A 127,412-nucleotide genomic window follows, 5' to 3' on the forward strand; every position below is an offset into this window, starting at 1 on the left:
GAATTCAGATATTATGCAAGGAATGCACTCTCTGCTAAGTAAATCTCTGCAACATGCAAGCAAATATTAATTTTCAACTTTCAACTTTAATTCTTTAGCCAGTAATGTAGATTCAGTTTTTCTAGCCAAATCCAGTAGAGGGCAGGATACTCCCATCAACGCCAACTGGCTGCAGCCTCCTACCAAAGCAATGAGACTTCAACTCCCAGAGAGTTTTCTGCCATTACAGCAATCATTATTTACTCACCTGGATCTGAAAAAGGGTGAAGTTTAAACTAAAAATAGGAGTTACAGGACATGGCCTTGGAAATGTCAGAGAAAGTTTTGTTTCCCAGGCTGCCCACTTTTTCTTTGGGAATTGGTCTTTAAGGAACCTGGAAACTAGCCATTTCCTATTATCTTTGGTGGAATATCTTGTAGAAGAGACTGCATAGATAACTAATTTAACATAAACCATAATGATTTCTGTTTGTGGCATTAGATGGCATAACTCTCAAGGAGGCCACTTCTTTCACACATCCTGCACCTCCCCCTGAGCTGACCGTCCCTCCCTGTCCTTGGAAACTCTTAAGAGCTGCCCATTATGTGGTCTCTGTTGTAATTACTTCCCAGCACCCACTGATAGGGGATCATGATCTCCTTTCCACTAACTTAAATTCTTTCTCTCTCCCTGAGCTTGACTCAGGGGCAACTCCATTGGGAAGTTTCTGGAAGTCTTGGTGTCAATAGTCATTATCTACAAAATGTTTGCAAAGTGAACTACAAGATGGGAGTTTTATATCAAGCCTTGTGTCTAAAAAGATATTTCCCATTCTTTCTAGTCCAGGTAGCAGTATAATAAGTGCAGAACGGAAAAAGACAAGGACAAATGCCACATTTCATAGGACAGATTAATGCTGAAGAAAAACTGCAGCCATCATCTATGCTAGAGTGTCAAATGACTAGCTAGAAGCTTGTCATCAGTACCTGAAAGTCTTCCCAGGTGGGGTGATGGCTGAAGGAGGCTGGTTGCTTGGGCAGGCTTTGTGTCACTCTCCAACCCCCACCCCACTTCCTTACTACCTCCCAGCCCAGTGAGACAAAATCAGTTTTACCTGTTTTGTTAGTGTACACCTGTGGGTACTAAAACCTCCTTTAAAGAAAGGGTAACTGCAATAATAAGCAAATAGTCAATCCATTGATAATCAAAACAATAGGGCTGAGGGTGAGCTCAGTGGTAGAGTGATTGCCTAGCATGTGTGAGTCCCTGGTTTTGATTCCCTACACCATAAAAACAAACAAGCAAACAAACAAATGTAATCAGAGCAACAACAAAAGAATTTTTAAAACACAGGTTGAAATAATTGCTCTAGAATGTAAAGGTTTGACTTTACTACTGAGGAAACCAAACCCAGAAAGGAGGAAAGATCAGTTCAGGGTGAAGGATGGCACGTAGGGAAACTGGACTTGAAATCCTGTCTAGCCTTTAAAATTCAAGGCTTTCGAGCCTTGCACTCAAAGACTGACTTACATTGAGCCTGAAAGAGACTGAAGCATTAAATAAAGGGACGGAGCTCTCAGTCACCTGTGGATGGCTGTCAACCAGCAAAGGGTAGGTGCAAAGTTGCTTAAGCTTCACCAGCAAAAGATTAAGGCCATATTTCTCAACCACATCTACAAAATGCTACCCTGTGTAAGGCAATGTGTAGGACACTTGGACAGAGTGGTAAATGACATAGACATGGCACTGATCTTCCAGACAGAGAACCAGACATTATAACTTGATGAATGCTACACCAGGTAAGTACAGAGTACTAGAAGAGATTTATTAAACTCTGTGGACTTCAGGACCTCCTAGATTATTCACTTGTCAATGTCTGATTGCTAACTCAAATAATCAGTTCTTCCAACAGCAGGTTCTCTTCACTCGAGGTCCAGCCAGGTTCTCTTCACTCGAGGTGCAGGATCTAATCCAGGACTTGGCATTGCATTCAGTGAGCATGACTTCTCACTCTCTTGCCATCTGGGAGAGCAAAATAAATAATGATAATATTAGATTATCATCTATAGATTATAATTGATATGACTAGCAATTTTGAACAGTACAGTCAGTTGTTTTGTAGAGTATTCAGTTTGGGTTTGTCATGATTAGAGGAAAGCTATGGGCTTGGGCAAGAATTCTACAGAAATGATGCCAGACCCTTCTCAGTGCATCATTATCAGGAAGCACAAGGTGTCAATGCGTCACATATTTGATGGTATTACCTTTGATCACTTGGTTAAATGTGTGTTTGTCAAGTTTCTCCACAATTGATACTACTTTATCTATTGGAATTAGTGAGATAAGATAATTTGAAAAATATGCAAATATCTTATTTCTAGTTACATTTTTGCTCGCTAGTTTTTCCATACATTGAGTCATCCCTAAAGCAATTATCACTGTGGTGTTCCCCGAATGGTGACCTTGACTTTCTATTTCTGCCATTCCTTCTCCAATTATTCTTTGGAATTCTACTGTAAGGATAACCTGTCCTTTCTCCTTCATTTACCTATTCAATTATCTGCTTTTGTCAATATGAACTCATGCATATTTAGTTTATTCTGTGGATCATAATCCAATATTATCAGTATTTATTTTGTTGCCAGTAAGCTCTAGCCACCAGGGGCTACTTCAGGTTGGTTTCCACTCCTTATATTATGTGACCATTTTTTGCTAAAAAACAAAAAATGTATTTAGAAACCATGCTTTGGGCATGCTCATTGTTGCTGGACATCATTCTAGGTAAAGAGAGCTAGGAAATATATGCATACACACACACAAGTGCACATCTATCTGAATCTATTTCTCTCTCTCTCTCTCTCTCTCTCTCTCTCTCTCTCTCTCTCTCTCTCTCTCACACACACACACACACACACACACACACACTCACACTCACACACATATACCCAGAACCAGTAGTTCACACTGATACTTCGCATTCTAATTCATGGGGTTCCTTCCAGTCTTCCACCTCTCCTCCTTAGTAACTCCTTTCTCTGACAGTGAGAAACTGGTTCTCATTATCCACAATTTATTTACTCATTTGCTCAACTTAGAATACATATAAATTATCTTCACATTCACTAACATAGCCCTATAAAAAACAAATTTACAAAAGACATTATAATATGTGTGTGCTGTGCAATTCTTTATTCTTTGGTTGTGTAAAATACACTAAAAATACTATTCTTCACTATTATTTATGTTTATTTTTTTCTTTTTTATTCCAGTTGTTATAGTTGTAATATTCATTTACTGTTTACTTAGATTTCTTGGTTACAGTTCACATGTCATTTGAGTTCTCCACAAATCACAATTATATTAATTTTTGTGATATTGGAGATTAAATCCAAAGTCACTCTAACACTGAGCTACATCCCCAACTATTTTTTGAGATAATTTTTATTTTATTTTTTATTTTTGTTTTTGGTCTCTAACTTACAATCCTTCTGTTTCTGTTTCTCTAGTTGCTGGGATTATAGCATCGCTATGCCTGGCTTTATTATTAATTTTTTTTAAATATGTGAGACATTACTTGATTCTAGAAGTCAGAAATATACACAAAAGTATTCTTAGAGAAAAATCCCCATTTATCCCTTCTACGTATTCTCTACTCTTTGCATTCATTGCCACTCATCCCTGTAAATAACCAATCATATTTGTTGTTTATCCTTCTTATATTTCTTTTTTGCACAAATGAGCAAACATATGTATATTTTTTATATCCTTCTTTCTAAGCCAAGGATATCATGCTATAGATGTATTGCACACTTTGCTTTTTTGACTTAAAGTATATCCCACATATCTCTATATCAGCCCAGAGTGGTATTTCTCATTCTTTCTATAGTAGCATAATGCCATCAGTTGTAGAGATGCTTTACCACTTATTCAACCATTCTTTCATGTATGACCATTTAGGTGGTTTCTCATATTTTATATTTACAAACAATGTTCCAATCAATCACATCATGCCCATATGTTCGCTTTCAGAATAACTTCCTAGAAATAGGATTATTTTGAAAGATGTGCTGGTTATTCTTTTTATCAACTTGACTGGACTGAGAAACACTAGAAAATTGGTAAAGCACACTTCTGGGTGTGTCTCTAAGACTATTGTATGTGGGTAAGGAAACTGAGTGGGGAAATCTCATACCAAATATGGGTGGCACAGTCCCATACACTGGGAACGCAGATGGAACAAAAAAATACAAAGGGGACTCTTACATGTGCTTGCAGCTGGACTTCTTAAGCAGATGGAGAGTTTTTGCTGCTGCCCTTAACCATGAACATCAGAGTCCAAATTTCTCTAAGGGCAGACCTGCACCAACAACTCTCCAGCAGTTTCCAGGCCTTCAGCTTTGGACTGGAGCTCCATCATTAGTCACTCTTATCCTGAAACTTCCTGTTTCTTGAACTGAGCAGTTACTTATTTCCCTTGAGCTCCAGCCTGCAGATAGCTCATTGTGGGACCATTTAACCTCTTATCATTTAAGCTAACCTAATAGATACTCTCATAACTAGGTAGGTAGGTATGTAGGTAGATTATTTTATATATATAATCAATTATATATATGTATATACATATATATATATATATATATATATATATATATATATATATATATAATCAATTGATTCAGTACCTCTGAAAGATCCTAATGCAAAAGGTAAATGCACACGTACCATTTTTAAATATTGCTAAATTTTCCTGGGAAGACTGTAATACCTATCAACATTCAAATCCCGCTCCCAGAGGTTTTAATGTAATTGGCCAAGGGTGGGGATCAAGCACTCCTATCATTTAAAAATTTTGACTTCTTTACTGATATTTAATTTAGATACTATAAATTCATGTACCCTAAGTGTACAACAATAATTTTAATGTAAATGTATACACATGACAATATAATTTACTATAACATAATTATAAAAGCATAAAATATAATTTGTTTTAATTATAATTATTGTTATCTTAAAAATTCCCTAAATGATTTTAATAACAAAAGTTTAAGATCACTAAACTGGTACATAACTTTCAGTGGTTTTTACTACTACATGGTGTCACTATTAAAGACCCATTTAGATACTTGGACTTTTCTTACACTGTAGTATCTTTGTTGGTTTAAGTCCAATGGAACCGGTTGTACATTAAACAAAAGCCTGCAGCTCAATCAGTTCTCATTCTTCAAAGTCACATCATAATCCATGGGCTATAGATGCTACATCTAAGGAGTTTCCAGCACAAGTTTTACACTTGTCCAACCTAGCTGTCTTACACCAGAGCCTTGGACTGGAATCATGTCTTTAAACCAGGTTTTGTTTGTGACTTAAGGAGATTCTTTTATTCATGCCCGTTGGTTCTTTCAGTCCCAGTGATCAGTTGAACATAACTCTAGAAGTCAACACAAATTTTAAATATACCCCACGTGAGATAGTCCTTTGAATGACTCTTCGAAGAAGCACTCCATGTATACAAAGTCTGCCTAGACTGGGAAGTATTAGGTCAGTGATATTTGAAATGAACTTTAACTGAAGACTGTAAATTAACCTGGAGAAGCACAGGGACATAAATGGGAGCACAATTCCAAGCAAAGCAAGCTGCACAGGCAAAGACCCTGAAGGAGAAGGCTGGTGTGCCCGAGGCAGAGACATGAGAGTGAAAAATGCCACTAGAAAAGATGTGAAAGGTAGATCTGAGACCCGATATCACTCTGGCCCTCTTAAGCTTTAAGAATTTGGGTTCTTATCTTAAAAGCAGTGAAAACAAACAATATTTTCAAAAGCTAGATTAAAGGATGGTTAGTGGGCTTGTAAAGTATGATCAGATTTATTGAGAAAAGTTTGGTGACTGTAGCAAGGAAAATAGGCTTGCCAGGGTGGCTACTGGGAGACCCATTAGAAAGATAATGCGCTGAAACAGGAAGAAATGATATTTTAAAATTGAAGTGGTGCTATTATGAGGAAAAGCAGTATATCGACAGGACCCAATAATTGGTTGACTCTAGAGGTTGAAAGAGATAAAGATAATCAAGAATGACTCAAGTTAAAGGACCACCCACTTCTCTTTACAGAGTCCTCTCCTCTAGTCCTCCTTATTCTTTGGGAGATTTTAGCATCTAACCCTCTCATTCTCTGTATTCTGCCTTAATTCTTGATGGTTTCAGTATATTTGCAGACAGTCATTCCATTACCATTGTTGTTCAGTTCCTTGATTTCCTCTCCTTTAATCATTTTGAATTCGATATTACCTTAGCTACTGATTCCCATGGACACAACTTTTCTATCACTTCCCAAAGTATTCTCATTCTCCTTTCTGTTTAATATATTCTTTACCAAGGCAAGTACTATTCTGATTCTATTATCATGAATTATTTTTTACCCGTTTTATATGCCTGTAAATTAAATCACATAGTTTTTATTCTTTTATGTCTTACTTTTGCTTTCAACATCATGTCTGTGAGATTCATAATACAGGATATAGTTCTATTCACAGTATGTCTTTTTTCATTATAATATCCAATTATATAGTGTAGCATTATTTATTCTCATGACCATAGGTATTGGATGGTTTCTAGTTATCACTTATAAACATAAAGATGTTCTGAGTAATCTTGTAAAACCTTTCTAAGGGAGTATATTTTCATTTTTCTTGGATAATTAAAGGTGAGTGGAATTGATGGCCCATAGGGGGAAATACACACAGAGTATTGTAAGAAACTGGTAAATAATTTTCAAAATGAACGATTTCATATTCCACAAACAATGCATGATAGAACCAGTTTTTCAACATTTTTTGCCAACATGTGGGGTTCTTATATTGGCTTTGCAATTTATTATCCTACTGAATGTGTAGTAGTATCTCATTATGGTTTTAACTTGCATTTCCATTGAATACCTTTTCAGATACTTATCAACAAATTGTCAGTCTTTCTTGAGGTGTCACAGTCTTTGGCCCCATTGATAGGAGACACTTATCTATGTATAATTGAATTATAAGAGTTATTTTATGTTCTTAATGCAAGGCCTTCACATATGTATATTTGACTAGCATTTTCTCCCATTTGATGTCTTGCCTTTCTATATTCTGTAGACTAGATGATAATATGATATCAATGTTAATTACCTGTTTGATGTGTAGTTTCCTATTTGTACTGTATTATCTAAGAGAATTAGGAGATACATATGGAAGTAGGTAGAAGTAAAGAAAAATTAAGGAAGAAATGGAGACAAAGAGAGTGCAGGCGTAGTAAAATGTTAACACATGAGAAATCTGAGTAAAAGGTAATCAGAAATTATACTAACAACTTTTTTGTAAGTCTGAAATTATTTCAACATATTTTTAAAAGAATATATGATATCAGATAAATCACAGTAAGAAAGCATTTTATTCTGAAAAAAAAAGGTGTTATGGACTGAATGTTTTCCCCCAAAATTCATAGGTTGAAGCCCCAGCCCCCAACATAACATTGGGAAATGGGGTTTCTGGAAGGTGACTAAGTTCAGATGAAATCATGAGGATGAAGCCCCCATGATAGGTTTTGTCCCTTCACAAAAAGAAGAGGAGTAACCAGAACTTCCTCTCTGTAATGTGAAGACATAGCAAGAAGGAAGTTGTCTATAACTCAGGAACAGGATCCTCACCAAATACTGAATATTCCGGTATCTTAATCTTGGCTTCCAAGGCTCCAGAACTGTGAAAAATAAATGTTTGTTGTTTAAGTCACTCAATCTATGATATTTTGTTATGGCAACCAGAGCTGACTAAGACAGAAGGGTTTATCAGATGTTATGTATTGGAATGAAGTTAAATCAAATAAGAACTAAAATATGTTGAAAAACTGTGTAGCAGCTAAATTGTAGAATTTTAGACTCTAGACTAAAGATAATTGATTGTATTCCTGAGGGCAGTGGAGATACATTAACAGCTACTGAACACTGGAAAAAAATGTATGACATACTATTTCAGAAAAATTAATCTGGAAAAGGCATGTTGGGAAGATGAGACTGGTTGGATGTAACAATTAATATATAAGTGTAACAATTCAGCAAATAAAATTTTAGACTTGGGCAGGAGTGATAAGGATGGAAAGGAAGTGACAGACAGGAGAAACATTATGGTGCCGTAGCTATGTATGGGCCTTAGAAATTTGTTATTTTAAAAGCCCCCCAGTACATATTCCAATACATACCCAAATATGGGAACACTGAGATTACAGAAGTACTGATACCATACAGTGACATTAATAAGGATGTGACCCCTGGACAGAGATTATCAGTCAAATGAAACCAGATTGAACCTAAAGATAGTGGGCGGTTACTATGATAAAATTGTGAGTTTGTTATAAGACAGGGAATTTGAACAAAGCAAAAATTCCAATGTAATAAGTCCAAAAGAAAGCTAATGAAATGGAGAAGTGTATATTGACAAAAAATGGAGCCAGAGATTTGGGTAGAGGCCGTTCAATAATAAGTAGTACAAATATGTTTAGAATTTTATTAAATTACAATATATTTCAAAATTTGTTCTGTGCATTTTGGGGACAGTATCAACACAAACTGTTTCTACTATGGTACCCTCTAGTCATCACCCTTAATATTCTGAGCTGTAAAAATTTCCCATGCATGTTTCTTAAAGAGTGAATCAAATGCTATTTCAAAGATCTTCCAGTTATGTACTTTATGCAGAGTCCTTCACAGAACAGCCTAAATGCTTTCTGCGTTGGTTTCAAACAAACTGAAATTATTGGAGGTAGTCAAAAGAACAACCCAATTATCCTCCCCCCCCCCCACACACACACATATCAGATATAGGCCAAATAATCATTTACTTGCAAATATCATTTTAAAAGATACATTGATTCATGCAGAAGATAACTACATAGTCAGATGATAGGATAAAATGAGAGTTACATCAAGTCAAGGTGGTTGATAAATAGTAGATCCTCCCCACAACACCACCCACTATTTGAGAAGAAGGAAAGGTACGAAAGAAAGTGCCACAATTTTTTAAAAAAAGTAAATTTGTCATTTGCTGTCAACCTCAGTTCTCTCCACAGGTAACAAATTCATTTCTGTTGGTTTCTACTGGGGTAGAGAGTACTTTGCAAAAGGGGTACAGAGAGGTTACAAAGTAACTTTCTGAAATATTTTTTGCTTATTGTGGGAGGTGAGAGAGTGGGCAAAGTACAAAATTATCTCTCCCACTAATACTACCAATTAGATATTCAAAGCAGTTAATGAGCCGTTCTTTTAAAGTGCAAAGGTCTCATAGGGTTGCACCTCATTTGCACCCGAATGTCATTAAACAAATAATTAGATTGAGTTAAATTTCTTTTTTTCATTTGTATTTTTTTTATTGGTTGTTCACAACATTACAAAGCTCTTGACATATCATATTTCATACATTAGATTGAAGTGGGTTATGAACCCCTAATTTTACCCCAAATGCAGATTGCAGAATCACGTCGGTTACACATCCACAATTTTACATAATGCCCTATTAGTAATTGTTGTATTTTGCTACCTTTCCTATCCCCTACTATCCCCCCTCCCCACCCCTCCCATCTTCTCTCTCTACCCCATCTACTGTAATTCATTTCTCTCCTTGTTTATTTTCCCATTCCCCTCACAACCTCTTATATGTAATTTTGTATAGCAATGAGGGTCTCCCTTCATTTCCATGCAATTTCCCTTTTCTCTCCCTTTCCCTCCCATCTCACATCTCTGTTTAATGTTAATCTTTTCTTCCTACTCTTCCTGCTCTGTTCATAGTTGCTCTCATTATATCAAAGAAGACATTTGGTATTTGTTTTTTAGGGATTGGCTAGCTTCACTAAGCATAATCTGCTCTAGTGCCATCCATTCCCCTGCAAATTCTATGATTTTGTCATTTTTTATTGCTGCATAGTACTCCATTGTGTATAGATGCCACATTTTTTTTTATCCATTCATCTATTGAAGGGCATCTGGGTTGGTTCCACAGTCTAGCTATTGTGAATTGTGCTGCTATGAACATCGATGTGGCAGTGTCCCTGTAGCATGCTCTTTTAAGATCTTCAGGGAATAGTCCGAGAAGGGCAATAGCAGGGTCAAATGGTGGTTCCATTCCCAGCTTTCCCAGGAATCTCCAAACTGCTTTCCAAATTGGCCGCACCAATTTGCAGTCCCACCAGCAATGTACAAGTGTACCCTTTTCTCCACATCCTCGCCAGCACTTGTTGTTGTTTGACTTCATAGTGGCTGCCAATCTTACTGGAGTGAGATGGTATCTTAGGGTGGTTTTGATTTGCATTTCTCTGACTGCTAGAGATGGTGAGCATTTTTTCATGTACTTGTTGATTGATTGTATATCCTCCTCTGAGAAGTGTCTGTTCAGGTCCTTGGCCCATTTGTTGATTGGGTTATTTGTTATCTTATTGTCTAATTTTTTGAGTTCTTTGTATACTCTGGATATTAGGGCTCTATCTGAAGTGTGAGGAGTAAAAATTTGTTCCCAGGATGTAGGCTCCCTATTTACCTCTCTTATTGTTTCTCTTGCTGAGAAAAAAACTTTTTAGTTTAAGTAAGTCAAAAAAAATAGAATACTTGGGAATCAACCTAACAAAAGAGGTGAAAGATTTATACAATGAAAACTACAGAATCCTAAAGAGAGAAGTAGAAGAAGATCTTAGAAGATGGAAAAAGATACCCTGTTCATGGATAGGCAGAACTAACATTATCAAAATGGCAATATTACCAAAAGTTCTCTATAGGTTTAATGCAATGCCAATCAAAATCCCAACGGCATTTCTTGTAGAAATAGAGAAAGCAATCATGGAATTCATATGGAAAAATAAAAGACCCAGAATAGCAAAAGCAATTCTAAGCAGGAAGCGTGAATCAGGCGGTATAGCGATACCAGATTTCAAACTATATTACAGAGCAATAGTGACAAAAACAGCATGGTACTGGTACCAAAACAGGCGGGTGGACCAATGGTATAGAATAGAGGACACAGAGACTAATCCACAAAGTTACAACTATCTTATATTTGATAAAGGGGCTAAAAGCATTCAATGGAGGAAGGATAGCATCTTCAACAAATGGTGTTGGGAAAACTGGAAATCCATATGCAACAAAATGAAACTGAATCCCTTTCTCTCGCCATGCACAAAATTTAACTCAAAATGGATCAAGGAGCTTGATATCAAATCAGAGACTCTGCGTCTGATAGAAGAAAAAGTTGGCTCCGATCTACATATTGTGGGGTCGGGCTCCAAATTCCTTAATAGGACACCCATAGCACAAGAGTTAATAACTAGATTGAGTTAAATTTCAAGACAGAAACTTTGTGGCAGGGAAAGGAGTTGTGAGAGTTGAAAGGAGTAGTGAGAGTGGCAGACAATTCCTGAGTCCCTGAAGACACAGAATTTGGGAAGGTCAGCAGGAAAAGCCAGCAGCAACAGGATTTCAAAAGAGAAACTGGGGATAGCCAAGTGTAGAGTTGCTATTTTGTTCAGGGACCATAGATCAATGGGTATAAATCATTCATCTTCCAGAATAACTTTCAGATGACTACATTAAGATGTTCAGATACTCATTATTAATTAATACTAATTTCCTTTATTTCCATACAAAAATTGTAATCCTTATAACAATATTGCAAGAGACTTAAGTCCTTATCTCCCAAATGAGGAAACTTGCACACAGAGAATTTTGCATGGCTTGCTTGAGGACTTAAGAGAACTCATAAATACTAGGAAAGAATTTGAATATATATCTATATAATATCTATGTATATTATATATAGATATTATATATCTATATATTAACCACAAAGATGTCTTTTTTTTTTCAAGGCAGGCCTCTACATTTGGCAAGCTACAAATCTCATCTTTGTTCTACTGGGCTTCATCTTCTCAGGCTACAGCTTGATGGACTTTCTAGCTCAACTTAATGTCTTGCTGGTCAACCTATGCCTTCTTAAAGGTGTGGCCCAAAAAATGGAAGAAACTCAAACTTTGGATTTAGACATATTGGAGTTCACAACTCAACTCTGCCATATACATGTTATGTGACCATCAGCACATTTCTTCATTAGTAAAATAGATGATCATATTCTCTTATAGTTGATCATATTCTTGCTGGGCTATATGTTGCTGCATAAAAAATCAACTCATAATTTAGTAGCTTAAAAGTAATAATTACAATGTTCATATCTATAATCACATACCTGTTCAGGATAGTTTGTCTCTGGTCCACTCAGTGTCCGGGGCAGCTTAAAGCCTGAGTCACCTGAAGGCTCCATTACTTACAAGTCAGGCAATTGATTCTGGCTCTTGTATGAGACGTTACCTGGTGTCATCAGCCAAAATATCTACACCTGGCCTCTCTCTATAGCTTGATTTTCCTAACAATATGGTACCTGGATTACAAATGCAAGCATTCCAAGAGAAAGAGCAGTTAGGGGGCTCTTCAGTGTAAGCTCTGTTTCTTTCTGTGATCTAGACTCAGAAGTCACAGAGCATCACTTTAGCAAGATTTTACTCTTTGAGGTAGACTCCAAGTCCAAGATTTAGGGGATGGGATATATAGTTCATGAATGGGAGAATTGCAAGTTTCTAGAAAATCATTTGTCACCAAAAGTATGATGCAGGTCATTATTGGAAACTAAAATCTGCTACAACACACTTTTAGGCGAAAAAACTCCATATCTCTGCCACATGCCAAATACACTCATCCCTTGGCCCTGGGGTGACTCTCCCAAGCTTATCAAGCTAAGGCTTGCGGAACAAGTTCTTGTCATCCTAATCAAATAAAGTTCATTGACTGTGGTTCCTTGGGTTTACCATATTGCGTATCAATCCTTTTGCGTTATCCTTGGATACAAGGAAAACAATGAGACAATATGTCCCTGAAGTGCCTCTCTCTCTCTTTCCAGAAACCTAGCCAAGTTAAGGGAACAAAAAGAGCAAGTCTGGGTCAGAATATCCAGACAAATGTTATCTTCAAAGACACTGGCTCTCTCGCGTATGCTGGGAATTAGGGCAAGTTGCTGTTATCTGTAGAAAGTTGCTTTCTTGAATGCATGCCAACTTCCTTGGCATGGCGGTCATACAATGGGACAAAGCAAATTAAGTCAGTGACATCACTGCTTCTGTAGCCCAGCTTATAAAACCATTCTCCCGGTGGTAACTGGTGTGAATCAGAGCACTGTGGAGAGGGAATTGCTCATCCAGCCAGCCACCACTGGATAACTGCTGTGGGAAATGGAGATATTCTTTTCCTGAGTATCACCAGAGGCACTGTGTGAAACAAAGGTGCACCTGTCCAGTCCATCACCATTGAACTTTCTGATGAAGAACCTACATAGCTCATTGCCACTGGATCTTCCCTGTAAGCATTTCTGGATAAACTTTATATCTTATATCCCGTCTCCAAGTGTCTTCTTGGTATCTCAACAGCCTATCTCACTGGCCTACCACAATTGGCCCATGGATGGTATTTCTCCAGATTTTAAGACCTGTGAACTAAATAGATGATTTCTGTATTGCATACACATCTGACACACAAAGATGGGATAGATAAAGAAAAAGCGTTAAATATACTCACATTCAAAAAGGATAAATCAGTGCAGTCACTTGGCCTTAAATTGTAAAATAGAGTCAGACACGTGTTACCTGTACTTTCATTAGGGTTCATACCTATTACCAGTATGAGCCCAGAATTCTCCAGGGTTCTTACCTCTACATTGGGGAGCTATCAACACACAATCTATCTTTCCTATTCCATAAAATGTAGGTCATTTTTTTTTTTGGTTGAGTCATTTTCTTGTTCTGCTTCCTTCTCAAAGATATATCATGATTGAGAGTCTTCTTTTAATTATATAGTCTCTATCATTTTCAATTACAAGGTTATAAAATTCCTTTAAACACTTTGTGGGTTTCTTATGAATCAATTCATAATCCACTCCATTAGACAAAAGCCACATGCTCAAATCTCACTGAAATCTTTTCTTTTAAACTTGGATTCTGTTAAGGAGTACCACTGTTAAGATTCTCAGAAATTATATTGTTTTATGGAAAGAATCTTAAAGGCACACAATAAGATCCTTATATGGCCTTTTGTCTGCTCAAAATGGTCTATAAGGCACTATCTCAAAACTTTATGAGGCATTAACAAAAGGTTTTTATCTTTAGATCATGTTTTCCTGACAGCACCCTGGATTTGATCTCTGCTCAGAAGCCATATCTTAATTTAGCATCATTTGCCATCTGGAGAGGCTGGGAATGAGAAACAGTTTTCTTTTCCAACCCAGCAAGTCCTGGAGACTTATATATAACAGTTCTTTCTTTAGCTCATCTCTCTTCCTTGCATTTTACTACAGGCAGCTAGAAACAGAAGGCAAAGCACTTTCAACCCTCTTTCTGCAAAACTCCTTAACTAGAATATAGGTATATTTCCTATTTTTCACCTCACTGCAGGAGACATTGTTGCTAAACTTTCTACCAGTACATAACAAGAGTTCCCTTTCCTCCAGCTTGCAATAATATTTTCCTCTTTTTCCTTTAATTCCTCACCAGCAGTCTTTTTAAGATCCCTTATGTTTCCTCTAACCAATTCCTTGAACTCCTTTAAACTTTCACTAACACTGTTTCACTTCCCATCCCCACTTGCCCCTGATCCTTTTTCTCTTTTTCCTTCTGTCTTTCCTTTCCTTGTTTTTCTTTTTTATTTTCTTTTTCTTTCTTTCTTTCTTTCTTTCTTTTTTTGTACTAGAGATTAAACTCAGAGGCAATTTGCCACTAAGCTAGATCCCCAGTACTTTTTATTTTGAAATAAGGTCTTGCTAAGTTGCCTTGCACTTACAATCCTCCTGACTCAGACTCCCAACATGCTAGAATTACAGGGGAGCACCACCACGCCCAGCTTTGCCCCTTATCCCGAACCTACTGTCTCATGTATTTGGTTGGATTTTGGCTGTAATCCAAAATATGTGTTCTAGTCATCTACTACTGCCAGTAAATCCACCTGAAACTTAATGATCTGAAAAAAAACGACATTTATTTTGCTTAAAAATGTACAACTTAAGGAAGATGCTGTGGAGATTGCTCATCTCTGCTCAACTCAGCTTTAGTAGGGAAAACTCAAAAGCTGAGGACTGAATTCACACTTTGTCTCTGCTCCAGGGTGCTTGAGTCCTCAACTGGTAAACTTAAGCCTATATAAAACTTGTTGGCAAGGACCCGGAATCATCTGAAGTCTTATTCAGGTTCATGTCCGATAATGATACTGGATGTTGGATGATACCTTTACTGAGGATGTTGGCTAGAACATCCACAAGTAATAGTTTCCTGTATCCTGGGCCTCCTAACAACATGGTGGCTGAGTTCCAAGAGGGAGCATTTGAGGGAAATAATGAGCCAGGAAGATGTACTGCCTTTTATGCCTTATTCTCAGTAATCATGTTTGTCATTTTGCTGCTTTTCATCTAGACAGTCACACAGGCACAATAAACTCAAGTAGAGGGTAAGTGGATGTTACAGATGGGGGAATGGCAAGGTTTTGGAAGAACATGCGAGACCCAAACTATGAATGTCACCATTTTTGGAAATACTCCACTACCATCAACAGGGTCACATGAAATAATTTACATTTAAAAATAGATGTTGAACACATATCTATTCCCTTCCTCAAGCAAAATATGCAGTTATTTTCCACATTTTTCCAAATATTACTTTTACATGGAATGTATGGATGGTCTTTAAAACCCCTTGGGTTGAACGTAAACAGCCATGGGTATATACATGTGTATATAATTTCAAAAAATATTGAAAACACAGGGAGGTCCAAAAGAAAAAGACATGAAAACAGCTCTTTTAAATATGTTCAAGTACTAAAATAAATATACAAATGATGGGGAAACAAGTGGAAAGTATGAAAAATACAAATGAAACTTTCAGAACTCATCAATTCTTAAAGTATCAATGATCAGGGTAAATAATAGATATTGTTATAGTCTCCACTATTGCAAATAATATTTTAAAAATATATTTTTGGAAAATGGAACTAATTTCTATAATGCTAAATGTCAAACTTACAGCTACTTCCTTCAGAAAAATAAAACAGGAGGAAAAGGGGATTAATATTCACAAGTTAAATTTAAATCATCTTTAACATTCTAGAAGATAACCACAGCATATATGCAAGCAAGCACACGTTGTCTCTGTGCTCAATCCTGCCCTTAAGTAATATCTCAATTGAAACCGAAATCAACTTGTGGTAATTCAAAGCTACCATTAGAGAGAGCACTAAAAAGGTACACTATGATAAAAGCCACTGGAGACTGTGTCAACCTGCCCTTAGAGTTGTTCTTTCTCAAATTTTATTAAACAAGGTCTGGTTTCATGAAGCCAGACTCAAAATAGTTTCTGTTAGATTTTATATGGATCATGATTCAGAAGTGGCCAGCCCATGTGAAGGGGTAAGCAACACAGCAAAGCTTTTTCCCCTTCTAGAACAGGCATAGCAACTAAAATCCTTCTTCCATTATAATACTTTTTGAGTAGCAAGAACTGGGGAAATGAAAGAACACACAAAATCAGGAAGAAAAACAGAAAAAGTGGGAGTAAGAAAGGGGAGTGAAAGTATCACATTAAGGGGCATGTCAGGCACCTGCCACTCCAACCCCCAACCTTCCAGAGGAGGAAATATTGTAACTGTCAGAAATAAGATAGACGTGTGAAAAGTATATGCAATTATCTACATTCATTTAGAATAATAATCAATGCTTTTGTTCTAGAATTCCATAAAAATGGCAAAATTTATAGAGAACTAATGCTAAGATTCAATAGTAGAGGCACAATACAAAATATTATGTTCCATTTATGCCTACAGTAAGACTTAACAATGTAGGAATAATTTTGAAACTGTTTGCACTGCTCATAAGTAGATAATCCCTTAATGTGATGATCATCATTATCCAAAGTACATGTATGAAGACATGAATTGGTGTGAATATACTTTGTATACAACCAGAGGGCGGGGGGAAGATTTCAAATGTACTCACTAATATATTTTAATACATAGGATCCAATCTACTCAGATTATTGGATAAATAAATAATACTTTGAAAGCAAAAAAATTATCATTCTTCACTTTCCAATATCTATTCCCACTCATCAATATAAACAGATGATTATGAAGCTTTTGTGATCTTTTTCTAATTTTCATCCCCCATCTCTCAGTATTATAAACATATTTTAATCAGTTGGACATGTTCAAAAAAATTTTAGGTACTTGTCATTCTGTTGCACTTGACTTGATTCAGTCTCAAAAGATGTAATTCAGAGAATAAATAGGCAAGCATTCAAATAAATAATTTGAGAAACAAATATAGCATGATAAGAACTTTAAAAATAAAAACGGATTTCTATTCCCACTAGTAGCAGACTATTTGGCACTATAATTGCCCTCCTGCTATAAACAGCCAAATATATATATTTAATATGAATTAAACACATATGCAATACGTATGTAAAAAATACAAGTAAATACACACACATATATATATATATCCACATATATATTGTATATATATTTACAATATCAAACTACTTCAGGCATTCAACAACAGGTGGAAGAACAGGATTATAATTCCTAAAATAAGGAAAACACAAGAAACAAGCCATATCATTACTCAGGATCCTTCTTTTCCTAGAGTATTTTTTTAGAGAATTGTGAGAAAAAAGGCAGAATCAAACTGCCCATAGCATCTGGCTGATTTGAGGAGACAGATGCTGCAAGGGTGAAGATAACTAGTACTTCAAGACCATGAGAGTGCTTCACAGAGAAACAGTTTCAAAGAGCTTTGAAAGTCTGCATTATGGCACCCGGAGTCTTTTTTGAAATGCTTCATGGTACATGTTTAGTTAATCTTCAAGAAACAAAGCAAAGAAAAATTACTGAGGTGATATAAACAAAACAATTCTTAGAGTTCACACTAGCTGGATTGTGTATGTGTACTGACCAGGCAGAATATAGAGAGCTTGGGGCATTCAGTTGAAACCCTGGAGGATCACAGGATTAAGCTAACCCTGGAGTTAAGGTTACTCGAAACCTTAAATAACAAAACTTAAATATAAAATGCAAAAAAAAAAAAATGAACTAGTCTTCAATCCCCTTAAATGTCTTCAAAGTCAAAATTTGACTCTTCAGAAAAAAAATGACAATAAAATCTATACACTCAATAGCATAACCTTTGCAATGTCCAGCATCTAGTAAGAAATTATTAGACATGCAAAAAGGAAGAAAATGCTGATCCATAAACAAAAGAAAAAGTGGTTAAAACAGACTCAGAGAAAGATAAAGACATTTAAAACAGCTATTATAACTATGTTCGATCACTAAAATAAATATACAAATAATGGGAAAACAAGTGAAAAGTATAAAAAATACAAAGGAAACTTTCAGAGCTGAGAAGTACAATGTTAAAAAGAAAATCTCACTGGAAACTTATTTCAGGAAATCAGAGACTGCAAATAAAAGAAAGAATGAACTTAGACGAAATAAGTGGTAGAATTGAGTCATGTGTAAGTACATAGAAAAGAAGCTATAGAAAAATAAATAGAATCTCAGTTACCTAAGGAACAATATCAAGTTGTCAAATATGCATATATTTGAAGCACTTTTCTCTGAAAGAGAAAAGATTAGTATGGGACGGGGCGGCGGGATGGAGGCCTGAAAACACTGTGAGGTCCAAACATTTTTCAGAATTGGATGAAAATTGTAACCACACAGTCCAGGAAGTTCAATGAACCAAAGTTGAATAAAAAAAAAAAAAGCAATCTAAAACCATCACAATCTCATTGCTGAAAACTCATGGAGAAAAATTTTAAGATGAAAAGAAAGGGTCACAATAGAGGAAAACATAATTACCACTGACCTTGTCAGAAACAGTGAGACTTAGGAGGCAATGAAACAATACAATGTCTTTAAATGCTGACAGATAAACAAAACTGCTAACTTAGAATTCAATGTCCATCGAAAATATCCTTCAAAAAATGAAGATATTTTCAGGTTAAGGAAGCTGAGAATTCAATGCTCCATAAAGAATGTTAAAAAAAAAAATCTTCAGATTGAAGATCAAAACTCAGATCTAAAGAAAGAAATGACAAGCATCAGGGAGAAACAGTCCTTATTTTTAAAACTTCCAAATTTAATTATTTAAACTATAACCATGTAAAACAAAAATTATATCAATATATTATGAAATGCATAATATGTATAGAAGTAAAAGTTATGACAATAATCATAAAAAGGATAAGAGTGAAAAATAAAATATATTTTATAAGGTTCTTACTTTTATGTAAACTGCTTTAGCAGTGTTTCAAGATAGATTCTCATAAGTTAAAGATACTTGTGAATCCTAGAATAACATCTAAAATTTTAAATAGATATTACTTATAAGTTATAGATAAAATAAACTGGAAAACTAAAAATATTGAACTAATTCAAAATATGAAGGAAGAAAGTAAAAATAAAGTAGATTAGAAATAACAAAGTAATAAAGTTAAAATCAATCATATTGAAAATTATGTTAAATATAAGTGGTCTACACATTTCAATTTTAAAAGTGAGAGGTTGTCAGACTAAATAAAAATGTAAGATCTAAATATATATACTGTCTCCAAGTTTGATATATAAAGACCTAGATATATAAAGAAAAAGTTGGAAAAATATGGGCCATTCAAATACTCATTATAAAAAAGTTTTAGTGGCTATATTAATAGCAGACAAAGTAGATTCAGATCAAGGAATATAATCAGACATAAAAAGGGATGTCTCATGATAAAAGGATTTATTCAAGAAGACACAATAATCTAAATGTATAATAACTAAAAATAGAGCTTTAAAATACCAGAAACAAAAACTGACAAAATGCAAGGAGAAATCAACAACTCCACTATTACAGTTGGAAATTTCAACAACTGTCTTTTAGTACATAGTGGAATAAGTAGAAGGGAATCAGGTTAAAAGATTGAACACAATCAGCTAAACATTATATTTATAGAACATTATCCACAAAACTATAGAATACATATATATATGTTTTTAAGGACACACAGAACACACACCATATTCTTGGCCATAAAAAAATCTCAGTAACCTGGAGAGGATAGAAACCATTCAGAGTATGGAGGACTCAAGATAAAACTGTCAGTAAGCAGAAGAACGGGATTTGGCTCAGAAAACTGGTTTCAGTAGCCAGGCCTACTACAACATGCTACTGGCCAAGGAAAATACTGCCAACTTCTGAAAAGATGTCCTTTTTTTCTGGTGAATTATTGGTCAAAGTATATATAAAACAGAATCTAGACATTCAAAAATAGTCCTTTTTAGGAGTTTTTCACATTTTGTTTATCCATCCCTGCATTACTCATCTTTTTTTTTTTTTTTTTCCTAAGTAGAAAGGAGGAGAATGAGCTTTTACTAACATCCACGCTCGCATCCTATTTTTGTCCACCAAAGTTTTCCAGGTAGAATAGTGTGTCCAGTTTTAAATTTCATCCCTGTATTATTTAGCAATCGAGAGCAAACATCTTATTTTTTAAATTCAAAACATAACATGTCACTTTTCTCCATACTAGTCAGGATTTGTGCTCACAGCTACCAAGATTACCAAGATTGCTAGTTATTTAATGTCTAGGCACCAATTCTCTCAGCCTGTAAATGAAAAGCTTTTGTTAATTTCACTGTTCTATCACTTATCCATAAAGTGCCCTCAAGATTTTTAAAGCTTATAAGCAATATATGGCATCCCTATTATAATTTTTGAGGGACTAAGACTTTCAATTATTTGCTGATTAAATTTAGATTCTGATGTAAAAATGAGCAATTGTATTTGCAGATATTAACACAGTAGAAAAACTAAGAAATGGAAGATTTTCCAATATCATCAACTTTTCCAATACCATCCTAAAAGCATGTAAATCTTTGGGATAAATTAGACAAAATAAGTGCAATAGAAGTAGAAAAAAAAATCCTCAAAATGTTGCTGAAATAAATTAAAGAAAACATAAACAAATGAAGAAATATATTCCTGAATTGAAGGCCTGATATTTTTCAAGGAAGACATTTTCTCCAAACTGATCTATGACATCAATGCAAACTCAATCAAAATTGAGGATTTTTTGGTAGAAAATTAAAACCTGGTTCTAAAATGTGCCTAAAAATTAGACAGAATAGCATACAACAACCTCAAAACAGAACAATAAAGTTAGAAGACTTACACAGTTTCATTTAAAGATTTACTATAAAGTGTGAATAATCCAGATAATATGCTATTGATCTACGTATGGGCATACTGATGAAAGAAACAGAACCACGAATACATGACAAATCAAACTTTTCCAGAGGTTATAATATATTTAAATGTTAAAATAATATCCTTCAAAACAAATATAGAACAATCAGAAATCCTTACAGCTGTGACCCTTACCTTACACAATACACAAAAATTAACTCAAAATGGACTAGAGATTAAAAACTTAAAGCTAAACCTATAAAACCTCTAGAAAAAACACATAAGATAGGATTCTTCATTTTCTTGGAGTAGACAAAGATTTTTAGATAGAAGCCAAAAGCAAATCACACATTTTTTAAAACATCAGTAAATTGATCATCATCAATTACATTGATTTTAAAACTTCTGCTCTTTTGGGGGGATTAGCTAATTTAGCATTATCTTTTATAACTCCATCCATTTACCTGCAAATGCCATGATTTTAATCTCTTTTTTTTTCTGAGTAAAATTCCATTGTGTATATATGCCACATTTTTTTTATCCATTCATTCACTGAAGGGCATCTAGGTTTGTTCCACAGTTTAGCTATTATAAATTGTGCTGCTATAAACATTGATATGGCTGTGTCCCTATAATATGCTTTTCTCTGATATAAGGAGGCTGACTCATAGTGGGGTAGGGAGGGGAAGCATGGGAGGAATAGATGAATTCTAGATAGGGCAGAGGGGTGGGGGGGGAAGAAGGGGGCAGGGAATTAGCAAGGATGGTGGAATGTGATAGACATCATTATCCAAAGTACATGTATGAAGACACGAATTGGTGTCAACATACTTTATATACAAGCAGAGATATGAAAAATTGTGCTGTATGCATGTAATAAGAATTGTAATGCATCCCACTGTCGTTTATTTCTTTCTTTATTTATTTAAAGAGAGAGAGAGAAAGAGAGAGAATTTTTTAATATTTATTTTTTAGTTTTCGGCGGACACAACATCTTTGTTTGTATGTGGTGCATCGAGGATCGAACCCGGTCCGCACACATGCCAGGCGAATGCACTACCACTTGAGCCACATCCCCAGCCCCTGTGTCATTTATTTTTTTAAAAAATCAATTTTAAAAAAATCTTCTGCTCTTTGAGAAATACTATTAACTTAAGAACATATCACCAACTGGAAGAAAACATTTGCAATGCAGACACTTGACAAAAAGAGTACATCCTGAGTAATTATACTCATATTAAATTGATTTTTGCCCATTAATCTTCAGGTAGCATTTTAATAGATTTGTTAGGATTTTTGTATGTACACAATAATTTCAAATGATAATTTATTTCTTCCTTTCTAATCTGCATTTATTTTGTTTCCTTCTCTTACCTTATTTTATGAATTAGCTTGCCAATACAGTGTTGAAGAGAACTTTCAAGAATGAACATTGTTAACATATCCCGGTCTTACAGGAAAATCATTCAGTCCTTAACAATGAAGTATCATAGTAGAAGGCTTTTCATAGAATTGCTGTGATTTATAGAACACAATGTGAGGATTCAAACACACATGCATATCTATTTATTTTTTCTATTCACTCTCATTTATACTTAAAAGAGATAGCCACACTGTGTGTCCTCATTTTGACAGCACAAGCTTTGCATCTCCCAAATAAGCACCCTTCCTCTGGCTCTTTTATAAGATTAGGATGGGTACCTAGCTTAAGAATGTGTACGGGGAGAAATATCCAGAAGCATATGATACTTCAACTAAATCTGACCAGAAAAATAGAAGTCAATCATGTGAGTTAGATAGAAATAGGAAGTTCCAGAAAGACAGAAAAATAATCACATGAAATTTCAGAATCCTAGATAAACATGCAATATTTATATCACTCTCAGTAGTTGTGGTTGATAGACCAATTGAAGAAATAAATAAGACATGAGCCTATAGAAGACAAAAGAAGGGAATTGAGTTATATGAAATTCTAATTTCATCCTAAAGTAAACAGAAAGCTTGTAAATAAGATTTCTTAAAATAACAGTATGTGAGGATACTTATAATTTAGATCATCCTGCTCACTATTTAGTATACTCGCTAATTATAGGAGCAGAAATGGAGAAACTATATAAGAAAAACCCATGGCATATGCCAAAGAAATGACTGGAAGGTCATAAACTAAAACAATAGTAGTAGCCTACAGAGTAGTGACATAAAGACGGAGAGGAGTGACAGAGTTTGGAAAGAGGGAAAATAACATGGTTGTTAGGTGGAAGAACAGGGGCCGTCACAGACAGTTTTCTCATGAAAGAAAATGAGTTCATTTTTGACAAAATATTCTAATGTACTTCACAATATATAATGTCAATATTTGCAGGATTTATATAAGAATAGAAATAGAGTTAATACAATTTGAAATAACAATGAGTCATAAAAGTACAATTTGTACTAACAATGAGATACCACTACATTATCACTGGAAAGGTTAAAATGAAAAGATCTGGAGCAACTATTACTCTCACAAGCTGGTAGAAAAAGACTCTGTAAAATGGTATAGAAACCTTGGCCATAGTTTCTATTTACACCAGTAGGGATTTACCCAATTACATTCCTAGATATTTATCCAAGGGAAATGAAAATTTACATTCTTTAAAATCTTATACATGAATGTTCATAACAGATTTATTCATAATAACTCCAAACTGGGAGCAATCCAGTCATTCAACAAGTGAATGAATAAACAAAGTGTGGTGTGTTCGTGGAATAGAATTGTACCCAGCAATATAAAAGAACAAGCTGCTGACATATCTAACAACATGGTTGAATCTCAAAAACAGCATGCTAAGCCAAAGAAGTCTGGCACAAAGAAGCACACTTTGACATTTGTGTCTCAAGTGACAGTGTCATATCTGAGTGGATGCATCAGGAAGCAGCTGGACCTTAGGGCCTGGATCTTGGAAGAGAAGTCTAGAACAAACATGTAGGCTTGGAAGTCACCAAGATTGTCAAAGACAAGAATAGATGAGATCTCCAGAAAGGAGTGTTTAGGATGAAAGGATGAACAGCAACAAAGTCGGAATCCTAGATAAATGTTAGCATTTTAGGGACACAGAAAAAGGAAAATATATGAACACACCAAAAAAATAAAAATAAAAGGAAAGGCAGAAAGAAGAATCATAAGAATTAAATGAAGAAAGAAATAACTCTAGGAGATGACATTTTGTAATAAAGGAGAGACCAGGAAGAAAAGGATGAGTTTTCTTTGCCCTGGGCTTCTGTATCAGTGAGCATAGAGAAGACAGATTTAGAGGATGAGTGAGCATAGAAGTTCTAGTACTGCAGTGGGTAGAGAAATGAATGGGCAGAGATGGTGGGGACAGAGAATGCACCCAGCTCCCACAACAGCTTGCTTCAGAAAGGAAAGAACACAGGGGATGCATTTCTGAATGTCATCTTCCCACCTGATTATAATTTTTACTATTTAATAAATGCCTCATGCTGACGGATTCTCAGTTGGATGTTTATGATATCACCCATGTATTTCTGGTAAAGGAAAGCAGACATAGAGAAAAGTACATTTTATGAACTAGTTCACGTATTTTATAAAAGCAAAGATCCAGATTGTGGTACAGAATTAAAAATGTGTTTTGCAAATCTTTGCTTTTACTCTATGCAGAAACCTCAGCTATATTCCCCCCTGTTCCAGTTCACTTATATCTTATATGATTGTGTCACCTTGTGTTTCTCCATTTAAAAATAAAAGGCAAACTCAGCAATTCTTTTTTCTTAAACTGCTTCAGTAACCAGCAGTTGCCACATTAAAAGCTTTAGCTGAAAGACTATAAAAATAGTCTAATGCCCCTTAGCAGGTAACTACTTTTGAGCCAATTCTTTCAGGGATGTAGCAAGGTCAAATCAAATGACCAGGGAAGGACAGGATATAAGAGGGGCGGGGTGGGAGGGGGGGAGGCAGTTGACTTTCGAAGGGCGAAAGTACATTGTGCTTAGAATGTTTTGTGTAAATGTTAAACAGCACCCACATTTAACCACCTGCTTCTTGTTTAGAAGGGTTCGAATGAACAATTTCAAGCACAATTGAGTAACACTCAAAAGAAAATCAAGTGTAATTTCCTAAGTTGCTGAAGCAAGTGTTCTTCTATGAAATCGCCATTAGTATTCCTAAACCTGATTTGATTATATTTGAAATTTAATGCACACAGTTCAGTGGCACCTGGAAATTTCTTCATGCAGAGATGGAATTATGAGGTAGACCTTTTTCAATGATTGTTTTTCTGTATGTATGAGTGTTTGAAGCTTTTAAAAAATGCCATGGGTCATATTTGTAGTAACACTAAATTATTAAAGATGAAATCTTCATTTCTTTTTTCTCTTTCTTATTATAATATTTTTCTTTGCTTTGACAACACATTAAATTAATTCAGGGGGAAAAATCATATAAATCACATCATATCATTGTAGAGCTCATCTTGGAGTTCTTCACTTATGTAGTGTCTCTAAACACTTACTAGTTAAGGGAGAAAAGTATTGTGGAATCTGAAGGTTAGCTTGATAAATCTCTTAAGAAGGTAATTCTTTTACTGCCTTTATTAAATACCAATTTCACATAATTATTGCTACTTAAAAGTTTCAGCATGTTCCTCAATGACCAGATGAATTTTAAATGCTGTGATCTAATCCTTTCCCAAACCCTTCATTCCAATTCTGCAGGTTCCTCATTGCCTTGAACACTCCTGCCTTTGTTTTGGATATTTTTCCTACTGAGGAACTCTCACTTGTTTTGCACTTAGACAAATCTTCCCCATCCTTATAAGCTTCACCTTGTCAATTTTCTTGACTCTTTCAACTGAATTGATACTTGATTTCCATGTTTTTATGAACCTTTCCAATTAAAAAAAATTGTAGTTGTAGATGGACAGAATAACTTTATTTGTTTATTTTTATGTGGTGCTGAGGATCAAACCCAGTGCCTTATGCATGCTAGACAAGTGCTCTGCTCCTAAGCTACAGCCCCAGCCCAAACCTTTCCTATTTTTACCCACATGAGACCTTAATAATTTTCTACCTATGACAGCTCTTGTGTTACTACCTTCCAAGGTTAGATAGCTGTTCATGTACATGCCTTGTCTTCCTAAATAGATTGTTATTCTCAAATGCAGAAGCTTACTAGTTTTTTTTCACATCTCTTGCAATGACTATCATGTTACTATGTACTAACCAGCAATGTTTGATTAAAAAAAATTGTTGACTAATATTTGAAGGGAAAAGAATATGATTCTATTTTTATTATAGAAGTGATTATAATTAAAATTTGGTTAGGTATAGAATTTTAAAAAATCTCTGAAAGGGGAAATGTTTCTAAAATCGATTTTAAAGAAACTACTGAAGTCAAAGTTTTTAATAACTCTCCTGAACCACAACATATGTTTATTTCATATAAGAGTCCTGGATCATTTCTTGAAAATCTCACTTCCAGAATGTCCCACAATAAGCTTACATTTAGTGACTCTCCCAAGTCTTCAATAATTTATTCTAAATGAAAAAAATAACTATCCAATTTTAAGTTCACACTTTAAGTAAACTATTTCATCAGTGTGAGGACTCCCCAAATTTTGTACACATTAATGTTTAAAAATCAAAGATGCTGAAATTTCAAATGACAAATGAAGAAAGTAAAGCTAGTGGTAGTACTGCTGAAACTAATGTATTTGTTTTATTGCATGCTTGTTTCACACTTGATACTGATATAAAATGAATAATATGCCTTTCTCTACAACCCTAAGAAGCAGCTGATTAACAAAGCCAGCTGAGACAACACAGTGTTTGCCTCTCTTATAGTAAGTCCCAGAAAACATGAATTTTGTAGGGCTAGAGATGTAAGCCAAATACCTCTTGTTCTTATAATGTCATTTTGGAACACCTACCATGAATTAGTCTAACAGATTACTGACTGGGTTTTTATAGACATCTTAAGGTTTATTACAGACATTTCAGAACAATAACTTCCATAAAAGTATGTCTCATTTTGCAAAATAGTATATTACTCAATGTTTTAAAACTATTTTCAAATGAAATGACCTCTAATTCCAATGCTGAAATCATAAAGGAAAATTTAGCCATTATGATACTATATGCTCTCAGATCTAGAATATAAAATGAAGTCAATTAATATTAAGTGCAATGAAGAAAACTAGAACAGACAGTATATTAAATGAATAAAGGTGCCTCCTTAGAAAGGGTGGTATTCTGCCAGAATATTTTACAGTGTACACTGTAAAAATATCTGGAGGAATAACATTCCAGGCAGAGAAAATGGTCAAGACAAAGTCCCTGGGACAGGCAAGTGCTCAGCCAAGTTCAAGAAACAGAAAGAAACTAGAGTCTGGAGAAGAGCTGGGGATAAAGGTGGTAGATACCAGAAGTGAAAGCTGAGAAGTAGTTGGGTATCTTGAAAAGACCTGTGAAATGGGTGAGTCTGTGTAATTTTAAGTGTGATGGAAGTTATTTTCAGCTTAGGAGTGAGTCAATCCACTAATCTTTCAATATATGTTGAAAAAGTGCAAAAATGCCAAGAAAAAAATGTTAAGCCTATTGTCTTAAGTGTCATGTAGAGAAATGGCTGTTAAATTTAAGTGTCTTTTCCAGCTCTGAAATTCTAGAATTCTATAACTCCCTAGGTAGGAAGGAAGGAAACCAAATTCCAGTACTGCTGGAGCCAGCATTTAAGTTTCCAACAATCTCTCCATACTCTGCACAAAAAGTATAAAATGAAATTTTAAAATAATAGAACCATAAGGAAACCAAAATATGACACATTTTCTTTTATTTAAAATAGAGCTCTATGTGCTTCACAGAAACAAGTGCAAGGAGTGCTTAATTTATTATTTTTGCCACTTTACAAAACAATACATTTTCAGAAATGCATACATAAAAATATAACATTTAGGCAGATAAGTATTTACATCAAGAGGCAGCTGAAAGTTATGCAATAATATTAAAAAGCTTTAAAATAAATACTTTTATGACTTGCTGTTGGTTAAACATTTTGGTATGAAGCCTATCACTGAGTTCTTACTAAATTCTAAAATACTATGATTTCTAAACAAAATAAGTAATATTACTGTAAAACTGCATATTTCACAGACTAGAAATTAATTAAACATGTGAATCCCATTAATTTCTCTTTGAAATTTGGACTTCTCTTTACCTTCAATAATTTAATTGCAACTATGTACTAAAATCCCCATCTGTACATTTTTTGATACAATTTGTAGTACAGTTCTTATTTTGAAACCCAATTTATTTTTCATACTCCTTATATACATCCATTTGGGCCTCTTTTTCAAAAGGCAGTATCTGTTTTACATACTTAAGAATATCAGCTAGCTTACAAAAACTCTTTACAACAGTGATTCTTTTCACAGTAGTTCAAGAGTTCAAGGCATGTTTTGCAATGTCAAAATGCAATGGTTTGACATTTGTAATATGTTCTTAGGTATAAGAAGAGTCACGCTACCAAAAGAAAAGTATAATTAGTATTAGTACTTTGAAAGTCAATCCAAAATTCCCTTTTTGAGATCTGAATCTCATTTTCTGTTTTTAGGGCATTTTAAAACGTGAAATACAGACCAATTTGGAATTATCCTATCCAGTCTAGGATCACAAGAGTACATGAGTTTGACACCAGTCATTGTGGAAATGAACTAAAATATAATATTTTAGCTCAGAGATCCTTATTTTATATAAAGAATGGTGCTGGATCTTTAAAATTGCTTAGATACATTACTTATACTATGGAAAATGGAAATATTGGTTAATGTTATTTTATGCTTGATTTTTTTAGTCAGAACTTAGACACACAATTCTGTCTTTATAGGCAAATTCATTGAATAGGTTCATGTATGAAAGGAAAACTCAATAGAGATATCAAAACAGGATCTATGCACTTGGCTATAGAAAATTAAATAAACAGGAAAAACATACAACGAAGAGCCAATGAATTAACCTTGTAAGTTCTCTGTTCAGTTTACAGATGTCAAGAAACATTTTGAATGTTTAAGTCCTCATGTCTAAAAATGTATAAGCAGGTCCATTTTCTGAAGATATGTTAGTACATTAAGATGCTTTTCTGAAAATCATTACATTTTCTGTGGGTTGAAAAGTCTAATTTTAGTTCCCACTTGCCTCTCAGCTGGAAGTATTTGTGTGGATCCCAACATGCACAATGGGATGTGGAGACAGAGGGCAGAGGCTAACTTCATCCTGCACTCAGATTCTTTGTGGCCTAATTATTAACAATCAAATGCATATAGCCCAGGGAAAAACTCTCGCCGTTAAAACTTTCAGATCTGTGGAGTAACCTTGTAGTCTGATATGGACAAATGATGAGAAAATATGGTCATATCTGACAATATTAAATTAGGAAGAGATAGAAATCACATTCTCTCAAATGTTGTATTTGCCTACAACTGAAATAGATGTTCTGGCAGTTCTTAGTAGGTGCATTTTTAAAAGGGTACCAATATCTATTTTAAATATAATATTATCTTCTAAACTATACAGCATAATGGCTTAGTTTTAAAAGATGGCAAAAGCAAAACAAAGCAATGCTATTAAACACAACAGAAATAAATTCAGCGATCACATTATGGGACATATATTTCATGTTCTCTTTTCAAGTCACTGCCTCCACTGGAATTTAGCATTAAAGCAAATATAGGGGTCCTTTGTATGTTAGCTTAAAGGCTGGACTATAACTAGGCAATCTTTTTTAAAATGTAAAGGAAAGTCATCTCTGTCATTAACAAAATCCTCTTTATAGTGCCAAGAGAATAATAACTGGTAAAGTTATGAGGTGAAACCTCTCATACACAGGTGGGAAAATTAAAATCTTGTTAAGTTCAGCAGGTAACTGTGGACGGGGCTAGAACACAACTAAAAAAGGACTGGAATTATGAAGTGATTTAGGGTAGATGAAATCCAGCAGATTTTTTTAATGCACTGTGTCCATTTTTTATTTTTATTTTTATTTTTTAAATTTTGTATTTATTTTTTTTAAAAAAACTGTGTCCTTTTTTTAAAGGACAAATATGAAACTAATAAAAAACCAGGAAGAAAAAAGAGAAGTCAGATAATTTGCCAACACACATAGACGCAAATCATTTGATCTGTCAAATCATCTTTCACCTCATTGCAATGCATAAAGAAAGAAATCCTGACATAAAGTGAGGCAGGGGATAGGACACCTCTCTGATCACCACTTGCACTAGAACATCTATATTGTTGCCATTCTTAAATTGTGTTCATTAATTTTATCAGTCCAGTAATTGCCTACCTGGCCTGGCAACAATTTTATAGCTCTTACTTTGCCTATTTTGGTTTTTGTCACTAATCTCACCCTGAGCAAATTATTTTAATAGAAATACAAAGGGAAATGGAATTTTTAAGAATCCTCATTAAATGGCACATTATGATAGTGCACATTCAAGGTAGGTTTAGATATATGTTAATTCATTTTTTAATTAGTAGAAGTTGGGTAGGGCACAGTGTCACCACTGGAGTTCTGCAATAACTAGTAGTCATTTAATCTCTGATCCTTAGTCCCCTCAACTATAAAATATTGGGATCAAATTATGAAATCTCTTAGATTCTTTTTCAATTCCAAATTCACTTTTGGCTGTAACATATCTGAAACAATTTAGACCACTAAGGGATTCCTTTTTGTGAAAAGGCTAAAATTCAAGAATGATTGTTAAATAGTAGTTATGCTTTAAATATAGGAACTATTGATAATTTTGGAATACAGTGAGGGAATATTTAAAATGAAGTGAGGAAAAACATTTTAAAAGCTAGTTGGAAAAAAGAAAATCAAATATTTGCATTAAATTGTTTTGAAAAATTGCCCATTATAGACATTCTGCTTATTATTAAAATTTTGACTAAAGTTTTCATTCTAGCTGGATTATTTTTTTCCTGTTCAGAAGAGGCCCTCAAGAAGAAAAAAATGAAGCTCTCAATCAAAGGGATTGCTGTGTTCACTGAAATAGTGAATAAAATCCAAGAAGGTATTAACATATGGAGCCAGAACAAAGTATTGTCAAACGTGCAAGTATCCTGTTTCACAAAAGATTCTTAGAACATCTCCAAAACACACAATGACACCATTTTAAGATACTAAGATGAAACATTCCTAAGTAGCTTATGAGGTTCTTTTGTGAGTTTATTTAAAGGAAAAAATTATTGAAGACACCAATGGTCAAATTTTATTTGTTTGCTACCATTATTTAATTTCTTGACGGGAAATAAAATGCCTGCATTTTAAACACATTGAATAATTAAATCTATTTTCACATTTGCTTTAGATAATCAATCAAAAAGCTATTCTCTGACAAACAACTAAGTTGTTCACTTGAACTTTGTGTGATGGTGAACATCAGCTCCCTGCTTTCCATTGCCTGGCTCTTAAGTTCCCTGGTATTTTTGCATCAACTCCAAGATAGCCCTGAGCTTGTTCTGTCCCAGTAAGTCACATGACAGCAAAATGCCAGGAGAGTAGAAGCAGCTTTGTTTTCTTTGTCTAATAATTCTACAATAGTAGAAGTATTACAAATAATAAATTGTTGTGGAACTTCTAGTGAATCTGTTGTAGATTTTCATTTTAAAATAAAAGCTGATTTTGAATTCTTCAGACACTGCAACCAGGTTACTATTTTCATACAATCATGGAAATTTAAAATGCAAAGTTAATTGAAAGTATAAAGATGAAAAGCAAGTGCTATGCCTAAAATAGTGCACGACAGTCATGTTTCACTTAACTCTCAAATCAGAACATAAATTAAGAATTCTAGATATGACATGCCAAATATTTTAGACACAGAAGAATGCATACAACAGAATCTGCACCAATTACAAACTTAAACGCATAACTTACAAGGCAGCAAGTCCATGCTTAAATATTGACAACAAATAATGTTTCTCTTATTTTCAGGAAGTGATGCTGCATAGAAGTCACATCACCTCTTTGTACAGTACTGAAAATTCATAATAGCATTTCCCTAAGGTTTGTATTATATCCCAAAGTCAAAATATCTGAAAGGAGCAAAAGAACAATGATACTCTGAGCCTAACATAAGAAGAATATTTTTTTTGCTCAGAATAAAATTTAAAAGAAACAAATATTACACAGTGAGACTCCATTAAAAACATCTATACAAAATTTAACAGCATTAAATATATACAGTAAATCTGCCTTCTGCTCTAAATTTTACCCTATTTTTCATAAGTGAGCATTTTCTACATAAAATCATGTTGAAAATGAAGGAAAATTTTACAACTTTTAATGTTTTTTATCATTTTATTGCTTGGCCTCTTTCTTTTAAAAAAATGCATTTTGTAATTGAACTATGATTCTGTTAGGAGTTATAGCTGACCAATACAAGAACAAACAAAATATGTCAAAATGTGCCAACATACAGATTAATCCAGAGTGAAAGATGAATCAATAAAATATGGGATTATATTTAGATACCCTCAAATAAATATTAAAACATAATGACAAAGAAAATACAGATGTTAAGATATCCTCTCTTGAAAAATTCAGTAAGTATGTTTACCCAACACATGTGACTAAAATAGGAAACATTATCCTTGTTTATTTGAGACTAGAGTACAATCATAGTAAATAATTTCAGTCTCCTATATACCAAAACATTCTATGAGAAATAAGGTAACAAGCACAAGCAAGATTACCCCTTCACATAAGCTCTTTTTAAAATCCCTTCACATAGGCACTTTTAAAAACTGATGATATATTTAGACTGTAATATCCAAATAAAGATACTTTCTAAATGTGTAACAAATTGAAAGCGATTTTCAGACCTATTCTAGAAACCCACTGTCATACAGAACTCAAGACATCCCCCTTTATATTTTATCTGTCAATTTACTTTCTTCCCCCACACACTCACATCCCTTTTCCCATTCCCAAATTAGACTATAAAATCCCTGAGGGCAGGACCTATCTATCTTTTTATTCCCTCTTGCACCCAATATTGTGGCAAGCAAGATATGGGGTGCTCCATGATTATTTAATAAATGGATGAATGCATGAATGAGAATGAAAATATATCAAACCCCATAGCTGTCAGTTTTTTGTCTTTCTTATCTCAACTGAGTCAAATGAAGATGGATTTAGGAACATATTTCCATAGTGAACTAAATTGTGTTCTATGGGAACTAAATTGTGTTCTATGGGAAAATATAGCTGTATGTCCTTCAGAACACTGTTACCCAAGTTGTGCTCTGTACAACATCTACGAAATAGTAAAAGGTTTCCCCTGCTCTTAATAAAATGGTTCCATTGTGGTCAAATAAAATGACAAATCCAGTTTCTAAGAAAAATTCAGGGAACATGTCTTTACTGATAGACTCTTCAAAGTACATGATATGCTAATGTTCAGTATCACTCTCTTAAGAAGCTATCAAAGAACACTTTTGTTCTTGGATCATCTTAGCAGAAGAATGTTCTAAGAAACAGAGCTTAGGAAGCAATGTTTTGGAACAAAAAATATACCACATTACATCTCCTTTACCAAAGCAGATGTATGGATTTGAAGGAACTATGTAGCATCCTATTAAATACTTATTATTCTGTCTCCACAGAAAGAAAAACGAAGGCAACACTCTGATGAGCATTCTTCTGCACCCACCTGTCCATTTTGACAAGGTAGGTAAATATACATTGACTTCTGCTAATACTTTCTATAGGGTTTAATTGTTATACTTTTTGAAAATTTTTGCTAAATTTCTTTCAATATGTTTCCTTATTTACTCTTCTTTTTCTGTCCTTTTCTTCCTAAATAAGTATGTATAAAAATAATAAGAACCATTGAATTGTATCTTAACTCATCTTTAGACAATGGATACTTGTTTAGTTATCTTTGAAGTGTCTGGAAAATACTAATAATCATTAACAAGCAGGGTAACTATAATTTTTCTGAGGAAAATGTTAATAAACATGGGTCTGAGATTACCTGCAGGTCCATTGTAATTCTGAAAAATAATACACTTTCTCTATGACTAAACTCAAATATCACAATGAATAATGTTTTTACATAGGGAGAAAAGCACTACAGAAATTCAAGGAAATGTAGGATGCACCCTACCTTTCCTGTGTTAACTGTCACAAGATTTGGACCTATTGCCTCAGTGTCTGGCTTTGGAACATTTCTCAGTGTTTCAATATGTCAACCTATTTGCCTAGGGGCTGCTGTAGTAGTGAATTATGAAGAGTAGGAAGGAGGGAAATAAGGAGGAGAGACTATGTGAATGGGACTCTGACCTCACTTACATATTCCACCAGAAGATCTGTATTTGCAAGTTTTATATATTAAAAATAAGAGCATTATTTATTTTTAGAAAGCCTTCTAATAATTTAAAAAGGGAAAACTATAGATTGCATGATCTAAAGTTCTGTTTCACTATAACATGCTCAAGTTCAGATTTTTAATAAGTTTTCATTGCAGAAAAAAATGTGACTTTACATTTTTTCTAGTCATTCACATGCTCTTGATTCAAGTAAAACAAAATCTTAATGATATTTATTACTGTTATATAGCTTATTTTACACTTTTATAATATCTTTCTCATTAAATAAAAGATAAGTAGATGTGTTGCTTTTCAAAATAAAATTAAAGACAACATGGAGAGTGGATAAAGTCAACTCTTGCTCATGCTTAACTTTAGAGTTATCCTTTCCTGCTGCCATTGGGCATTTAAATACTGTACTGCATCATCTTTGAGGTAGAACCAAAAATGAAAAAAAAAATCACATACAAAGGAAAACTGGGAAAGAAAGAAAGCTACTAGAGATTTCCTTTTGACACAATTATCATCTTTAGGCTTTGCAGTCTTCTTTGACACAAAGTTGAGAAATAGTCTTCTTAATTCGAAGGGCAGTTAGGCGGGCTGCCCCATTGGCATACCAACACTCCCGCATTATTCTTCCCATGACTCGGAGTGCCTGCAAGAGATTAAAAAAAAAAATGTCAAAGACTTCAGCTACTTACCAAAACAGTGCAAAAGAAGCAAAATCACAAACCCAGGAATTAATGCTAAGCTTACAACAATACAAGAAGGAGATCAGAGCCAAACTTCTTCAAAATATTATCAAAACACAAATATTAACCTGGTAGAAATTAACTTAATTTGAACTTTCAATTGAAATTAACTTAATTGATTTATGGGAATGTGGCAGAATCTTCTAAGAGGAACCTAAAAGACTGCAAGGGACATGAAAAGGGTTGGAATTTCCTTTTCTTTCTTTCTTTTATTTTAAATATTGGACACAATATCTTTATTTTATTTACATATTTTTTTAATGTGGTGCCGAGAATCAAATCCAGTGTCTCACACATGCTAGGTGAGCACTCCACTACTAAGCCACAACCCCAGCCCTGGAAATTCCTTTTCTTGATCCAAGTGTTAAGTATGTATGAAAAATTTCATCAGGCTGTATGCTAAAATTTGTGCTTTTTACCATATGTAAAATATACCATATTAAAAATAATAATTCAAACACAAATTTAAAAATATTTGAAAATCAGTATAAATCCACTGTCAAAGAAAGAAGACAAGCACTCAGAGGGTAAAACAATGAGAAGGCTTGAAACCAGAGCAAGAGGGATCACTGACATAGGTGGCTGCTTTGGTGGCATCGGCCCATCTCAGGCTGTACTTTATGTGAAAGACAAGAAACCCAGCCTGAAGCATGCAGAAAGTGTCAAAATGCTTACAAACCCTAAATGTAATGATGCATTTGTCCCAGAAAGGAATCTTATAAATGAAATTGCTTACGTCTTGGCTTTGATGAAGAAAAAAAAAATCAAGCCCATACTTCTAAACATTGTAGTAAACCTGAGCTCATAACGAAAATCCACAAAAATAGGAGAAAACAAGGTACCATAAATAAGAGTGAATTGGAGCAATACCAGCAACATTGGATCCGTAAAAATATCAGATGTTAGAATTAAATGATATCAAGTATACAAAATATGCTTTGAAAAGCAAGAAAATTCAAAACATGAGTAAAATGAACATTTTTCAAGTACCAAAAAAAGTCTCAATCTGAAAAATATAACAATCAAAATAAAGAACTCAATGAATGAATTAGATGGCAGAATAGAAGAACTTCAGAATTCTGAAGACAGAATTAATGAGCTGGAAGACAGTTCTGAGAGATACAGCATAAAAATACATATATAAAAAAATAAGAGAACATTTTTAAAAAGTTTAATATGCTTTCAATTATTTTTTTTCAAAAAAATGAGTAATAGAGACAATGAGAAAAGAATAAAAACTATTTGAAGAGATAATACCTTAAAATGATCTATTAAATTCTTCCAGACTGAGGAATGCTACAAATCTTTCAAATTAGAAAGGACAGAAATTCCAAGCAAGATTAACCAAGCTACATCATAAAGAATTTAAAGAACACTGAAGAGGCAGTGAAGTTCTTTAAAAAATTATCAGAAAAAAAAAATTAAGTCAAATGACACATGATTTTGGTATTTGCTGACCTCTCAACAACAATAATGGAAGCCAAATGACAGTGGAACAATAACTTGAAGGTGCTTAGAGAAAATTAGTATCAATCTCAATTTGTATGACTAGATAAATTATTTCAAGACTGAGGACAAAATATACATTTTGGTCAACCCAAAATAAATATTCTTAAAACAAGTAGGCTTACAATGAACAAACAAACAAACAAACTTTTAAAGGATGCATATCAGGAAATAAGAAAATTACTTTAGAAGGAAGTTCTGAGAGGCTAGAAGAAAAAAAATAGTAATAAATAAACCATGGTTAAAAAAAATCAATATTTGAGACACAGGATTAACATAAAATTTGTATGTAGAACTGATATTCAAATTTGATCACATATAAAATAACTATGTTGAATCCATTTCAATAATACATGATTGGCACTTGCCCAACATGCACAAGACCCCGAGTTCAATCCTTAGTACTACAGCAAAGCAATACAAAACAAACAAAAACCATGGCATCAACAACAAAAAACACCATTACAAAAGACTAAAGCAGAAGTGCCATATCATTATCTCACAGACAGGGAACAAACAATGAAACCAATGTCAGCTTTTATTAAACCTTATTTTTAACAAAAACAATATCATAGATATCATAGTCAAGGGTGAAAAACAAAAAGTTTTAAGAAGCAAACAAGAATACCCACTGTCTTCACTTTCAAGTGATGGTATACTAGAGATCCCAAAAATTGCAAAAAAAAAAAAAAAAAAAAAAAGAAAAAACAGAAAAACTGGTCTTAGAATTCCCATTATTTGGAGGTTTGACAGTCTATATGGACACCTCAAAAGAACAACTAGTTTTATACTCCTGCGAAAACTTTTCCTCACTATGCAGCATCATTTGTTAAAAACTAAATATAAATTACATGTGCAATAATTAATAGTAAATGAATAAAAAAATTCTGTTCATTTCATAGAATGGAATGTTACACAGCAATGAAAATGATCAGATTATATATATATATATATATATATATATATATATATATATATATATATATATTTATGTAATTAAATACTATATGTCATACATAAAGTACTATGCAATAATTATATTGCTTTTTTATTTCCATAAAATGTCATTATACAATTCAAAAATAATACATTATTTATCCTAATCATGGATGTATACACACACACACACACACACAATACTGAAATTTTTGAAAAGAATACTTACTGTAAGTTTTAATCATGTTTTATCAATATATAAAACAAATAACATGACTTTTAGAATGTATGTGTATACATAAATATATATGTGACAAATTGTAAAGAAAAGAAAACCAATGACAAAGAAATAATTACAACAGCAATGCCTCAGCAGGGCAAAAACATCTTCAAAATATTGGAAATGTTTGAGTCTTCAAACTTAGTATTCACTAGTTTTGATTTTTTTTATTGATTATTTAAAGCATTACATAGCTCATGATATATCATCTTTCATACATTTGACTCAAATTGTGTTTTGAACTCCCATTTCACCCCAAATACAGATTGCAGAATCACATCTGTTACATATTCACATTTTTACATAATGCCATATTAGTGACTGTTGTATTCTGCTACCTTTCCTATCCCCTACTATCCCCCCTCCCCTCCCCTCCCCTCCCATCTTCCCTCTCTACCTCCCCTGCTGTTGTTCAATTCTCTCCCTTTTTTTCCCTCCCCCTTGCCCCTCATAACCTCTTATAATTTTATGTATCATTGAAGGTCTCCTACTATTTCCATGTGCTTTCCCTTCTCTCCATTTCTCTCCCCCCATTCGTCTTTGTTTACTGTAGTCTTTTCCTCATGCTCTTCCTTCCTGTTCTGTTCTTAGTTGTTCTCTTTATATCAAAGCAGACATTTGGCATTTGTTTTTTAGGGCTTGGCTAGCTTCGCTTAGCATAATCTGCTCTAATGCCATCCATTTCCCTGCAAATTCTATGATTTTGTCATTTCTTAGTGCTGCATAATACTCCATTGTGTATATATGCCACATTTTTTTATCCATTCATCTATTGAGGGGCATCTAGATTGGTTCCACAGTCTAGCTATTGTGAATTGTGCCGCTATAATCATTGATGCAGCCGTATCCCTATAGAGCGTTTTTTTAAGGTCCTCAGGGAATAGTCCGAGAAGTGCCATAGCTGGGTCAAATGGTGGATCCATTCCCAGCTTTCCCAGGAATCTCCATACTGCTTTCCAAATTGGCCTCACCATTTTGCAGCCCCACCAGCAGTGTACGAGTGTACCCTTTTCCCCACATCCCCGCCAACACTTATTGTTGTTTGACTTCATAATGGCTGCCAATCTTACTGGAGTGAGATGGTATCTTAGGGTGGTTTTGATTTGCATTTCTCTGATTGCTAGAGATGGTGAGCATTTTTTCATGTACTTGTTCATTGATTGTATGTCCTCCTCTGAGAAGTGTCTGTTGAGGTCCTTGGCCCATTTGTTAATTGGGTTATTTGTTATCTTGTTGTTTAATTTTTTGAGTTCTTTGTACATTCTGGATATTAGGGCTCTATCGGAGGTGTGGGGGGTAAAAATTTGTTCCCAGGATGTAGGCTCTCTATTTACCTCTTTTATTGTTTCTCTTGCTGAGAAAAAACTTTTTAGTTTAAGTAAGTCCCATTTGTTTATTCTTGTTGTTAACTCTTGGGCTATGGGTGTCCTATTAAGGAATTTGGAGCCAGACCCCACAATATGTAGATCGTAGCCAACTTTTTCTTCTATCAGACGCAGTGTCTCTGATTTGATATCTAGCTCCCTGATCCATTTTGAGTTAATTTTTGTGGATGGCGAGAGAAAGGGATTCAATTTCATTTTGTTGCATATGGATTTCCAGTTTTCCCAACACCATTTGTTGAAGATGCTATCCTTCCTCCATTGCATGCTTTTAGCCCCTTTATCAAATATAAGATAGTTGTAACTTTGTGGATTAGTCTCTGTCTTCTATTCTGTACCATTGGTCCACCTGCCTGTTTTGGTACCAGTACCATGCTGTTTTTGTTACTATTGCTTTGTAGTACAGTTTGACCTCTGGCATCGCTATACCTCCAGATTCACACTTCCTGCTTAGAATTGCTTTTGCTATTCTGGGTCTTTTATTTTTCCATATGAATTTCATGATTGCTTTGTCTATTTCTACAAGAAATGCTGTTGGGATTTTGATTGGCATTGCATTAAACCTATAGAGAACTTTGGGTAATATCGCCATTTTGATGATGTTAGCTCTGCCTATCCATGAACAGGGTACATTTTTCCATCTTCTGAGATCTTCTTCTATCTCTCTCTTTAGGGTTCTGTAGTTTTCATTGTATAAATCTTTCACCTCTTTTGTTAGGTTGATTCCCAAGTATCTTATTTTCTTTGAGTATATTGTGAATGGAGTGGTTTTCCTTATTTCCATTTCAGAGGTTTGTTGCTGATATACAGGAATGCCTTTGATTTATGCGTGTTGATTTTATAACCTGCCACTTTGCTGAATTCATTTATTAACTCTAGCAGCTTCTTTGTAGACTCTTTTGGGTCTGTTAAGTATATTATCATGTCATCCGCAAATAGCGATAGTTTAATTTCTTCTTTTCATATTTTTATGCCTTTAATTTCTTTTGTCTGTCTAATTGCTCTGGCTAGTACTTCGAGAACTAAATTGAATAGAAGTGGTGATAGAGGGCATCCCTGTCTTGTTCCAGATTTTAGAGGAAATGCCTTCAGTTTTTCTCCGTTTAGGATGATGCTAGCCTGAGGTTTAGCATATATAGCTTTTACAATGTTGAGGTAAGTTCCTGTTATCCCTAGTTTTTCTAGTGTTTTGAACATAAAGGGATGCTGTACTTTGTCAAATGCTTTTTCTGCATCCATCGAGATGATCATGTGGTTCTTGTCTTTAAGTCTATTGATGTGGTGAATAGCATTTATTGATTTCCGTATATTGAACCATCCTTGCATCCCAGGAATGAATCCTACTTGATCATGGTGCACAAGTTTTCTGATATGTTTTTGTATTCAATTCGCCAGAATTTTATTGAGAATTTTTGCATCCAAGTTCATTAGAGATATTGGTCTGTAGTTTTCTTTCTTTGAAGTATCTTTGTCTGGTTTTGGGATCAAAGTGATGTTGGCCTCATAGAATGAATTTGGAAGAGCTCCTTCTTTTTCTATTTCTTGGAATAGCTTGAAAAGTATTGGTATTAATTCTTCTTTGAAGGTTTTGTAGAACTCCGCTGTATACCCATCCGGTCCAGGCTTTTCTTGGTTGGTAGTCTTTTGATAGCTTCTTCTATTTCTTCTTTTGTTATTGGTCTGTTTAAATTGTGTGTGTCTTCCTGTCTCAATGTGGGCAAATCATATGCCTTAAGAAATTTATCGATATCTTCATTATCTTCTATTTTATTGGAATATAGGGTTTCAAAATACTTTCTAATTATCTTCTGTATTTCTGTAGTGTCTGTTGTGATATTGCCTTTTTCATCCCGTATGTTAGTAATTTGAGTTCTCTCTCTTCTTCTTTTCGTTAGCATGGCTAAGGGCTTGTCTATCTTATTTATTTTTTCAAAGAACCAACTTTTAGTTTTATCAATTTTTTCAATGGTTTCTTTTGTTTCAATTTCGTTGATTTCTGCTCTAATTTTAATTATTTCTTGTCTTCTACTACATTTGCTGTTGTTTTGCTCTTCCTTTTCTAGGTTTTTGAGGTGTTGCGTGAGTTCATTTATTTGTTGGTTTTTTCTTTTTTTGAGGTAAGAACTCCAAGAAATGAATTTCCCTCTTAAAACTGCTTTCATTGTGTCCCATAGATTCCGGTATGTTGTGTCTGTGTTATCATTTGATTCTAAGAATTTTTTCATCTCCTCCTTTATGTCTTCTATAACCCATTGATCATTCAATAACATATTGTTCATTTTCCATGTGATGTAGGATTTTTCCTTCCTTCCTTTATCATTGATTTCCAATTTCATTCCATTATGATCAGATATGGTGCATGGTATTATCTCTACGCCTTTATATTTACTAAGAGTTGCCTTATGGCATAATATATGGTTGACCTTTGAGTAGGATCCATGTGCTGCTGAGAATGTGTATCCACTTGATGATGGTTGATATATTCTATATATGTCGGTTAAGTCTAGGTTGTTGATTGTGCTGTTGAGTTCTATAGTTTCTTTATTCAGCTTTTGTCTAGAGGATCTGTCTAATGGCGAGAGCGGTGTGTTGAAGTCACCCATAATTATCGTGTTGTGGTCTATTTGACTCTTGAACTTGAGGGGAGTTTGTTTTATGAACGTTGCAGCTCCATTGTTTGGTGCATACAAGTTGATGATTGTTATGTCTTGTTGGTGGATGGTTCCTTTTAACAGTATATAGTGACCTTCTTTATCCTTCTTGATTAACTTAGGTTTGAAGTTGATTTTATTCGATATGAGTATGGCCACTCCTGCTTGCTTCCGAGGGCCATGTGAGTGGTATGATTTTTCCCAAACTTTTACCTTCAGCCTGTGTATGTCTTTTCCTATCATATGAGTCTCCTGAAGGCAGCATATTGTTGGATTTGTTTTTTTGATCCAGGTTACTAGCCTATGTCTCTTGATTGGTGAGTTTAGGCTATTAACATTTAAGGTTACAATTGAGATATGATTTGTACTTCCAGTCATGCTTCTTTATTTATTTATTTTAGTTTGGCTAGTTTTGCTTTTTGGTTATTTTCCTCCCCCTTTACTGAGATACCTCCTGCTGTTATTTTGGGCACTATTTTTCAATTCCTCTTCTTGTAGTGTTTTGTTCAAAATGCTTTGCAGAGCTGGTTTTCTTGCTGCAAATTCTTTTAGCTTTTGTTTATCGTGAAAGATTTTAATTTCATTGTCAAATTTGAAGCTCAATTTTGCTGGATATAGTATTCTTGGTTGGAATCCATTATTTTTCAGCGTTTGAAATACATTATTCCAGGATCTTCTCGCTTTCAAAGTTTGTGATAAGAAATCGGTCGTTAACCTAATTGGTTTACCCCTGAATGTAATCTGCCTCTTTTCTCTCGTAGCTTTTAATATTCTCTCCTTGTTCTGTACGTTGGCTATCTTCGTAATTATATGTCTTGGAGTTGGTCTATTATGGTTTTGAATGTTTGGTGTCCTGTAGGCTTCCAGGATTTGGCAATCCATTCCATCTTTCATCTCTGGGAAGTTTTCTAGAATTATTTCATTTAATATGCTGTCCATTCCTTTGGTTTGAATCTCTGTGCCTTCTTCTATCCCTATGACTCTCAGATTTGGTTTTTTTATGACATCCCATATCTCTTGAATAGATTGCTCGTGGGATTTATGCATCTTTTCTGTGTTGACTATATTCTTTTCAAGTTGATAAACCTTGTCTTCATTATCTGATGTTCTGAGTTCTACTTGATCAAGTCTATTTGTAATATTCTCGTTTGAGTTTTTCATTTGGTTTATAGTTTCCTGCAATTCTAGGATTATTGTTTGATTTTTTTTTTAAGGTCTCTATCTCCTGGTAGAGCTCATTCTTTGCCTTTTGAATTTGTTTGTTTAATTCATTTTCAAAATATACTTTTATTTCTTGGACTTGCTGTCTCATGTCTTCTCTAATATTCCTTTCCATTCGAGTTAGGTATGCCTTGAGTTCTTTCCCTATCCCTGTTTCTGATGTTTCTATGTCCTCCTGTAGAATTGAGTTGTCTTGCATTGTTTGTAATCCTTTTTTCCCTTGTTTTCTCATGTTGTCCACATTACTTTCCAGCTCTTTTTGATTGTCGTATTTCTGCTCTCTTCTATAGATTTGTTTTGTTTCTTTATTACTCTGATGTCTCTCCTTTGTGTTGTTAAACTATGCCTGCTAACGTGGATTCCGCTGGGAAGGAATTCCGACGTCCGAGCTCCAGTGACGACACTACTCTGCTATGACGGGCCCCAGTCTCCTTGCCGGGGTGCCCTAATGGGGGGGGTGTGACTGGACTGTCTCTGTTTGGTTTCAGCTCCCGGTCGCGTCAGGCGGGCAGTCTCCAGCCACCCAGTATCACAGGCCGCGGGCAGGTGATCAGTCACCAGCAGGTGGGCGTTCTCCTACCGCCCAGTTACGCAGGCAGTGGGTGAACTGTCGCCGGCGGGCCTACAGTTTACAGCTGCCCAGTCGCGAGGGCCTTGCCTCTAGTCTCCTGGTTTCTCCTGCTAGTCTTGGTTTCTCCTGTTTTGTTGTTGCAATCTGTCGAAGAGTGGCGGTGGATACTTCAGCTCTCCAAGATGGTGGCCGCTGGTTGCCTTAGTGGAGTGTCCCTTGTGGGGGATGGGACTGTACCGCTTCCTTCCCCGTCTGCAATCCCAAACTCAGCCCGGGGGTCAGTTTGGGCTTGGCTGGTGGGATACCACCGTGTTGCAGCCCCTTATCTCCCTGCTTACCAGTTAATCGCTTCTCTGCGGCACCACGCCTTCTGTAGCCGCGGGGCAGGCCGTGCGAATCAGACAGCCTGGATCTCCGGGGTCACACCATTGGCTTTTGGGATCCCTGGCACTCTATGGTTTTGATTTTTTCTGCTTGCCCCTCCCCCAGCACTGGCTAGACAGGTTTTGTTTTGGCTGCTGATGGGAGGGGGGGGGTTGAAGGTCAGGTGCCTCTAGTTCTCCTTTAGTCTTTATGCAGGCTTACTGTGATACTCCCTCCCCCTGAAAGTCTAGGAGAGATTTTATGCGAAATCCCCCTATGTATGGGGACTGAACTGAGCGACACACACCTGTTTTGTTGTTGCAATCTGTCGGAGAGTGGTGGTGGATACTTCGGCTCTCCAAGATGGTGGCCGCTGGTTGCCTTAGTGGAGTGTCCCTTGTGGGGGATGGGGCTGTACCGCTTCCTTCCCTGTCTGCAATCCCGAACTCAGCCCGGGGGTCAGTTTGGGCTTGGCTGGTGGGATACCACTCTGTTGCAGCCACTTATCTCCCTGCTTCCCATTTGTAGCTTTGATGTATTTTTTTTAAAAAAATCAGACTCAACAGGGGATGGAACATAACATGTCACTCCCTTTTTCGGGGAGGGTGGGCAGAAGGGATACAGAATTACAGTGGCTGTAAGAACCTTGGGTTCCCCATGAACCCTCGGGGCGCTGCTCTCTGCAGGTGGAAACCTGTGCAGAATTAAGCAACCTCCGAAGAGGCGCGGAGGAGCGACTCTAGCTGGTGTGGATTCTCCAAGTTGACCTTCAGGCCAGGTGACCCAGAGGGGTGAGCTTACCTGCAGGGCTGCGTCGAGGAGCCAGTGGCCGCCACCACACGCCCAGGCCGCCTGGGAGGTGGGGAGACTAGTTTTGATTTAATCATGAAATTTCCAACAATATAGATTTGTAGTCTTTAATATGTAAGAAATTATTAACATTAGACAATTGTTTATTTAATTTCAATTATATTACAAAGAACTCAAAAAATGTTTATCAAATAAGTAAGTAGGGGATCTGGGGTTGTGGCTCAGTGGTAGAGTGCTTGCCTAGCACATGTAAGGCACTGGGTTCAATCCTCAGTTAATCTCACACAAGAAAAACAATATGGTCTCTAAAAATTCTCTAATACTTACTGGAAAAGAAAAATACTAGAAAGATGATTCTTGAGAACATAGCTGGGATTTGATATCCAGCACTACAACACACACACACACACACACACACAATAAATAAATAAATAAATAACAACAGCAATAATAGCCTTACTTCACAGCTTTGCCACTGGTTTGGGATACTTGGCCGGAACTTCTGGTCACAAACAACCTTCCTCATTTCCTCTATCGAGGGATCTGAAGGCACCATGTCATAATAAGGCAACTGATACTCCTCAACAATTCCTACAAGAAATTTGTATAATAAATTTCCCTTATAAATAATCAATAAAAGTATTTATTTAACATTAATATCATTTAGGTCGTATAGGCATAAGTGACACCCTCGGAAGCTGGAAAGTCTGGTTTATTAAAATAATGTAGAATAATGTAGCATGATTAAACCAAGGATTAAGTTTAAAGCATTCAGTTGAATAGCTTTGTGAAGTTATAGCATTTTATATTATGAAAACATAAAAATTTATGTAATTAAATGCTATATGTCATACATAAGATATTATGTAATAATTATATTGTTTTTTTATTTCCATAAAATTTCATTATGCAATTCAAAAATAACACATTATTTATCCTAATCATGAAATTTTATAACACGTCTTATTGCTCTGTGAATAAAGTATATTTTTCTATCAAATAATTTTTTTTTCAAAGAAAGTTTTCTTTCTTTAAACATTTTTAGACAATCTGTTAAAGGTGAGCCCCTCACATTTATATTTTAAACTACTATACCTAAGAATGTTCTGGAGAAGCAACCAGAAGAAGTTGAATATGGATATGTCCACATGAAGGATGATGTTTACAAGTCTCAAATCCAAAGACAAAGGTGACCTTAATTATCAGAATATTACTCTCATAAAGTCTTAAATTAACTATAGCTCTATTATTTAAAATATTTAAATGACAAAACCATAAAATCAAATCTCAAAAATATGAAAATTTTATAAAAATAATGAATATCCAAGATATCTTGATATGTACCAAGCACTGTCTTAACCACTTTATATATTTTAATGTATCCCTCAAAACTACTAACTAAAAAGCATACTGTATCACTGCTAGTCTACAGAAGAAGAAACTGTGTCAAGGTATTATGGGTTTGTTCAAGAACACACACGGATAGCAAGCAGCAGATGTGGAATTTTTTAATTCAAATTTGGTTTTTATGTTCTGCACCACTGTAATTCTACTCTTTCTATAAATAGTTTCATACTCCTGAATATTTTACTATCTCATCTATGAATAAAAAAGTGTGTTTTCTCATTTAAATATAATTTTAACCTTAGAAGATTTTCATAAATCTCATTTTAAAAATGAGATTGATATAATACAAAATGACATCAATACAACATGCAAAAAATGAATGTAGTTTAATAATTACAGTTTTTATTGAAGTTTTACTATAACTAGGTTACATACAAGAAGCATGCACATGAATCAGTTCATTAAGTCCTCAAAGCCCAAGGGTCACTTTCATTCTTCTCATTTTATAGATGAGGAAAGTGAGACTAACAAACTTGCTAGTCTGACATTCAGGGAGTTGCTAAACCAAGGCTTCATGCTATATCTATCTCACATGAAAGTGAAAACTCTAAACCATTGCTATAAGCATTTAATTTTTCTCCACTGATAAAATAATTCCATCAGACTGCACTTGTAGGGCTTCATACACACAATTTCTTTCTCTCATTATTAATTTCTAAACTCTTGGGAACAATAGAGGCAGGAAGTTTGTTTTTCTCTACCTCCCACCTTTATCTTCACCTTGCTACATTCTTTGTATCAGAGGAAACAGAGAACAAGAAAAGTCTAATGTCAAGTCATTTAACTTCCTTGAGACATAAAGATAGTAACTCACTACACACAAAACTATATAACTTTCAACTGTCTTGCAGAGCATCATTACAGAAATCATTATAAGAGTTATCAGAACTGTTTACATCGTAAGAAGTACTTACAATGTAAAGTATTATATTCAATGTGCTTCATTTTTCTTACTGGAAAGGAATCACCAGATGTTATTCTCTTAATTATTTAGAAATGACTCAATATAGTGCTTAGGAAGTCACACCTTAATTTCAGAGTACTGAGTATTGGCAAACATAAAGAATATTATCAATATCTTACCTCCAACTGAACACCTTCGGGCTATTTCCCAGTAAACTAGACCAACCGAGTAGATGTCAGCTCTTTTGAAGGACTCGAAAATACTCACATTCATTGTGTCATCAAGCATTTCTGGAGCCATATACCTTAAAAAAATACACATTTCAAATTTTGTCTATGACTTTGTAGCAGTCCAATAAAGCACAGTTTTAATAAACCCTGATACAAAATATAAATTAAGATAGCTTACATCAATGTTAAAGGTAGATCTGAGGCACTATATAGGATAAATGTAAATAATACAGTTATTAGCTTAGCCAACAATTAAAAAACACTTTGAATAGAACTGGAGGTCATTTAATTTGGTCTTATTGCAACTGTGCCAGGTATCTAGTACCTGGAAAATACAAGTTTCAGGGAAATACTGTGAGCAAGAGAGATAGGGCTCAGTCTCCACCAATGGCTTGCTGCCTCGGGCAGCTCTTAGAGGGCAGAGAGTGTTTTACCATCACTCTGAGCCCAAGCCTTCCATTCAGAGCCAAGCAGCATGCCACAGACACCTCTCTGAATGAACATTTTCACTATATTGTGCCCAGAAAACTGTAGCCTTCTATAAACAGGACTGAATGGAAGCAATCACTAGTCTATGGGACCTAAGTCTGGTTGTCTTAGGGACATTTTGGAGATTTCCCAGAACATTGAAGTCAGGATACAACACCTCCTAGCTCTTTTAAAAGTGCAGTGAAGTTTGTTAACATTCTCTAGACTTGCATTAAGAAGAAGAAGGAGAAGGAGAAGAAGAAGGATAAGGAGAAGAAGAAGAAGTAATAGTAGTAGAGGAGGAGGAGAAAAGAAAAGAAAGAAATTCCCACAAATAAGCCAAATTGCAAAGGAAATTAAAAAAAAAAAAAAAAGTTAGATTCCCCTGAAGGAATCCACCATCCAAGCTTCCCCTTAGGTCCCTATTGTGAGGGCAGTCTAATGAGAAAGTTAAGGCTTTCTTTTTATGGGGAAAAGAAAAGAGGTCCTTTAGGGCTGCTCTGAATAAAGTGCACTGAAGTGTTCCTGCAACCTTATTAAAGCATCCCAGGAAACCAAGGGAAGGACTCACAGGTGCCACCCTGAAATCTCAAATATGGCTAAGAGGCCAGTTATACCAGTTTAGGAATTCTCAACTCTGAAGGGCCTTGAACAACTCCAGGAAGATATCTTGATTGTTGCTGTTTTCAAGTTCAAGAACCCTGAAATTATGTCAAAGTAGCATAAGGCCTGAAACTCATAAAGGAAATGGAAGTAGTCTGGCCACATAGCCACCTGCTGGCCTTAGCAAGAAAACCACCGGAAATCCCATTACTCTTGAGCCTGTCCTAATCCATAGGAGGTATTTCACAGATTTACAAAATGTTTGTTCTTAATTTCAGGGACTCTGTCCTTAAAAGTGGGAAATTTTTCCAAGCTTATTATCTTAACACACATCACTTTGGGAGAATTAAGGGTAAGTACCCTATAGGCAATACATAAATTGTTACATGGTATCTTTAAATATTAAGGGAATAAAATAGCACATAAAATTATGCACTATATAGAGTTCCTATCTATGTTTCAATATATTGATTTTCTATCTGCTTTTTAGAACCTGAACAGGTAGAACTAGCCTTGAATTTTGGTTTATTTATGAAGGATAAAGCTTTGGAGGGACCATGCACGTTGTTAAGGGGCACTGTTTTCTTACATCCTTGGAAGGTGAAACATGAAAAATAATATATCTGTATGTCTTTCACCATTTCTCTTCACTGGCTGACTGCACCCAAATGGCTATTGTCGATATAGGCAAAAAAGCCAAATTGTGTTTTCTCTGACTTCTCAATGACTCAGCTTACTTTCTTGGGCCTAATGTTTCCCCAGCAGTCTTTGTGCCTTCTATACATGTATTTTAAGCTTTCAGGTTTTTTGTAGGCTTTCAGGTTTGGTTTTTTTGTTTGTTTGCTTGTTTGTTTTGTTTGTTTTTTTGATCAATCATAAGTCTTAGTATGCTTTGGAAATCATCTTACCTCTTGGTTCCCACTTTTGGATTCTGGGGTATGTCTAAAGTGTTCAGTATTGAATCATGCTTCACAGCCAACCCTAAGTCTGCTATGGCACAAGTCTCACTTTTTTTCACTAAGATATTCTTTGATTTTATATCTCGATGCGCAATAGCAGGTTTACCTAGGAAGCATAAGAAAAGCATATTCATTTTTTTTCTTTACTGAAAACTGAGTCCCTCCAAGAAGGATTATTTTGAAGACTTAACTCAAATATTGCCTCCTCAGATAGGTCTTCCTTGACCACCCATTCTGCACTCCAAGTTCTTCTTCATCAGAGCAGCCCATTTTGCTTTCTTCCTAGATCTTAGTACCTGAATTATCCTGTCTGTTGATGTGTATGCTTAGCGTCTGTCTCTCTCAGACAGTTCTCACCTGAACTATGACCTGAATGAGGGCAGTGGCTTTGTCCTGTTCATCACCAGGCTTCATTACTTAGAACACTAAGTGACATTGTAGACGCTAATATTTTTTTGAAAAAATTGGGAAAGAATTACTATTACTGTGTGAACATAAGAACATGGAAAATATTTTCTTAAAAAACAAATTTAAGTTTTATTCTATACCAACTGTTCCCAAATGTAACCCAAAGATCCCTGGAGGTACTTGAGACTCTTTTCTAACTACATAACTTGTGTGATGCTACCTTCTCTTTACTCTGACAAAATAACACACAAGGACAGACTTTAACAAAGAACAGCTATAAAAATCTAGACATTGAGGAGATTTGCAAATATGTAAAACCATTATTTTCACTAGTTTTTTGCATTAGAAAAAATGATGTAACATTTAAAACTGTTATTTATGTCAACATTTAATTGATTAATAACTGCTACTTTGAGCAAATAAATGTTTAAATTTCTCATTTTTAATTTTTATTATGATAATATTAATACATATAACTTAAAATCAAAAAAATCGGGGGTTTTCAATAATTTTAAGAGCATGAAGAGATCATGAGTCCAAATTTGAGAACATTGCCTGTTTAGATGAATGACTTTCTAAACTAAATACTAAAATACAACATACAACTTAGCTATCTATCCTCATATTCAAGGAGAAAAAAAAAATTGAAAGGAAATACATACCTTGTGTACCAAAAATCTCCATATGAAGGTGGGCCAGACCACTAGCTATTGAAAGGGCCAGCTTGATCATTCCAGCCACTGTTACTATGTTTCTATTCAAATAGTCATATAAGGAGCCCTGTTCATGATACTCAGATACAAGCCAAAGTTGAGTCCACGTTCCATTATCTAACAAGAAGACATAATTTGTTGCTGTAAATATATATGAAGAAAGAAGACAAAAGCCTCTACCAAATGTCAGTATTTAAAATTGTTAACAAAGCAAAGCTAATTCCTTTCAGTAGGGCTGCTCGTAGTCCAAGTTACTAAAGTTTCTCAATAAACTACTGAAGATGCTGATATCAGACCCACCATAGAAACAGGAAGTTGTGACACAGTGAATCTAACAAATGAACAACTCCTTTCTTATTCCCTCTGATCAAAACCTGCAGGCAACAATAACCACATCACTGCAGAGACCATTGAGAGGAACATTTAGGCTCTGTGTTGTGTTTATAAATTACTCAAAGCTTTTAAGAAATATTGTAGCAATAAAGATCAGAATTATAACAAATTTACACAAAGTATTACTGCTATCATAAAAGCTCTAACATTTTAAGACTGTCCATGTTATTTACCTTTCAAAATATGAAGTTGATGGCTTTCCCCAAAAGCCTATGTAAATGCAATTTCAAGGCATTTTAAAATAATTGACTTCATTTAAGCAAAAGCTTGTACTGGTTATTTTAAAAAGACTTATAGCATATGAGAAACTAACCTAACGTTTCCTTAAGTATTAGAGTTCCTTGAATTAGCTTTACTTTTTAAATAGTATCTGTAATAACCTAGGCAATCCTGACCAGTTCTGACACTCAGGAATCTATAATGAACACTTGCTAAGAACCTCTCTTACTTGGTGCTTTACATACAGAAGCTGCTTTTTCCCCCAAAAATATTTCATTTTCAAGCCCAAATAGTAATAAATTTCCTAAGAACACAAAAATTCAATGTTACATGATAAAGCTCACTAATGAACTGGCCACATACAAAATCACCCTTACTCACACTCTCCTTCTTACCTCAATGACTTTGTCAGACACTTGACTAAAAAGTGAATGAAACTGTAAAATGTAGCAAAGCTAAAGGAATGTATAAAGATTAAAGTGATATTAGAGACCATCTGTTATTGGGTACAAAGTGATTAACAAGAAAGGTATGACAGACCAGATAAACGAGAAAATAAGGATGATCTCTCTTGTGCATATTGTTTCATATTCCAGTAAACATCATGATTAAAATTCAAAATGAACCATATAACTACAGTCACTACTGAACGGATATCACTCTAATTCATCTAACCAACAGTTCAACTCAAGTGAGGGAAAAGTGTTCTTAATAGATGAACAAGAAATGTTTCATTTTCAAAAACCTGGATATAATTTCAAAGTATATGTAGTTAAGAACTTGAAAAGAACTTTTTTTAATCTCATCTTGGCTTTTCTGTCTCTCCCTAGCAAATCAGAAATGACAAATCATCTGCAAACGAATTTTAGCCAAAATACACAATAAATGCTAAGCCTCTCTTTTGATATGTAATTAAAAGAATACTTTCATGATCAGGTTTATATTAGGTCAAAATAATCATAGGTTTTCAATGTTCACAGGCAATGGTGGATGCCTGACATCCAGAGATAATTTGTTTTAACCCCTTTGTTATGTGATTATAACTGTGTGTCAAAATCCTTCATGAGTACTACTCATTAGAGTTATAACTTAAACATGAACTGAATCAAGTTTTGCTCAGTTTTGTTTCCCATTTTCCCTTGTTGAATAGTTAAATGAGTCAGAGCTTTGCAGAAAGAAGAAAGACAGACTAGGTAATCCATAAACTTTATACCCTGCCACCGATTAATCACACATATATGCAATATTTTAAAGTACTGTTTTTAAATATTAGAAAACTGATGCTATATTTTGTTCGGGTGAATTAAAAAAATAAAAACTGTCATTTGTAAATGTTAAACTTCAAGATATAAATCATGGCAGCAGAATGAAATAGACATTATTATTGCTGTATGTATATAGGTTACTGCATGACCAATGTGATTCTGCAACCTGTACAATCAGAAAAATGAGAAATTATATCCCATTTGATTCAAATGTATGAATTTTCAAGATCATTGTACTGTCATGAATAACTAATAAAAAATACAAAAAAAGATATAAATCATGTTCAATATAATACTACCAGATTTCACTAAACTTGTCTTGCTTGCCACCATTCTAACACAAACCTACAGGTACTGTTCACTGAAAACTTGAGTCCTGAAGACAAAGTCTGTTATACAGAAGAATACAGTCCTAGAAAAGGTAAATATTCAGCTAGCATTCATTGGTATGTCTAGACCTGTTATTGAATTATTTCCATCCTGGTTGGTAAATAACTGTTATTCATAACTCCCAAAGATATTCCTTTGCTCTATATGCCTAAATGCTCCCACCTTCTGAGATGCCTCCATAAGGTAGCAAACACAAAAGAAATGAAACTTAGCAAGGCAGGGATCCCCAGGACTGGGCAGTGGAGGTTTCTGCTTTGGATGGTTAGTTCCTCCCCAACACCAGACATCAAATATTTGCAACATTGACCTGGCTATTGCAGCATCATGATTGCATATCACTTCCTTGTCCTACAATATTGTGTTGTTATATACATTTATTTATAAAAACAAGAAGAAAGATTTATTTTCCTCAATAAATAAACCAGACTTTCACTTATATTTCATTTAAACAGAAAGATTATTTATTCCCACCTGATAATAGATTGAAAATTTTTACTTGCTAAACCCAATTAGATTGAAAATACCTTTGTTGTCCGCAGCAATAAAACCAAGGATGTTTTCGTGCCGTAGCATAACTGTCTGATAAATTTCCGCCTCACGAAACCAAGATCTTTCATCTCTGGAGGAGAATATTTTCACAGCCACATCTTCCCCACACCATCGTCCATGCCACACCTCTCCAAATCTTCCTTTTCCTACTATTTCCTGAAGTACAATGGTCCTTGCAATTGTTCTTTGAACCAAGAGAGGCAAACCTAACCAAAAAAAAAAAAAAAAAAAAAAAAAAAAAAAAAAAAAACGTGGAATCCATCATTAAAAACAAATATCAGAAAAGAACTGCCTGGTGACCACCATTTTCACACAAAAAGCAAATATTTCAGCACTTTAATAAGTTTACAAATTTTGAAGAAATAAGCACCATTATATCAAACTTGTCAAAGCAAGCTCAAAAAAGTACTCTAAATTATACATATGAATCTCTCTTCCATTTACAAATATAGTTTTGAACATAGCTTGATGCTGCAAATAATATGGTTTCCAAGAATTGCTACAAATCTCTCTGAATTGTCCATCAAAGCCAGTCAGGTTACTTATTACCCAAAGGAAAAAATATTTTGTTATATCTAAAATAAAATACATGGTTCCTAGCACAACTGGGCAAACAAAATAATTCTTTATGAATTTTTTCAAACCAAACTAAAATTAGTAAATAAATTGAGATAGTCAAGTGAGATAATGATGTTACACTAAAAAATGTATTTTCTATGGAATAAAAAATTTTCAAGAAAATATATTCTGACTGTGTACCATAGTTATATTCTTTGAACTAATAACTCCACCTCTACAATTTTATCCTACAGTTTAATTCAATGTGCATTAAAATGTATGTAAAAATGTTGAATACATCATTATTATTTCTAGGAAACAATAAGGAAAAGTATCAGGTAATAGAAAAAAATTGTGAAATATAATGCAGGGAGTATAAGCTCAGATCAGAAAGACCTGGATTCAAACTTTAACTGCAATACCTGGCTACCATGGGCTGGGCAAGTTATTGAGCCTCTGTGAACTTCAGCTTCTTTCTCTAAAAAATGGCACATAACAATATTATCTATTTGATGGGGCTAATATAAGAATTTTTAAGAATGTTAAGCACCTAGAACAGTATTTGGCATATTACATGCTCAATAATGGTTAGCCATTATTATATTCATCTCAGCATGGATTTCTTAGAACCCATAATACTGATGCTGCTTATTAAGAGGTATTCCTAATGATATGGGAAGCTACTTTTGCTATACTGTTAAATGAAAATAACATATTAAATTGTATCCATATAAATGCATGTATCTAGCTTTTAAAAAATATGCACGGAAGGGAGACTGAAAAGGAAATATGCTAGATGTTAAGATTGTTGTTTATATTTGGTGGAATCAGATTGAATTGTGATATTCTTCTTTCTTATTTTTTACATTTTAATGATTTCTACAATGGATGTTTATTACTTTTATGATCATGGGGGAAATAGTTTAAAAGGCTAGAAGATGAATGCAGTCTGGAGAGTGAGTTTAGTCATTATCACTTTCCTTGGATCTCTGGGGTGCAACAACCCTGCAACTCCTGGGGGATTCAGCCCCTGCTCCAAAAATTAACCTCTCTGTATTCAGATGGTCTCATCTTCATGAGTACCACCCACTGTGGATAATTAGGCACAAACAAGAAATTCACTGTCATGAGTCTCAACAATTAGTCACAAAGCCCCAAAGTCAGAAAGTTGTTTCGAAATTATCTGGTTCAAACTTATTATTTGGAGATGAGAAAACAAGGGCCCAACCGTAATCACACTGCTGCCCAGGACTCAGCTGCTGAGGGGGCAGACCTGGAACTAAACACTGGTCTCCGCCCATGCTGCTGTCTTGTCATCCAGTGGACATGGCTGGCTGCAGTCCTTCCCCTTGGAAAGACATCTAGCAGCAAATGCTAAGGGCTGGTTTTGTAGGTTGCAGTCAATTTTACTATTTGAACACCCACTGAAAGTGAAAGTAACAATTATGAGAGGAATCCCAACCTCAATATCTGCTTCCCCTCACTGTCACACACAGAATCACCACTAACACCACAATAACAAATGGATGAGGAATTTGATAAGCCAGTGCTTTCATATTGTGATTGATAAAACACATGATCCGTGGTGCAGACCAGAGACAAAGACAACATCATATAAGGTGTTCAGCATGGCAATGAGTTTGAGATAGTAAAACTAAAGTTGACTCCCTATCTTTCAAAGCAGCTACTAAAATGTATCTGAGCGGTTCTCGTATTACGCACCTAGAAATATCCCTTGAAGAACCTAGGCTCTCACTGTAAATTCATTTTAATCTTCTTAGAGAGACTATAGAAGCTGATGCCTTCCTATGTCACCATCCTTCAGAACTGTTACACCAAAAGAGAAGAAGCAACCTACCTAGTTTCTTAGAATCCACCTGAGACACAATCTACTCTCAAAGATGATTCAATAAAACATCATTACATTTTTCTGTCTTGCAGATATTATATACCTCTTCAAAATTTGTCTATCAGGTCAGAGACAAGCTGCACAATTTTTGTTTCTTAACAGCTGACAAAGCTGCCTCGCATTTAAAATCACTGATCAATTAAGAAAAGCAGAGATGAAGCAGAACTGCCGAATCTCCCTATGAAGCAGGGGTCTCTAATGGCAGAAGTTTTGCAGTGGGTAGACCCAGTCTCTGATTATCAAAGGCAGAGACACTATCAGCTACTTTTAGCCAGTGGTCACTGCCAAACATATGCAACTGGCTTTGGTTAAAAATTAAAACAAAAATGCCTAAAACTTCTTCAATTGGCTTTTAAAGAAATCATTTGTGCTTGGGTATATTCACTTCCTTTATTTGCACAAGATATCTTACAAGAATCTAAAAGGAGAAAGTCCGGAAGTCAATAAATAGAGATCTAGATTTAAAGACACCACAAAAAAAAAAAAAAAAAGAATTTTTTTTAATTTTATGCCCTGGCTCATGACTACTTTCTTAAACTAGATATCCAATCTCCAGTTTTTAATTATATTATTTTTATTTGAAAGAAAATACTTCAGTCATGGTTAAACAGTAGCTCCAAAACAAAATTTCTACCCAACATCTTCAGATAAACTGAAATGTTTGAGTGGAGATTAAATAGATGATTATCTAATCATTTGTATTTTGCTAAGAAATTGCTAAAGTTTTGAGACATTGGGCACAAATCAGACTGCTCTGCTTAAAACATTGCCAGTTTCATAAAACTGAACATAGTGGGCCTCAAAATAAATGTAATATTGACAGAAGGAAAGAATATAGAATCCTAACGAGTGTTCCTTTTAAAGAAAGAATGTCAGCCTTTCTATCCAATAATTTCATTTGGATTCCAGCTTAATAAACTTTCCATTTTCAAGATTTTCTTTCAAAATTTCCTCCCTTGAAAACATGCTACTTAATTTGTACAGTGATAATGTAAACATTTAGACCTTGGTCAGGTGTGGGCAGGTAATCTTATTCCCAGAATCAGTAAAAATATCCTTGCTCTCTGGATGCCATAATCATGCTTTTCTTTTCCAATAAATCCAAGGCACCTCTGTGCTAAATATGGATGCTCACATGGATGTTGTCACCTGCTTCCATTAATTATACCTGCCTAGATGCTCCAAAAGGCCATTGGCAGTGAGTTCCTCAAAATCTGCTGGGGTAGTAATCTTAATGATCCTCCCAAAGTTAGAAGGGATGTAGAGACTTCTGGTCATCTGGCTCTTCTGGATTCACCCTTGCTCATATTTCTGTAAGATGAATACTGGCAGGATTTCTTAAATTAAATGTGAAAGGAGGAAAAGCCCTATGATTTTAGGGAGTTTGTTACTATGGGGAAAATCTGCTACATCACCCTCAAATGCTTTGTGCAATGAGAAAGACTCATTTAGACCATAAGACCAACTAGCACTTTAAATTGTTTCACCAGGGGTTCTGGAGTCCATTTAAGAGGAAAAAAGTTGTCATATAACCTGAAGCATCAGGTTATCCTATGCCGCTCAGGAATCCTATGCCGCTCCCTTTAATCTCCCATTACTATGCTTTCAGAACATACTGCTGATTTAACTCCAGGTGAGCTCCCTATTAACTTCACACACACGTTCTAGGGGGTGCCTACAGATTCTGAAGACCTTCATATCCATAAGCAGAAGTCTCAAAGAACACTACTGTGCATAACTAACTTCTTTTTCCCAGGACTCCTTTGCCTTAAATATGATAACCGTAACTCTACTGTGTCCATAAGACAGTACCAGGAATGAAATAGTGATTATTATTCACCATATGGGAAGAGGGTAGGAAAGAGAGAAGAGAAATTGATTTCTTGCTTTAGAAATGAATTCTGAAAGAACATGAAAATGAGAATCTGAACACATAAAGCACAAAAGACAATTGGGAAAGCTTTGGGGCTAGGACAGAGTTTTTCTTCATTTAATGCCAAAAGCTCCTTTATACCAGAGCTCATCATCAAGCATTTTAGATGATGGAATTCATATTTGGGAATTTTTTTGTTTAAAAATCTTTTATTTCTAAATAAGAGTTTTCTTATAAAATATGGACAATGGACACATACCAGAGCCAGATCCAGAAGCAGTCACATCATAAATCAGATCTTTAAGGGTTTTTCCAGCATTTACCAGATTGCACTCAGAGAGTGGCTCCTCCACATTCTGTCTCTTTGTCTTTCTGTACGTGCACTGTCGGCCTTGGCATGCCCATACTGTCAGCATGGCAGCTATGGACAGGAGGCAAATGGGTATAGTAATAACAATGGTCAGCTCCATGGGTCCAAGTCTTGGGGCATTTGGTGATGCTGCAGTTAAAATAATAATAATAATAATAAAGAGAGAGAGAATACAACAATAAGGCAACCCATTTTAAATATTTTAGAAACTGGAAAGGCAAACACCAAAATTCCATACATAGGCTATGCAGCTACACAGTATGCACTTATGTTTGTTATCAAAGATTTTATTTTTTGATACAAGCAAAGACCTGGAAAGGGAGTTAAGATTAGACTGCTGCAGAGAATAGTTGTCAGTAATGATGGGAGGCAGAATTGGGACCAGGGAAAACCATTAGCATTTAAGTTTAAAACTTCAAAGCATTTGACACCTTTATGTTTATCATTCCCTCCCTATTATTCAGCAGCCCATTCTTAGAGCACATTCATTTATTCACGCATGCCACAAATAATAAGCCAGCACTTGCAAATGTGTTGCCACTATTCCAGGTGCTGCAGATACAATGGTGAGTAAAGAGCCAAATCTCTGCTCTCCTGTGCATATGTTCTCCTCACACACACAACTAAGCACAGAGAGATGTAACACAAAGGTAAGAAGGGATAAGTGCAATGAAGATGAATAAAAAGGGAAGAGACAGAGATGTCAAGATGCCATTTTAGACTGAGTAGTCATAGAAGCCTTCTCTGGGGAGGTGAATGAAACAATGTAGCAGCAACCAAAGGGGTTGCAGAGACCCAGAAGCTAGAGTAATGGGCCTGAGATGGAGAGCCTTTGTGCTGTGTTCAGGAATAATATGTGCCTAGAGTACAGTAAATGAGAGAAAGAAAGAAAGGGATCAGGGAGGTAAGACAGGGAAACTTCATGTGGGGCCTTATATGCTAAAAGAAGGGCTGTGAATTCGATTTTAAGCAGAAGCTATTGCAGGGTTTTGAGCAATAATAGATATGATCCAACTTTCATCCTGAGTAGTTACTATTTGAATGAACAACAGAAAACCAGTAAGGTAGGCACTGGTGTCTTGGGTGAGAATCCTTCCTGAAATAGCATCTTCTTCCTATTCCTCCACTCACTCTCTAGAACTACTTTACTTTGTGGCTCAGGCCACCACCTGGCGTGCTGCATATTTGTTTATTTATTATCTGATTTTCATTAAACAATATAAGCTTTGTGAAAGGAAGAAGTTTGCCTGCATTTTTCCACCACATGCCCAATGTTTACAACAGGACTTGACACATAGTAGATGATCAGGAAATATTTCTTAAAGGACAGAATGGTTCCTTATAAGGAAGGGATGAAACTTTGTTTTAGAAAAATGAATGTGAGGGCTAGGGTTGTAGCTCAGTGGTAGAACACTTGCTTAGCATGTGTAAAGTACCCAGTTTGATCCTCAGAACCACATAAAAATGAATACATAAAGTTATTATCCATCTACAACTAAAAATATTTTTGAAAAATGAATGTGATCATTGAAACCAAATAACATAAGGATATACTTAAATTTACAACGCTAATTTTAAAACACATATAGCCAATTTTCTACTTAAACTTCATCTCGTACTGAAATCTTTTTTCAATTTAGAAAAAGATCCATGAAAAAAATCTATGATGTCAGATATTTCCAGTGTTTTTCAAAAGTTATTTTGACACTTGAAACTGGCTCACTTTCATTTCCTTTATATTCACTAAAGACAGACTCAGCATTAGTTTTTCTAACCCCACATACTATCATGAGAGGTATTGGTTTTTGTTTTTAATGAGCCATGAGATGTATTCAATAGAACATGGGATCAAATTGAGGGTATTTAAGTTCTCAAACATCAGGAGGAGAATTCAGTCTCTGGGAGAGAAAAGCATGTCTAGATTGTAGGCTGCCTCTTTCTCCCTCCGAACTGCTCCCTACCCTCAGTTGACTCTCTACAGGCCAGAGAGGGTCAATCTCATGACCATATCTGGAAAGTAGCAGCATAACCCCTGTACCTTAGAATCTAAACAAATTACTGTGGTCATGGGCCTTGAGGATTACACAGTTTCTCAGACTTCCTTTTTTTTTCATTGACAAGGCTATACAGCTTACTACATTAAGTACTTGGAGTTTACTTACAATGTGTCCAAAAAATACATAAATACGGCCAGGCACAGTGGCATATGCTTGTAGTCCCAGGGGCTTGGGAGGCTCAGGCAGGAGGATCATGAGTTCAAAGCCAGCCTCAGCAACCTCGAGAAACTAAGTAACTCAGTGAGGCCCTATCTCTAAATAAAATTTAAAATAGGGCTGGGGATGTGAATCGGTAGCCAAGTGCCCCTGAGTTCAATCCCCAGCACTCACCCCCCCAAAAAAAAACCCATAAATATGAAAATATATAATTCTAGGGGGAAAAGTTTTAAATTCCTCAAAAACATGTTCATAGACTTTTCATCATGATGCTAAAAATTGTTAGTGTATATATTATCAGTAAGTCAAAGACTTAAAACTGTGAGGTGAACTTTAGAAACATAATCCAGGTTCCTCTATTCAGTGAACTTGATTGCCACCTCTCCTCCTGAGGTTTCAGTGTTCCTCTGGAAGCATTAGAAGTTGAACAGATGCATGGGAGGAGAGTTGGCCTTGAGAGTTCTTTGGTAGGTGCTGAAAGTGTTCTCTCACGGCTTTGCCTTGGAAATCATTAACCATGGTTCTTGCAACTTCTAAAGTTTGCTATTTATTTTTATGTGGTGCTAAGGATTGAACCCAGTGCCTCAAAATGCTAGGCAAGTTCTCTGCCACTGAGCTACAACCCCAGCCTTTAGCTTTATTTTAAAAACACCTATTGGGACATGTTTTTAAAAATGGAAATTCACTATTGTACACATTTATATAGGTCAATTTAATTTTGATATGTGTAATTAGAAAATACCAATATAAACATTAGCCTGGAAAAGCTTATCGATTGTCTTCAATTTAGTAAAGTGCTATTAAGCAGAGCTAAGATCATCACTATAGCAACTAATAAAGAGGTAGAAGATCAGCAACCCTCAGAATAGAATTATCTTCATGAAGGTTCACTGCTTTGGTGATGCCCACTGCTCTCAGGGATGTTTATTACAGATGGGCATTGTTTCTACTTTTGTGAACAAATTTACTGATCAGTTAGTCAGGGAGAAAAATGAAGATTAATCTGCTATAAAAAAGTCTAGTAACACTATCCAGAAAGAACCCCTCAAACACCTGGCAGTTTTAAAAGCAAACATTATAAAATTATGCTTTAAACCAAATGTTGATTGTAATCTTCACAGAAGAGAAATGAAGAGAAAGTAGAGTCCACACCCAATTAATTATGGCAGAAGAGGACAATCATGCAGCAAGAAATACTTTTAATAATAGTTACCTTTCATGGATATATTAATTTTTCTAGCAGTTTCTACAATTTTGATCATGGAACTCTTTCTATTATATCAGTTCTAATTTGGGAGATTTCCTGTGCCCACTGAGATGCCTTTTCCATGGAATAAGAGCTCCATGAGAGAGTTTGTTGAATTCTTGAAGCGAGGTATGGAGAGTGCTGCATTGCTAATTCAAGTTACGTCCCTCCATAGCAAATGGGGAAATGAGGGAAAAAGCATCAGCTTAGATATGTGAGAAATTATCTCTCAAATATCTCCCCCAGAATATGTTGAACCAAGAAATCACAAGTAAAGGAAATATAGTCATCCCTTGGTATCTGCAGGGGGTTCAAAATCCAAGGATGCTTAAGTCCTTTATATACTATAGGTAGTATTTGCATAAAAATAGTATTTGCATAAAACCTATGCACAACCTCCCATACACTTTCTAGATTACTTATAGTACCTAATACAATGCAAACGCTCTGTAATAGTTGTGCTGCTTAGAGAATAGCAATAAGAAAGAATCTGGGCATGTACAGTAAGGATGCAATTTTTTTCCCTGAATATCTTCAATCTGTGGTTGATTAAATCTGTGTGTGTGGAACTCATGGACACAGAGGGCTGACAATTAGCAAAGTGGAAAACAGGAAGAAAGAAACAAGGAAGGAAGGAGGGAGGGAGGGAAAGCAAGAAGGGGGTAGGAAGGAAAAAAATAAATTGATTGTTGTGGATTTTGCAACTTTCCCTAGAGCGGTGGGTGGAGGTGGTGGTGGGGAAAGCCCCTGGTGGTGGCTGCTGCCCACATGAAGTTCAGAATTAGTTCAGTGCATGGGCTGCTCCCAGGAGCTCATTCTCATTCCTCCTTGCCACTTCTTATTTCATGCTCCAGGGAGGCAAACTCATCCAGATGAAAGGAGAAAGATGAGATGATGTTGGCAGGATTCTCATACTTCCTCCCTGCTGACCTCTTATCCTTTTTTATCAAAAATATGAAAAAGTACTGATGCCTAAGAGACTTAAATGGCATTCAGCTTAATAAATTTACATTTCCTTAGCATATGTTATTATGAGGAGAAGGCTTAGAATTGAGTGGAAGTATGTGCTTAATTAATTGCTTCAAATAATTAATACACTGGATTCTCACTGGCTTGAAAATCTCTTAGTACAATATTCAATTTACAGACATGTTCCCCTATCATATTTTAATGACTTTCAACTGAGTAAAAACTGAGGCATCACAATAGAACACTGTGTTGAAATCCCTCCTGAAAGTTTCTGTAGCAAGTAGTTACAGAAACTCACAGGGGCCCAAAACACTCCTAAAACCCACTATACACTAATTGAGCTCTAAAACCACTCCTTCTCCTCCTTTTATTAAAGGTTTTTCCTAAGTGAAAATATTGATTTTGCTAGTTTCAGTTCATGAATGTGTAAATATCACATCTTCAACTATGAACATTCACAGCTTCAGCTAGTTGCCTTCTCACCCAATTCTACAGCTACAAATGGAACATTTATTTTTTTTCCAGTTCATAGCTTTGGAGTATTCTCAGGTAATACATCAACCAAAAGACAATATTGCTAGAGATGCTTTCTGAAGGTTCTGTTCCTGTCCTGTCACCTGGAAAACACCACCATGATCAATTGAATGACATGATAATGTCTGTCCATCCACTTTCCTTATAAACCTTCTGTGATACAGGCCTGTGACATAGGAGCATTGTTTACTTCTCTGGCTTCTGGGGTTAAATAGTAAAAATAATATGTGCAACTGCAACTGAAGAATCTATTACCCCTAAGATAGTAAAAGGTGCCTCATTAACTCAAAAGGAATACTTTGTTTTGTCAAAAACAGAGTGACATGCTAAGCAATGAGAAATAATTAACATGTTACATGTTCGTAAAGAAGTTAGAAATTGTTCACAGAATAATTTAGATGTGAGGGGAGGGAGGTTATACTAGCATAGACTTTTTGGACTTCTCCCCTGTTATCAATATTTTAAGAACTTCACTGAACAAGGCTGGAGCTAAGTCACAAATGCTGGTTTTACCTGTCACCTTCCCGTGCAATTTTGTGCTCACAGATTACAGGCAGATACCCCACCTACACTGGCCTGCCTCCCACTTGTCTAGCCTACTTTTTTACAGTGACCATTGTAAGATTCCTCAGGTATAATCCAGTTATAAGTTGATTTAGTTAGATCCCTTCAAGATTCTCCACTGTGGGTAACAGCAAAAGGTCTTCATTCTACACAAATCGAGAATAATCAGGTCAAAAGTTCTGTGATCAACACTGACCCCATGTACTAAATAAGAGAAGATTTTCTAACCTAGAGATAAAAGTAAACCATGACAGGAACAGAAATAAAATGACAATTATTTTGACATGTTAAATGAATCTGATGAACTATTAATGGGTCATTCCATTGTTCAGTGCTCAGTCTGTGAGTGGTTATTTGCACACCGTCTTCATCTGGCCAGATTTACTAATGTTATAGCACACAGGGGACATGGCATGTAAAAATATTTCCAGGACAGTTTTTACCCTGTGGTATGTTTTCAGGGAGTATGTGAAGAACATCTAAAGGCTGCAAATCTTTTACCCATCAGCATCTGAACTTAAGAATAATGCTTTTTAAAAATATTTTAAGAAAATAAGAATATTGGATTGAAGAATATAATCATTGACTTAAAAGTATGAAGAACTTTCACTCAGAGCTGGGTACAGTGGCGCACGCCTGTAATCCCAACAACTTGGGAGGTTGACAAAGGAGGAGTACAAAGGAGGAGTTCAAAGCCAGCCTCAGCAAAAATCAAGGCACTAAGCAACTCAGCCAGACTCTGTCTCTAAATAAATAACAAAATATGGCTGGGCATGTGGCTCAGTGGCCAAGGACTCATGAGTTCAGTCCCCCAGTACCAAAAAAATACTTTTACTCAGGAGAAATTAGATTAATAAAATGTAGGAAGGAAAATTTAAATAGGTTCCACTATTAGTTTTCCTTACTTGCAAGGCAGTTAAATTGATCATCTTTTCATCTCTGCCATCGAAACACATATTCTCAAATGATACATGTTTGTAAAGAAATCAGAAGGTAATTATTCAAGGGATATTTTAAGTTCTTTCCTTAAATCAATGCTTTATATGGGAAAAATGAAAGTTCCTTGGAAGCCACACTCATATCTCACACCTTTCTCTTCCCAGTTCACGGCAGAGGGCCTTGTTCAGTGAAGGTACTTAAAATATTGATGACAAAGGAAAAGTCACACTTCCCTGTCCTAAAGTCTATACTAGTATAACAGCTAATATATTCACACAAAGCAGCTTGTTCGCTTGGAAAAGATTGATGTGGGATAATCACATTTTGACCTAGCTCAATGTCCTGCATATAATAATCATCCAAAACATATTTGAGTTAAAATATAATGGCACTTACATGACTGAGAGAGTACAGCCTTACATAATGCATAATCCTCAATTTAAATTTTGTTATAAATTTCACTTTCAATTTCCAATTACATCGTTATGAACAAAATCTCCTAACCTAAATCAGTGTACTTGTTTCTGAAGACAAGAAATGCTTCCTGTATTAAACTTTTAAAGCACAAGTTCGACTTCTTTGTTTGCTTATACTTCAGAGAATTTTCCAAAATATAAAATCATAGCACCTTTCACTTTATAGGCAAAGAAAAGCCTGTCTGGCACACCTGTCAGGTGTGCACTGAATCCTCAGAGAGTGAGCTATAAATGGATTTGTTCATGTGATGGCAGAACAATTCCACAAGGGGTCCCATGAGCATTTCTCAGCGTGCACATGTCACCTTATCCTGACTACAGCAAAGAATTTGTGTCTCAAATAGAAGCCATAAGAATGTTAAAAACAACAATTGACATTTTTTAAAGGAATAGAGATAACAGGACTTAAACTCCCAAAAGAATAACACTCAATTCCTGAGTCTGCATTTTTTTTAATTACTAATTTTTGATAAATTTGATTTTGTTTTGGCTGTTTGTCTTCTTCAGAAGCAAAACTGTGGTTTGGTTGAAACTGAAGGCTAATTTAGAAATACACCTAATCAATATACACTATCCACTAACATAAAATAATAAATAATTAATCTTCCTTTCGCTTTTTACACAATGAAAGACAGAACAGGAAGGTGAGAATTATACTGAAATTAACAAAGCACCCACATTTAAACATTGTTCTTATATCCTTTTTATTGAAACTAATTATTTAAATTAGTAATAATATAATACTATTATTTTTTTATTTTTTTATTTTTTATTATTTATTTATTTATTTATTTTTGGTACTGGGGATTGAACCCAAGGGAGCTTTTTGACTGAGTTACATTGCCAGTCCCTTTTTATTTTTTATTTTGAGACAAGGTCTTGCTAAGTTCCTGAGGCTGGCCTTGATATTATAATCCTCCTGCTTCCGCCTCCCAAGTCATTAGGATTATAGGCATGAATCATCACCTGGCAATAGTATTATTAAAATAATTGAAATCTAAAGGAAAAAATCAGAAATTATCACTACACTTACGCTATCAAGTACTGAATTTTTAGGAGAAAAAATGGGAACAAAGATGCCTGGAACTTGAAGGTTTTTTTTGAAAAGTCTAATTCCCTATGAAGGATTGCAATTAGTGTAAGCATGAACTAACCAGCAATTCCTATCAAAATTAACCCTATAAATAACCAGCTTCTCTGCCAAAGCTTCCTAACCTTGTGCTGTAAAATTTCCATGAACAATTATAGAGTGTTCTTGATGCAATTTGACATCAGCTATTTCTATTTCTCACGATCCTCCTGCCTCAGTCTCCTGAGCTGTTGGGATTACAGGTGTACACCTCTGCACCAAGCTTATAATCATATCTTTGATGTCACCTAGAATCACAAGAAATCCTTCATTATAAACTGAAGTATAACTCAGCCATGAAAGAATAAGCTACAAAATGTTTCCTTCACTAGAAAAAAAATTGTTTTTAATGTTAAGGAGAAAAAAGGTATGGTATAAAATTATATCAAACAGAAAAACACAACAATATTAAAATAGAGAATAAACTAAACTCTTGATAGCGGGAAGTCTACAATAGTGAACATAAACTCCATACACACTAAGTGAACACAAAGAATAGGAAACTCTTGTGCCCAATAAGGAAAAATCAATTACTATTCCTTTTTGGGCAACTGATACTACAAGGGACACTTCAGGGATGCCAAATATTTTGATTTTTCAAGGCGAGTTAAGAATCAGGGTTAGGATTTATTTTTTAAAAAATTATATTGTTTATAATTATATAATTATAAAATTTATATTGTTTATTTAAAAAAAATAAACAATATAAATTTGTTTCTCACACTTGTGAAAGCTAAGAAGTTCAAGGACAAGGCACAAATAAACTCCATGTTTGATGAGCTTCCACTTTCCAGGACATAGGTGGGACCTTCTTGCTGTGACCTGGTAGAAGGAGCTCCCTTAGGCCTCTTTTATAAAGACACTAATCCCATTCATGTAAACTCCACCCTCATGACTAATCTCTTCTCCAAAGGCTCCAAATCCTAATACCATTACCTTAGGGATTAGGATTCCAATACCTGAATGAAGGAAAGGCACAACTATTCAACTATAGCAGCCTCTAAATGTTTTTAACATTATAAACACATTCATTTTTCTTTTCCAGAAACTGCATAGATCAAATAAAACTTGTCTTCATGCCACACACATCCCCCAGGCAGGTAGAACTCTGGTTGAGTTGTTTTGCCATTTGTATGTTAATTAGAATTGGATTTAACTGCTAGTAGCAGAAAAAGACAGGTAGGAATTTTCTATTTTCTCCCATTGAAAAGGAATCGGAAGACGGTTGTTCTGTTAGCCAGGTGTCTCCATGAAGTTGTCAGTCAGACTACTCTCAGCTGTCCTGTTGTCATCTCTATAGTGCAGCATCACCCTTGTGGTCCAAGTCAGAAGTCCAACCATTACATCCAGGCAACATGGAGGTGGATGGCACATCAACATGCCAGTTCTGTTTTAATGGACTTTCTCAGAAGTTCTCCAAAACACTACCACTCACCTTGTCACCCAGAATTCAAGTCTCCTGCTCTTGCATACTTAGTTGCAAGAGCAGCTGAAATATTTCTGTTAAGTGGACAGTTGTCAGACCAGTTAAAAATCTAGGTTCTACTAAATAGTTGCTGAAGGCTACTAGATGTCTTTTAAACAATTACTCATAGTCATTTTTAACCTTAACTTAATTTGGATTTCATTAGGGAAAAAAATAATAATTCAAACAGCATTGGAATTTGCAAGGAAAGAGTTAAATAATGTCCTCTTCCAATTCTTTCCCATCCCAACTCCAAAGGTTAATAGAATATATAAATATAACTTTGAAATTTGATGTTTTATTCATTTGTTGTGAAATATAGTGAGTATACAGAAAAATGCATATAACATCTAGGTAAAATAAAACAAGTAATTATAAACTGCAATTCATAACCTACTCATTCCCCACTCCTCTCTAAAATACCTCCATATGATCACAACCTTGTCCCTTCCCCAAGGCAGCCATTATCCTGATTTGAGGAATAATTATTTCCTTGTCTTTAAACAACAGTTTTATTATTATACTTGATCATCTTCTTATTAACTTTGGTTAATTTCAACTATGGTTCCTATAATCCCTATAGGATCTCAGCATCCTATATGGTTCCTATTCAAATTTAGATACCTGCATATATGTTCATGAGTGAGCAGGACATAATTTTCCTTTTTTTCTACTTCCTTTGTTGGGCTTTGATATCAAGATTATGCATAAATGAATTATGGAATATTTTATACTTACACATGCTTTGGAAGAGTTTATGTAAAAATTATCTGTTCCTGGAAGTTTAGCATAATTTTCTAGTAGATCCTCTTGGGCTTTGAAATTTTCTTTAAGGGAATATGTTTTTCCTGCCTGCTTTAAGATCACTGATTTAAGTTCTTTAATGTCCTAAGATTTTGGGGGGTCTGGGAATCATTTTCTAGGAAAATATCTATCAATTACCAGGTCAGTGCTACTTTTAAATCTCCCTCTGAGATTATGGACTTCTATTTCTCCTTATTGTTTCATAACATTTTATTTATTTTTTAGGCTGTGTTCTTACATGCATATAAAATGAACTTTTTTGGTGCTGGGAAATGAACACAGGGCCTCATGCACACTAAAAACACACTCCACCACTGAGCCACACAACCCCAGATCTGATCATTTTCAGCTCCAGTAATTTTTTTGCATTAAAGTTTATTTTGTCTGCTGTTAATAGGAGTCACCCAACACTTTTTGTTTGTTTGTTTGTTTGTTTTGAAGTATAAGGCATATCTTCTCTATCATAATAATTTAAATATTTCTGTAAAATTTCATCTTATATACATACTTTTAAACAACAGGTAGTTGAATTAGTTCTTTTCCAATTTGATAATCTTTGCATAGTATATTTACATTAATGTATTTACACTTAATTATTAATGATATATGTTGGTTGCTTTTTTTTGTCATATCTGGTATATGCTTCCTCTTCTCTTTCTCTCTTTTTTGACTTCTGTTGGATTGTTTCCATCATTCCATTCTTTTTCTGTTGCAGATTACAGAGAACATTCTCACTTCCTATTATTTTATAGGTGTGGAGAAATGATCACAGGCCATTTCAAAGCACATTTGAAATAATGCTTAATGATATCTTTACTTTCCTCCTAAAGTAGGCCCTATGAACATTTTAACTCCATTTGCCTCTCCTGACATATATAATGTGTTATTTTTATATTCAATGGTCACTTAGTATAATTTTTTAAAGAGACACAGACTTTATTATTGTGGAGATTCTTTAGAATCAGCCACACGGTTTTCATTTTCTTTACTCTTCACTCCTCCTTAATGTCTCCTTAATTTTTTATACCTGAAGGGCATCCTTTGGAATTTCCTCTACTCTTGGATAACTATACTCCTTTATTTTCTGCATAATGTAATCCTATATTAATTAAAAATGTCTTTGCCTTACATATATGCTTTAAAGATAATTTGGCTGTATACAGAATTTTGTTATTTGCTTTTCAAACACGGAAGATACAATTCCACTGTTTCTCCTTTTATTTTTTGCTATTAAGAAGATGTCAGCCTACTGTAGCTCTTTTGAATTTGATTTACCTTTGTTCTCTGTAACTTTTAGAATCTTTCTTTGCTTTGGTGTTCTGTAGCTTTACAATGATGTGGCAAGTTTTGGATTTCTTTGTATTTGTCCTCTTGATTTTTGTTAAATTTCTGAGATTTCTGGACTGGCATACTTGATCAGTTCTGGGAAATTCTGAATTGTTATCTCTGCGCATAAACATTTTTGCCCAATTTTTGTCTCCTCTCTTTCTGACTTCATAAGAGCAGATGATACAGCTCCTTACATTTTCCTGTTTGTTATCTTCTTCATGTTTCCCATCATGTCTTCTCCACATACTGCACATAAAATAATTTCATCTGACTTGTATTTCAGATCCCTGATTCTCTCTTCAATTGTTATTATACACAGTTGTTGTCAAATCAATTCCTTTGTTGTTGTTGTTTTTTAATTTGAAGGAGTTTTTTTTTTTTCTGCTACTGTTCACATCTGCTATCTCACTTTTTCATGGTTTCCTATTCTCCAAAAACTATTTTCAAGTTTGCCTTTTATTCCTTTAATCTTAAAAACATACGTAGTCTGTGAATTTTGTCTGTTAACCATCAGATATGAAACCATTTCTTCTGGTGTGTGGTCTTCTCTGCTGGCTCTGGCTCCGCTGCCTGGCTGAGTGCGTGGTGAGTCTGCTCCACAGATCATGTCCTTCAAAGTATGGTTGCTGTGTCTCTTGGAGGCCCAATCTTAAAGTGTCTTCCACCAGAGAGAGTTTGTGCTTTTTCTGACAGGCAGTTATGGTCCCTTTAGTGACTCTAACTAAATTAAAGGAAGTATTTGTCTGGAAAGTCCTGTACCACCCAAGCAGCAGAAAAAAATAAATAAATAAAAACCCTAAAGTATACATGATAGGTTCATTCACAGGTTCTCAGGAACAAATTATTCTATTTACTTATTTATTTGTAATAAGCCCAAAGCCCATATTTGTGGTAGAAGGAGAAGAGTTTATTTGTGGTCTAAATTTGCAATAAGAAACAAGACCTTTGGCATCTCAACTAAATAGAGTTTCTAGTACACTACCTAATTTGGGCAAATCAAATTGAGCTTGCCTTGAAACTTGAGCCCCAAAGAAAAAAAACCCAAACCTACATCAATAATAAAAACAGATTAACATGAGGAAAAAAGAATCAGAGGAAAACTATCAGAGGAATCAGAGAAAAACTATCATGCTGTAAACAATGAGGTATCCACAACTGGCAAAAAGAAACCTGGAAGTAGGATGGTGACACTGAGATTGCTTCCAGATTTCTCACCATGTGATTCAGTGAATTGTTTTATTATTGAAGATGATACTATCTAACTTTCTGATGCTTTTAGTTGAAAACACCCTAACATGTCACTCTTTTTAACCTTTGCCAATCTAATAGTATGTCATCATTTTAATTTCTATCTTCCCAGCTATTCCTGAGGTTGCACATCATTTCAAAACTTGACCACCTCGGATTTTCTTTTCTACAAAACTTGTGTCCTTTGCTCATTTTTTCACTTAACACCCACCCATTCCCTCCTCTCCTCTGATCCTTCTCTCGTCAGTCTCTATCTTTTAAAATAGTTACCTTTCCCCAGTTATATATGCTATAAATATTTCTATCCAATATTTAATTTATCTCTTGGTTTTATTTATGTTCTCTTTTATCATCCATTATTATTTTCGTTTTCATGTAGTCAATTTTATCTCTTTTCCCTTTATAGCAGTGAGTTTCCTGTCTTATTTAAGAACAGCTTCCATACTATAAAGTCATAAAAATCTTTTTTTCTAAATTTTCCTCTGACATTTAAATTGTTTTATATGTCACAATTAGATATTTAATCAAGCTGCAATTTATTTTTGTATATGGTATGACACTGTGGTACAACCCTGTGTTCTTCCAGATGGATAGATAATTATGCCAGTATCATTTCAAAAATAAACCATCCTAGAATTTACACTTTTGCCAAGTTACACTTTAGATGTCCATAGAAATCCTTTTGGTACACATGAAAATGCTAAATAAAATACAAATGGAAAAAAAATGTTTTTCTATTTTATGATTAAGCGGGTGGAAAAAATAAATGAATTGCTCAGCAGCCACAACCACAGTGCCAATGCAAAGAGGTGCATGAGCATGGATGCCATTTGCCCTGGAGGTATGTGCCAGATCCTGGGGCCAAATGCATGGTTGACAAAGTCAGGAGATAAAGGATGGTTCCTGAAACAGTGAAGGTCAGGACAGAGATTCTTATCAATTCAGGCAAATATAAATGGTGACTCCTTGAAAACAAGACAAATCAAAAGGTGTTCCACAAAGAGACAAGGTGTACCCTCCTATGTCTCAACCTTGACTTTGGGTAGAGCAGAAAAACATTTGTCTTCTAGAGTTCTTTACCACAGTTATGTACCATACTGGCAAGCTTAGAGCCAGGATTCATTCTACATGTTGGCCCCAAAGACCAAATTCTAGAATTGAATGGATTGGAGTTGGTAGCACCCTCAGACACATTTGGCAAAAACTAACAAATATCTTCTCTGAAGGAGCTAATTAAATACAGGCTCCAAAAGTTCCTTCAGATAAGGTTCTCAATAATACAAGCTCACAATGTAAAAAATAAAAAATAAATAAAATAATTTTTAGAAAATCCAAGGAAAGAAACTAGCAAGAATACGAGTCAGCAGAATCTAAAAGAGCAGAATTAAAGTCTCAGAAACTGTAGATATTGAAATTATCAGAGATTCAAAGATTTAAAAATATGAATAAAAGAGTCTGAAAGAAATAGAGGATAGAGACAGAAAGCCAAATTAATTCCAAATATGTAAAAGCAGTGAGAAAAATCGGGGGGGGGGGCAGATTACGGGGCTCACAGACAGAACCCATGCAGGGACTAACACTGCAAACATCATCCACTGAGTGTCAGACTCTTTCACCTGTTATTATTTGTTGACCCAACCTGATTTTTCCCATAGCACATACTAATTTATGCAAATATCTCTTTTCTTTTTGAAAGGAAAATATTCTTGAATAGTTAAGGGATGTATCAATTATTTCTGAAGATGATTTTTTTCCCCACCATAATCGCTTCTCTCCTTATTTGAGAGGAAGCTGAGGGAGTACAATCCTGCCTGAGTTGGAACCAGGCAGGAAACAAAGCCTGGGAGTGCTACATCAGAGGGACTAGAGTCACAGTGAAGCATCCTGAGAGGGAATAAGCATGGATGCCATTTTCCCTGGAGGTATCTGCCAGATCCTGGAGCCAAGTGCATGGTTGACAAAGTCAGGAGATAAGGATGGTTAAATAAAAGCATTTTTATTTAATGAAATAGCACTGATAGAATTGAAGAAAGCTCTTATCTGTCTTAAAATAAAAATGGAGAGGAAATTATGGTAAGCTCCAGGAAACATAGAAGTTTCTCTTGTTTAACTGATTTGCATAGTCTATATTTAATTTTAAAATATTCAGTACCATATTCGTTTTATGGAAATAATAGTATATTTGTTGTTTGTAGACATAAACTTTAATTACCAGTCAAATAAAGGACTGTTTTAACGTAAAAAGAAACTCTATTGGTGATAAGCAGTTGAACTTAGAAGATCATTTCTTTATTGACATCAAAAGTTCAGGGAAGAGGCAAGTTTTCTAATAGTATATTTCTGCCAAAACATAAAATTACTTCTATTGAATAAAATGATTAACTCCTAAAAAATTAAACCCATGTGTAGTATCAAACAAGAAGATATTTTTTTAAGGGCAAATGAATGAATTCATTGTGATCTAAATTAAATATTACTCATAATAATCTGAATTAATTTGACTTAAATTTAATCCATTTTTATATTTAAAATGAATAGTAAGAAGTTTTTTAAAGGTCATTTAAAAAGAAAACGTGTGAAATTAAAATCATAACAAAATTTCAAATAGTTTTTTTTAATACTAGTGAATTAAAGTAATAAATGTACTTACTCCAATTAAAACTACTACATTTTAAATATCAATTAAAGTACTGTTTCTTGAACTGTGAACAAACCTATTAGTGGGATCTGACTAGCATTTTTATTTAATGAAATAGCAGGAATCAAAGCACCTCACACATTTTAAAGGTGAGTATGCATTGTGAAAATCTTGTTTCATTGTACGTGTCAGGTGGGGGAAAATTAAGTAGAATGCATTTCTTTCTATGCGTCATAATCAAAACCTGTATGAAAGCCACTAAGGTTTATGAATTAGCATCAAACACTCAAGAGGATTTTCAAGAGGGCAAGGGCAAGTGCCAGCAGTTCCTCAATTGCTGAGTTACTACCGTACAAGCAGCAAGGGTTTGGGGTGGGAGAGACATGAGCTGTATTTAAGGTAGAAATTTTGTCACAAAGAAACAAGGCAAGGATCATTGCAAAAAGCATCTAAGGACAGAAGAGCTGAAACATGCCAAGCTGAGAGACTGCATTTATATCAAATTGGTTATTCAGAAATGACCCCGTGGTCTGGGGAGATGGATGAAAGAGCCAGGGGGGCAAGGACCCACTTGGCTTTCAGCTGGAGCCACAAAGGGATGCCCCAGATTTTGCTCAACTTCTTCTGATCACCACCCGACTTTTTTCTTTTACTGATTTGCCCATGAACATGATGCTGACTCTCAAGTACTGCAGAAATATCACACAATTTGTTTTTCAGAGTTCTCTTCCATATTTCACATATAGGTGATCACATCTGAAATTGACAGATCCCTACTAGGCAGAGCAGGGTAGATATCAATTGCTCTCTCTGATGACGTGGAAACTGTGGAGCTGTTGGCACTGATTGTGTGGGTGCTCAGCCTGGAGGTTCCCAACTCTTCTTCAAACAGCTGCTATTCCTAATACAGCTAATAACCATCCAGCTCTGCCTCAAAGAGAGAACAGTCCCACAGGGGATGACTGCATTGAGCACATGCTCTCCTTGTAGTTTAATGTCAGTTTACCAAAAAATGTCATTAAACATACAGATTCTTACTTTAAGTCAAAACACTTGAGTTCAATGAAATATCATGTAGCATTTTCTTGTAGACATTAATTAGTGGCTGGACAATATCATCCTTATTGTAAAAAATGTTTCCTACTCAATTAATGTAATCCATAACATCAACATACTGAAGAAACAACAAGGTAAACCTCAATAAATTTGTAAAAAATGCTTGAAAAAAATTTAATCTCCATTCAAGATTTAAGAAAAACTTCACCAACTTAGAAATAACATCAAATTCCCTCAATTGATAATAGGCATCAACACCCTATAGAAGAGACTGATGCATTCTTCATAGGACCAGAAAAAGATAAGAACCTTAACTCTCATCACCCCTATTGATCATTATATTGGAGGTCTCAGGCAATGCAAAAAAGGCAAGAAAGATGAGCAAAATGAATACAGACCAGAATGGAGATCAAAGACAACCTGTGTTCCCAGATAAGATGATTGCATATTTAGAAAATATCAAAGAATCTTTAAAACAAAATCTATTAGAATTAATTTATTTTCTCAATCTTGCAGGATATACGGTCAATATACAAAATTAATTATTTAGTATAGCAGCAATTAACATTTTGAAATTAAGATATTAAAAATACCATTCACAATAGCATCCCAAAGCGTGGAAAATTCAATGAAAAAAATAAAATGGCAATTCACAGAGTGGGAGAAAATATTAACAATAAATGTATATGATGATAACTTGTATGAGAATATTTATCAAGTTCATATGATTCAACCATAGGAAGATAAATAACCCAATTTCAATAGGCACTTGAATAGATACTTCATAAAGGAAGATACAGAAATGACTTATATGCCCATAAAAATAATTTAACATCATTATTCATCAGAAAAACATGAATGAAAACCAAAATAAAATATGACTAGACAACCACATGAATGGCTAATATCAAAAGAACAGATTATACCAAGTGTTAGCAAGAGTATGGACCTAACTGAAGCTATCGTACATTTCTATTGGGGATATACAAGCAATTTGAAAATTATTTATGAGGTTATATTTATGAAGTTAAACATACACTTTCCATATGATGCCACAATTCTACTCAGGTTATTTTCCAAGAGAAATGAAAACATTCTCCAAAGCCTTGTAAATGAATGTTCATAACAGCTTTGTTAATAACAGTTTTCAAGTGGAAACAACCTGAATACTCACCAACACATGAATGGACTTTAAAAAATTATTCTGTACATATAATTGGTAATTACTGAGAATTTAAAAAATAAAAAAGCTACTAATACAACCAACATGGATTAATTTTGAAAACACTATGTAGAGTAAAGGAAGTCAAACCCCCTAAATGTGTTCCATAATGACTCCTTTCATGTGGAACTCTAAAAGAAAAAAGATTTAATCTACAATGATAGAAAATATATCAGTGATCAATAGATTTACTTAAATCACCATATTTATAAACCACTATAGAATTTTCATAAACTAATTCTTAACTGAAAACATTCATTTTATACAGAAACCTAGTATCATTACCACAAATTTAAAAGTTTGCTTGCCATGAATAGAAGATAACTACGTAAACCATCAATGTTACTGCATTCTAGTTAGATATTTTGTGTTTTCTCTCTGTTTAAAAGAGAAAAGAATGAAGTATTAAAGACACACTATCTGGAAATGAGAAATCTTGATACAAAAGTCAGGAAAACTAAGAAAATTAGAGAAGATATCATCATGTAATTAATATTATTTAGTGTTTTTTCCAAAAATTTCTAAAAATTTTTAATTAGCAAATATTAATTGTATGTATTAATGGGGTTCAGTGTGGTATTTTAATACACATTTCAGTGTGCACATATAAAATTCAATATCACATGTGTTTGCCATGCCTATTCAGCTTGAAAATTCTTCAAATCTTTTCATATACCACAAGTGGTACTTGTCTCACTCTTAGGAAATACTGTTCTAATACATTATCTTATATATACAACCTCAAAAGTTATGCTTGGCCCCTTTCATTCCTTAAATCTACGTGCAATCTTGGTTTTTAGATTGCCCTATTCTCTCTGCCTCACATTCCATATATTTCTTTATTTGGTGGTTCTCTGAGATCTATCAGGAACATTTTTCTTTGTTTATGGTTTTTTCCCCAGTTTCTCCTTGGGCCAGAGATTCATTGTTTAGATTGAGCTGAATATATAGATTAATTTGGAGAGGATACTCATATTAACAATATTGAATTTTTTAATCCATGAATGTGGAATGGGTTTTTTTTCTATTTTTTTTTTTTTTAGTTCTACTGTGCTGATCTTATCCATAACTAAGTACAAAAGATAAGGAAATATGGAGGGAAGTCCTTTCATCAGCTGTGTCAAGAGTCTCTTTAATGTGTCATCTCAATAACAAATTATCCACAAGACCATGTGCTGCCAGTCAGTATGGGTACAAGACAGTACTTTGTAACAAACGAACAAAATACTACCTATGTGACTGTGAAAATTAAAGGTACTTAGAGCATCTAAAATGCAAGTCCTTCCCAGTCTAACTATGAACTCTGATTAAGTATTTACAATGAATTCTATCTGAGTCCATGTTCTACCCTTAAATTTAGTCAAAAATCAGTCTTTCTTCTTTGAAAATCCACTCAATTGAGGCATAATCTCCATATAATAAAGTGCATACATATTATATTTTTCAATTTGGTGAGTTTTTACACATACATATGACCATATAACCACCACTGCATCTCGACTATCCCAAAATGTTCTCTGTCCATCCTCACTTCCACTAGGGCGAAAATAGTTATCTATTTTCTGTCAGAGATTAGATTTGTGCTCATTGTTTCTTTCCTTTGTCTTTCTTTATTTGTATACATATCAATGTTCCTCAATTCTTTTCCTTTAGAAAAATTCATAAAAACTTATATTTCATTTTAGGTCCATTACTCACTTCAAAAAAGACAATTTATGTGAACAAATCTTTTCAAAATGGTTATGCCAGTGTCAATGTTTTGACAGTGATGTGCAATATTTTTTAAAAAAATCAATGTCAACTGGACTCTAGAGAATTTTATGAGTCAAGAACAAAAAGAGAATAGTGAAGCATATTTTCTTATTTAAAAAAAATAAGACTGTTTGATTTCCACTATTTATAATTTCCCAAGATTAAAAGGAAATTTGAAATGAATTTTAAAAATAAGACCTCTTACCTGTTGGAAGGTGTAGTGTTATATTGTTGCAAAAATCTGTGAAGCAACATTCAGTTTTGGTAACATTGTTGGAACTATGGCAGAAGACTTGAGCATTTAACTCTGGGAGGGAGACACAGGATTTGATCACCTGTTCTTTTCCATTGGTTAGCATGACTGAGGCCCAACATGCTCCTTCTGTTTGGCAGGTAAAGTTTGAAGAGTCACACAAAAGACATACACACTTCAATCCTGCAAAGAGTAAGGAAAATAGCTTTAAAATGCAAAAGAGATTATGCAAGTTCTTTAGTTTTACTTGAGAATAGAAACTCAACCTTTATAAAAATTAAAGAAGGGTTTAAATAAGCAGAATACAACAGTCATTAATATGGTATTATGTAAAAATGAGGATGTGTAACCCATGTGATTCTGCAACTTGTATTTGGGGTAAAAAAGGGGAGTTCATAACCCACTTGAATCAAATGTATGGAAGATGATATGTCATGAGCTTTGTAATGTTTTGAACAACCAATAAAAAAAAGATTTAAAATATCAAGATTTAAAAAATAAATAAATAAATAAGCAATACTTGATAAATACATGCTCTACGTTTACAGTCTCTCAATATTGTATTTTGTTAAGTAGGCAACCCAATTATCATTTACTATTGCTAGTGTTTGTGAATTTATTCAGCTGCTACTATATTTTCATTATCTGTGCTCTGAATCTTTCTGAAGCTCCATCAGTTTGTTCCTAAATCAATAGCTCCTATGAAATGCTAGGAAACAGTATCACAGCAACAGGGGAGCTGTCCAGCATCACTCACAGAACATCAAAGTATGGTTGTGGCAGCTGTGTAGCCAAACAAACCAATGTTCTGTTCACTTACCTTTCCCCCTTTAACCATTTAAGTGCATTTGCTACACACTGAACTAACAATAGAAATTTATATCTCAAAAAATTGGTTGTGATTCTCTGTATTCTATGACATTTTAACCTTATTGATGTTGTCAAAGTAGCTTTAAGGCATTGATAAGCCATTATACTTCTCCCTCTTCACTAAGAAATATATACATCTTAGAATGTGAGTCATTTGAACATAGACCATGACCTTCAGGCAATTCTTTCTAAGGCAAACCTCTCCTCCATAAAGAAAAAAACATCAACAGTAGAATTTAATATATCTGTAACAATAAAACTTTCAAAAATTAGATTTTTAAAAAAATTAATCTGTTCATGTCCACATATACCTCAATATTCCCTTTACACCTCTCTCTCTCTCTCTCTCTCTCTCTCTCTCTCTCTCTCTCTCTCTCTCTCATCAAGTGGTACACCATTTCTTTGTTTAGGTGTAAAATATTTGCCAATATGAAGTGTCTAGTGATTGTGGGGAATTTAGTCTAATTTTATCTAAGTAGATTATTCCTAAATACTGCAACACTAAATAAGCTTTCTGTATTACTTTGATGAACTTTTTGGTAAATCCTAACTGCCTCTTTACAATTATCTGAATGTCCAAAATTTTACCATGTAACCACTGTTAATGAAATTAAAGACTTTAAACTGATAATCAATCAACTTAGGGATGATTGCATATTCACAAAATATTTGGTATATAAATGATGACTTTCACTCAACTTCAAATATCAGTATGGGAGCAAAATGAGTAATATTCCCATATAACTGGGATGTAAGGTAAAACAATTTATAGATTAATCAGCTAAAAATTATTATTTTTCTTTTTTGGTAATTTTTCTTGACTTATAAAATACCATTTAGATCATATTTTAGCAAATATTTCTTAAGGGAAATATTATAAATATGTATATTTATTATATATATTTCCTAAGGGAAATGCAAATCCCCAAATAAAATATTTTGTTACCAACATTGGATCTAGCACAACAAGCTCACTACCTTATTAATTGCAGTATTGACCAATGTAAATAAACATGCTCTTTCTTCAATAGTTATATGCTACAGTAGAACTATATATTATATATTGATCTGGATCCCACAGAGCTAGATGTACAAAAGCTTGTGATTTAGAAAATGTGTTAAGGTAGTTTTTTTGCATAAATGAGAGTTCATATAGAGAGCATTCATTAACCCACTGTCTTTTGACAGTGGAATCTCTCCAGCATTTTCCAACTCCAACCTGAAAAAGGCCTTCAAATCCTGCTTATACTAGCTTTGTAATCATAGGCATTACTTGGTCCCTCTGTGCCTCCATTTCATTTTATGAAAGGTAATAATAAAAAGAAATATGCATCCTTATAGTGCTGCTATAAAGAATAAATCAGTTAATATATGTAATACTCTTAGCCCAATTTCTGGCCTACAGGAAAAACTATAGTGACCATCTCTCCTATGCCTGGAGAGGATAAAGCCAGTTGTCTTACACAAACAATCAAAACATATGTTTAGTCCATAAGGGAATGGCTGAATGATTTAGGATGTAGAGATTATTTTAAAAAGCATGATAAAGAAATGCATTTCTCTGCTCTGCTAAGTGTTAGTTGAGTGTTCTCATTCTGTTGATGATCCAGACTAGATTCTAGATGGCCACAGAGCAAGTGATGGTTGATCATAGTCCAGAGAAAAAATTCAGAGAAAGAGAAAGGTTCTAGCCCTTACCTTGTCACTCACTTGCTGATTGACTCTGGAGAAACTATTTGACTATACAGAGCCTTCGTGCCTTTCATTGGAAATGGGAAATAAACCAGAGTAGGGACAGTGCATCCAGAAATCTTAAAATCTCATATATTACCAATATTTTCTAACTCTATAATTTACATTTATGGAAATATAGAAAACATTCAACAATTAAGATACTTCCCCTCCTTCATTGTTCTTCACCCTTATAATTTAAGGTGCTAAAGATGGGAAGAAGAGTAACTCTTGTGATACAAATTCAAATCATCTGTAGCAAGATTCATTAGAGTCCTTGAATTTTCTCTAAGAGAAGCTGAGCCAGAAAATCAAGGCAAGTAACCAAGGAATATGGATCCACTCTCTAAAGACAACCCTGAAGTACTCAACAACTAATCATATGCTAGTTCATGTGCATTCAGCATGGCATATAATCCCAGTGAAGCTATAGGAGTTGTCACTATCACTATTTGATAGATAATGAATGAGACTCAAAAAGATCAAATGATCATCTTAATCGAACAGTCTCTAGACTACACAAGAAACACTATTTCTATCCCATCAAAGCTGCCATTTTCTTAAAAAAAAAAAATTCTCCCAGCCCAGGAGTTTCAAGCAACTATGAATAAAATATAATTGTTATACAACAGAAAGAAATTAATATTTAATTAATAATTGATAACTGACTTTTTATCTATATTGTTTCAATAAACTTTTAAAAAACTGTTCCTATTTTTAAACAAATTCAACCTGTCCACTTTGTGGTGAGACATATGGTCAAATAAAAGTCAGTAGCATGTGCCTTGCATCTAGAATAAGTAATCTTAACTTTCAGCTTATCTAAATTTTGTATTAAGTAAATATCTAAATACCTGTCCTGATACTTTCTCTTCCAAGCACTAACTGGTTCTTATAAAAATATTACATAACAGTTCTTATCAAGGAGTAATGTGGATACTCACTGAATGTTTAATAGGTGATAAAAATTTCCTTCAGCTTAAAGTAAAAGTTACCATCCAGAAAAATATAGACCTAGGTAATAGAGTTAAGACAGAATGACAGCTTACTTTAAATCTTGCACAATGGAAAACACTGACAAAATTGAGGATTTGTTAATGATAATGGCTTTCAACATCTGCTAAATGTTCCTATTCATTCCAGGTCAATTAGCAGTACTATTGCACGGACAGAGAACAAACAGAAAACCAAACGGAGCCTATGATCTATAAGTAACATATGACATATTTAGGCTCTCATTTTTCATTTTCCACTAGTCCACTATGTAGTCACATTTGACACATAACTACTTATACTAACTATCCTCAAAAATTCTATCTTGTATTAAAATTTAAGTGGCCTTGATGATGAGACTTTTGCTTTCATATTGTTTTTTAGAAATCTGATGATAATTGAGTCAATTATATTAGAATATTCCATGACAGGATAAATCTGGTTGTTAGCAGACAGTTGTCCTGCCTTATTATTCTTTATTTTATACTTTCTCATTACAATGTACTTGAGTCATATGGAAAGGGATAGCAAATGAGGTTGAAGAAGAGGCAATTACCCATAATAAAGAGGTCTATTAGATTTTTCCCCACAAGGAAGATTGCACTTTTCTTGTGTCTACTCCCACCCCTTTAATTATCTCCCTTTTACTCCCTCTTTGCCAATTAGTCTGTAAAAGCCAAGACATCTGTTACCCACAAGACATCTGTTACCCACATCCACCAAAAGATGTACACATTCCCAATCAACCAGAAAATAAATTTTCATCCACATTTACATCGGATGGCTAGCACACCCTGGTGTACAGAGTAATATCCATCAAACAACAATAAAGAACCAAATTTATCAATTTGCACTTATGCCCTATTCTTCTTTAAAAGCCAAATATTTCTTTGACAAATAGTTGTTGTTTTGAATTAGATATTATTTTTAATAAGTTGGCTTTATATTACTTGTTTCCCATATTTTGAGGCTATGTGCTAAAATATCTATTGGACAAGGCTTAATGTCAGCCTCTGATATATACCCTTTCCTCTTTTTCAGACATTATTCTATTCAGTTTTTCTAATTTGTGACGAGTATCAAACACAATATAGAGTTGTTGTTGTTGTTTTGACTGAAAAAGTGTCTCAGATCCTTCTGAATATGTGATCGTTCCATCATTTGCAGGCTTCTGAGCTTGCAAAGGGAACAATTCAAGTTCATCCATGTTCTAAATCTGAAAAGTATGACCATAGCAAAGAAGCCAGGGCAACTAGTACAGTGCACCTAAAGGAAACCAGACAGTCTGTCTTCCCTTTCTAATCCTTGCTAAAATTTTTAATTTCATGCCATGTGGCCATTTCAAAGCACATGCCTTTCTTAATTGTAAGGAAAAATAGAAGAGGGGAAGAAAAAAATTATTATTAAATATGGGCAATACAAACATAAAATTTTTTGCCAAATAGACTTTGAATAAAGTTTCAGATTATAGAAATTCTATTTGCCAGACTGTATCCAAGAAATTTTAGAACTTCCAAAATACGGCAAAGGAAATTTTTCCTTTGTGCAAAGTGAAACTTTGTTCAAGAAGGGCTCATTCTCATAGCTAAGAGTGCCTGGAACCACCATACCAGAAGGTATTCTGCCCAGGGGAAGTGCTTCAACTTGCAGCTTTGGGGCTCAACACTTTGTGAGTTATAATATTAACCACGTGGAACTTCCTCAGTCTAAAGGCAGCACTGAACAAACCAGAGCATTCAGCTCATCTCTGCCACAGCTACCTAAGAAGACAAATTTCTCAGTATCTCCAGACCTTGAGATTTCTAAAGACCCCTCCAGTTTTGTTGTCCTTGGTTGCTCTGAACTTGTGACATCCTTCTCAATATAAGCAACTTAAGGACAGAGTTAAAATTAGCTATAATGATGGTTTTTTGTTTATTTATGAACTCAGAATTGTAACTAAATACAGACATTATGGCATAATGTCATAAAGCTTTTACTCCAATTTTAAAAATTTTTAACGGAGAAAAATAATTAAAAAGTTGAATACTTTTTAATATCAGCCTGGCTATGATCTGAAAGATTCACTTTTTAAAGGCCTTTTTCAAAATTACTATAATAACATTATTCCCTTGGCTCCTACAGCCTGGTAGGATTCCATGTAGAGATATAACCTAATTTAAAATAGGTGGTGGCAAAATTATTTGCCTATGTTCCATTAAAATATCCCTTTCAGAGGATGAAAATGTGTCCGAACCATGAGACAGGGAGATGACAGTCTTCTCCTTCCTACCTGTGGAATTTGAAGCTCAGTGGGCTGGGAGTGTGGCAGTTGGATAGTACTGCCTTGGGGCACAATGCAGAGGAATCTAAATCTATTTTTGCCTAGAAAGGACACATACTTCCTGGAGTCCCTTGTCCAAATATAGTCCTTGTGGTCACATAATGGAGAAAAGAACCCTATTTGGAATCTCCTGCTGAAAGCAGCACGGAAAGAGTGTTCCTATTCAGAGGACACATTTCCTTGGCCACCATGTGATTCTTAGTTTATTTGAGAGTTTATTTTCTTACACTGACAGCCTAAATGTTCCCTCAGTCTTGGGCGTTGAAATTTATTGTCTTCTACTTAGGAGAATAGCAATGCTCAATGGATTCCAATGGCATTTAGAATAAAGCAAAAATCCATCATTGTTAATATGACTGAACAGGCCAACAGTTGGAGTTCTTCCCATCCTTGAACATCATCTCTTAAGACTCAGTCTTCCAGACCACCTATCTTCTTTCCACAGCTCTAATAGAACAACTTTCTACCTCTGCCTTTCCTGTAGTGCCCTTTACCTGTAACATTTGTTCCTTCTAATTCTCAGTTCAAATGTCTTCACTTCAGAGAAACTTTCCCTGATTCAGGTATCTTGATCAAATATCTTCATTTTTCTGGTATTATCATAATCTATAATTAGTCTACTTGTTGCATGAGCCCCACTAAAATGAAAACTTCATGAAGGCAGGGACCTTCTCAGGTTTTATCTACCATCATATCCCCAACACCTAGAAGGTCTAGTTCCATAACTAGATGTTTTTGTTTTATTTTGTTTATATTTTATGATGCATATAGTTATGCATAATAATGGGATTCATTGTGAGAAATTCACATATGCACATAACATCCTTTGGTTGACTTCATTCTCTTGTACCTCCCCTTTTCCTCTTCTCCTCCTTCCCCTTTCAATCCCCTTTCTCTACTGGACTCCTATTTTTGTGAGATCTCTTTTATTACTTTTTTATCTCTACTTCTGAATATGAAAAAAAATGATCCTTGACTTTCTGAGTCTGGCTGATTCACTTAGCATAATATTCTTTAGATCTATCCATTTACCAGAAAATGCCATAATTTCATTCTTCTTTATGTCCCAGTAGAACTACATGGTGAATATATTCCACATTGTCTTTGTCCATTCATCTGTTGACAAACACTTAGTCTGGTTCCATAACTTGACTATTGTGAACTGTGCTACTATTACATTGACATTCAATGTAATATGCTGATTTTTATTCTCTTGGATAAATACCAAGGAGAGAAATATCAGGGTCATATGGTGGTTTCACTCCTAGTCTTACAAATCATCTCCATACTAATTTCCATAGTGGTTGTACCAAATTGCAATCCTACATACAATGTGAAAGTGTACCTTTTCTGGGTATCCTCACCAGTATTTTTTGTTATTTGTATTCTTGATGATTACCATTCTAACTGGAGCAAAATAAAATCTCAGTGTATTTTTTATTTGCATTTCCCTGATTGCTAAAGATGTTGAACATTTTTTCATATATTTGTTGGTCTTTTGTATTTCTTCTTTTGAGAAGTGTCTGCCTTAATTCATTTGTCCATAAATCAATTGGGTTATTTGTTTTTGAATTCTTGATATATACTCTGGATATTAATGCTCTGTTAGAACAGTAGCTGACAAAGATTTTCTCCCATTCTCTATGCTCTCTCTTCACACTCTTGTTTCCTTTATTGTGCGGAGCTTTTAATTTGATGCCATCTCATTTATTGATTCTTGGTTTTATTTCTTGAGCTTCAATAATCTTTGTAAGGAAGTCAGTATCTGAGCCTATATGTTGGAGGGTTGACCTATATTTTCTTACAGCAGATATTCTTAATAGATATTGTCAAATAACTTTCCAAAGAAGTTGGAATGTACCAATGAGATTTCCATTGACTGTACGAAGTACCCATTTCTCAATACATTTGTCAGCATTTGCAGTTTTCACTAAAATCTAGGGGCTAGCAATGTAGCTGAGTTGGTAGAATACTTGCCTCGCATATGCAAAGCCCTGGGGTTACACAGACACATGTACACATTCTCACTAAAATCTTAATTATAAAAATAGATAAAAGTTGTATGTGAAGTTATTTTGCATTTCTTTAATAATAGGGTTGAACTTGAAAAATAATTCATCTGGCTTTCCTCTTTGGTGACCTTTTTATACATGATATTATCTCTTGGATAAATCTTAAAGTCTCTTCTCAATCTGAAAGAGCCTTTTATAAAGTAAAGATGGAAATCCTTGGTCATTTTCATATTTATTTTCTTTCTCTTAAACATTATCCCCATTGGTTTTGGAAAAAGAAATTCTTTGTCAGGAAAAAAAGTCAGATAACACACATAATATGAAGAAGGAAGTAAAATAGAATAAATAGCGCTTTATCTGCTCTCTCAAAACTGACCATGGCTAATGGCCTCTCCAAATAGTTTTCTATGGTGTTATCATACAGATATGCTTAGTGATGTTCTCATTAAACTCCTAATAGTATTATAAATATAAACTGTATCTATCAATCTACCAATTTGTACTTTCTTCCTTTGCCTTAAAATTTAGTAAATCCCACATCCAGATGTTTTCTAAATATCCCATATTTTCTTCCACTTTATGCTTCGATTGTCTTTAAACAGTTTTCTTTTTTCTTTCCTTCCTTCTTTATTATTATTATTATTATTATTATTATTATTATTATTATTATTATTTTGTCAGTACTGGGGATTGAACCCAGGATCTCATGCTATTTTTAGACACTTCAATCTCAAATTCTTTGGAATTTTTATGGATTATCTGGATTATGTATAATGCACAAATCTTTTTAACAGGTGATAAGTGAATCACTGTAAATTTTTAGATGTTAAAGAAGTTTTTAAGATCATTATTTAAAGAATATTCCACTATATGCCAAACACTGTGTTAAGGAAGGGAGGTAGGGAGTACAGAGAAAAGTCGTGCCCTAAAGGTCCTCTGTCCAGTAGGTTAAAGGACGTTCAGAAAGTGTGGTAAAGCCAGGCATGAGTGCAGGGCACCTGGGGACACAGAGGTAGGGCACACTTAATCCAGCTGTGGCAGGGGCAGGGGTGGGGATGGGGGCGGCAAGTTTCTTTGAGGTGAGCCTTGGGGAACACACCTGCTCCTCACCATCCCAGCATGTTCGTAGTACCAATTCCACCGCACCCTCTCGGCAGTGCTGAAAGACCGTCCAACTCGCACCCACCCGCCTGGGGAAACCTCGCAGTCCTCACCCACTAAGCAGTGTGGAAACATCTCCTGCGATGAGGCTGAAACGTATGGGCACTAACCTGCCCCCACTTTGTCAACGGCTTCTGTCACACCCACTCTCCAGCTGGAACTTGGTTTCTATCCACAGCCCGCTCCCCACCCCCACAAGCACATGGGCACCGCGCCACCTCTAAGGGGAGGGAAGCTGGGCGGGAGGGGAAGTTGCACTCGCTTTCCCTGGACTTGCAAGTTGGTGCTAGCATCCTTTCCCTTCTGCCAAGCCATGGCCAGGGCTGACTTCTCCTATCTGCCCGACAGGCCTGGGGTCACCGGCACGCCCAGGCTTTCCAAGACTGAATTCTGCTCCCAGAAAGCAAAGACAACCCAGAGGGGGATGGATGTTCTCCTGGAATGGTTTCCCGCACACCTGGGTACCATCCAGTGGCACAGAGGCAGGATGCAGGCTCCTTTTGACAGAACGACCTCCACTCCAGTTAGCATTTCTCAAGCTTTTTTAAAACCCATGTTTTCCTTAAAATAAACGTTAAAATCTCACAAGCTCATTTTCTGTTATTTGAAATATCAAATTAAAAATCCTTTGTCTAGAAACTTAGGGATACAATGATGACTTAAATGCGCCTTTTTCATTTTTCATTAGGAAAAGTGCCCCCCCCCCCAGTCCAACACACACACGCACACAATAACAACCTTGAAGATCACCTCTTCTAGATGGATGGTTTTGAAAATGCTCCTTCCTGGATGGCTATTTAAAAGATATCTTGTTTGCAGCCAAAGATCCCAGCTACCCAAGTATTGCTAATGAAGTCTTTTCAAAGGCTATGAAGAAAAGAAAAGGCTGATAATAATACTTTCATTTAGGTCCTATGGGTCACATACTGTGTGACCCATAATGTGTTTATGTTTCCATAAAGTCATACCTGATAGCAGTGGTTATCATCACTGGGGGAAGGGGGAGTAATTAACTTGATTTAATCATCCCATATTATACACATACTGAAACATGACATTGTATCCCACAAATGTATACCATTATGATTTGCCAGTTTAAAATAATGATAATCTTAAAAATCAAAATTAAAGAGCTCTAAAGAAACAGAGGACAGGGAGACAACAAGGAAGGAAAAAGAGGCATTTTAATACCAACCAGGTAAGACAAGTCATATGTCTCAGAATTAAAGTCTTTACCAAAATCAAGGATATCTGTTTAAAATTTCAAATGTAGAAAAACATAATTATGTTTTAGGATGTTACATTTGTTTTAATTGTCTTTTTCTAGTATGAATTGTTCATCTGGAAGTTGACTGTATATCAGAAAATAGAGATTGAGTGTCCAGCCTTTTCTTATCCCAAGCTGTGTTTTGTTCACAAGCAATAGCCACACTCCACATAAGAATGTTGTCTCAAATGGAAGTGGCAATTTCTAAAGTGCAGTTTTTACTCAATATGGAACATTCTGGAAAATGAGGTGGGGGGCTGAATAATAAAATAAGTCACCTACTCCAAGCTATGAAGAAAGCTAACAATAACAGACGAGGTGTCTTGACTAAAAATGGACGTTTTTGCTCAGAGGGCAAGGCTGCTTGGCCTTCCTGGCTCAACATCACTCTATGCAAATGTTTACCAGCTAGAAATTTATCTGTAAAAACCTCCATCAGAACTGGTGGGCAGATCTTAATACTGTGTTTGATTGGTCTGCACATTTAGATCTATTTTACAGGTCTTAGAGGGTAATACACATTTTTAAAAGTTATTACAGCCTTGTGTTCAATATATTGCTCATCAAATCTGATTTAATTGATGATAAACACTTGGTAAGGAACAAAGCATACAATTTTAACTTTGTTTCCATGGAAAATTGCTAAGAGCCACAGCCAAGTAATATGATGCATGGCACTTTTGGTTGTAAGGTGACGCCAGCTAGCCATTGAGATGATATGATTATGTTAAGATTTGCATTCATATGGATATTGGACTCCTGCTGTTCACCTCAGCCTGCTATGGGACTCCTGAAGAGTTCCCATTGGTTGGGGAATCACAGTAGGAGGGAATTCCGGGGCAGGAAGTTGTTCTGGGGTTCCGGTAGAAGAACCACCGCGTGGGTGGACCGGCTTCTTCCCGGACGTGTACGGGGTATTGGCTGCATTTTCAAAAATAAAGTTTTGTTCCTGCTTGAGTGGCTCCTGATTCTATGCCCAGCCAGACTGCGGCAATTGGTGGCCCGTGCGGGGGACGCCTGAAGCTTGGAGGTGAGTAAAATTGCTCGCCCCTGAGGGAAGGCGACAGAATGGGTGACCATTTCAAAAAACAATGTGTTCTTGTTTTGATTTATTTTGTTTTTGTTTCAAGCTCCCTAGCCCTAGAATTTTCTCAGGCAAACTGGGAAAAATGGTTGGCTCAAGGTTTGAAGTTATTCGGCCCTGAGAAAGAGAAAATTGATACAACCATTCTCTGTTCCGTTTTTGTTTCGTTCTGTTTTGGCTTTGTTTTATGCTATCTTATTGGGTTGCGTTACCTTTATAGTAGATTAGAATCTAGTAAAAAACAAACCGAAAGACTGTTAAGTAAATTGTTAGAGGTCCAGACTATGGTAGAAAACATGTTAGGTCAAGCAAAAGAGAAAGTCTCTCGAGCTAGTCAGACAGAGGAAAATTTGAAGAAAGAAAGCTTAGAGGAAAAACAGCCATCAGGTGGAGAATTACAACAGGAGGCTGCTACTAACTCCGTTCTATCACCAGAGGGCGTAATTCAACCAACAGCTCCAATTACAGCTGAGCGGCCCTCAACTCCCATAGTTGATGGACGGAATCCTGAGGCAGGATCCCAAAGGTTAGCATGCCCTGTACTTGAGCAGGCAGGAGGGCAACAAATTCACCGTGCTTTAGATTTCAAAACAGTAAAGCAATTAAAGGAGGCTGTAACAACCTATGGTCTGCAAGCACCCTTTACCATAAGTATGGTCGAATCTATTACCAACTTGGACATGACACCAGCAGATTGGGCTAACGTGTCGATCTGTGCTAAATGGAGGACAATATTTGTTATGGAAGGTTGCCAAAGAGGAATTTTGCATGGAGACAGCTAGGCGAAATGCAGAAGCCAGTTACCCTCAAAGAAATCTAGATATGTTATTAGGAAAGGGACCTTATGAGGGTCAAAGACAACAAATTGAATATGATCCTGGTGTATACGCACAAATTGCTGTAGATGCAGTTAGGGCATGGAAAACTTTACAGGGGCATGGAGATTTACAAGGTCAATTATCTAAGGTAATACAAGGAACTAATGAACCTTACGCTGAATTTGTAGATAGGCTTATTCAGACAGCTTCTAGAATATTTGGGGATACAGAACAGGCAATGCCATTTATAAAACAACTGGCTTATGACCAAGCAAATCATTGCTGCAGAGAGGTCATTAGACCATGGAGACATGAAGATTTAAACACATATATTAAATTATGTAGCGACATTAATGAACAAGGGCAAGTCTTAGCAGCAGTACAACAGCTTTAGATGCCAGGCCAAAAACATGCTATAATTGTAATCAAACAAGACATTTTAAAAGGAGTTGCCCCATAGGATGAGGGTTTAACAAAGCTAGGTATCAAAGGAATAGAATACCGGGTATTTGCCCACGATGCCATAGAGGGAGACATTGGGCTAATGAATGCCATTCTCAAACCACCATAGAGGGTATTCCGTTATCAAAAAATGGACAAGGACCAAGTGTTTACCCACGATATCGTGGAGAAAGGCAACAGGCTCCATTTCCAAAAAAACGGACTGGAGGGCCCAATGCCCCGGGGCCCAAAACCACAAATATACGGGGCAATGGAAGAACCCAGCAGCACCATCAAGGTAGTGCCCAGGACGCATTATCCATTAAATCCTTCATCAGACAAACTAGAGGGAGCGCAGGGTTGGACATGTGCGCCTCTGCCAGAGCAGTATTAACTCCAGAGATGGGAGTTCAAATCATTCCCACAGGAGTAAAAGGACCTCTTCCCCAGGGAACAGTAGGCTTATTATTGGGACGCAGTTCTTCTACACTAAAAGGACTTATGATAAGTCCTGGGGTAATTGACCCCGATTATGAAGGTGAAATAAAAATTATAGCTAGTTCTCCAAGAGATATATTAGTAATTTCACCAGGAGATAGAATAGCACAGTTATTAATAATACCCAGCCTGCATGATAAATTTTCCAGTTGTAATGTAGAAAGAGGTTCCAAGGGATTAGGCTCCACAGGCGTAGATTGGGCTATGCTGTCTTTAAATTTAGATTCTTGCCCCATGCTAAAATTAAATATTCAAGGACATGACTTTAATGGGCTACTGGACACAGGTGCTGACCTTAGCATCATATCTCGTCATGAATGGCCAAGACATTGGCCATTACAACAAGCCACTCAAACATTTCGAGGCCTAGGAGTGGCAACTAATCCCAATAGAAGTGCAATGGTATTAGATTGGAAGGATCCTGAAGGATGTGAAGGAACTATACAGCCCTATGTATTGGACCATCTTCCTATAAATTTATGGGGACGAGATGTCCTAGATCAATTAGGATTGACATTAACAAATAACATCAATCCTAACACGCCCACTACTAGGGCTAGACAAGGCTTTAGGAAAGAAAAAAGATTAAGAGAACAAAAACAAGGTATGACAGCACCAATTCAAATAGATCAAGAAATAAATAGACATGGATTGGGTTTTCAGAAAGGGCCACTGAGACAATCAAAATTACTTGGAAATCAGAAAGACCAGTGTGGGTTCCTCAGTGGCCCCTGACTAAAGAAAAGATACAAGTAACCCATGACCTGGTCAAACAACAATTAGCGGAGGGACATATACAACCTTCCATATCTCCCCATAATACTCCCATTTTTGTCATTAAAAAGAAAACTGGTAAATGTAGATTATTGCAAGATTTAAGAGCCATTAATAATGAGATGGTTATTATGGGGCCTGCTCAATCAGGGATTCCCCAATTGTCTGCTTTACTAAAAACCTGGTAGGTTTTAGCTATAGATATTAAAGATTATTTTTTTTCAATTCCAATTCATCCCGAGGATAGTCCACATTTTGCATTTACTATCCCTGCACTAAATCATGAAGGTCCTGATCAGAGATATGAATGGAAAGTACTCCCTCAAGGGATGGCTAATAGTCCAACTATGTGTCAAATTTATGTTAACAAAGCAATACAGCCACTTAGAAATCAAAATCCTGAACTACAAATATTTCACTATATGGATGATGTGTTATTGGCACATAACGATAAAAACACATTGCTAGAATGTTATGCCACACTTACAAATTTATTAAAAAATTATAATCTAGAGATAGCAATAGATAAAGTACAATTAAATCTTCCAATTAATTATTTAGGAGTTCTATTATCCTCAACCATGGTCCGTCCACCAAAAATTAAATATGAGTAGATCAACTCAAATCACTTAACGACTTTCAAAAGTTATTGGGAGACATAAATTGGATAAGGCCTTATCTAGGCATACCAACAGGAGAGTTGGAACCTTTATTTGATATTCTAAAAGGTCCATCAGATCCAAATTCACCCCGCATGTTAACGCCTGAAGCAAGAAAAGCATTAAAAATCATTGAGACATATATGGAAAATATGCATTTGGATAGAATTGATATAAGTTTGCCTTTATTATTTATTGTACTACCAACAAAAAATATTCCTACAGGAGTATTTTGGCAAGAAGGTCCATTATTGTGGATACATTTATCTTATTCTCCTAACACTATTCTTACTAGATATTCTGAGGCTGTAGGACAATTAATACTCAAAGGAATAAAAGCAGCAAAGGGAGTGTTTGGGATTTCTCCCAATAAAATTATTACTCCATATACTATGGATCAAATTGATGAGTTAGCTAATGAGTTAAATACTTGGGCAATAATCATGTGTAAAACTAGTGTTTCATTTGATAATCACTTGCCATCTAATCCTTTGTTGTCTTTTTGGTCTAAGTATCCTGTAGTTTTTCCAAAAATGACAAGAAAAACCCCTATCATGAATGCTCCAAATATATTCACTGATGGGTCAAACAATGGTACAGCAGCAGTAGTTACTCCTGATCAAACTTTTACATTTTTAGTACCCAAACAATCAGCTCAAAAGGTAGAGCTTAATGCAGTATTACAAGCTTTTATGATGTTTAAAGATTCTGTATTTAATTTATTTTCTGATAGTCAGTATGTAGTTAATGCTATAGTATCCCTTGAAGATGCTGGTAGGATTTCACCTTCTTCTACAGTTTTCTCTTTGTTTTCCGCTATACAAAGTCTAATCTGGGACCGAAAAGATCCATTCTTTATAGGACATATCAGGGCACATACAGGATTGCCTGGAGCCCTTAGTATGGGCAATGAACTAGCAGATAAATCTACACATGACATACATATTTTCTCCACAATAGAAGAAGCTATGAATTTTCATAAAAGGTTCCATGTCAATGCTAATACTTTAAAAAGCGTTTTAAAATAACTAAAGAACAAGCCAGACATATAATAAAACAATGTCAAAATTGTGTGACATTTTTACCACAAGTTAATCTTGGAGTCAATCCTAGAGGACTGATACCTAAACCATATTTGGCAGATGGACGTCACACACTTGCCAGAATTTGGAAAATTAAAATAGTTGCATGTTACAGTTGATACTTCTTCCGGATTTTTGATGGGCTCCCTTCATGCCGGAGAAAAAGCTAAAGATGTTATAGCTCATTGCTTACAAAATTTTGCCACTGTGGGCGTTCCAAAACAGTTAAAAACGGATAATGGTCCTGGTTATACTTCTACCTCTTTTAAACAATTTTGCTTATCATTTGGTATTACTCATATAACAGGAATCCCATACAATCCACAGGGACAAGGCATAGTTGAAAGAGCTCATCAAACTATTAAAATGTACTTATTAAAACAAAAGGAGGGAATTGGAAAGGGGTATATATCCCCCAAAGATAAACTTAAAATAACCCTTTTTACTCTAAACTTTTTAAATTTGGATTCATCAGGGCTTAGTGCTGCGGAAAGACATTTGTATCCAAAAAATGTACATAAGCCTAAGGTACTTTGGAAGGATATTCTAACAGGACAATGGAAAGGTCCTGACCCAGTGATTGTCTGGAGTCGGGGCTCTGTCTGTGTTTTTCCACAGGAAGAACAGCAGCCGATTTGGATTCCAGAGAGGTTAACCAAAACAATTTCTACAGACCAAAAGAAGATGATTTGACTCAAATCCATAACAGCTGATATCCAGAGCTCCAGCTTGGCTATTCTTACATCTGCGACAGTGATTAACCAGGATGCTTTTTTCAATATCTATTTCATTATTGCTTTTTCCCACATCATAAAGTTCTATTTTATTTTTGTGCTCATACAGACCTAGATTAATGTTTTTCTGATCAGTTTTATTTTTTGACTATGAAGTTTTTAAACATTGCAATGGAGATTTCACCTAGGTAAATATACAAGGCCTTTATTATTGTCTTATGTGTTGTATGTTACGTGTGCACATTTCTGTTTTGTGTTGTATGTCTGTATGTGCGTATGTCCATATATCATATATGAGGAGCGCTCATAAATATATGGATCCAAAAATTTTTTTTTTATTATTCACGTGATTTTAATGGTTTAATTTAATTTGGGTAAACAGCTGTTGAAGATTGTTTTAATATGTGTACAAATAAGCAGGTTAACAGATCTGTTTGTTTACTTTCACCTTTCCTTTTCATTATATTTAATAATTCTGTTCAAGATAATGTAAATTGTTATAAAAATTGTTTTCTTAATACCTGTTGAAATGTTGCATTTTTTTTTAACATCATTGTCAAAATCCCTATTTTCAGCCCAGTGCCGGTGAAGACAAAGATGAAACCAAACTACAACTTCTTCAATTTATCACAACAAACTGTATAAACTGATGCATCAATGAATAATAACTCAACAAGTAATGCTCAATCACTGAGTCGATTTATTTTGGGAGGAAATGGACATATTGATAGATTCCTCTGCTTTGAACTGCTTACAAAACTTGCCTGGACTATGTATCACTTGTATGCATTGTGCTCTATTTGTTGATACAGCGAACTATGGTAGTGCTGGCGTATCTTTGCTGATGTGTCACTAGTGATGCAATTTTTCCTAAAGAGCCGTCTATTGACTTGATGTCGTGGCATTTCTGTATCCTCCTCCCTTCTACTAGTGATGGTCTAATTTTGGGGGCCAAGTGAGGTGAGGCAAAGAACCTCACCCCCCCACCAGCACCAAGGCCAAATTTGGGGGCCAACAGAGGTGAGGCAAAGAACCTCACCCCCCCACTGGTGCATAGGCCTATCCACAGGTATGGCTATATACTGGACCGGTAGTCAGTGACGGGTATGATTCAATTGCAGTGGTATCAACCTAAGACAGGAGGCTGACGCCTAGAGGTCAGTTTTCTGATGACGGGTAAGAACCATATGTTGAATTGGACATACCTAACAGGCACGGTCCCTAGCCACATTGCCTGTTGCTTAATTAAACAGAAGGGGGCAGATGCTAAGAGCCACAGCCAAGTAATATGATGCATGGCACTTTTGGTTGTAAGGTGACGCCAGCTAGCCATTGAGATGATATGATTATGTTAAGATTTGCATTCATATGGATATTGGACTCCTGCTGTTCACCTCAGCCTGCTACAGACTCCTGGAGAGTTCCCATTGGTTGGGGAAGTACAGTAGGAGGGAATTCCGGGGCAGGAAGTTGTTCTGGGGTTCCGGTAGAAGAACCACCGCGTGGGTGGACCAGCTTCTTCCCGGACGTGTACGGGGTATTGGCTGCATTTTCAAAAATAAAGTTTTGTTCCTGCTTGAGTGGCTCCTGATTCTGTGCCCAGCCAGACTGCGGCAGAAAATAATTAACAAATGGAAACAATACCTGAAGGATACAATTTCAAGCAATATCTTGAATAAGCAGGAGTTACTCTGTTGCATTGAGAAATGAACCTATGTTTAAAGAACAAATAAACAAACAAAAAAATACTGCATGAGCCCTGATTTATCTCAGGCATTCTGGAACCAAGTTAGGAAGTCTGGGGTTCTAATCCTAGTTCTAGCAACCATGGCTTTCAGGCTGGGTTCTCAACTGTTGTGTGTAAGAAAAAATTCATTTAGATGATCTCTGACATCACCCCCAGTCCTAAAGTTCTATGGCCCTAAGATACAAATCTATCAATGGCTATCTTGCAGTATGAGAAAGAACAGGATGAGTGACTGCATACCAGAAAATCATGAAGTTGTTGCCCCAGAATAACAGTTCAGATAGTGTTCCAGAGAAGAATTTACTGTGGTAAAGACTAAACTGAATAATTGGAGCTCATAATTTGGAGGTCTAGTAAGTCATAGAAGTCTAGTTTCAGGTTTTAAGTCTCCATTAAAGTAGAGAAGATAGAAATCAATGGGGGAAGACTATAGAGAGTTGGTGAAAATAGGAACTCGAAGTATGTGGCATACTTAATCTATGTGGGAAAGATGGTATAAAATATGAAAGGTTAATGATAAAAAAATTAAGGTTTCAAAGGCTAGAAAACTCTGACTTGTTTAAAGGAAGCAATTAAAAATAGTAAAGAAGAAAAATACATAACAAATAATACATAGTCAGAACACAGCTAAAAGAATACACAGAAAAAGACAAATTTAGAATAAAAGTAGCAAAGAAAATTCAAATGTTAAAGTTCTCAAGAGTTCTCAGGGGTTCACTTGTCAAAAATTTTTATCACAATCCATGGTTACACATTTATATGATCAGATATGTTAAAGAATAGATGATTCTCCAGAAATAAAAGGGAACTATCCAAAGTAAGAAGTTGATCTAGCTAAAAATAGTGTGGCAAGTGAGGAGTTGAAAGGGGAAAAAGAGGGCAAGAGGCCAAGTGGTTTGTTTTTAAGATTTATCTTAACTGTGCCTCTTTCCAGCACTGACCCCATGGCTCAAAGATTTAACCTGGATAATATTAAGAATTCATAATGTACAAGCGAAAAAGGGCAGCACCACCTGCCCCTTTCATCAAAGAAGATGCGTGGGAGTGGGAGCTAAAGAGAAGGAGATGAATTTTTTAAATATATAATTATAAAAAATACATTTTTGAAAAATGTAATTCTCAGACTTCTAGGGATTATCATAGCTGCTTTAGGAGATAGTCACATGGCTTCTCCTAGTTCCTTTGTCTATCAAAGAAATTTCAAACAGAATAACTGCCTTTTATTTGCAGCTACACAAATATATGTCAAGACATGCAAATGAATTAATATTAGAAAGAAATTAGAGAAGATCTGAGAAATCTCTTAGCCAGAACAAAAGGAAAGTAAAGGAGTTTGTCCTGAGTTCCATTGCTTCTCTGTGATAAGCGAGTATAAAACAAAACAAAACAAAAAAACTGGAATAAACAAACAAAACCCCTATCTTTGTAGCTCAGTTCATTTGAGTTTAACATTATAGAATTCAGCAAGGTACAGTGAAAAGATCCTGGACTTTAGAAGGTGCTTTATTCATACCTGAACTCCTGAGCCACACCTTGACCCGTCATGTGGCCTGGGAAGGTCTGACACTTCTGTAATCTGATTTTCCCATAATAAAGGGGGAATAATAACCGATATCTCACAGGGCTATTACGAAGTTTAAAAGAGATTTTAGATAGCACATTTGACATACCATAGATGTTTAAAAAAAAAAAACACTAAAAATTTAGTTCCCAGTATTGAAAGTTAGGAACTATCTACAGGGCTACATTTGAGACACAAACCACACTTAGGAGTGTGGTTTCGAACAACTGTTTCTGGTTTTGATTAACATTTGCTTGGTGGTTCCATACTGCCACACTAAGGTGATAAAATGAGCAGTTCAAGATAGATCTATTTTTTTAAATTGGTATTTGAGTACAATCAAAGTATTTAGAAGTCTCACATTGCTTACAATATTAATGTTTTTCCATTTTCACTTGGTCATTTTTGGGGTCTGACAAATATTTCAATTAAAATGAATGAAGTGGGTCAACAGAGGAAAAAATACCAATAAATATGAAAATGTTTAATTGCATTAATATTCAAAACAAAATAAATACAAAAACATAATTTTCATTTGCCAAACTGGCAACAATTTTATGAATTATAACACTCAGAAATGTGGAGGAAGAGGGGGAAGGACTCTGGAAAATTAAATGAAATTTCATTTTTATACACAGTTGAGTATCAACTGGTATCAAACTTTTAGAAACAATCTGAAATATTTGTCTCAAGAATCCTACAAATATTTATTATCTTTATGGTTGTATTTCCACTTCCTCTAGAAGAAATAATCACAAACGTTCATTCAAACTTCTGTTGCAGAGTTATTATTCACAAAAGTAAAAAATGGAAATATGCTAAATATTCCCAAATCAAAACATGTAAATAAATCTGACAATATGTATGATTGTATAACGTCCTATTTTTTAGTAGTATTTAATTAGAATGGAACTTACTGTAAAATTAAATGAAAAGTAGAATCATAAACATGTAGGATATATCTCAATTTACATACATGTATTAAAATAAAGAGTAGAAGGAAATGCATCAAAATATGAATTGTAGTTATCCCTGAGGTATGGGACTAAAGATGATTTCTACATTTTTTCAACATTCCTCCCTAATTTCCTACAATGAACACATACTAATCTTCTAATCAGGAGTGGACATTGTTTTGTTATAGTAATTTGTTGCTCTGTGAAAGTATTTAGTTCTCAGGCAGTGGTTGAAAATACCATGGGAACACCTTTGGTCAGTGTTCTGCAAAATCCTTTAATAATACTGACAGTATCGTCTAGATGAACACCCACAGGCCCTGTTTCATACCACACCATAGTGACTGCAACTGTTTTGTAGTCCCCAAACTGGATTTTGTGGTCTGAAAATAGGCTAGCATGTCGAAAAGCAGGGATGTCCCCCACAACTCAAACATACGATCATTGCAAAGGACTTTCATGCTATGCTAAAACTTAACTACTGTTCTCTGGGACATAAATGGACATAAATCAAAACCTAACTTAGCCTGATGATCTTCCCATAACTTTTCCTCTCATCTTTTAATTGTCTTGAGCAAGGGTTAGAATAGACTTCGTGACTTTCGCTGAATTGAGAATATGATCAAGAAAATGCTGACTGCCCACTGTGTGCATGGCATGACACTGAATAAGGTGTACTTCTAATTTGACTCAGCAAAATGAGGTTGGTTAACACATTAATGAGCCTATGCAGAGACTGCAGATGCAAGCAAAATTGTCCATAAGCAAGTTTAATGCTATAGTAAACTGAGAAAAGGAACCCAAGTAGCTCATAAGTGTTCCCTCGTAGGTGATAAATGACCTTTCAAGTTGAACCAAATGCTTTCACCTTTAAAAGGGCAGGTGAGCAATTTTGCATTTACAATGAGCTTTATCTATGTACAGAAAATGTCCCCAAGTTGCAATTCCCTTTGTAGTTGAAGAACTCACTATTCCATGCTAATGAATTAAATATAACCTAAGGTATCCTAATTTGATTTTGTATATATCTACTTCATGCCATTTTACAGAATAAAAATGAAACACACACAAAAAAAGCATTTTGATATGTAGATATACTCCTTACTTACAAAGAAGTTATATAACAAAAGTAAATCAATTATTTAAAATGTTAAATATATTTTACATATTATTTATATATTATTATAAATGTACATTGCAAACAAGTAGTATTGGGAATATTCAAATTAAAAGCAACCATCTAATGACCCATATATTCCCAGTAAGTTCTCCCACTTTAAAATATTTTTGTTATTATTTTTAGGACATTAAAAATACACTATGGTGGGGCTAGAGTTGTGGCTCAGCCGTAGAGCACTTGCCTCGCACGAGTTAGGCACTGGGCTGGATCCTCAGCCCCACATAAAAATAAATAAATAAACAAAACAAAGGTATTGTGTCCATCCACAACTAAAAAAAAATCAAAAATACACTATGGTTCTTGATTAACCATTTGAAACTTCCTTATTTTATACAACATTTTATACACACACCCTTCAATTTGGGGCAGAGAATCTGATTTATTGAGATGTAATTTACACTTGGAACATTCATCCCTTTTAGTGTGAGCTTTTGTGAGGTTGACAATTGCAGTTCAATCATCCTTCCCTCTCAGATTTCCTCACACTCCTTCTTAGACAACTCCTCTCCCCACCAGCTCCTGGCAAGCTATGTTTTTGTTCCTATACTTTTGCCTTCTGCAGAGTGTCAAATGAATGTAGCCTTTTGAGTCTGGCTTCTTTCATTTGTCTGAAGTCATCTGAGATTCATTCATGTCTTTGCCTACCTCTGTAGTTTTTTGAATGAATGTACAAGAGTGTGCTTATTCATTCACTAGTTAAAAGACATTGGTTCTCCCCCCCCCCCCGTTTTTATGGATTAGAAATAAACTTAATTAACATTAATATAGAGGTCATTATTTGAAACAGATTTCATTTCTCTTTGCCAAATATCTACAAGTGGGATTACTATGTGGTGTAGAAAGTGTATGATTAAATTTATATAAAATTGCCAGAGTTTTCCAAGTGGTTGTACCATTTGGCATTTGTATCGGCCATGTATGAAAATTCCATCTATTCACATCATCTGAAAACTTCTTCTTGGGTTGTTTCTTTCTTTATTATTGAGTGCCGATAATTCTTTGAATATTTTGAATACAAATGCTTTATCAGATAAGGGTTTTGCAAATATTATGTTTCAGCCTGTGGCTTGTCTTTTATTCTCTTAACAGCCTCATTCAAGGAACAAAAAAACATTTTTAGTTAATTTTTTATTTATATATGACAGAAGGATGCATTACAATTCTTATTACACATATAGAACACAAAAATTTTAATTGTAATGATGTCTAATTTATCAGTATTTTTCTTTTTTGTTTGGAACTTTTCATCTAAGAAACAAAATCTAACCTAAAATCAAAAGATTATCTTCTGTGTTTTCTTTTAGAATTATTTTTCATAGTTTGGGATTTTATCTCTGAGTTAATATCTTCAAGGATATAAGGTATGTTTGGAGAGTTTTGTTTGTTTACTGATGTCCAATTATTCCACCATCATTTATTGAAAAGAAATGTCCTTTTTCTATTAAATTGCCTTTTTACCTTTGTTTAAAATCAACAGATATACATGCATAGGTCTATTTCTGGTTTCTTTATTCTATTGCTCTCCTTATCCAATGTCACAATACAGGTTAATAATTCTTGAAATAGGTACTGTGAGCATTCTAACTTTGCTATTCTTTTTTTCTTTTTCATAATGTATTTGTTTATTCTAGTTCCTTTGCATTTTGAAATAATATTTTTTAATCAGCGTAGTGGATTTACAAAAACTTGTGCTAGGATTTTGATAGAAGCTTTTACTGGTTTTCCTTATGTCTATAGCACATCAGGGATAATTAATGTAATGACAACATGGAGCCTTTGGTTCTGTGAATAGAGTAAATGATCCCGCTAATTCAGATTTTAAGTTCTTTCAATTGTGTACTGTACTTGAGTGTTGTCATCTAGTTTGCATATTTATTGGTAATGTCATTTAGTTTTTATTCTTTAGTATGTTTAAACAATGAATTGTAAAAATTGGATTTTTGAATATTGAACCAGCCTTGCACTGTCATAGTTAATTCCATTTGATCATATCCTATTCTCTTGTTATTAAATTGTGGCTCAATCTGAAAATATTGGTCTGTAGTTTTCTTTTATCATGATATCTTTTCCTAATTTTGGATTTAGGGTAATGCTGATCTTAAAATGTGAGGAAAAAACAAACAAAAAAAGGTGTTCTCTTTCCTTTCCTATCCTGGAAGAATTATGTAGGATGGACATTGCCTTCCCAAACTTTTTGATAGATTTCAACAGGAAAGTCCTCTGAGACTGGAGTCTTTCTTAGATGTTAGAAGCATTGAGCCATGAAATGAATGTCTTTAATGTATGTTTAGGGCCATTCATAATTTATAATTTCTGGAGTGGTCTTAAGTAATTTGTGTCTTTCAAGGAATTAGTCTGTTCTAACTAAATTTTTGAATTGGATATAATGTTTTCAATGTTCCTTTGTTTTTACTTTTTCTGTCTATATAGTATGTAGCAATGTTCCCTCTTTCACTTTCATTTTTAGATTTCCCCTTTGTATATGATCTTTATTCACAGCATACTCAGCATATCTTCAGAAACATTATAATATTCTTCATGTAATATAAGGAACTAAATTTATATATCTTCAATATTTCCTTCCCATCTCTTGTACTAATACTGTCACACATTTTACCTATGGATAAGTTACAAATTCACAAAGACTTGCTGCTTTTTATTTTTGCTTAGAGAGTCAATGAATTTTTGGGGTGATTAAAATGAAGTAAAAAAATGTATTTTATATTTATCTTCATGTTAGCCATTTCCAGAGAGGGTTATTTCTGTAGGTTATTTCTCTTCTGCATCCAAGATTCTGTGTGTTATTGTATTTATTTTATCTTTAAGTTTTTTAAAAAAATCTTATAGCACAGATCTATGAATAAAAAATTATGTTTTTATTTATCTGTTGTTTTTATTTTTCCTTTATTTTAAAAGAAAACTTCATGTTGTATGAAATATTGTGTTGGATAGATTTTTAATTGCTGTATTTTAGAGATATCATTTCATTGTTGTCTGTTTTGCATTGTTTCTGATTAGAGTACATATAAATATTAAAATTATTCCTCCACATATAATACCTCTATTTTATTCAGGATGCCCTCAAGATTTTCTCTTAATTGTTAATTCTCCTCAACTTGAATATCACATATCTTATGGTGTAAAGTTTAGGAGGTTAGGTGTTTATTCTGATTGGTTCTTTAAGCTTCTGTGATTACATTTCTTTACACTTGAAAAATTATTACCCAACATTTCTCCAAATATTCCCTCCATTCTATTCTCTTTCTTTATTATATGGGATTCCATTCACACACATATTTTGCTACTTCATGCTCTCCCCCATGTCTTGGATGTTCTGTTTTACTTCTTTTGACTTTCCCTCTTTATCTCCTGATAACTCTCTCCTTAGTAAAATAAGTTTAAAATAGTATAATTTTATGATTATAAGGCAGTTTCCATTGGCTCATCTTCAAATTCATGACTCTTTCTTTGGCTGTGTTGAGTCTACTAATGAGTACATCAAATGTATTCCTTTTCTCCTATTTTCATATCTCGCTTTTCCATTTTATACTTTCTCACATTTCTATCTTTCTGCTGAGATGTCACATAGCTTCATGCATATTTTCCCACTGTAGACTTTAATTGTGATCATTTTAAATTTCTATATTATTTTTGTAATATCTGCATAATATTACATCAGGTTTACTGACTGGTGTCTTAAAAATAGGGGTTCTTTCCTTGGTTATTTGTGTGTCTCATAATTTTTGGTTGATATAAATACATTCTTTATAGACTGAATTATACTATCATAAGGTCTTCACACTTAAATTGGGATATGTCAAAGTAAAGAGGGATGTGTGACGTAGGAAGATTGAAGTGTTAGGTGTAAAAGGAAAAGTATAAAATAGTACAGTATTGGCTCAAAATGGACAATACATTAGGCTAAGAGTAACCCTTAAAAATAGGTAAAAGGTAGAATTGAGAAATAAACAAAGAAAAGAAAATGGAACACTAATAAAGACTAGCCAAAAATAAAATAAAATAGAATAAAATATAAAGTTAAAAAACAAACAGAGGAACAATAAAGAAGAGAGACAAATAACAAGATGGTAGGCTAAAAACCATACCAATTATTACACTAAATGTGAATGAGCTAATTAAAAACACACTTTTTCATATTATAAAAGCACAATGATCAGGAAACAATTATATATGACCATTTGTGAAGGATGTAGTTCCAATATAACAACATAGATAGGTTATAATTAAAAGTGTGGGGAAATTATTTATACAAATACTAAACATAAGCGAGTTAGCATGGTTGTATTAACATTAAAGTAGACTTTAAGATAAAGAATTTTACTAAGACAAAGAACTGCAACTTATAATAATTATATAGTCATTGTCTGAAAAAGACATGACAATTGTAAATGTTTTGCATTTCTTGTATTTTAAAACTGTTTTATTCCAGTAATCAAATAGCTTTAAAATACTAGAAATAAAAAAATAACAATTATAAAAACAGACAAACCAAAAGGCATTGTTGGAGATTAAAAAAACATACTTAGTAAAAATATACACAATCTGAAGAGCATTATCAACAAATTTGACCTAAATTGGTATTTACAAAACAGTACACTTAAACAGCCAAAGCTAATCTATGGAAAAACTAAAAACAGTTCATGCCTTTGGGAGTATGGCATTGAGGAACAACTAGGGAGGGATTGAGGAAACTCATTGTGGTGACATTAATCTTTAATATCTTGAAAAATATTATGTGAATGCATTTCTTAAAACTCCATAAATAAACATACAGAACTTGTGAATGTCATATATAAATATTTGATTGAATGAAAAAAATGTTAGCAAATATTGAACTCTGCAGAAAAATATGTATGTTGAAGTACATAGAAGGAAGTATATTGATATCTGTAATTTATTTAAAAATGCATCAATAATAATGTGTATTAATGTCTACAGAGGAGGAAAAATGAAGATGCATGTAATAAGGCAAATATAATAAAATTACACTGGTATAATCTAGTTGGTAGTTAGGTGGTAATTGTAAGGTTCTTTCAATTTTGATGTCTATTTGAAAAGTTTTATGATAAATCCGAGGGGACATTAAAAGTGAAATAAAAACTTTCAAAAACAAAAATAAATTTGAATTCTTTACCATCAGAACTGAAGTACAATAATCAAAGAAAAAATGAACTGGATGTAAACTGGAATCTGTACTAAGTTAACAAGAGCACTGGAAATGACAAATAGGTGGGTAAACAAAAACGACTTCATACATGTTTTAAAATTTGTTTAAATATTATCAAGTATTTAAAGTCAAAATAATAATAATGTATTTTGATGTTTATAAAATATTTTAAAAGTACAATGGATGAGATTCATTGTACAAAGGATAAGAAAGAGGATCTATAGGTATGATGGTAAGGATTTTAAATAAACTATGACAATTTACAATAAACCTGCTTCCTGATAATTCCAAAAAAAAATTATACCAGTTTAAATATGGATATTATAAATTTTGGAGCAATCACTAAAAATAAAAGAGATATAGTTTATAACCGAATCAAAAAAATATGTAAGACTAATAACTAGTCAATTAAACCAAATGAAGATAAGAGTAGAAAGTGAAAAGAGATAAAAATAACAAGATGACATATTTAATATTGATAAATACATTAAATGTATGTGTTTTAAACACGGCAGTGAAAAGGCAAGAAAGTAAGACTCGATGAGAAAGCAGAACTCAGCCATATGCTCTCTACTAAAAAACAATTTATGTCTTTATAAAAAAGTTAGGAATAAGAGGAAGGAAAGTCTATAAAATGCAGACATTCAGAAATCTAGAATAACTTAAAAATTTTAAAAGTAGATATGAAAATACTCACCATAAGAAAGCTCTGATGACTATATTGACAGAGTAGACTTCAAGGCAAAGAGCATTATCACCAGTGACCAAGAGAGACATGCCATAATAATACTCACTGCCAGGGATAAAGCAGATTTCCTAATGACAAATATTCATCAAGGCAACATAACAAACCTACGTAACTATGTACCCAATAGAAAAAAATCTCAAATACATAAAACAAAAATTGGAAAAGGTAAATAGACAAGTGCTGAAGTAAGTTGAAGATGTCAACAATAATCCTTCAATAATTGGCAAAAACCAGGTAACAGAAAAACAGTAAAGATATAGTAGTGTGAATAAAATTGTCAAACAACTTGACTTATAAAACATTGCATTCATCAAAAGCAGAATACCCATTATTTTCAAGTATATTCAGTAGTTCAGACACAAACTGAGCTACAAAGGAAGTATGAATGAATTCAAAGAACATATATCACACAGGTTATCTTATTTCACCATCATTGAATTTAAACAAGAATATAATCATAAAATGCTGGAAATTGCTAAAATAGTTGAAAGTTAAACCACAGACACCTAAATATTACACAGACACCAGAAAGTTAAAAAGAGAATAAGAAAATATTCTCAATGAAAATGAAAACAGAACAGATCACAATGTAGGGAGGAACACACACAGTTGCCTAGAGGGAAAATTTAGAGCTTGAAATGCTTATAATTAGAAAAGAATAAATATCTTAAATGAAAGGTTTCAGAAAAGCTCAGCAAACTGTTGTCCATAAGCTGGCCCATTTATGAATAGTTTTACTGAAATCCAGCAATACCTATGTGCAGATATATTGTCTATGATTGCTTCTGCGCTGCAAAAGCTGAATTAAGTAGTTGCCACATTAACTACATGGTCCTCAAGTTTGAAATATATCCTAACAAACCCTTTTGGAAAACAACCAATACTAATCTAAGATACCACCAAAAGAAGCTAAAATAAAAATGAATAAATTTAACCCAAAGTAAGTAGAGAAACAAAATAAAATAAAATCAGACAATAAGAAAATAGTATTTATTTGAATCAATAAAATTGATAAACTTCCAGTTAGACTGATAAGGTCAAAAGAGAAAATTCAAATTCCCAGTGTGAAAAACATAACAAGGGACATCACTAAAAATCCTATAAATATTAAAAAGGTTATAATGAGATAATATGAAAAACTCTAGGGTAATGGCAATATCCAAAGCAGAGCTGGGCAAAAGCAATTGTATAGGAGAATCTTCATCATGATTTAGTCAAACTCTCAATCCGTTTAAAGGGATTGTTTTTAACGTAGTCAATTTTCTTCACTCTGCAAAAAACAATACCTCTTAATATAGCTAGAGAAACTGGAGAAAAGGAAAACTTTTAAAAAGAGAGTTTCATACACTTACATATTTATTATCCTATAAGGAATCCTCTACTAATTATATAATTATTCTTTCTTCAGTCTTTCAAGCTCAGTGCATTGTCTATTTCCTAGAAATACTGGATTGTAAGTGGAATTCAAGTGAGAATACCATCTCACCATGACTATAAGAGCAGGCAAATGTTCACAAAGTAGAATTTTTACTCTTGGAGAGTGATAATGGGAATGGTAGAAAAGAAAAAAAAAATACACTTCTAGGGGAGCAGGCCAGGAAAATGTCATCAGATAAAATTGTGAGATGTGATGAGTTAATACTCTTTAATATATTCTGGCTCTGTTTTAAAACAATCTGTTTTTTAAAAACTGTGTTAATCTGGATTACCACTCTCTTAGTTGACATCTCTTGGATAAGCATGCATTTATGAAACTAAACATTTGCATTAAAATTATTGTCCAAGTCTGGATGAAGTGGATTTTTTTTCTAATTCTAGTTTTATTACAGAGTCTTTATTTCAATCAATCTTGAAGTTGCACAAAGAAATTATAATGCACTTAATCAACATACAGAAATGTGGCATTTATCACTGTCCTTATACCTTACCATGAGGTAAAGATGACAAAACAGATTGGGGAAGGACTGTGTTTCACTTTCGAAATTTGAGCATCCTAATGATTTTCTTGATGTGAAAAGTTTAATGAAAAAGTAGATTGATCTAATTTGGGATGTTTAAGTCATTGCAAATTTAAATTGTTCAAAAAAATAATAAGCAAGCTCTTGAGTCATACTGAATGATTCACCCATGAATTCTTGAGGGGTTTAATTTAAAACAGCTCCAAAGAAACATGCCTACTCTCTAAGAGACAGAAGAGAACAACAGAAAAAGGAAGTTACTCTAGAAGAGAAAAAGTGAAGTATCAGGACAAGAGCAGAGCCTTGTTAGCCTGGATGGCCAATCAGAGCTAGTGAATTCAAGATGTGCAAGGGAAATAGCAAGGTGTCTGGCCTCTGTAGAAATAAAGTCTTCCTTCTCTGTTTCATACTCCTACTCACCTCCTCCTCTCTCTTCTTTATTCTGGATCCCTGAGTGAGAGGAGTAGTGATTTGTATTGTTCAGATTTCAGGGGACCAAGTGGCCCACATGCTTTTGGGATCTAATGTTCAAACCACAAGAATGGCACGGGGTGCAGGGTCATGGGGTCTCCTACCTCTTTTCCACAGCAAGTGTGGGAAAGGTAAGACTTGTTTCCTTATAGAAGAAACCCAACCATCCTTCTCCACTCTCTCTGCCTTTTCTCACCTAGTAGCCACCTTTGATATTATTGCCTAAAATCCTGCCACAGTTTCTATGAGAACAGGACTAATGGAAAGTGTTGGAAGTAGAGATTCCCTGCTCCACAGCCTCTCTGGCTTCATCTTGCCAGGCACTGGATAGCCTTTCAGGATGGAATCACAGTGTCAGGATCCAGAATTCTGGCTTTTCACATACCCTGCTTAGTTGCCCTTAAGCTATTCCATTGTTAAGTATTAAGAAAAGGAAATGTATTGGAATTCTATCATGCAGCTGGGAGCCAAAGGACTAAGTAACAAGAGAATATAACTTTTCCTTACTTCATTCTATTTTTTCTAGATATCTCCTTCTGAGTGGGGGAGGCACCTAAGTCAAGACACTATTAGATATTACTAGGTCCCTCTAATAAAAGTGTCATTTCTATATAAGTTAAGAACATACTACAGTTTCTGAAAATATTTTTCTTTTCCTTCTTTCCTTCTTGTACTGGGGATTAAATCCAGGGGCTCTCTACCACTGATCTGTGTCTACAACCCCCTGACACTTTTTTTTTTTTTTTTTTTTTGGTAAGTCAAGGGCTAAATTCCTGAGGCTGACCTCGAATTTGTGAACTTCTTACTTTAGCCTCTCTAGTCGCTGGGATTGTAAGCATGCACCATAGCACCTTGCCCAATTTCTTAAATAGTATAAGGATAAACCTTGAAAATTTGACCATTGACTAGAAATTTTAACATCTAGAAGTCCAAAGCAATGAAAAATCCAGAAGAAACTTCAGAGATGCAAGTGATAAAGTATGATACATTGTACAATCTATGCGCTTCTATTTTTGCTTTTTTTCAATTACTATTAATTCTTTCATTTTATTATTCATTAAAATGAACTCTTTATATACATGTGAACATATCTGCAAGAGATACTTAAGGATACATACCAACAGGTGTCTACCTGTAGGACACTCTTCACTACAGATCTCAAAATGAAGACCATACTAATCAGTTGGTAGCTGAAATGCTGGTCAAGAATTTGCAAGAACACAGCCTCTGACTGATATTCATGCATCCTGGACTCTTTGCCAAAGGACTGCAATACTCTTAAAAACATACTCCAAAACCACAAATGGTCTCAGATTAACAGGTCCTGCCTTTAGGGCTCAACAGTCTAACTCCTACTCTGTCCAGTTTCCTCTTCTCTTAACCTCTGAGTTACAATAAGAAATGTAAATACTGGCAAGGAAAAAAAAAAACGTTCAGTATCTACTACCTGGAAGCATTTCCTCTAAAAGAGAAACATAAAAGTTTATTCAAAAAGAAAACCACTCTAAAAAATGCATCTGTAAACAATAGTTTTCAAAAGATGGTAAATTTGGGGAGAACTGACAGTTTTCATGTAACCATCACTTCCAGGAGTCGAGAAAGTTATTTCTTTCAGATATACTTTCATGCTAAGATACTCATGTCAGGTTGGGAAAGTGTAGGTACTCCCTCCAGTTCATACAGAAGTTGTGGCACATCGTGTTCAAAGAATTGAGAGTGACCCATCCTGAGACACACATGGGGACGGTAGCAGAGTTAGAACAGAAGCTCTAAGAGACAAGACAAAGAAAATAGGTCTGCACTTCTCTTTTTTATAAATGATCCAGGAATATGTGTACAAGGAACATCTCATCTTACCACAATAACTCTTCTATGTTGGGTTTCCAGATAAAAGTACCGAGTATCCAGTTAAATTGGAATTAAATAACAATTAATTTTTAATATAGATATGTCACATGAAACAGCAGTGAATTTTCAATATAGGTATGTCACATGTCACATTTTTTACACACTTATACTTAAAAAATTCAATGTTTATCTAAAATGCATTTTAACTGGGTGTTCTATGCTTTATTTACTAAATCTGAGAGTCTATTCAATGTGTCTTCAAAAATTTCCTGTAAATGCCCTTGGCTCACAACTTTTTACCTTCAACCCACACATACCCCCTGAATTCCAGACTCACAAAATTAATTGCTCACTGAACACCTCTGTTTAAGTGTCTACTGGGCATTTTAAACTCAACAGATTCCCAACTGAGCTGCTATCTGCCACCATGCCCTTCCTCCCCCCAGACCAGCTTTTCCTGCAGTCTGCCCCACCCCAGTTAAGTTTCCATTCATCCATTACTTGGATCAAAAATTCAATATCATCCTTACCTCCATTTTCTCTTCCATTTCAAACCCTGTATGAGTTTTGCAATTCAGATGAACTCTATATTTCATATGCTTTAAGTTTAAGGCTAGATAGATAATGGGTTTAGGCAGTACAGTCAATGGAGAAATAAATTCCCAAGGGTATTTGCACAGTTTTTTTCTGGGCCTGAGATGTCTTGTCCTTGGAATCAGGGAGTTCTTGCCATATTTGTGCCCATGGACCAAGAAATGACTGTGCTTAAAAAAGGGCAAAGGTGGCAACATTTTTTCATTTATAAATTCAGCCCTAGTGTTTCACTTTCACTTCCAAAAGCACCACTGAAAACTTTTCATGAGAACTATTGTTACAATTTTAGAGTAAGAGCATATAGCTTTCTGGACTCTCAATACATCTTTGTCAACCAGATGACAAAGGAGTTTTATGAAAGCAGAAGAGAATGTACACAGTATATACTGGCCTCATATCCAAATCAACACTTCAAGGTACAGATCTCCTGAACATTTATTGCCAGTTCTTTGTTTAATATGAAAAAAAAGGTTAATCTGAGGCTATGTCAGGTCTGTCTTATCAAACATCAAGAAATATAAAGTTTATATAATCAGAACAAACTAATTTTCAAAAATCAATTCCAGACCAGTAAGTAGTTTTTCGAAGTTTCCACCAGCTGTTACCCTCTGAGATTCTCAATGAAGAACAATGGTGTATTCTCTACTTTAATGCATGTTATCTGCAAACATGACAGTAATGCCAGAGAAGAGCAACTAAAGCATAAAGAGGTTTATAGTATTTTCAGATATTTATGGGCTGGTGTTCAGCAGAGCCAAATTGAAAGCCAGCACTTTGTGTCATGAAGCTTTGCTACCTAATCAGCATGTCAAGAGTAACACCTCATACAACATTCTGATAAGGGTGAGTTCATATTCATAAACATCTAGCAAGTAATTTATAAAAGTGGCCAGGTCAAAAATAAGGTAGGTACCCATGTGAGAAAACGAATTGAAAAGATGAAGAGTAAAAACTACCTTGAATTCCTTTACCCAATAACCAAAGATTTGTATTAAAATTTAGAATAAATGACAGAGGTAGCAATACATATCGTTTATATGGAACACAAAAGGGTTAGGAATTTCTTAAAGAAATTTAATAATTGCATTTGACAAAAAAGTTCATTGTAAATTTCAATTTTATAATTACCTCTCTAGTATATTGACACATTAGCTCCATATCATGCATTTTTATTACATATTTTGTAATTTTTATTACATATTTATTTCATATTTTGAGGGAACAATCAAATTTGAATGAATGACCTAATTTTAAAAATTTTTTGTTCATTTCAAAGTCAAAAGTTTCCATAACTTTCCATGCCTTGTCAAGAACATAATGGGGCATGTTTTATTCTGTTGGTATGCCCAGGTCTCTAAAACTTTTAAAAGATTCTGTCATATGGTGAAATATTCCTTTCAAGCCTAGAATTTTTAAAAAATTGATTGTTTTTTTAGCATGTCTGAAATCTAGTTATTAGTTCCCACAAATAAAAGTTGTATAGTCAGCCTGTAGAAGAAGATTCATAGATGCCCAGTCAAAGCTGTCATATCTGAAAGACTATCTTTAGGTGTGTGAATGTGTTGTGTGTGTGTGTGTGTGTGTGTGTGTGTGTTGTGGTGTGTTTATTGTGGTGGGGGGGATAAATTCTATGAAATTGTCAAGAACACTTTCAGTATCCCAATTTAGCAGTATTTTCACCCATTTCTTATAAAGACTTCCCATGGTTGGTTTTCTTCCCACTGATGAATTTACTAACTCCAAATGCACATGTGTCACTTTATCCCATCATCTTCCCCTCAGTCTCATGGTAACTCTGCTTTCCAAAAATAAAATCAAATGCTTTAACCCTCAGATTTTATCAATTAATAATTTCCAATTATCTATTTTTACTTGAATATTTCATGATTTACTTGTATTTAGTGATTCTCTCAGGTCATTTGAAACACTGAAATATATACATGACAGCAATCATACTATTCAAAATATTCTCCTGCACATGGCACCGAGAGGAAAACTACCCACCCTAAGTATAGCTATTAATGTCAAACAGATTGTCATCTGGGAAAACAAAAATGCATCAAAATCAGTTTCGGACAAAGTACAGCTCTATGGAAAAGCACCAGGTTTTTATGTGCAAATGTCTTCAATGTCTGATTGAAATGTTTAAAGAATGAGTTAGCAAGGAATCTGTTCCTGGTCTGTGTAATCCAGGACAATGTAATAAAAACAGTTTCAAAGCTAAAAGGTTTTTAGTTACAGCCGACTATGATTTTACCAAAGATGCATTTGCCCCAGTTTCTTGTAAATATTGTAAAGAAACGTTTGGATTCTAGCTTGGGTCGAGGGCTCTATTTAGCCTATCAAGGCACAGACCTGTTATAAACGCTGGGGCGCTTGCCAGAATTTTTTCCCCTGAAACTCTGAGTAAAGATCGTACCTCGAAAGCAATGTGCGTTGCAAACCACGCAGATTTAAGCTCCTACTCCTGCCTCCCTAGCTTGGCACCAACGGCTTCTGGGATATCCTTCGCCTCCTAAATTTCAAACCAAATTGCCAAACCCCACCACCATAATGCCACCATCCTTGCATAGCCCTCAGGGGCTCAGTATAGAGTCTCCCAGGGGCACTTGCAGCCTTCCACGTCCTTGCAGGGTAAATTCATAGTGCCACCAGCTTCCAGCTCAGCACCCACCTACAAACGCTCCTGTACTGATTCTGCTACAAACTGCCCCCAAATTAGTCACCCACCTCACCCCTACCCCACGTCCGGGACTTTTTTCCCTTCCTCCTAGTGGCTTTATATTCAACACACCTGTCTACTCCTACGGCTGCCAGACGTCAGGTGCCCACGCTGTGCCCCATCCCGCGCCCCCTCAACCAGACTGGCGCTTCCACCTCCGCCCCGCGGACGGTCAGTTTACTCCGAGCACCCTCTTTTTCTCGCCCGTGTGCTCACCGCCCCCAACTCCCACCCTCGAGAGCGCAGGTGGAAAAACACCCACTGTACCTGCCGAGAGTTCGGCGGCCACTGCAAACAGCAGGAGAGCCTGGAGGAGCGCTGAGCGGAGCGCCGGGGTCATGGCCACTCGGCGGCCGCGCTGGGGCTGCGGGGCCCCAGAGTTGAGCAACGCAGCTGGGACAGCGCGGGCCTCTTTGAAGTTCCCGGGGCGCGGGAGGGGAACGCAGCCCGACACCCTTTTGAAGTGTGCTGTTGGCTCTAGTCTGTGCGGGCGCCCCCCTCCTCTGCCACCCCCATCCCACGCCCCCTGCGGCTGGCGGTGCGCGGCGCTCCTACCACTGGCCCCAGCAGCCGGCTGGGAGGGGGCGGAGGGGGGGGGGTGCGACAGAGCCCGCCCCTGCCGCGCCTCCACCCCCTACGCCCTCTGGCAGGCACCCGGCCAGGTGCTGAGGGACAGGCGGACCAAGGCGGCCCGATGGCGGGGCAGTGAGATCGCCCAGAGTCAGAGTGAAGAAAGAGGAGGTGGTGGGAGAATGGCACTGAGCCCCCAAGGCTACTCGGTGAGTGGAGTCAGGACAGGAGGGAAAATCCCGTTGAGACTTTAGGGAAACTTAAAATTATGCAGCAGTTGCTTTCTAGTGATCTGCTCTTGTCGAAGATCCACTCTTCCAGGTCTTTTGACACTCGTTTATTTGTCCAGCTTAACTAGAATGTAACTAGTCTGCGCCTTGAGAATACCCTCTGGTGTGCCTGCGGATTTGTCCCACCAAGTCCTGGTTGTTTGTGCGTTAGTGGAAGTGCGCCCTCTCTGTCCATCCCTGGAAATGACCAATTTCCCGACTGCCTTCGGGACCTACAACTTTGTCTGGTGTCTTTCAGAAACCCTCAGCTCTAAGAATGGCGACCAAACTGGGCCACCTACAGCAGGTGATGTCATCATCTGCAATGTGTAAAAGATTTTTAGGACCCGATCTAGAAAGGTATAATTTTAGCAATTGAAGATCTGGGGAAAATATTATACACACCAACAAGTAGAAGAAGTGTTTAAAGTAATATATTACAAGCATTACTTAAAGTATTACTTAAACCCCTAGAGGCTTATTGTTGAATAGAGGTGCTTCCCGTCTAAATTGTGACTCAAAACACAAGGGCAACATTATCAATTGAGAGAAATTAGCCTAAACTCAATGCAGCTTGAATATAAAAGTGAATGGGATTATTTTCATGTGAACGGCACAAAAAACCAAGAATACTGATGTTATTACTGCTATTAGAGGGTTCCTTGAAAAGTGATAAGAGGAAGAGATGACGTGCTTCTTCACTTAGCTCAGCATTAAATAGTGAGTGTTCTTTATGTCTATGAAATACCTATTGTATTTAAAAAAAAAAAAGTCAGGGTGGCTGGGGCTGGGGATGTAACTCAGTGGTAAAGCATCATGGGTTCAATCCCCAGTAACTAAAAATATAAATGGCCCTATTGTCAAAGGGCCATTTTGTCATTGTCACAATATTGTAGACAGGATGGTTGTTGAACTTTGAGGCATGAGGGTGACAGTCCCAAGAATATCTACCACCACCAACTTGTGTGAATCAAAACATTCCTAGGTATAAGAAAGACTTATTCTCATTTAATTCTGGATACAAACAAACAAACAAAAAATGGAGACGTGGGACAAGTCAGGGCCCTTCCAAACACCCACAAAGTAGATGCTTTAAAATATACGTATATAAAAGAAGCAAGAAATACTGGGACATATATTTTGACTGGCTTGGTTGCTCATTATTTGGTAACTGTACCCTAGATTGTGATAGCCAGTTGGATCATGAGAGTTGGAGCTTGAGGGAAATTTAGTACACTCTCTGGGTCTGCTTCCTTAAATAAAAATAAATGGTACTTAATTCCTCCCTATTTCTCAGCACTATAACTGGATTAAAAAAGGTAGTATATGTGAAAGCACTGTTAAACTATAGGCATTAAGTAAGGTCAAGTGTTTACTCCCCCCATATTTATTTTGTCTTGAATGCAGTAAGCAATGTCCTCTGCGAGTCGGAAAGCTCTTCTTTTCTAAGAAAGCAAGGTTATTATACCAAGAAATCTGATGCAGAATAACTCAATATTCTGAACAAAAGCATTGCTTTCCTCTTCGTCAAATGGTGCATTGTCAATACAGTATCTATTAACCAATGTGAATATTGAGCACTTGAAATGTAGCAGACCAAATTGACATGTACTGTAAGAGTAAAATACATGCTAGATCTCAAAGAATTAGCAAAAAAAAAAAAAGACCCACAAGACTGTAAAATACATTATTAATGACTTTTACATTGCTTACAAGTTGACATAATATTTTGGACAGATTGAATTAAATAAAATACAGTTGTATACTGCATAACAACATTTCAATCAATGACAAACTTCATATACAACAGTGTTTCCCTAAGATTGTAATAGAGCTGAAAATTTCTATTGCCTTGTGACACGATAGCTCTCCTAAAACTGTAATACATTGCGTTATTTGCATGTTTGTGGTGATGCTGGTATAAACAAACCTATTGTGCTGCCAGTCACATAAAAGTATAATAGAACTATGTACAATGCATAATATTTTATAATGATAAATGACTATTACTGGTTTATATATTAACTGTATTATATTTTTATGTTAGAGTGAATTTCAATATATGTTTATTATGTTTATCTTTAGAGTCTGTGTGTATTAATATATAGTACAACAAAATTTTAGATAAAAAGACTTAGGGAGTAGAGATATAAAAAAAGAAAATATTTTTGTACAGCTATAAAATGTGTTTGTGTTTTAAGCTAAGTGATATTATGAGCAAGTCAAAAGTTTTTTAAATTAGAAAGTTTATACAGAAAAAGGTTATAGTAAGCCAAGGTTAATTTATTACTGAAGAAAGAATTTTTTAAAAAAAATGAATGTAATCTACATATACAGCAGTGCACAGTGATACCCCAGGCTATGCATTCACTCACCACTCACTCACAACTCACCAGAGCAACTTCTATTCCTAAAGTTCCATTTGTGGTAAGTGCCCTATATAACAGTACCACTTTAGTTTATTTCAATGTGTTTATTATAACTTTTCTTGTTCAGATATATTTAGCTACACAAATACTTACCATTGTATTACATTTGCCTACAGAATTCAGTGCAGTAACATGCTATAGAGGTTTGTAGCCTAGGAACAGTAGGCTATACCTTGCAGCCTAGTTGTATAGTTCGCTAGATTTGTGTAAGTACACTCTATGATGTTTGCCCAAAGATAAAATTGCCTAATAAATACATTATTCAAAACTTATCCCATCATTAAGTGGTGCACAACTATATATTATTAAAATTAATTTTACCCATTCTTTTATCCTTTTTAATGTGTACTATAATTTGGATAAGTGTCCCCTAATGGTACAGATATTAAATACCTGATTCCCCACTACTGGTGGCAGTATTGGAAGGTGCTGGAAGCTTTAAGAGGCAGGGACCTAGCAGGAGGTCTTTAGGTCATTGGGGATGTGATCTTGAAGGACATAGGGAGACCCCACCTTCTCCCCGCCCCCTTTTCAATTCCCAGCCATGAGGCAATCTGTTTTGCTCTGCCACTAATTCCCATCCTGAATTGCCACCATAGCCCCAAAGCAACAGGGCTAACCAACTATGGGCTGAAATCTGTAAATATGTGAGCCAAAATAAATCTTTTCTTTTTTTAAGTTGATCATCTCAGGTATTTGTCATAGTGACAGAAAACTGAATAACACAATATGACAACTAGACAATTTTAACTTACATATGAGGCTCACATTATATCTATATAATATCTCAGTACTGATATAATTAAGTCTCATTATATGTGAAAAATCCTTACCTTGTCTGAAAAACAATATGAAAAAAAAAAAACCAAAAGAGTGGTAGGTGTCTGGCCAGTCAATATGCAGTCAGCCAATAAAGGAATCAGGATCTTTTGAATTCTTGGTGCAAAGTTCTGGGACACTACAAAAGGTTAATATGTCAAAAATTTAAGCTCTTTATTTGTAAAAGTATTTTAAATTATGTCTTTAAATACCATATTCCCTATCTTATTATGCATGTTCCAGTGTCAGTACTCTGAAACCCTTCAAGCAAGGTATTAACCACTCTCAATGTATTGGATCCCAAAAGCTGGAAATTTATATACTTGGCAGTTGTAAATATTTCTAACAAGTTTGAGTCCTTAATGTCACCTTCACGGCTAACAAGAACTGCATCCTTAAAATGTGTCCTGACTTATACTTTATTTACACACATACATACACATATACCTACATATCCCTTTATGGCAGTTAACCCAGTCTTATAAAATAAACTACCATTGGGGCTGGGGTTGTGGCTCAGCGGTAGAGCGCTTGCCTCGGCCCTGCGAGGCACTGGGTTCAATCCTCAGCACCACATTAAAAAATAAATAAATAAACAAACAAAATAAGAAGGTATTGTGTTCATCTACAACTAAAAATATATATATTTTAAAAAATGAACTACTGTTAAGAAAATACTATGGATCAGGTGTGGTGGGTCATGTCAGTAATCCCAGCAACTCAGGAAGCTGAGGCAGGGGGATGGCAAGTTCAAATCCAGCCTCAGCAACTTAGCAAGACTGTAAGCAACCTAGTGTAGACCCTTTCTCAAAATAAAAAATAAAAAGGACTGGGTGGTTAAGCACCCTTGAGTTCAATACTTGGCCCCAAACAAACAAACAAAAACTTAGCTGTAGTATATTAAGATGTTCCTGTGTTCCTGCTACTTAATATACACAGTAGAGATTCATCATTCAAGATGTGGTATAACACACTTCCTTCATATAGTTGTATATAACAGAAAAAAATTTACTTGCAAGATTTAAAAATTTCACTAGAAGGAATTTATAGGCAAATATATTTTTCATCATTTAACTTCCCCTCCAAACACCTAGTTGTACATATTCATTGCCATAGCAACATTACATCCTGACTCCTGGATTCTCAACAAAAGAAAACAATAATAACTAACTGAGAGTATATAACTTCTCAGCAAAACAGATTTTATGAGTAAATCCTATATAAGCAAAAAGAAAGTATTATAAGGACTTTAAACTATAGAGATATGATACATTTGCAGATTATCATTCCAAACTCATAAGGCACATAACGTGTACTGTAATAACTGAACTTTGAAAAAGACTGTTTCTTAGTAGCTGGAGTGTGGCTCAGTGGTAGAGCACTTGCCTCCTACCTGTGAGGCACTGGGTTCGATCCTCAGCACCACATAAAAATAAATGAACAAAATAAAGATATTGTTCCCATATATAACTAAAAAATATTATTTTTTAAAAAAAAGAAAAGACTATTTCTTGGGTGTGGTTAAAAATTTTTATCATATAGGTGTATTTTGTTATTATCCTTTTTAAGAATTCCAGTGTTACACATTTAATTTTTATTTCATCTTGGAACATAAACTTATCATGGAATGAGCATATGGTGAGGAGGCATACTACAATGATTTGCTATGCACTATCAATGTCTAATCTTTTCTCATTTTCCTGCATTTTTCTTCTCCAAACTCATATTTCACCTATACAAATACATGGCAAACTTATCTCCACTCATCTCAACTCTTTTTTAAAGTATATTTTCTTTTAGTTGTAGATGGATACAACCTTTATTTTATTTATTTTTATGTGGTGCCAAGGATCGAACCAGTGCCTCACTCATGCTAGGCAAGCACTTTACCATGGAGCCATAACCCCAGCCCCTCATCTCAACTCTTAATCCCAGAAATCTTTGCATTGGAAAAACTTGCTTCCACTTCTCTTCTTTTTAAATTATTAATTCACATCTCAAATAAAAATACTCACATCTCTTAAGACTTTTATTGAGCGTCTACAACATGTACCCTCAATGAGTCTACTCCATGGGATAGCTCAGGTTTAAAAAAATAATAATAATGACCAACCCCTCTGTGGACATGAATAATGAGGATATAGAAGAGTTTCTTAGTTCAACTGCCACTGCTAAAGCTCTGATCTATTTTCAGTACTTACATTTTCTATCTTCCATCTTCTGAAATTTCTACCCTCTTTCATTGATTTTCATATCTTTTTAATACTATAGATATGATCTTTCACATAACTCAAATTTTGCCTGTTTTCTCTTTCACTGACCAGTGTCAGTGTGTTTTGAGCTGATTAGGTACATTCAGTACAGGCCCTTTAAAAAGCAGGTCAGAGATTCAGTTCCAGGTAAGCAAGCTGCCACGACTTAGATCATTTCCTTAGAACAGACCCATAATTACACCCTACACATGTAAGACGTCGAGGAAGTAAAAGGGTTAGATGACTCAGTACAAATCCATCACTTTCTGAGAAAAGAGCTCAGAAAGAACCAAAAACTCCAGACAGAAACAGCATTAAGATTCTGATATACTTGACTCAGAAATAGAGTGATTTAAAGCTGCTGTGAAAAAAGTGGCAGCCACTAGCCACTTGGACTATTGAGTACTTAAAATAGGACTGATACGATTTTTCTGTGTACTACACATGCAAAATACACACCAGATTTCAAAGACCTAACACATATGCCAAAAGAGAGAAGATTGTAAACTATCTCAATAATTTCGTATTAGTTAAATGATCACTGAAATGATAATACTTTTTAGACTTGGTTAAGTAAAATATTAAAATTAATTTCATCTCTTTTACTTCTTAAAACAGCTAACTGAAAATGCATGAGATTACATTTGTGGCTCTCATTCCATTTCTACTGGACAATAATCATTTAATGAATCCTTTCTGAATATCAGAGATCAAGCAGCACCACCTTTCTTCCAATCACATTGTTTCAAACCCATTTATCTTTTGCTCCTTTCATTCTTTGATGGTAACACATATTCAGTCAATAACCAAGTCACATTTTTGTTTCTTTTGTGTTGTCCATCCTCATCAGTGGTTGGTTGTTTCCATAGTCTGAACCCTTAGTAGTTTCATACCTGAGTTGCTGTAATTACCAACTAAATCATCTCTGTTTTCCCCATCTTAATGCATACTAGGCTGCCATCAGAATAACTTTCTGATTATGTTCTTGCCTGCCCTCAGGTCTTCAGTGACCATCCTTGACTATGGAATCAAGGCTAAGTTCTCTAGTTTACAAGATCTAAAACTTTTCATTCATTTTGAGGACCCTAAAGCCCTTGTGTTTAAGTGGGCTATACTTGTCAATATATACTGTGCTAGAAATTAAAACTGAGAATTTTTTAAAACACAGGAATATGTAAAGACACATTCCATTAGCCTTTGAAGCAATGTACACTCATAGGATACCAAGAATGGAAAAAGTAAATTACATCTTTTTATTAAATATACAAGTTTTCACCTTGTGGTCCCTGAAAAGCTCTTAGGCACCCTCAAGTATACCTGGGTCTAGCCCTCCCTAGGTGATCTCATCATTTCCATAAGTTCAACTTTTTACTTCTTCTATGTGCCCAAGACTCCCAAATATCTGTCTCTCAGTTTATCTTGCTTCAGAATTCCAATGTATAAATCTCACTAGGATCACTACCTATATAGATCAAAGATGCCCCAAACCAATAAGTGTAAACCTGCTCCTCTGGTCTCTATTATCTCAGTAATTGTCACCATACAAGTCACATTTCTTGGGTTTCCCCCCCACCCTTATCTCTCCCTGTCTCATTTCCTCTAGTCACATCCAATTAACCAGAATTTCATATAGAGACTAACTTTTATAAAAATCTCTCAAACTTTTTCACTTCTTTCCACTGCAATGCTACCAGACCTGTTCAGATCATTACCTTCTTCTGGTTTAAGTGTCATGAAAGCCTCCTATCTAGACTTGCTTTCTTGAGACTCTCCTTCCTCCAATCAATTCTAAATTCTTTCAGCCAGAGGAATATTTTTATAGCACAAATGTGGTTAGAGCACTAAAAATTATCTAAGACATAATGCCAGATCAAACACTGGTGTTATTTATTATTTAACCTCTCTAAACTCCAATTGTCTTATCTGTAAAATGAAGGCAATAATTGCAGCTACTGCCATTTATGGTTAGGATGAAATAACAAAAGCATATTAGTGCCAGGGGGTATCTAGCACATAGTAAGCATCAATAATCTGTGTGTTGGATTATTAGGATGATGTTTATGATCTTGATACCACCATATACCAAATTAAAAACTTTCCAAGACTCAATATTGACTTCATGCTAAATTCAAAACCTCTTTCTTTGGCTTAATGGCCCTGGAAAATCCAACCACTTCCTGTAGTCCAACTACATTTTATTTCTGCACCCTTCCCCTGCACACTGTTTTATAACTTTTTGTCTTTGAATACATGCCCCGGTTTTTATAAATGGGATAGTCTTCCTGCCACCACCTGCTTTCTCAGAGTCTATTCCATTCCTTAGGTTTTAGTATAGGAGTCACTATCTCAGGAAAATTTTCTCCTATTTCATCCTTCATCAAAAAATTGTATGTCAGGTATTTCTTTAATTAGCTACTACAATGCTAATTTAATATCTATCATGTCAACATATTGCTACCTCCTCTCTCCATTTGTCTGTAACCTTAGGCTATAAACTTCCACATCAGGCATCATGTCTTCTACAATGGCCTGCTCTTGGCATCTGAAATCAGCATGACACATGCTTTGGGTTGATGTGATTTGTTTTCCTTGGGTTCAGGAATTGAAGCTTGCTCCTCAGTGTGGTGATTTTGTGAGTAGGTGGAACCTAAGAGGTAGGCCATTATGCACGGTAAATAGGCCACTGGGGATACTTCCCTCTGAATGAATACTTTATTCCTCATGGGATCCTAAATTAGTTCTATGGGGATAAGTTTCATCAAAGAGCTAGCCTCATATCCAGCTTGCTGTATGAGTTCTCCCTCACGTACACTCCAGCCGTTGTGCTGTCCACCACTAAGCCCTCACCAGAGACTGACATGATGGAACTGTCTAAAGTTGAACTTCCAACCTCCTAAACTATGAAATAAATCTCTTTTCATTATAAGACTCAGGTATTTTGTTATAGCAACATAAAATGGTCAAATACAGCACATATTAGGCACTTGATAAATATTCGTTTAAAGAATAAATAAGTGACATTTAGAACCTCACTCATATTGCCTCAAACCAACTTTTCCATGTCAATCTTTCCTTTTGCTCCCCTAACATTAATGCTGTGTTGAATAAATGAATTGGCTCAACAATAGCAGCAGTTGTAACTAAAGATATTCCCCTTTGTATTCACATTGCCAAACCAAACACAGTAGTTTGGGTAAAAAAAAGTACAGAAAATGAGAGGGAATGCTGAAACTAAGAGTAAGCATGTAAGTCAGCATTTTATCACTGTGGAAAGTAATTGAGAAAAACAACTTAGAGGAGGAGAAATTGAGTTTGGCTCTTGTTTCATAGGTTTCAGTCCATGGATCCATCACCTGGGGGGCCTGAGGTGAGGAAAAATATCATGGTGGAAGGATGTAGCAGAGGGAAGATTCTTGGTTCACATTAGCCAGGAAGCAGAGACAGAAAGAGGCAGAGAGACAGACAGACAGACAGACAGACACACACACACACACACACGCAGAGAGAGAGAGAGAGAGAGAGAGAGAGAGAGAGAGAGAGACTGAACACAAGAGATATCCTCTAGGGCATTCCCTCAATGGCCTTCCTCCAACTAGACCCCCCCAAAATTTCTACCACTTCCCTTATGCCATCAAATTATGAATCCTTCAGTAGAGTCAGAGCCTCCATGATCCAATCACTGTACAAAAGCCCCACCTCTGAACATTGCAGCATTGGGAAACAAGTCCTCGACATATGAGTCTTTGAAGGACACTTCATATCCAAACCTAAGAGCAAGATTGCTCATTAAGGGAAATTTCTGACTTGAGGGTAAAATTATCCTAGTTGAAAAACAAATAAACAAACAAAAAACTTAAACTGTGTCATTCAAGGTTTGTAGTTACTAACAAATGAAGTCTACTTTCATAAGTTAAAGCAGAATTTTCATGTATTGCAGAATAATCTATATATCCCACTCTTTGATATTTGTTCAAATGAATTAAAGTTAGCATACTTTAGAGATACAGGTGTACCTATGTTTATCATAGTATAATTCACTGCAGCCAGGTTATGGAACCAGCCTATATGTCTGTCAAAAAGGGAACGAATAAAGAAAATTTGGTATTATATTCATTCATAAAGAAGAATGAAATTGTGCTATTTGTAGGGAAATAGATGGAAATGGAGAGCAATATGTTTTATCTCATATATGGAAGATAGTGTGAGGGAGTACATCATGAAAATAGAAGGGAGACAAATAAGGTAGAAGAATGGGAAGGGGCAGGAGGGAAGAGAGGGTAGGGGAGATATTTGGTAGTAAACTTGATTGAATTATTTCATTCCCATGTACCATTATGCCATGGTGAAACTCACTCCTCTATATAATGTACCTACTTTAAAAAAGAATATTAAGTAGGTCATAGTGTCTGCAAAATGGCCCAAGAACCAGATCTGGAACTTACAGAACCAGGAACAACATTCCACATTTGTTAGAGTCTGTAAACAAGTCTGGATGGAGCCTGGCATTTTGCCAGAGGGAGTGGTTTATGAAGTAACGCCAGTGAGCCATTAAGTGTGGAGATTCCTTATTGGTTGACTGCTGTATCGAGTTTATGTTAATTAAGATAAGCTGTGTGGAATGTATATATACCGCTCCTGTCCTACAATAAACGGCTCCCACTCCTGCTGTATCAATCTACACAAGTTGTTCTTCACCCCCTGGTTATTTTGCTGAGGCCAGACTGCGGCACACATTCATCTGTAGACTTGTCCTTAGAGAGTGTCTGCCCTGCCCCTCCACTGAGTACAAACAGCATTTAGCATAACTAACAACCTGAGGTTGGATGCATGGTTCTACTAGAACATCTCCAACTGCTGCATACACTGAAGGTGTCTTTCTCAGTCTCCTTATAAGACAAAGAAGGCTTGGGGACTGGGTATCAGGATTTTATAGGGATCCTCAGAGAGAGGTAGAGATTCATATAGTAGGAAATTCTCCCCAAACAGAATGAATGTTTAAAGGTGCTGGAGGTTAAAAAGAAATGATAACTCAGATCCAGAAGTACAGGATTCTAGTCTCATTTTTCCAGAATTTAAGCAAATTATTTAATCTTTCCAAAGTTATATTCAGAAATTGAGGGTTTTTTAGACCTATTATAATACCTATTGTAATCCTTATTTAGCTAAAACTTTACCACATTTTATATTCTTCATCTATAATATGAGAAAATGTACCTCCAAGGCTTGTTCTATAAACTAAATGCTTTCATAAATTACACAAAATATGATTTGCTACTAATATCATTATCACTAAATTGGGATAATAATATTTTCCATGCACAAAACATTTCATAATGAGATAAAATTGAGTTGTTTTGAATTAAAAAACAGTTTGGATGAATGTTAGAAACAGATTCTTAATAACTTCTATGAAAAAGTAGAATACTAAATATAATTAACATGCATAAATATTTTCTTATGTTGTTATAAGAAGTCTTTTTTATTATTGGTTGTTCAAAACATTACATAGCTCTTGACATATCATATTTCATACATTTGATTCAAGTGGGTTATGAACTCCCATTTTTACCCCGTATACAGATTGCAGAATCACATCGGTTACACATCCACGTTTTTACATACTGCCATACTAGTGTCTGTTGTATTCTGTCTTTGAAAAATTGTGTCTTTGAAAAATTCAGATTTTTAGTTTTCTGTTATGAAATCTTAGTTCATTTTCTGTTGTTACAACTGAATACCACGGATGAAGTAATTTTTTTTTTTTTTTTTTAAGTAGAGGTTCTAAAGTCTGGGCAATTCAGGACATGGTGCCAACAACTGGTGAGGACTTTCTTCCTGAATCATGGCAGGCAAAACCTTTGACAAAATAGAGCAAATTTGCCAGAGAGAGTTCACTTTTACAACAAAGCCACTCCATGATGACTACTAGTACACCCATCAATGAATGAATTAAGCCATTCATGAGAGGTTCAAGTTTATTCCTTAAAGGTTCCATCTTTCAAATACCATTAACAGGACTCGGGGCACAGTTTAGTGGAGGAATGCTTGCCTAACATCTGTGAAGATATGAGTTCAATCCATAGTCTGCAAAAAAAAAAAAACACACACACATTAACATAAGACTTTCAGAATTAAGTTTCCATCCCTTGAAATTTGGGTGACTTCTTTGATAGTAAATCAAGTGACCAGATTCTATACCACATGACAGTGTTTGTTATTTTCTATCCACTCTATCCCTCCCCTACATCTTTTTGGGGTGGGAGAGTCTGGCAGGAGTTTGGTTCTCCACGTTTTTCAAAACAAAATGTAAAAACTGAAATATCAAAAAATAAATAAAAATTATAAATGACAAATGCTTTAAAATATTTATTAAAATAATAACTTTCTGTTCTCTTCAAAGAAGTCAATTTTTCCCTAAGTTCAAAAGTAAGTGGTTCTTCTGGAATAGCAGGAAAGGAAACTGAAATGAAAACCAGGACAAAAAAGTTTCCAGAGATGGAAATTTGAGAGTGATGAGAAAGATGCTCAGAGATCTCAATAAAATTCCAACTCAATTATTTTTGACTGATTATCCTTATGATCCAATAGCTTTTACCTATTCTGTTGCCAAGTAGCATATTTGTCATCTAATAAAGGCCCTGAAATGTGTTCCTTCTCTTAGTAATTCATAATATATGATTTATCAATCTACACATTTCCTTTTAGATTACTCTTAACATTAAAATTATTACTATACAGCAAATTATGAAGTTTTGGAAGATGGAGTATATTATTTTCTTACTGCTCTCTTTCTCTTTTCCTGTTGTATAGAGATGTAAAACACACTGATATCTCTGGTCTTTAATTCTCTGGGAATCAAGTCCTTAAGAAACAATGACTTGAGGAAAACCTCACAAATGCTTGGTGTACCATGCAAACTCAAGTTGGCTCACAGTTCATGCTGCCCTGTCCCTATGCTGCATGGGGCCAAAGGACTTCGAACAGGACCTATTCACCCATTTCCAGTTGAAAGAAAATATATTTCACCTCCCCATCAAAAAAAAAAAAAAAAAAAAAAGGTAAGTAATTCCAATTCCAAGTGATCTCTGATCATTCCAGTCTGTCTTATTTCCCACATTTTTACTCCTTCGGATAAATGAGTTTCCTACTCATTCCTCCCATTCAAACAAGGATAGTTCTGAAATCATATGTTTATTAGTTGACCAATTATATTTCACAATGAAGATTCTATAACACTATTAATAAATTCAAGTATAAACGTTTTTTTGAAAAAAGAAAATTTATTCTTAAAGGAATTTCAGAAAATAGCAATCTCATTAGGTATAAGTTTGAAGGCTCTAGAGAAAATTGAAATCTCACTGTCAAAAAGACTAAAGTTATTCCTGTAAGGAGAACAAAATTTGCCTTAAGTCCAATATGTTCTGAAGTTTCAATGCAAGGAATATTGTTCTATGAG

The 127,412-nt window shown here is 35.1% G+C and overlaps 1 protein-coding gene across 1 annotated transcript; it reads right to left on the reverse strand.

Annotated features, from left to right (window-relative positions):
• Positions 1–28,171: 28,171 nt before the first annotated feature.
• ACVR1C (activin A receptor type 1C) lies at positions 28,172–114,157 on the reverse strand. The gene is made up of 9 exons (XM_081260652.1): positions 113,885–114,157; positions 78,150–78,380; positions 58,250–58,489; positions 53,626–53,856; positions 50,784–50,951; positions 49,663–49,819; positions 47,633–47,757; positions 45,603–45,733; positions 28,172–35,325 (listed from the first exon to the last, which is right to left on the reverse strand). The coding sequence occupies exons 1-9, from the start codon at positions 113,955–113,957 to the stop codon at positions 35,200–35,202; spliced, it is 1,482 nt and encodes a 493-aa protein (XP_081116778.1). The 5' UTR covers positions 113,958–114,157; the 3' UTR covers positions 28,172–35,199.
• Between the last annotated feature and the right edge of the window lie 13,255 nt (positions 114,158–127,412).

The sequence above is a fragment of the Spermophilus citellus genome, assembly GCF_964194105.1.
Source record: "Spermophilus citellus genome assembly, chromosome: 11".
Taxonomy (NCBI): Eukaryota; Metazoa; Chordata; class Mammalia; order Rodentia; family Sciuridae; genus Spermophilus; species Spermophilus citellus.

What these genes read in the sequence shown, in the direction of transcription:
- ACVR1C (XM_081260652.1), bottom strand. Translation starts at nt 113,957, where the DNA reads ATGACCCCGGCGCTCCGCTCAGCGCTCCTCCAGGCTCTCCTGCTGTTT. An exon ending in TATTGCTGCGGACAACAAAG is followed by an intron (nt 50,952 to 53,625) that starts GTATTTTCAATC and finishes TCTTCTTGTTAG; the next exon opens with ATAATGGAACGTGGACTCAA. An exon ending in CCGAAGGTGTTCAGTTGGAG is followed by an intron (nt 45,734 to 47,632) that starts GTAAGATATTGA and finishes AATTTCTTGTAG; the next exon opens with GAATTGTTGAGGAGTATCAG.